Source organism: Xiphophorus couchianus, chromosome 5 (assembly GCF_001444195.1).
Source record: "Xiphophorus couchianus chromosome 5, X_couchianus-1.0, whole genome shotgun sequence".
Taxonomy (NCBI): Eukaryota; Metazoa; Chordata; class Actinopteri; order Cyprinodontiformes; family Poeciliidae; genus Xiphophorus; species Xiphophorus couchianus.
In genome coordinates, this window is record NC_040232.1 from 36,401,366 (window position 1) to 36,534,348 (window position 132,983).

At 38.5% G+C, this 132,983-nt stretch overlaps 8 protein-coding genes across 16 annotated transcripts; all 8 read left to right on the forward strand.

Annotated features, from left to right (window-relative positions):
* The first annotated feature begins 6,522 nt into the window (after positions 1–6,522).
* LOC114144827 (axin-1-like) lies at positions 6,523–38,932 on the forward strand. 3 transcript variants are annotated; one of them, XM_028018025.1, is made up of 15 exons: positions 6,523–6,975; positions 12,706–12,835; positions 14,047–14,205; positions 19,466–20,147; positions 23,890–24,083; positions 25,835–25,975; positions 28,160–28,294; positions 28,406–28,502; positions 29,599–29,736; positions 30,554–30,944; positions 31,745–31,919; positions 32,004–32,189; positions 33,145–33,444; positions 33,529–33,678; positions 34,447–38,932. In XM_028018025.1, the coding sequence occupies exons 4-15, from the start codon at positions 19,536–19,538 to the stop codon at positions 34,571–34,573; spliced, it is 2,646 nt and encodes an 881-aa protein (XP_027873826.1). In that variant the 5' UTR covers positions 6,523–6,975; positions 12,706–12,835; positions 14,047–14,205; positions 19,466–19,535; the 3' UTR covers positions 34,574–38,932. The 3 variants fall into 3 exon arrangements, with proteins under 3 accessions (XP_027873826.1, XP_027873829.1, XP_027873825.1); XM_028018028.1 differs by lacking the exons at positions 6,523–6,975; positions 12,706–12,835; positions 14,047–14,205 and adding an exon at positions 17,125–17,318 and having other exon boundaries at positions 32,007–32,189; XM_028018024.1 differs by lacking the exons at positions 6,523–6,975; positions 12,706–12,835; positions 14,047–14,205 and adding an exon at positions 17,127–17,318.
* Positions 38,933–39,731: 799 nt separating this feature from the next.
* On the forward strand, positions 39,732–66,601 carry gtf3c1 (general transcription factor IIIC subunit 1). Of its 2 annotated transcripts, XM_028018397.1 has the most exons (40): positions 39,732–40,182; positions 40,973–41,185; positions 41,513–41,689; positions 42,525–42,668; positions 43,808–43,904; positions 43,983–44,106; positions 44,987–45,169; positions 45,979–46,094; positions 46,626–46,678; positions 46,768–47,117; positions 47,227–47,295; positions 48,577–48,710; positions 48,800–48,888; positions 48,962–49,115; positions 49,985–50,088; positions 50,329–50,459; positions 51,759–52,058; positions 52,174–52,319; positions 53,515–53,612; positions 53,714–53,810; positions 54,185–54,368; positions 54,484–54,580; positions 56,006–56,138; positions 56,226–56,313; positions 56,428–56,489; positions 56,605–56,713; positions 57,526–57,668; positions 57,788–57,930; positions 58,010–58,094; positions 58,177–58,289; positions 58,650–58,709; positions 58,876–58,969; positions 59,642–59,814; positions 60,545–61,108; positions 61,369–61,508; positions 61,729–61,833; positions 61,908–62,197; positions 63,542–64,206; positions 64,288–64,474; positions 66,147–66,601. In XM_028018397.1, the coding sequence occupies exons 1-40, from the start codon at positions 39,962–39,964 to the stop codon at positions 66,354–66,356; spliced, it is 6,645 nt and encodes a 2,214-aa protein (XP_027874198.1). In that variant the 5' UTR covers positions 39,732–39,961; the 3' UTR covers positions 66,357–66,601. The 2 variants fall into 2 exon arrangements, with proteins under 2 accessions (XP_027874198.1, XP_027874199.1); XM_028018398.1 differs by lacking the exon at positions 39,732–40,182 and having other exon boundaries at positions 41,057–41,189.
* Positions 66,602–76,029: 9,428 nt separating this feature from the next.
* On the forward strand, positions 76,030–79,266 carry LOC114145032 (uncharacterized). The gene is made up of 4 exons (XM_028018352.1): positions 76,030–76,257; positions 76,988–77,266; positions 77,413–77,727; positions 79,064–79,266. Exons 1-4 carry the CDS (start codon positions 76,164–76,166, stop codon positions 79,147–79,149), a joined length of 774 nt encoding a protein of 257 aa, XP_027874153.1. The 5' UTR covers positions 76,030–76,163; the 3' UTR covers positions 79,150–79,266.
* Positions 79,267–85,369: 6,103 nt separating this feature from the next.
* On the forward strand, positions 85,370–91,543 carry LOC114145031 (vascular cell adhesion protein 1-like). 3 transcript variants are annotated; one of them, XM_028018349.1, is made up of 6 exons: positions 85,370–85,556; positions 88,148–88,426; positions 88,573–88,899; positions 89,463–89,717; positions 89,889–90,031; positions 90,234–91,543. In XM_028018349.1, the coding sequence occupies exons 1-6, from the start codon at positions 85,490–85,492 to the stop codon at positions 90,252–90,254; spliced, it is 1,092 nt and encodes a 363-aa protein (XP_027874150.1). In that variant the 5' UTR covers positions 85,370–85,489; the 3' UTR covers positions 90,255–91,543. The 3 variants fall into 3 exon arrangements, with proteins under 3 accessions (XP_027874150.1, XP_027874151.1, XP_027874149.1); XM_028018350.1 differs by lacking the exon at positions 89,889–90,031; XM_028018348.1 differs by lacking the exon at positions 90,234–91,543 and having other exon boundaries at positions 89,889–90,227.
* Positions 91,544–104,260: 12,717 nt separating this feature from the next.
* LOC114144804 (vascular cell adhesion protein 1-like) lies at positions 104,261–113,019 on the forward strand. The gene is made up of 5 exons (XM_028017990.1): positions 104,261–104,493; positions 107,791–108,069; positions 108,216–108,542; positions 110,118–110,372; positions 110,545–113,019. Exons 1-5 carry the CDS (start codon positions 104,424–104,426, stop codon positions 110,715–110,717), a joined length of 1,104 nt encoding a protein of 367 aa, XP_027873791.1. The 5' UTR covers positions 104,261–104,423; the 3' UTR covers positions 110,718–113,019.
* A 3,442-nt stretch (positions 113,020–116,461) lies between these two features.
* Positions 116,462–118,261, forward strand: LOC114144811 (protein C activator-like). Of its 2 annotated transcripts, none has more exons than XM_028018001.1 (6): positions 116,462–116,537; positions 116,768–116,960; positions 117,043–117,231; positions 117,546–117,607; positions 117,704–117,828; positions 117,918–118,261. In XM_028018001.1, exons 1-6 carry the CDS (start codon positions 116,498–116,500, stop codon positions 118,065–118,067), a joined length of 759 nt encoding a protein of 252 aa, XP_027873802.1. In that variant the 5' UTR covers positions 116,462–116,497; the 3' UTR covers positions 118,068–118,261. The 2 variants fall into 2 exon arrangements, with proteins under 2 accessions (XP_027873802.1, XP_027873803.1); XM_028018002.1 differs by having other exon boundaries at positions 117,707–117,828.
* Positions 118,262–123,671: 5,410 nt separating this feature from the next.
* Positions 123,672–125,362, forward strand: LOC114144812 (anionic trypsin-2-like). Of its 2 annotated transcripts, XM_028018003.1 has the most exons (6): positions 123,672–123,831; positions 124,061–124,253; positions 124,336–124,524; positions 124,839–124,900; positions 125,000–125,121; positions 125,211–125,362. In XM_028018003.1, the coding sequence occupies exons 1-6, from the start codon at positions 123,792–123,794 to the stop codon at positions 125,358–125,360; spliced, it is 756 nt and encodes a 251-aa protein (XP_027873804.1). In that variant the 5' UTR covers positions 123,672–123,791; the 3' UTR covers positions 125,361–125,362. The 2 variants fall into 2 exon arrangements, with proteins under 2 accessions (XP_027873804.1, XP_027873805.1); XM_028018004.1 differs by lacking the exon at positions 124,336–124,524.
* Positions 125,363–129,565: 4,203 nt separating this feature from the next.
* LOC114144805 (anionic trypsin-2-like) lies at positions 129,566–131,176 on the forward strand. Of its 2 annotated transcripts, none has more exons than XM_028017992.1 (6): positions 129,566–129,667; positions 129,885–130,077; positions 130,160–130,348; positions 130,640–130,701; positions 130,801–130,922; positions 131,012–131,176. In XM_028017992.1, exons 1-6 carry the CDS (start codon positions 129,628–129,630, stop codon positions 131,159–131,161), a joined length of 756 nt encoding a protein of 251 aa, XP_027873793.1. In that variant the 5' UTR covers positions 129,566–129,627; the 3' UTR covers positions 131,162–131,176. The 2 variants fall into 2 exon arrangements, with proteins under 2 accessions (XP_027873793.1, XP_027873792.1); XM_028017991.1 differs by having other exon boundaries at positions 129,599–129,715.
* The last annotated feature ends 1,807 nt before the right edge of the window (positions 131,177–132,983 follow it).

Sequence of the window (132,983 nt, forward strand, 5' to 3'; positions counted from 1 at the left end):
CTTATCTCTGGATCCACTCAGGTTGGAAATATGCAAAAATAAAAAAACATTCTTCTGTAGAATTATCCTAGTTTTCTCGTCTCAGTCTGCAGAGCCTCCCTCCAAAGGTCATCAGAAGTGATTTAGCTTTTCCTCCCTGTGGATACAGTAAAACTCCCATAATGTGTTTTGTTGTTGTTGTTGTTGTTCATATATTCGTGCTAAAATCCACAAAATGAAATATGCAAATGGTACAGAAACTGTCTCATTTATTAGCGGCATGGCATAACTGCGGTCTCAGACAAAAACACAAATGATGATAATTATTCATAACGAGAACCTGCGGTCCGTGCGCTCTTGCTTGCATTCACACTTACTAATTTGCGCTATGTTTTCTGCTCATTACACTCGGGATGAACTGTTGCGGTGACCCACCCGTCGTTATCTCCGCCGTTTTCCTGCTACAACTCACAAATGACATTGCTGCTGGTTCTCAGGTGGCTCAGTCAGAGGGTCCGGCTGACAGGCGCGCAAGGAAAAGGAAAAGGATTTCAACCCGTCAGTGTGCATTATTAGTAAATTAGCAATTAGGCGCCGTGTCTAGCGGATATAATGGCCAACGTACAGCGATGTCTCGTAATGACAAGACCACTCTGAGCAAAACAAATAAATTTAAAAAAAAAAGCAGAAAAGCAACTTTAAAAAAAAAAAAAAAAAACACGCTAAGAGGAAAGTGTTTATTTTTTTAGGGGAATAAAAATGTATTTTAATCAGCAGGTTTATATGTTGAGTAATGCGGGAAAAAAATAATAGGAAATCACAATATTGATATAGCAGCGAGAAACTCCACACGAGAAACTCTGATGTCAAAGTTCCCCTGAGGGTCGTTTCTAATTAAACCTCCATGGGCAGAAAAGCCCGCAGTTCTCCAAGCCAAAGGTGCTCTTCACGTGCGCGGCGCTCTGCCGCACGCGATCGAACGCTCGTTTAGGTTTAAATGTCACGATCCTGTGAAACGATCACATCCACGGGCGCACGAGCACAGATCCAGTCCCAGGGGTCAGGATTAGCATCCACTGGTGTGTGACTCCATATCTGACCTTTATGAGCAGCTAAGTAGAGCTCTCTGGGGTCTCATTTGTTTCACCTCGACCAAACAATGGCGTCGGCCCCCTCACAGCTCTAGCGCGCGCTCTCTCTTTCTCTCAGTGCTGAACACAGTGTTGTCATCAGTTAATACATTTGTTTCATAAAATCTATTTAAGAAAATAAATAAACTGGATATTTTGATAAACGTTTTGGTGCTAGGATGCGGTGTGTGTGTGTGTGTGTGTGTGTTTTTTTTTTGGCCGTATCAAAATGGGTTTATTTGGCAAAACTGCAACTGAAACACTTTTTCCGTGTCACACTGGTCACATGATCAACAACCGGATGGTGCCATTGGCGCAAAGAAGATGCCAGGAAGTAGTTGTGCCTCATCTTTAAAAAAAAAAATAAAAAATTACTTATAGTGTGAACAAACTTATTCAAGTGTGATTTTAATTGCGTTTTCTTATTTAATGGAAACGTCGTAATTGCGAAACTGTGTTTGTTTGACAATAGTAGAATATTGAAACAGTTTTTCACACTTTGTTACTGGAAACACAGCTACCGAGGTACACATTGTTGAACTTCAGAAATCTTAAAGGACTGCAGGTTAAGGTTCACTGATTGCAAAGTACATGGCATACTCACTGTTGCAGCTACAATTTCTGATACATCCTATATATTTTATTTTAGCCATTCATAGATATAACACTTATTGTAAAGAGATGTAACAAGCTTGAAACTACACAAAAAATTAACATTAAAATTAGTGCTGTCAATTGATTTAAAAAAAAAAATCACAATGTAGCTCTGTGATTAATCACGATTAATCACTATGCCTAACTTTGTGAGCTTGGAAAATAAATATGCACACAGTTGTGGTTCTTGCAGGAATGGTGCCCTGGATAAGGCCCTCCTCCTGCTGCACTCCAACCAATTAAAATTAAGTCAATTATCAGATTTTAAAATCCCCACAAATTTTAGCAACTAAGGGAAACTTACTCCACTACCATTTCTGATGCCGCCCTGGGCAACTACCCATACAGCCCATATGAAAAATCGTCCCTATGCATGTTTTCAGAAAATGCTTAACAAAATGTTTTATTGTCTCAACCCAAACATGTCTGAAGATTCTCAGGTTTTTATATCCAGGAAGGTTTAAAGGAAGTCATCTTGTTTTACACGCTCATTTAGAAATGTTCCTCTCCATTCACCGGAACTTGTGCGATGTGCTGATGACAATCTCTTGTCGTCCTCCAGCTGAGCGACTGGCCTAATTTGTGATGTGAAATTTCAACCTCGTACACACAGGTCCGCACATGAGGGCCAGCAATGCAACACAAGAAAGTTGAACATTTTCAACTTTGTTGCTCTCTGCAGTCGCAGAAAACGTTCACCTTCTGCTAAACTGACGCTTATGAGCATTATGAGCCCGACTGACACTCATAACGCGCCGTTGTGACCTACATAGCCTTCCACAGGAGAGAGAGAGAATTTTGGTACAAAAAAAAAGTAGTTTTGATCACCTGCGCTGTGAAATATTAATGTGTTGAAATTTACAGATTAATCGCATGCGGTAAAACGTTAACATTGACAGAAATACCCAGAGATATGGGTATTTCTACCCATATGGTTGCTGCTCTTGAGTACCCCCTGGTGGTGTGAGGGCTCTAAGCAGCTGCTTAGCTCATATATGTTTTGGGCCGGCTCCCTGTCAGTCTGTGAAAACCCTGAATATTTTTGTAATAAGCTCAGAATACCTGCAATTAATCTATTTATTAGATTTGTGCTTTATAGCTATATTGTCGTGCACGATTTGTGTGCATGGACTTGTGAATCAGTTTAGATTAGTTTAACCTTTTTATTATTATAATTTTTAATGCCTTTTCTATTACCATACGAATATTTCTTCCATTATCTGTTGCTACTGAAAATTGAGTTTGAATTTCATTCCTTAAGTTATTCACCACATCTGTTTTTTTATTTCCTGCATCAATAGGTGTCATTTTTTTTAATGATTACTGTTGTATGCCATGGCTGCACAAGTCACAAGAGGCTACTCTGTGCATTGCAGCAAACAGTGAATTCATTAGTAAAACTCGGCAGTGGCGACATGTTGACCATTGCATTGTTTCTTGCATTACTTGGAAACTTGCTAAGACGTTCCAAGCAGATCCATGCCGACCGGAAGCCACTGAGCAGGTTATTTGCCAGATAATAAATTGCATCCTCTAACATGACCACATAGTTCGACCCATGTGTCTGTCTGCAGTGATAAAAAACATTGTCATCCTGCCAAAAATGCTGTCAGGACCTTTTACATTATTGTGTTTACCGCAATGAAGAAGTCTTACATTTTCTACATCCCTGTCTTTGGAAAGAAAAAAAAGAGATGCCCACATCAGTAATTTATATATTATTTGTTGTTATGGAAAATATTTTTGGAGGAATAAGTGGATGCAGACAATGGAAGGATGGATGGGTGGATTTTGGAGGACTTTTGTCGCTATGAGAGATTGTATAAGAGCGTGTTTGTCAGGCAGCCATGTGAAATGAGCTCAACAATGAAAAATGCTTATCAACCCTCTGCAGCCTGTCAGCTTGCTGTTATTAGCTTTTACCCCCCACAGCAATCCCACAGGTAGGAAAGGCGTGCTCCCACCCACTCGTAACACTTCTGTTTCTCTTCCCAGAAGGCAAAAAAAAAGAGGCAATCAGTTGACGGATTTGGTTGATTGGGATTATGGAAAGTAATTTGCGTGGAAACTAAGTGGAGTTTTTTTTTTTCTTTTCTTTTTCCAAGGAACCAATAATGTAGAGAAATTGGTTTCCTTCCTACCTGAGGTGGAACGGCTGTTTGAATGTAAATGACTGCTAATGAGATTAGCATGCAGAATTTTTTTTTAAAGAAATCTGGATTCGATTGGAGCAGGCAAACAAAACCATTTGTCCTGCTAATGAGAGTAAATAACTACTTGGGTATGTTTACTTGTTCTGGCTCAGAGTGATATTCCTAGGTGAGGTTGGTTTTTTTTCTGGTATAACTGGGAGGTTTTTTTGCTGTTGGGAGACACATTTAAGGATAATAGTAACAAGAACCTTGACAATTAGTTAGACAGGGGAGGCCACATGAGGGCAGAGTGTCAGCAGGGCAGCAGACAAAGTGACAACATGAATAGACGGCTGAGGAAAACAGGAGGAGAGCAGGCTTGAAGCAGGAGGCACAGCCTCAACTCCAGGACTCCACATTTCAACTTTCATTTGCACTTTTCTCTTCTTTAAGTGGTGATCCTACGATGATGTTTTAGGGCCGTTGTAGATGGAAGGAACAGAGAGGATGAGCAAATCTCTGCTAAGAAGCATCAGAAATTTTAGATTGGTTGTTTCTAGCACTTTGAGAAAGCAGAGGAAATTGATTTTTCACATATTATCTCTCATGCCATACTGTCACAACATAATGACAGTTTTAACAAATATGTGAAAATTTAAAAAAATGCACATTTTTTAGATACTGCAGCTTTAATTTCACTCAGGAGAGGACGGGTCAGGAGGGATGTGGGTTAGAGCTGCTGCTGAGTAACTCATCTGTTGTTAAGTGGTAAAAGGTGCAGGGACAAGTTCAATACATGAATATCTTGGTAATTTTTTTCTTTAATTTATTAAATTCTAGTGAAATGGAGGCAAACAGTAGTCTGTAGCTAAGATAACTATGCTAAATGGTTGATAATCTCACACAGTCTACCCACCTCTCAGAGAAAAACTGGGTGCCTGTCTCCAGCTAACGTTCCGGGCGAGAGGCGGGGTTCACCCTGGACAGGTCGCCAGTCTGTCGCAGATCAAAATATCTCATTATGGGCGTGCTGTGGTAGGGGACAGTGCGACCCACGTTTGGAGGTCTTGAGTCCTCCATGCGGCCAGCGCGGGTTCGATTCCCAGACCCAGCAACATTTGCCGCATGTCTTCCCCCTTTCCTGTCAGCCTACTTTCATTTAAGGGGCACTAGAGCCCACAAAAGACCCCCTGGAAGGGAGAGAAAAAAATCTCATTATAATGAGGTAATTCTTTTCTTTTTTCTTTTAACGGAGTGGTGGAAACGGGCTTCCATACTTATGTAATGCAAAAAAAAAAAAAAAATCTTAAAAAATCTTGATGTAGTTACGAGCATAAGCAGATAAAACAAACAAAAAAAAGGGCGTGCTGTGATGGCGCGACCCGTATCTGGAGGCCTATCCCTGAGGCAGACGCCAGATTAATCTTTAGAGAATTAGGTGTGGATTTCCAGAAGAAGAAAATGTTTCTACTGAGGGTCAGATTGGCAGAGAGTGGGCGAGCGGTTCTGTGGAGGAGTTTTGTCTTTGTTAAATCGCTTTGTCATGTTTTCATTAGTTTACTCTGAAGGTGTTTTCAAATTATGTTATTGGTGATAGGCACCACCACTCTCATCAGTTTACCTAGAGTCAACGTCTTCAGGAATGATGAAGGAATAGATAAAAAGGACAGATTTTGACAACTGGTTCAAAATGTTTGCGTGAAATGTTGTCTCAAGCAACAGGGACTTTTATTTTTATAGTAATTGACTATTCAGCATTCATAGGTATAGTTCATTTTGACCGGTATGACATATACAAATGATAATGTGATAAAGCAGCGGAGAATAGTATGGAAGCAACTGATGCATGTCCATAAAGGATTAGCCTTTTGTCAGAAGGAAGGAGAAACTCCAATGTGCACAAATGACTAAATGTTGTGCAGGTTGAACTAAAAGTTATGAAAATGTTCATTTTGATCAGAGAAATGCGCCAAAGCAATTGTGAAAACTAGGAAACCTCTTAAGACTTTCTTTACCTCAGTTCACTTTGGGGTCGTGTCCAGCTTTTTAAGTCAGTACAGTAGCTGTTATGTAAATCCAGGTCTCTGCTTGTAACAGACTTGCAGAAGTTGCTGGCATATTCAAAGTTGGACAAAAGCTTCTCCTTCTTTAGGTAATTGTGTGTTTTTGGAAGAAGATCTTATTGGGTTGGATAGCAGCTGCCTCCCAGGTCTGACACTGTGACAGTGAAACATGTATATGGGCTTTTCAGGCAGATGTCAGACAGACAGAGGGGTTCCTTCAGAGGACACACAGCTCTAACAGGATTGGAAATGGTGCTGACCGGCTGCACGAGAAAGCAGGGGATGAGAGTCAAAAGTGTCACCGAGGAGGGGTTTTTGAGGCAGGGCCGTATTGTCTTTCAGCGACAAAGTTGTCCTGGAATACAATTTTCTATGCTGCAACAGCTTGAGGAGATGGATAAGGAGGATGAATTAAATTTGGAAGAAAAGCACGGAGCTTAGCGAATGAATAAAGCTGTTTGAACACGTCATCAAACGCTGCTGGCACAGCAGGGGGGCCTCGGGGATACACCCGTCTCCGAGGTGGCTGCTGGCGTGGGTGTGTGTGGAGGTTTTTGCATTGGCCAAATAAACCGTCCATCTTCGTGCAGAGGCAAGCGGCGGATGCGAGTCGTGGGGTGGGGACTTACGGCGCTCTTTCTGCTCCATATTTGCACCTCTTTCAAACGTGCAGGGCCGACAAGCTTGGCGGTGCTGGGCAGAGGTTCTTTGATGTTCGTCGATACCGCTGCGTGATGATGTCACGCGGCAGAGAGCAAAGGAGGGAGGCGAGATCAAAGGAGGAAGGGAGGGATGAGGACACAACAGAGGATAACCAAGACAACAACGGGACAAAGATGGCGACTACTTGTTCTGCAGTGGGGCGTCCACTGGTGTCCACTCTTCCCAGCCGTTGGGAAGAACCGAAGGAACGCGGCGAGCTTGTTCCCCTTTTTTGTCCAAACCGGATGACCGCCGGTGTTAGACGCTGGGAACCGGCACGCCAACATCAGCCGTCACCGCCGCCAGGCTAGCAAGGTAAGCTCTCCGCCTACCTTAGCCTTTTCCTCCGCTTCAACCTGCAACGCCCTAATGTCTGATAGCCTTCACTCTGGGCCCATGCATTTATCATGAGTTGCCATTCTTTTTGATATCACATTTTCTACCCATTATCCCTTCTTTTTTTTTCCAGGCCTTTCATCATGGTGTTTTTTTTTTTTTTGCTGTTAATATAGGCCTCTCCTTTCCATCAAAGGCAGCACATCAATTGCCTTGACTCCCAAGTGTATGTGCGAGGGTGAAAGGAAGAAAGGGAGAGAGAGTGGGAAGAAAAAAAAAGAAATAACACTATGTATCAAAGATCAAGGCACGCTTTCAAGCTTGTTTTTTGGCCTCGGTTTGGGTTTGCCTTCCATCGCTTTCTCCTCGTCTTGTTTTTTTTTTCCCCCTGCGCCGACCGAGGCGAGAGATGCCGTCTCCGAAACTCTCCTACGATTCCAGCAATAGCGCCGCGGCCCCGAAGCGAGGTTGGCCAAAAGATGAAACCAGACGCTTTTGTGACGAAATGGAAAGCATGGAAGATTTTTCTTTGAGAATATTGGGTAGCTAGCGGACTCTTGGGCCAGAGCTTTGCCCCGATGATGACAATACGTGAAACAATATTTGAATAAGCAGCAGGAGGGCACCCAGCTAATCCACTGTGGCTAATCCAGTATTGGTGCGGGCCATATTGGTTAGCTGGAGTATTCAGCCCAATCACAATACACATCAGCAGGACGCCATGGCGGATATGCTGACACTCTAACTACAGGCATGGAGAGGAAAGACGAGCAGATGGGTAGATGGACAGGAGAATAAATGGACTTAATTAGACTTAGACTTAACTTAATTAGAGTATTTAGGGAAAAGAAATTAAGACAAGCTCATTTTTGAGGAAAGATAAACTACAAGAAATAGAAGTAAGTGCCAGGTTATGTCTTTAAATTATAGGATTGAGACGAAGCGAGTGAGACGATACGATCCTACACTAATCTGCTTTACACATAAGGTCCACTGCACACCTATTTTAAGTGTACAGTGGACACCTAACCAAATAATAAACCTGTGTCCAATTAATGTCTATTAAATAGCAGGAATCGGCTTCCATTTCAGTAGGTATATAATGAAGATTTCATTCTTCCTGAGCATCTAAATGGCTCTTTGTGTCGAGAGGCCCCAAAAGAGATAAGCCTGTTTCTGACAGGCCTCCGTACAGACGCCCAAATTTGCTGTGGCAGCTGGAACAAAGAGACCCCTGAGCTAAACCAGCAGACTGACAAAAAGAAGAAGAAGAAAAAAAACAGCATATTACTTTGTATTTTAAGAAATGATCTAATTGGTTCACCTATATATATATATATATATATATATATATATATATAGATAAATAGATACAGATATAGATACATCTATATCTATATCTATAGATATATATGTATAAAGTTATTTCTACAGCTCCTTTAGCAGCAGCTCAAGAGTGACTGGAAGCTGACTCATCAATCAGTCGTTCAGCGCTCCGGTTGCACCGTCACCACTTAGCAAAGCACCATTACTGCTTGTTTATTAGTTCTGCAATACCATATATAATATGCCACTAGACCTGTCGCAGTAAGCAATAAATCAATTACTTGTAGGATAAATGAAAACAAACTCAATAATTTCCATTTGCATGATTTATCATTTTTCTTGTTTCTCTCTGTGAGGATTTGGTTTTTTCTGTGTTTATTTTGATTTCTGTGTGAATTGAGTGTCCGTGTTGTCCTGTCTACCCTTTGATTGGTTTCTCCTGTTCCTTGTTTCCCCTGATTGTCTCCCTGTGTATTTAATCCCACCTGTGTTCCTTGTTGGGTTCTCGTTTACGCTACAGTCTTGTCTAGTCTGTCGTTTTGTCTGCCCCCGTCAGCTGTTTTTCCCAGTTGCTACCAGTTCTGAGCCATTAGCCTACCGCTCATCTGTGCTGCCTGGATTATTGTGCTTATTTTTCATCAAATCATCATTTTCTTAATTTCAACCTGGGTTCACAGCGTCTTCCTCACCACCTCTAACCGCATTTTATGGCACTCTCTTTCTGCCAAAAACTGGGTAACCAAAGTCTTCAGTCTGGTGATTTGGTCTAAACTAGTTCTTTTTTGTGAAGGACAGTTTTTTTTTTTTTTTTTTTTTACAAAGACTTCATAATTCATTTTATTTGTTGTCTGTTTATTTTGCATATTTAAAATTTCTTCCAGTTGCACTGTTAAATGTTCATTAGAATTGAAAGTTTATTGATTTTTGAGAATGTGCTCTTGCATTATTGTCCCATCATTATATTACTTGAAAATGGTCTCAAAGCAACAATATTATTGTTTAGCACAATAACTTCTGGGACAATTTATCGTCTGGCAAAGTTAGTTACTGTGACAGCAGGTTTATGTGACACATGGTATAAACCACATTAAAATAAGACAAACTTATAAGGATTAATTCCTCCATTTGCATTCAAATGACCAAATGTCTGAATTAGGCCACATAGGAGTTTGCTGCAATTTATTTTTCTTGTATAACTTGGCAGAAGGAGGCAAAACCCCAATAAATAACCTGTTTACTAAAAATTGTTTTTATATTGCTTCTTATTCTCTATTTTCAAAACTTCAACGATGACACCTGTAGCATCTGACCAATAACAGACATTATGAGTAATAACAGGGAGTAACGCTAACTATCTCTTCTCTTCAGACGTCTATGAATATTTTCTCAACAAAACAAATATGCTAAAAGCAAAAAAAAAAGAGTAAGTATAAATATGTGAGTTTGATAAAGGGCCACATCTTTGGACGACGCGGTCAAATAATCTTTAAGTGCAACTCTTTGCCAAGTGTTCTAGTTCTGCAGTGGTCAATATCTATTAAAAGTGGTCGAAAAGAGGGGATTGGTGGCACTCTTAGTTTCCATACCATTTCAAAAAGCTGAATTTGCATTTCTTGTGAGCAAGGTAAATGGGTGGTACTTCTTTTTTCAGACAGATGAGCGACAGTAAACTAAAGTGAAGCTAGTATAAAAACTGAAGGATATTTCAGTAACTGTCTCTGGCATCTTATTAAATCACAGAAGCTATATGCCAGAAGATTTCTGTATTATATCTTGGTATACCAAGGTAAGCAGCTCTTGCATACTTGAAGACCATGTGCACCTTTTCAATGGCAGCAGCTCATATAAATAGCTGTCATTATCCTGTTTGCAGGACAATGATGTTTCAGGTTTTGTCTTTGTTGTTTTCTGCCATGTCATTCTGTGCTATGTGCCTGTTTGTTTGATTTGATCCACCTGTGTCTTGTTTGATTATTCTCTAGTCTCGCATGTTGTTCCCATTATTTAAGCTCGTCAGTGTCAATCACGCCCGGTTGGATTCTGTTTTTGTTTCAAGCCCAGTCTTGTTTTCATGTCCTGTAACCACACTCTGTTCAACAGATTTCTATTTTTGCAAGTTTATTTATTTTTATAAAATTTCTCCACGCATCCTGACACATTTGAACAATTTACACAATAACAATATGTAATAGGTTTGGTGAAAAATTACTAGTCAGGAAAGCTGCTAACAGTACACCTAAAAGTCCAAAATGTTACCCAGAATACACTTTTTGTAATACAAACATCAATAAACTTTTTAGAAACCCTTAGTTATAGTTAAATATTGTGGTTTTTAGCATCTGTTTTGCAATGATTGCTGATTGCGTAAAACTGTAAAAACTCTACAATGAGATAATTGACTAGCAACTAAGGTTTTCAAGCAGATGCGTTAACGAGGTATCGTTAACCTCGTTGAGCATAATCCAAGAAACTCAAAGTCTGCTTAAAGCTGCAGTATGTAGGTTTTGTAAAAAAAAAAAAAAAGAAAGTCAAATATTATTTTCCATAATTGTTAAAACAATCACTGTACTGTGGGAGTGCAACATGAGACAGATAATCTGTGAAAAGAACGAGTTCTTCCACCTCCTCCCAGTGCTGCTATTGTGGTCTGCATAAATGCACAGCTCCAGGTCAAACACAACCAATCAGAGCCAGGAGGAGGGTCTTAGCGCTGTCAGTGAAACTCCTGTGCATTGCTCAGTGTGGTAATGGTGGAAAAACAACTTACAGTTCCAGAAAAACCATTTCTCTGCTGTCATTGCTAAATAGCCTTAGCATTCTTGGTAGGCTATGTTGTGATGAACCAGCTGTAGCGTAGCACAGAGCAAACAGGAGGAGGTCAGCACGAGTTTGACTAACAGCGCTAAGACCCTCCTCCTAGCTCTGATTAATTGTTTCCAACTGAGTGGTGTATTTCTGCGCTTTGTACTAGGAGCATTGGGAGAAGGCAGAGGAGCGCAAATTTTTCACAGATCATCCATCTTATATTATACTGTCACAGCATAATAATTTTAGCAAATATGTAATAAGAAAACATATATTAAAAAAAATATAAATAAAAGTTACATACTGCAGCTTTAAAAGCAGTCATGACACAAACAGACCTCAAACAAAAAGTGGCACAAACAGTATGGATTATAGATAGATAGATAGATAGATTATTGTACTGTGTACCCTTGTGTGATGACCTTTCTTTAAGTCCGACTTCTACAACGCTCTCTCTTACACACCCACACATATACAGTGCAGGTTCATTATAGATTCATAGGTAGCAACATGGCCCCAACCCCTCCTCACCAAGACATTGTAAAGGTCAAGTTCATCTTCGTCAGTATTCTCTCTTTGTCTCCCTTCCTCTCTCCTCATTGTCTCTGGGGGAGGCACCGCAAAACAACACGAGCCTGTAGGTACGGGAAGCTGTCGATGCATATTGTTTATGGCTATATGTAACATACTGACGCCTGAGAACGCAGCCACAATAATGTGAATGTGTATCCATAATATGGCATCTTTTGTTTGGGTTTAGCATCTGCCAACCAACCATCCAATTCCGAATGAAAACAGGCCAACTTCTTTACTGCCTTCTGAAAGCCTCGGCTATGCAGATGTTTCAGGTGAAAGTGAAGTGGATATTATTGTTCCACAGCAAGACGTGTTGTATTTAATATTTATGTACTCAGAAGAAATATTTTTAGATAATAAATACTGCATTCCCTTACTTAATTCAGAGGTTTTTGTACCTCAAAGCCACAGTTTAATTCAAAGGATATTTGCACATGAATTTTCAAATCGAATAAGTCATCGGTGCTGCATCCATCCATCCATCTACTGACTATACACTGAAAAAATTATTTAATTGAACCAACTTTTAAAAAGTTACTCTAATTTGTTACGACCTATTTTGATGACTTTTGATCAAGCTATTATTGTGATTTCAGAATTATTCAAATAAGAATTACAGCTTGACCAATACAATTAGCTGTAACAAATTAGAGTTATTTTTACAAGGTTTGTTCGAAGAAACATTTTTTTTCCTGTGGACACTGGAAAAAAAAGAGAATGGAGCTCCAACTTGAAAACAAAAAACTCGAGTTGATTTGTTACATGTAATCGATACTTAATTTATTTACATGGCAACTTAATAAACTTAATACATTTATATGGATAAGCTTAATTTGATTACTTGTAACAACTCTTGTTTTTTTTTTTTAAAGTAGGATCACTTGTTTTCTTTTTTCAGTGTACTCCCATATCCACACAGGGTTCAGGAGGCAAGAGGCAGGGTACACTCCGGTCAGTCCATCTAATCAATAATCGTTATTATCTTTTTATTATATTTTCCAGAGACCGTTAGTCATGGGTAAACACTCGGACAGTGATTGGTCAGAGATGAGGACCGGTGCTGGAACCTCACCTGAGCCACCAGGCCCGGACGTCCTCTCCACAGGAACGCCGGCCTCTGACAGCACACATGGTAGGAAACTATTCAATATCTGCAGTTAATGTTTTGACTGCATTATGTTTTGATCAGAATAATCAGAACCTAGTTGTATTTTTCAACTGCTCGTCTTAGGAAGGCAATCAGTAAATTTGCAGATATTTCTGTATTTGAGACCTCAACTACCTCAAGAAATAATTAAATTCAAAATAGATCTGTTGGTCTCTTTTTTTTTTTATATCTATTTTCTGAAGCTACATGTTGTTGGACGATTTTGCAAGGAATGCACGACTACAGAATTTCAAAAAGTATTCACAGCCAATTGAAGTTTGCCAAGTTTTGTCACATTACATCTACAAACTCCCATGTGTGTTGGTGGTATTTTCTGTAATAGACAGACCCCACCTTTAAAGAATAATTGGGAAGTGACATAAAAGTGACATATGGTATTCCAACGATTTTTGAAAAGTGCAGCATGGATCTGTATACCCGATTTACACTGACGCCCCTTAATGATAATCCACTACAGCCAATGGTACTCTGGAGTGGCCTGATTACCATTCAGTCCACCTGTGTGTAGCTTTATTACAGATGTCCAGTTAGGTTCTCAGGGGCCCTGAAATAGAGAGTTAATTTGTAAAGTAGTCAAAGGCCCATGGATTGAAACCAGGTGAGAGAATCCATTCACAGGGACAACTAGTTTTACTAGTAACTGTGTACCATCAGCTACTAGTAAAACTGAGAAACATAACGTGTTCTTTTACCCCACTAAATACAGTAATGTGTAACTTAACTGTAAATGGTCAGGTATTGTCACCGAAATATGACTTTCTCACTTAAGAAAACCCTTTCAATGGATTTGAAATGTTATTATAAAAACTTGACAAAGCCATTATTAGACTATCTTATTCATAAAAATGGTATCAAGACTTTTCATTTTAATTACAGACACTGACATGAATACTTGCTTGCGAGGAATTACCTATCCATTTTGAGCAAGTGACATTTTTTTTGCAGGCCATCCATCAATTAGCAGTTTGAACCAATTGTTTCGAGAAATGCTAAACATTTTTGTCCACATGTTAAAATTCGTGGAAATGTACCGAAGCGACGTAAAATAGAAACCAAAACTGTAAGGAGTTATCTCTTTCTGTCCCCCCCTCACCCCCATACTCACCCTCATTCCCTCCTAACACACACACACACACACACACACACCCACTCTCTCTAACACACACACTTACCAGCTCCTGGATGACTGACGGCGGAGGAGAGTGACAGGGAGGATGTTCGAGCGGCGGCAGCGGCAGCGGCGTGCTCTTTCGGTCCTGCCAGCGTCTCCGCCTGTGTGGACATTGGCTCCTAAATGACTTCCCTCCTGTTCAAAGGAACAACACCGCTGAGAGGTGAGGTCACCATTTTCATGTGTTTTGCTTCAGGTATGTCGCGTATTTACAGCCAGAGTGATGTTTAGCATACCTGCGTACTCGCTCGTGCGCCTCTTCTGCTTCTTTAATTTTTTTTTATCGTTCATTTCATACAAACAGCGACTTAAAATTATTTTTTTTACCAGCGGCGTTTGCTTCTGTCGCATCCGGGTAATTCGTGCAACAACTTATCAGTCCCTTTCGTCGCAAATCTTACACTTTCTCTAATTGATGTAATTGTAAGTTAAAATCGATAGGGGCGCTGTTGGGCACGTCTCTATTCCTATGATGCAAAATTTTTAAAAATAAATAAATAAAACTGATCTCATCAATAAAATCAGCTTAATTACTCCCTTTTATGATGGGCACTAATAAAAATTTTATATTTTTATATATTTCTATGTATTTTTTTTACTTGGTTGAGGTAATTCTCTTTCATCATTCTCCTGCACAGCAAGAAAAATCTGCAATTTGATCTGGCAGATATCATATTTTCCCTCTCAAAACGAATCATATTTCATCCCATACAGTCAAAACATGTCAATACATTCACATTGACATGCTTCTTACACATTACTGTATATGCCGAGTTTATGTGACTATCAAAGCCGATTTGTTTGTCGCCCCATTTTTCCTTATGCAGATGATAAAAATTCAGCACTTTTATTTTGCATTTTTATAACTCAAAATATAATCTTTATTGAGGCATTGTTACCTAAGTCAAATTGTATAATTCTTGCATTATTTCTTTCTTTTATATTTATAAAACATCTGTGATGGAATGTCGACCAGCCTGGGGTGTACCCCACCTCTGACCCAATTAATGCTGGAGATATGCACCACAGAAGATATATGGATATTTATAAAACATAAATTTTTTTTTTAGATTTTTACTGTAGAACAGGTGAAACTAGCTGTGGTACAGGTATATGAATATCCAGTGGTGCATAATAACATTTTAATTGCCTTGTTGTAGCTCCTGCTGCCCATGTTGTGATTATGTAATGATATATTTCAAATAAATAACTGTAATTACATCTGAAACCATTGGAAATGTCAATATAATGATGGCTTAAATAAAAAGCTGGTCTAATTTTAATAATCTTGAAAATATTAGAATTCTCACACTGAGTAATTTGTTTAATGCTGCTTCTTATGATACAATATTACAAAGTCTGACTGAGTTTTATTTTCTCGTTACATTTTTATTCTTTTATTAATGCACACTCAAATGAAGATAAATATTTGTAATTATTTAAACACCGTATCATTGTTTTTATGCTGTATTAAAAGAGCAGAGACGTTTGGTTAAAAAAAGACACCACTTATAAAACAAAACACAAAAAGACAATTACCATGTTGTGTATTTAGTCATCCATTTTGACCAATGCTAAATATACTTTTAATTTACTCAAAGAACTGCCTGGACATATTTAAATATAAGAAATGATTTTGGTTAATGTATCTAGTTTATTATTATTCTTATTTTTTAAATTCACTTTATTTATAGTATGGGCAATACAAAACAAATGTAATCTCCAAGTATTTTTAAAAAAACAACAACAAATGTTCAGTAGAATTGTATGTAAGTCAAGACAGTAAAGACAGATTCATATTCAAAAGCAATTTAAAAACAGTGCAGCTGAATCCAAATACCATAAAATACAGTCATATTTTTATTTTATTGTCTGACTTTTGTCAGACAATTCTAGTTGGTAAAATATTGTCTATTGAGTAAAAAAAACAGATTTATCATCCTAAGCCAGCATGGGGTGACAGTGGAGAGGAATAGCTTCAATTAAAGTTGCAGCATGCAACTTTTTTAGGAAAATTATATTTTTTACACGTTTGTTAAAAGTGTCACTATGTTCTAACAGTTTGGTACAAGACAAACAATCTGTGACTAAATGAAGCTCCTCCATCTCCTCGCAGTGCTATTATTGCAATCTCCAGAAATTCACCTCTCCTGGTTAAAAACAACCAATCAGAGCCAGGAGGAGGTCTTAGCGTTGTTAGTCATGCTTGTGCACACGCTGCTAAATGTGCTAATGGCAGAGAAACCGCTTATTGTCAGGCGATGCTGGTGGCTATGCTAACTAGTGTAAGCATTCATGGCAGGTTCTACTGTCGGGAATCATTGACAGTAGAACCTGTTGGAGGGTGTGAGTAGTGCACACTCAAGATTGATTGACAGCTTTAAGACCCTCCTCTTGGTTCTGATTGGCTTTTTCTTACTGAGTAATGTATTTCTGCAGTTAGCACTGGGAGAAGACAGTGAAGTTTGACTTTTTTCACAGAATATGTCTCATACTATAGTGACAGTTTTAACAGATATGTAAAAGATTAATTTTTTAAAAATAACTGTTGCATATGGCAGCTTCAAAATATTTGAGTAGAGCAGTCTTTAAATACATAGCTTTTTTAAGTCAATGGATTCTTAAGGTTTACCTGTGGAGAGCGTCAACAATTGCCTGCTTAAAAATTATCCAGTCAGAAGTGTTGTTTTTTTTTTTTTACAAGATTATGTAAGCCGATGGTTGCTATAGCATAATATTTCTGAATGAAAGTGTAAAAAAAGTACAATTACAATAAAATATATTTACTTTTTAATTTTATTTAGATTTTTTTAATGCACATTTTACGGGATATATATGCTGTATAGCAAATATCCCTTATATGCCGTAAGGGATAGACATATCTGTGCAATTGAGTTACATTAGCACAATAAAGAAGGGAATTTCTTGCTCTGTATGTATGTTTTACAGTTACAAAACTCAGTTTTAAGTCATTACTTTTACTTTAAAAATCATAATAAAAGAGTTGCTAGTGTTTGTAGGTTCAGTTCTTGACATCGCTCGGCTTCCTGCAGTCCCTGTGAACGTACTTCACAGTTGGCGTGCTCGCACGTCCTCCGTCCCTCTCTGTATTATTGCTCTGAAACTAACCACCATGGGGAGTTGAGGGCAAGGCGACGGGATATTTTTGTTAATTCTTTACTAACTGAAATCGATCCATATGCCGCGTTTTGGAGCACCGTGTTCACGCCAGTATCCCCAATGCAGCGGACCACGGGGAACGGGCTTTCAGAGACGGTAAGACGGACACTTTTAGGGGGAAAACACGGGACGTGAACGCACCTAGCTTCGGAAGCTAACAAACTAGCTAAGAAGCGAAGCTAGCTGCTGCTGCTGCCGCCGCCGCTGCTGCTGCAGCTGCTGGAGTGGAAAGTGTGCTGCCGCTTTCTTGTTTCTTTTGCTGTTCCATCAGCCGGTTTATGTCGGCCGTATTCATTAGGAAAGTTGGTGTTGCTTTCGCAGGAGTTTTCTCTTAAGCGTATAAATTACGCCTGTGTTGAAAGTGTTGTTGCATGCAGGCCCGTCTTGTGTGGCTGTGGAGTTTGTTGCTGTACCCATCCCCCAACCGTCTTTTGCAGGCCAACATGAATGAGATTCTCACTTCAAAGCTCTGGCATCGCTGGTGGCATTGCTACGAGGCTAACTAGCTGTCTTAGCTTCTTAACACTGGTTGATTGTTTGAGAAATGACGTTTAACTTTCCGAAGAGTGAGCTACGCCGGCTCTTAGCGCTGCTCGGCGAGTTTAATGGTAAACACACAGCAAGAACTTAGCAGTAAACCTCTGCTTTGAAATTTGCATACACTGTTCTCGGTTGTATTTGGTCCCTGGGGAGCTTTGCTTTCAAGTCGCAGAACTTATAGTTGCTGGCTAGCTTATGGGACGAATTAGCCGAGCAAAAGTTTAGTACTTTGGCTGCTGTTTTGCATTCAGTCTCATTTTGAGTGTTAGTTTTTTTCTGCTCTATATCTAGGTCCGGTAAGATTTTGAAAAGAATTGTCCGCCACTAGAAATGGTTTCAGTTGTATGGCAAATTGTACCCTCTCGTTTGAAGAGCAATAAAATAACTTATAAATTCTGTCAAAGTTCATATGTGTAGATGAAATAGGACAGCTGAAATGTTCAAGTCAGTTTTTGTCAAATAATTAGCTTGCAGTAGTCATTTCATTAAGTCAAGGTAGAATGTAATAGTCTGTGGAATGTAATATGAAACAAAAAGACATTTGACTTCATCATTAGCATGATGGTAAAAAAAAAAGAACAGGTTGGTTATGTTCTGAATATGCTCAACCTGCATTATAGCATCGAAAATTCTCAAAACCACTATGGCACATAAAAAAGGTTGCTTTTAAGGGGATGATGCAGTGTCAGTTTCGAAATCACAAATCAAGTGGATCACAAACAGCAGCCGAAGCACTTTTATACTGACGAGCAAGACCTGTGGGTTCAAAATTCAAAATTGTGTTTTATGTTCTGCAGTTTACTTTAAAATAAAAGCAAAGTGGTGACCCTTTATTAAATAGTAAAATAAAATTGGCATCATTACATAAGTTGTTTTCGTTATTGCTGGGAAACATTTAGCTTTCGGCTGTCTCTTGGCATGCAGTGCAACCAGAGATGCCATCATATATTTTATACATTACGTTATGTAAGTCATATGTTATGTTTGGAGATAGCTTACTACGTACAGATAAAACCAGAAATCGGTGTAGGCCGGTAAAAGCCTGATCGGTGCATCTATATTTAAAACCTAAGAGTTTTGTGTATTAACATCAATCAGTTTACAGGTTAGACTCAAATCAGACTATTTGTCACTATTTGCTGTTTGGAAACTGGCACGATACTGCTTTTGGATCAAATTTATTGAGTGTGTTACATGTTTTTAAAAGCGATATAAACCTGGCAGAGAAGCCATGTTTTCTTTTTACATGACAACCAAATTTTACTGGGGTCAAAAGGAGCTTGAGTTGGTGTACTTTGAAAGTTACAGACTATTTTGTCGCTTTTCAGATTAATCTTACACACTTTCAGGATAGTAAAGTATGTTTCCATCAGATTTGAAAGTTTTTATTTTGTAGATGGAAAGAAGGGGGGGAAAAAGAAAAAGTAGACTGCGAATGAAAATCTGTGTCTTTTGTCTCATTTTGGGGATTGGAAATGAATCCAACCTGCTCTAGCTAATAAAAAGTCTTTTCTACAATGGCCCTGCCAGGTTGTAAAATAATAAATCCAGCAGCTGTGTGATCTCTGTTAGTAACGTCTCTAACGCAGGCGGTCTGACTCATGTGGGCTGTGATAGATCAGTTAGTCATTCCTATATTTTTACAAGTTTGCGTTTGTTGTGCCGAGTCATTCTGCTAAAGTTGTCTCCGTTTTCCTTCCCAGGGTGAATTGTTTTCCAGCAAACTCACTGCTACAGAGGAAGGTCTGACCTCCTTCTTCTGCAACCAGATACATGAGCGTTGTCAGAGATTTACATGGGGTCGGGTACAGGGGCGGCGGAGGCGTCGTGGCTTCTCTGAACGGCCCCGCGCACTTCACCGAAGATGCCCCCCGGCCTCCTGTTCCCGGCGAGGAGGGCACTGATCTGGACCCGCCGGTCCAGTCAGGCAACAGCCGTCCAGGCAGCCTGTCCCAAACCCAGGGATATCCCTCTTCTAAAATGGGAGACCCGTTGAGTCACGCGCCCTCCTCCTCGTCGTCCGCAACCCCCCGCCGGCCCGACCTGGACCTGGGCTACGAGCCGGAGGGCTCGGCGTCTCCGACTCCGCCGTACCTGAAGTGGGCCGAGTCGCTTCACTCGCTCCTGGACGACCAGGATGGCACCAACCTGTTCCGGAGCTTCCTGTGTCAGGAAGGGTGCGAAGACCTGGTCGACTTCTGGTTCGCGTGCTCGGGCTTCCGGCAGACCAGCCAGGACAAGAGGGCCAAGTTGGCCAAGGTCATCTACAGGAAGTACATAGTGGACGGGAGCGGCATCGTCTCCAGGACGATCAAAGCGGCCACGAAGAGCTTCATCAGAGACTGCGTGGGAAAGCCACATCTAGACCCTGCCATGTTTGAACAGGTGATTAAAACGCTGCATGCATTGTGGGTATTATTATAGAAAATTAAAGGGATGGTGTAATGTGAAATCAACTTTTTTGAGCTTTACATCATCTTACAATGTTATTCCCTAAATAAAAACATGTCTGGAGTATCACAAGCAACAACTTTAATTTGTTCAGTCTTTGCACTGAACAAAGTGCAAAGACTGAAGTAAAACAGCCACTGAGAAATGAATAATAAAGAAACTGTCAAAAGCAATAGGTAAAAAAAACTGCAACAAACTTTGTTTCAAATTGTTCAGAAAGTGCATATAGGAATTCTAAATATAATGTAAAATAAATGATAAAGCACGACTTCGCTCACAGCACAAAACATAGAGTTAAACTGAATAGATCTGCCCTTCTGGATTTGGCACATTGTCACTGATACTCCATCTAGATTTTTTTTCCAATATCTGAACCGACATAGATATTAATATCGGATCGATGTATCTCTAGGGGAGGGTCCCCCTCGCTTCAGGCTTCTGGGGTCCTGTGTGTGTGTGTGTCAGTACAGTTTCCCTCCTCTCATTGGTCAGCTTTGTTCTGCACTTTCTAAACAAACTCGAGGATAAAGTGTCTGGTTCAGTGACTAATTAGGTGGGGTGTGCAACTGTTTAGAAATTTTGGAAGACCACGCTGTGCAAATTTTATCGCTTTGACAAAAGTGCAGTGCATGAGGAGGGACAAAAAATTGCAATTTGTTCGAAATTACTACTGAATTTACTTTATGAAGCCAGTCAGATTTCTGTGCTACATTTCATTCTGAACAAATGAGAATCTGGACCCATGTATGATTGGTGAATTTGTCTTTGCTTTAACTTCAATCTGACCATATTTTTTTATGTACAACATGCTGAACACGTTAGCTTAGAGTTATAAGAGTTTTTATGATATGTGTTGACATTTTATAGTGTACATACATTTCTTCTGCTTTAATTTAACCTTATTTTAGGTTTAGGCATCCAATAAAAACCTTTATTCTGGATTTTTAAAAAATCCAGAATAAAGCAGTATTAATTTTTTCTTTAATTTTAGATTAATTGTAAAATTAGTTGACAGATTTACTATAAAGAAACTATTTTAGACTAATCCAATATGCATACCCCACATAAAAAAAGACATGCAGGTGTAAACTAAGTATTAGCACATCTCAGTATGCTAGCAAGTGTTGTACTAAATATATAATCTTTAGTGCTTGCATTCACAAAATAGAAATACATTAATGTCTTGTATTGTTCCTGTTCAACCAAATCTGTGTTTTCTGTCACACGGATTTGTCAGAAAACACAAATCTGTGTTTCAGTGGGAAACCGAAGGTTTTGCAAACACACGATTTGCACACATAACGGATGAAGTTACTGTTAGCGGCTTCACAGCTAATTCAGATAATCAAACATTTCCGCACAAAGTTTTCATCCCTCTTCATAACCTTAGTATCATTCCAGTCAAGCTCAGCCTATCTACAAAGGATGGAAATCACCTGTAGGGACTCTGGTTTGATGTCGGCCTCTGTTAGATATGATCTTATCTCTGGATTGTTTTGGTCACAAGTTAAAGTGTTGGAGTTGTGCTTGAATTACCAACCGTGTTGCTTACCTGTACAGCTGTGTACAAGGCCGGGACTTTCAGCACCAAAAAAATGTCTGCTTTTCTGTCTCATTAGGTTTCACAGACAGACTGGGTCTCTGTAGTTTGATTTTAGTAAATAATCCAAAAACTGCCTTAGTGGTACACCAAGTTGTTTCTTGCCATTATTAGGTGTTGCACATGTTTTGTTTTTAAAGGGCCAGTATTATGTAAAATCAATTCTTCTGATCTTTACATCATGTTATAATGTTGTTCCATAATCAAAAACATACGTGGAGTGTTGCCTTGATTCTTTCATGCATGTTTGAGAAACCCTTTAGTTTCCATGTGCAAAACACCTTGGTGGACCTAGCTCCGCCTCCAAAGACAAAGCTCCTCTGAGCTGCAGTTTCCAAGCTTCCACCTCACACAGCGCCCCTCCTCTGCAACTCCCTCACTCAGCTCCTTCAGACTAGCCAGCAGCAATTAGCAAACACCTGGTAGAACTGTGCATATGGTAAGCTCATTGTAGGAGCTACTTCTTTCTGCAACGCTGGTAAAAACATTAAAGGGTTAATAGAGGAGCCATGTTAATAGAGGAGACACTCCGCCTTCAGGAGGTGAGTCTGACCTGAAGGCGGAGTGTCAGACAGAGCAGGAGCTACTTAAAGAGACAGAGGCCCAATTTCAAGGGATTGTATTACAAAGTAAAATTTCTTTGAAGTCATATTTGACAGAATTTTATAAAAACTGAACGTAACATAGTTACATATCTGTGTTATAAAATGACACTATGTGCCTGGAAAATATACAATGCCTGCCCTTTAAGACACTAAAACGAGCAAAAATCAAATGTACTTCAGCTTTCTTTCTTTTACTACATATGTGTGTAAAATAGCAACGGCTTGCTTGTCATCAATGATGCAACCTTTTATAGGGAGATTGCTTTCAGATGAAAGCAAAGCAGGACTCTGTGAAGCTTTCGTTATGACTCGCTTGTCAAACGTTCTATTCTTGTCTTGACAATTTTGTACACACCATTACAGCCGAGGGATTAGTTTGAATGAAGCCTTTGGAAATCATGTTTGTAAAAACAACGAGCCATTGAACAAACAGTGGGAGAACTCGGATTTCAGACTGTGGAATATTTAGACTATTTTTCCTCTGTATTGATTAAACATTATACAATATTATGATTATTGTTGTTGACTAAAATGTCATCCAGCCTCATTCCTAAAAACTATGTGAGTTTTACTTCACCGTTGTTTTCCCGTTTTCACTAATCGAGTAGTAAAAACAATTGGCACACCTGCAGATGTTTTTTTTTATTACTAAAGCTTATTTTATACATTATAAAAAATTCCTACAAAATGCAAGTAAACAAATAATTCAATTCCTTTTTATTAAATACAAACGTAATAAATGTTTTAGTCTGTGTTCCCCAGTTATCAATTAATCTATTACTAAATTAGTGGACAATAATCAATTAATGATGATTAATGCAAATTCATTGTGTAAGACTTGTACTAAAATAATAATAACAAAAAAACAAAACAAGCAAAGACAAAACAGTACAGAGAGATTAATCGTTCTGTAGCTATTTATTATATGACAAGTTTTTTTTATTTTTATTTTAGCTCCATGGGCAGACTAACAAGTTATTTTGAAAACCATCAGAAGGACGTTGTCGTGACACTCTGCTAGAAACAGACTGCGTAACAATTTCATTTAATTTTCCGTTCTGTGTGACCACACTGACTTATCCTTTCTCTGGGATCTCAGTAATTGGGTACTGAACTGAAAATTAATAAAAATAAGCCAATATACAAGAAAGATGAGATGATTAATAATCAAAACCTTTAAAGTCACTTAGAGAAAACTCGTATTTCTACAGTAAAATATACCAAAATGTGAGATGAGTCACGACTTTTGATTTGTATTATAAATCTTTTTATTACATAAACATCCTGAAACATTGTTTTGTTTTCCCTAATCACAGACACAATTGTGAACAAATTCAAGTTTTGTTTGTGTTTAGACAGCTGGATCGTGATTCGTATAAGCAACTTTGAAAGACTGGACTGATTTTAAACAGTACAATATCAGTCATGATCTTGAATTAAAAAAAAAACAAACAACAACCTTCTGTTCCAGGCTCAGACAGAGATCCAGGCCATGATGGAGGAGAACACCTACCCTCTGTTCCTTAAATCTGACCTTTACCTGGAGTACACCCGGACGGGAGGAGAGAGCCCCAAGCCCAATCCCAGCGATCAGAGTCCCTCATCGGGCCTGGCCAAGCCGCCGCCCGGCTATCTGCCGACTCTAGCTGAGGATGTGGAGTGGAGGTGAGACAAACTGTTCATCACCTTTCAAAGCTTCAGCATTTGGCTTTTGTCGTCAGGTTCTTTGAAAGTGCATATTCCAAAACGATGCACGAACTGTAAAATCTCCTGCTGTTTCTGAATAATGTGGCGTTCACATTTATGTATCTCCCCCACCATGCCAAGGCACTACTTTAGAAATTTGACCCGTCCAGTAATGGTCGTTGATGCAGATGGAGACTTTTTTTACTTTGCAATCGGGGTAAAATTATTACAGACATAAAGTTCTCACAATGGAAAATATTAAGGACAATACAAAGTATACATTTTTTTATAATCAAGCTTTTGTAATAAGTAGAACATCGTACATCCAGAGACTTTTACTGCTCCCATATGAGCTCTTATCTAATTTATTTAACTTTGCTAAATAAAGCAAGTGTTTGATACAAGCATTTCATATCAGTCGAAATTCATAATTATTGATTAGTTTTTTGTTTTAAATATCTGAAAAACTTCCAAACTGGTGACGTGACATTTCCTGTTTCATTTCTCTCCACGCTTTTGTTTTTTATTTTCAAGCAGTTCAGGCAAAACCTGAAATTATTGGTGCGCAAGGTGCTCAACAGGTTGTTGCTAGGTAACCAAAGAGGGAGTTAGTTGATGCCACCAACCCAGCTTAGCTCCTCGTGAGAGGTTGAGCAGCTAAGCCTTTTTCTGCCTACATCTCCCAGAATGCTGTTTTGTTCTGGATCGGAGTTTAGTGAAATGATTGAACATTCTATCAGATGTATTATCTATTGATATTGATCACATGTATATTGCAATATATGTTATTGATTTATTGTCCAGCCCTAGGCTCCATCCAGAAAAACAAACGGTCCATACCTCCATTTCAGTTTCAACTCTGCTGTGTGACAGAGGGATTATATCTTACTAACTACTATGAATACTTTAAAACTTGAAATATTCACCAATAGTATCTCATTTAAGTAAAGACAGAAACATATATAACAAATAAATACATTTGTGCCTTCAATCTGTTACTGTGCTTTTATCTTCATTTGACACACCTGCTGTAAGTGCTGCAGTTTGTTTTCCACACAACTTACCGACTGTTACTTAATGCAATGTAGCCACTATGATTAGTTGGCACATGTAACGTTAGCCAAAATAAATCGCCCTCTGCATCTGTAACTTGACAGATTATCACACATTTATGTAAACATTTTGGTGACATTTTGAAAATGGACATAAACAATGCCTGTTGGCAACTATGGATGAGTTTCCATTTTTTGGCTAAAAATAACACTTAGGTGCTGTGGTGGCGCAGGGGGTTAGCACGCCCCACGTTTGGAGGCCTTGGTCGACGCGGACGTTGCGGGTTCGACTCCCGGTCCCGGTGACCTTTGCTGCATGTCCTCCCCCGTCTCCTCACCCTCTTTCCTGTCTGCCTACTGTCGCTAAAAATACGAGCCACTAGCGCCGCAAAAACTCTTCGGATAAAAAAACGGGGAAAAAAACAACAACAAAAAAACCCACTTAGCATAGCACAGCACACATGCATCAATAGCGTAGCAGTTAGCGGAAGCGTTGTGTTTTCATGCAACACAAATAACCTTAAAAAAAATCCCAATATTGAACTTTGTGGATATAATGTTTCAAGAAGTACCGATTCATCTGTATTTCGCACTGTAGTTGAAACTGAAATTTACACACATACACTTTACTAGTTGGGGAAAGTTTGGCTGTTTGAATGTGTCTCCTTTATATTTTAGAGGTGGAGTTCGAGAGGAAGAGAAAGATGAAGAAGATTGCGGAGACACACCAGTGAGTAGGCTGACCCAAAGCCTGCTGATGCAGACGGCACCGCAGAGAGCCTCACCCAACAGGCGGAGGCAGGACAGCAGGGAGTACAGGTGTGTGCTGCTATGATCTAATTAGCAGGAGTATAATAGCAGTAGATTAAAGTTTGATGCCATAATCCTTTTTGTTATTCATGCAAAGCTGAGGGACATATAGAAAGGTTTCAGTTGTTTTGCTTTAGCTTAAAGAAAATACTTATTATGTAACTTCACATAATCCATTTAATAAGTCAAACTGAACCCTTAAAGAAGTGTGAACAAATGAAACAAATGTCAGACTAATATAATGTGTATTTTAAAGCTGCAGTATGTAACTTTTATAAATATATATATATTTTTCTTTTACATTTGTTGAAACCATCACAATATCGCGATGGTATGGTACAGTCCTGCTCACCATTATTGGCACCCATGAAGTTTAAGTACATATAATGGAATATTTCCTCGAAGAAATTCATCAAGTGAAACAACATTTTACTGCTGATAGCTTGTGCTCGAAGCAAAACAGCAAATGATAAAAAACATTTAAAAAGATAAACATTATGAGGAAAACAAAGAAAAACATAATGTTTACCATGTCAATGGTATTGGCAGCCTTTGCTGCAAATCAGTATGAAAACCCAATTCGGCTCACCTGTTGCAAATCACAAATAAAGATCACTTGTGATGAACTGCCTCTACACATGAGACATGAATTAACCAATGAATGATCATGTTGGTACTTTAAAAGTCACCTGTTAGTCCATCTTCACATGTGACAATGGTAAAGACAAAAGAGCTGTCTGAGGATACCAGAAATGCTATTATTTGTAAGCACAAGACCTCCAAAGGGTATAAAGCCATCTCCAAAGACTTCGGTATCCCTGCTTCAACGGTGCGTAATGTTATTAAGAAGTTTTCCAGGCGTGGAGTGGTCAAGAACCTTCCTGGACGTGGGGGGAAGAGAAAAATTGATGACAGAAATCTTCGACGGTTGGTACGAACGGTGGAAAAAACACCACATCAAACATCTAAAGACCAACCTGGAGCAGTCTGGTGTGATTGTTTCAACAAGTACCATACGGCGCACACTAAACAAAGTGGGGCTTTATGGGCGGAGGCCCAGGAAGACCTCATTGCTAAAGAAAAGACATAAAAAAGAACGGTTGATCTTCTCAAAAGAGAACCTGGACAAACCTCAAGCCTTCTGGGACAACATTTTATGGACAGATGAAACAAAAGTGGAGCTTTTCGGTAATTCACACAAACAGTATGTTTACAGACGGCGCAATGAAGCCTTTAAAGAAAAGAACACCAGTCAAGCATGGTGGAGGATCCTTAATGCTGTGGTGCTGCTTTGCGCCATCTGGTACTGGAGGCCTTGACTGTATCACAGGCATCATGAAATCAGAAGATTATCAAGCAATTCTAGAGCGAAATGTCTTGCCCAGCGTAAGAAAACTTGGTTTGAGGCGAAGATCCTGGGTCTTCCAGCAAGACAATGACCCAAAGCACACCTCCAAAAGCATGCAGGCATGGTTGAAAGGGAAAAAATGGACTGTTTTAAAATGGCCAGCAATGAGTCCTGATCTCAATCCAATTGAAAATCTTTGGAGGGTGCTGAAATCTGCCATTGGAGAAAGGAACCCTGCAAATGTACAAGAGCTTGAGCATATTGCAAAAGAAGTGTGGGAGAAAATCCCACCCGAGAAGTGCAAGAAGCTTATACAGTAGATGAATACAAGAAACGTTTGGAGGCCGTCATTGCTGCCAAAGGCTGTGCAACCAAATATTAAGGAGGGGTGTCAATATTAGTGCACATGCTGGTTCTCTGTTTTGTCCTTTGGAATTAAAATATTTATGTTGAAATGGTAATTCTTTGTTAAATTACTTTGGACCTCAAATTGAAAGATACTGCTGATATAAGTTTTGAACATTTCCATTTATTTCTGAAGATATTCACTTAGCTATACAAAACATGAAGGGGTGCCAATAACGGTGAGCAGTACTGTATGAGACAAATGTGTGAAAAAAAGAAATCGAGCTCATCTGCCTTATCCCAGTGCTAACTAGAAACAACCAATCAGAGCCGGGAGGCGGGTCTCATTGCTGTCAATCACCCTCCATGTGGTTCTGCTCATATATTTAGCATATTTTTTCACATTTAAAAAAATAAAAGTAACAATTCTTCATCTCTAATCTGTATAAAAGTGCTGCATTAATGTCAACATCCTAATTTTTGTTCCCGTCATCCCTCAGACCTTGGAGAGAGCCAGTAAACCCATACTACGCAAACATGGGCTATGCCCGGGCCCCAGTAACCAGCGCCAACGACAGTGAGCAGCAGAGCATGTCAAGCGACGCAGATACAATGTCCTTGACCGACAGCAGTGTGTAAGCATTTAATCCACACCTTTTATCCATTTAAAGGCATTAAGACCCATTTGCTCAGGAGAGTAAAGTTTGTGTTTTTAATATTTTCCTGTTTTTTGTACCTATTTCCAGAGATGGTATTCCTCCATACAGATATCGAAAGCAGCATCGGAAAGAGATGCATGAAAGTGCCAAAGCCAATGGCCGTGTGCCCCTACCTCATATACCTGTGAGTGTCTTTGTTTGTCTGTTAGCTAGAAATATAAATATATGTGGCAAATTAGACACCTAAATCTTCTTCAGGAGTAAATTCTGTGGATTTTCTTTATCCTGAGAAGATACAGGTCAGATATACTGTATGTATCCAGGTGCATACAGTTATTATTTCAAAGCTGATGAAAGTATTTTTTTCTACCATTCTTATTATTTTATGTCACTTAAATGTGATGCATTGACCAAGTTTTGTTTGGCTGTATCGATCAGAGAGTAATGCAGTGCTGCCCCTCCCCCACATGTTCCTGTCTACTGGCTGTGGTAGGCAGTAACACATTTCCCTTGCTTATAAGAAAGACACATTTTCTAATTAACCAACCTTTTAATACCAAAAGTTTTGAATTCAAGGAAGTCGGTGTTTCAGCATTTTTGGAGTTTTCTTGAAGCTTGTTATTAATTAAAAGAACACAAAAACTTCAAATTCTCAATTTCTGACTGATTCTGCTTGAATCAGAAGAGACCTGAGTGATCTGGAAGGTTGATACAACAACAACATCTGGTCTTTTAATGAATTTTGGTTCTAAACCATGCATTTAATTATAAACAAACGTTTTCTAAAGTATTTTCTCTGAGATTTAGGGAGTTAATGTCAGCTGGTGTCAATGTAATGTAGAGCCATGTGTCGGCTGTGTAACTATGGTAACTAATCTTATTATTTGTAATAACGCTGAGCAAATGGCAGCATGTAGATATTAAATAGGAAGGACCCCAAGGTGGAACCTTGAGGTACTCCATATATGATTTATTTTGTTTTTTGTCAACTCTGATGTAAAGTTGTTGGACACAAATAAAAGTCCATTTTTATTTGTCCAAGAACTCAGAAAGGGAGTATACATCACTATATATACCCAAAAACCTCCCTTAAATTTACCAGTTGAAATTTTCATAAACTTTCTAGATGATGTCCTCTAGAAAGGACATGGTCATCTAGATGATCTGGGAAAAAAAACATCTGGTATGTTGTTGTTTTTTTCCACGTTGTTAACATTCTTACGCGGGTAGCAGAATGTAATTTTTAAAATGTGATCTGTGTGTGTATGTTTTTCTCGAAGCGCACGTGTCGCATACCAAAGGACATCCACGTAAAGCCGGAGATGTTTGCAGCAGAGCTCATCAACAGGCTGGAGGCTGTTCTCAAAGAACGAGAGGCCCAGGAAAGGCTTGAAGAAAGGCTGAAGAGAGTACGACTGGTGAGTGTTCGGATTGTAAAGGCTGACGAGGTCTACGTTAGAGAAAGCATGTATTGGGTCTTGCATTAGGGAAGTTGCAAGAATTACCAGAAACGAGTTTTACCTTGGAGCTTCTCCTCTAGGTTTCATCATGTGTGTTAGTGTTGGGTAATTCATCTACTGTATTCCGTATATAAAGAAATTGTTCCAACTTTCAATATCTCCACCTGTCAAGAAGGACAATAGCATGTTCTTTTTTGACACGAAATTTGGGTCTGAATTTCCATAGCAACCATTTCACATCTGCATCTAGTTTTACTGATAGCCCAGTTTCGCTTAGAAAATTCTGCAGCAAGCAAAAAAGGTAAAGTGCTGGTGTCAGGTGGTGAATAAAAGACGCCTGACACCAGCAAAATACAACAAAGGAACCAAGGAGCGTGATGACAAAGAGACATTAAAAAAATCTGGAATCTTTTGACCTTTTATGTGTTTTTGTGGTTTTTCTTCTGAATGATTTTGTTCAAATCCAGGACAGAATTTGGATGAAGTTAAGTTGTTACTTTAATAATAAATTAACATGATATCTCTGCATTTTGCTTGAGTGAATAAAGTATAAAAATGATCATTTGAGAGCAAAGCGAACCAAATTCTGTTTTGAGGTATAGTTGAGAAACTACAATACAAACATAAAACAAATTTTCGACAGGGAATCTGAAACTTTAAGTATCGATCTTAAGCATAAAGACACATGGAGACGTCAGGATTTGTCAAGTTGTGCATTTCTATTCATTCACACACATAGGACCAGATATTGAGTTCTGCTCTCCATTCCCAACAGGAAGAAGAGGGCGACGACGCCGACGTCTCCATGACGACCTCCATGTCTTCTCACAGCATACCACTTCCCCTCCCCTCGTCGTTTCCACCTCTGTACGGGGCCCGTTATTCAGAGACCACTGCGAACACGGGAGCAGCCACCACGTACGGCGGCCTGGTCGCCATGGAGGACCCTCACGAAGACGACCCCGAATCCATTTTGGACGAACATGTGCAGCGGGTGATGAAGACGCCGGGCTGCCAGTCGCCGGGGGCAACCAACAGCAGCTTAGGCGGCGGAGGGCGGCATACTCCGCCCAAAACGTCACGCTCACCTGACGGAGGAATTGGGCCGCCTCACTACCCCTCACACAGAGGAGGGGGGCAGAGTCTGCCAACCGTGGGGGCTAAAGGTAAACCACTCAGGGCTCCAACACTTCATCCATTTTGTTCTGTAGGAAGTCTTGCTCTTCTGTGTCTCCTTTGATTATGTATTCATTTCAGGCGTTTATAGTTTAAAATGAACATTTATATCCAATTCATTGGATACTCCAGTGCATTGCAACATGCTAGTGATACCCCACTTGCTACTGACAGCATTTAAGCTAACCTTAGCATTTTGTCTAATTTTAGCTCACACACTAATATTTGCATACTGAGTGGAGTAAGTCACTGTTAATTGATATGCTAATGATAACCCACATACTGCCAAGTAGTGTTTACATGCTTGTTCCCCTGTATGCTAGCAATAGCCCTCAAGCTAACATTAGCTTTACAGTTAAAATAAGCATCTTGGCTAATTTTTTATGCATAAACTACATTTGGCAGTTAGCTACATTTAGCATACTGAATGTTGTAAGTCAATGTAAGTCTATACACTAGTGATACCCCAAATGCTACTGACAACATTTAAGCTAACCTTAGCATTTTAGCTAATTTTAGAATATACACTGTTTGCATAGTGAATACACTAAATCCATTTTAGCCTGATGCAGCACCCACTATTGACTATATTTTAGTTCAGAATCAGAACGCTGGGTTCTGACTGACATGCACCCTTGGCAGGCCCCTATTAAATTTCTTCAGAATTTTTCTGGTTTTAAATTGTTACTTAATTTAGTTTCTTTTTCCCTAGTTATCAAATCCATTTGAGGAAGAGCCTTGTGTTGTGGCTAAAAGCACATAATTGAACCGTTCCCTGATTTATTTCCAGGCATTTACCACCATAAGCAGGTTTACCACCACAAAGGAAGAGACGGACAAGAGGAGACGGGAGGTCGGCCTCCGCCCAACCTGCTGTTGAACGGAGACCAAGCCAACCAGTACGCGGGCCGGAGAAACTACGCAGACGGAGCTGGAGCCAGCACCCTCGAGGGCATGGGCTACGGGTATGCATGCGCGTCTGCTTGCTAGTAAAATGCTGTCTTTTATTTGTTCAGTTGACCTCTAAATGGCTTATTACGTTTTTGCAGTAGCAAAGGCAGCACAATGTCACGGCGGGGCTTTAAGAAGACGGAAACGTCGAGCAAAGGTGACGAGAGTGGGCGTGGCCTGGAAACCCAGGGCTATCCGGGTACTCAGGTGGAGGATCTGGAGAGGAACCAGAAGATTTTGCAATGGATGATGGACGGAGACAGGCAAAGGAAGAGTTCTCATGGGTGAGGAAAACCTTGCATTTACTATAGATTATTTCATGTCAGTTTTAATGTTCTATTGCTGTGTGGTAAGACCTTACATTCATCCTTCTGTAGTGCTTGAGTTATATTAGAAGGTTCGTACAGATGTTTAAAATTGTATTTAAAGTTTTGAAAAGTGCTTTTTTTTCTATCTAAAGTCCTTGAAAGCGCTTGGTGTTCAAACTGCACAGTTTTGTAATAAAGTGCAATCTATTGTTTGATTAAAAGTCTTGAAACCAGATATTTTTATGCACCTAATAAATACTTTTTTCCTCACTGTCTGAAGTTGAATCAGACCAAACTTCTAATTCTTTAGGTCAGTTAGAATATCCAAAAGTATTTCTATTCACTAAATGCTACAAAACTTAACAAAAACATTTTTAGAGATATTTTTGGGTCTGTCTTTGTAAATTGTGTCTAAACATTTAATTTGGAGAGGAAGGTAATTTACCACAAAACTGTTTGTTTGGATTGTTTTAATGTAATGAATATTTATTATTTCTAATGACTCAATGACTAATAATCTGTGTAATTAGGGTTAGTTTTATATTATAGATGTTAAACAACATTATTGAAATTGGAGGGTTTTCTGTTAAACTAGTGTTTTGTCACTTTATTTTTTTTACATTAAGTTGTCCCTGCTGTAGATGATACAATCACAAAACATTACTAATAGCAGTACTAAATGATGTCATAAGGTAGTGAACTAAAATGGTCTTTCTTTTTTTTTTAGTTCATTTTTCTTATTTTTATCTCAATTGTGGTGCTGGAAAAGATTTTAAAAAAACCTTAACCTTAAAAACCTTGAAAATCCTTGAGACGTTCTTAAATTTTACTGTGGGATAAACCGTACGCACCCAGTTACCATCTCACTCAGCTCTCTTCACCTCCCTGCAAGATGTGAACCCGTTTCTCCGTCCTCTCCCTCATGCATCAGCGGCAGCACCAGCAGCTCCAGGAGAACAGGAACCAGCACCGAGTCGCCGCGCCCGACCTCCGTGGAGCGACCTGGAGCCGTGCACCCGTGGGTCTCCGCCCAGCTGCGCAACAACTCCTCCTCGGTGTCCACGGCGATCCCCGGCTCGTCGTCCACTCAGGTCCAGCCTTCGCACCCGTTCATCCAGGACCCGGCCATGCCACCCAACCCCGCCCCCAACCCGCTCACGCAGCTGGAGGAGGCGAGGCGGAGGCTGGAGGAGGAGCGGAGGAGGGCTGCTCTACTGCAGGCGAAGCAGAAGTACGGCTCGTCTTTTTGCTTTAACTTCAGGTTTTCCGTCATTTCATGCGTTTGACAGGGATCGTCCCCCACTCTTTCTGTTAGACACAAGTCTGGGAAGCGGCAGGTGTGTGAGAACATGACCGTGGCGTACTACTTCTGTGGAGAGCCCATCCCATACCGGACATCAGTGAAGGGCCGCGTGGTGACTCTGGGCCAGTTTAAAGAGCTGCTTACCAAAAAGGGCCACTACAGGTGAGAACACACAGCGTACACACTCCACTTCAGAAGTATTCATACGTCTGAAGCTTTATTACTTTGTTCATTTATTAAATTTTTTTTTTTTATAAACTACTAGCGAACAATGCTTAGCCTGGTGGCCCGCCAGGCTTATAATACACTGGGGGAAACCCCGGATATGGTAGTTTTCAAATTGTTCTTCACCTGTCTCAGATGTGTGGGGTGTGTTTTTATTCAACACTTTTTATGCTGATATTCCTAAATAAAAACCCAGTTTTGCACATTTCTCCCAGAAATTGACTTGTTTCTACATAATACAACTTTATGGAATTTTAATGTTGGCACAAACACAGATTTGAGGTGAACGTACTGGATTGTAAAGAACAAAAAACACACAATACAGGTGAGGGATATACGGTATTTTCCGTACTAACTCGCTCCAGAGAATAATGGTTTGATCTGTGCTACCTCGTTATATTTTCCTACCGTAGCTAGCGAAGTCCGCAGTGGAGACGGCAACTGTATTTCCTTGTGTTGGACTACTCAGAGGAAATGAGGCAATACAGACCAAAGCGGAACTTTTTGGCTTGCATTCAAAAAAAAAAAGAAAAATATGACAAACACTGACACTGGTCAAAGTTTTGTGCTACCTTGTGTTGGTTTTTCATAAGAAATTCCAAATAAAATTTAACGATGTTTGCGATTGAAAACGTTTCAGCCTTGCAATAGGGTGGCATTTTGTTGCTATATGTTGAGAACAACGGACTCTCCTCTGATCTTCAGGTTCTACTTCAAAAAGGTGAGCGACGAGTTCGACTGTGGAGTTGTGTTCGAGGAGGTCCGCGACGACGACGCCATCCTGCCCATCTTTGAGGAGAAGATTGTCGGGAAGGTGGAGAAGGTCGACTGAAATTCTGGGAACGGGAAACGGAACAGATGATTATCGAAACGAGGAGACGCGACACCTGCAAGAAATCGGAACGCTGGCAAGTAGAAAGATGGACGAGCGACGTCTCAGAAGGGTAGAAAAACGCTGCGTAGAACGACTGATGAAAGATGGGAACTCACGGATAAACAAATACCTGCCTGGATCAGAAACAAAGGAAAAAAAAAATTGGGTCAGATAATGCTGGAATGGAGAACAGAGCAAAATATTTTCCCTCTGTTCTGTTCTTTACAGATCAACAAGGAGAGCTATATATAAAAAAAAATAAAGTTGATGGAAAAGGGGTGAGGGAACTTCTGGAAGGAAAAAAAAAAGAGGATGAAAGTTGTCTTCCACTTCTGCTCTAAAGGAGGAGCGCGTGTCCTCTGCAGACCATTACAATGCTGCTACATTACCACGGAAACGCTTCAGTCGGTGCTCAGGACGGCAGCTCGCCGTCTTCGTTCCTCGTCACCTGGGGACCGGTGGGGGAGAGGACAGAAACAAAAAATCTGAACGTTTTCATCTAGCTTCTCGTTTGTATTTGTTTTTTTTGTTTGTTTTGTTTTTTTGCCTTGGTAGCCTCAGAACAGAGAGACGTACTCACCGCCGCGCGGCCCAACGCGTCCCACACTGATCGCTCACATCCTACCGTTCACACGACAGTTCTCCTAACTTGTTTACCAAAGCTACATATTTTGTTTGATTGGACAAGTATTCTAGCTACTTGTTATCATTTCATTTGATTTGTATATGAACAAAGGCAGGTACTATTACTTATTTACTGCATTTTTGTTTTGTCATATCTCACTTTATATAGTATTATTGTGTATGTTTTGAAAATCACGTCGAAGCAGCGATGGAGTTTCTCGTCACTAAATCATAAAAGTGCCCCTCGTTTCCGTCGTCTCGATAGGATTCGTCTGCTCTTAAATGTTTTTTTTTTTCTACTTTTTTTTTCTGAACCTAGCTTTTTTTTCCTCCTCCACTATAATGTTTTTCAAAATTCCCACTTTTCTAAAACACCTCTGCAAGTTTTCCACATCTGCCCCAGTTGGTAGTCTCGTGTGTGTTGCAGCGGAAGCTGAGGAAACATGTGGGGTGGGTACACATCGCTGTGTTTACAGGACTTCAGATTAAGCTAATGTAGAAATTGCCCTTTTTTTAATGTTCTCTGCTTTGTTGAAATCCTCAGCGGTAGGTTTATCCCGGGTGCCTGCCTCGTCGGTACCGTTATGCTTTTCAACGAAAAAAAAACAATTCTCAATCACATCTGCGCCTTTATCCGTCTTGTATGTGATCTCTGCCAAAGAACATGTGTCCTACAAGCCGACATGCGTGTCTAAGAATCATTTTTACCGTAACGAGCTGAAGGGAATGTTGCTCCAGTAGATTTGCCAATCTAAAAAAATGCCCATCTTGACAATTCATTTTAAATATAATAATAATATCCATTTCGACCTGTTTAGTTTAGTTTTTTTTTTTTTTTTTTACTTTTTTGAAATCCTCTTTGCCAAAGTTGATTTCATTTCAGCCAACTCTGATTTCTATTTACAAAGTTTAATTACCAGCAGGCAATATATATATTTTTCTTTCCTTCTAGCCATGAGCAGTCACTAATCAGTTCTGTTAGGAGTGGAGGTGATGTCACACTGTGTGTGTGTGTGGGTGTGAGGAAATAGACACAAAAAAAGAGTCTTTACAATTTAAAGCAAACAAAAACAATCACAGGAGAGATTTCAAGATATTTTTTTTCTTCATTAAAGAATACAACAAGAGTATTTATCGTTTACACCAGAGGTCTGGGGTTCTGCAGCCACTTGTGGCCCTTTAAATCATCCATAATTTTGTCCAAAATATTAAGGAAGTGGGTGAGCAATTTTTTAAAGGAAATAAAAAAGAAATGCTAGCTTTAGCAGTTTTTCCTAGGTGATGGGCTTCTTTCTTTTGTCGATAAATTCTATTTAGCGAGGCTGAGGGCAGAAATGGCTGACAGATATGAATGTTGCTGACCACTGGCCCCTTTACCTAAGACAGAGGAGGGGTTCCTACCAAACTGGTTTAAATAATAAACGGTGCTCATCACCAGTACTTTGGGCTGCCATTGCAGCAAACATCAATAAACTGGCTCAACGTTAAATGTAACTTTTTCGCACCAAGAAGCTAAAACTAGCTAGAAAAAAAACTAACCCAGCCTCCAGTTTAATGAAACTACCAACCAATCAAAACCTTCTGAGTGCCAATTTAGTTTTGTTTCATCTAATTTAAGACAAGAAAACACTAGAAACATAAAACTTCAACATTCACAAGTTGGATTCGCACTGGAATAGCACAAACTTTCTCTTTCTCTCAAACTTTTAACCACAATAAAGATGGTTAACTGTGAGCCTTTCTCACTCTGTAGCAACTTCCTCCTTAAAGAACACCGCAAAAAAAAAATCATAATTTTACCAAGTATTTTTGGTCTAGTTTTTAGTACAAATATCTTTGTACAATATCGATGAAGCAGACCTGGCAGATTATTTTTTCACGTATGACATGGGGAAGACGTGAAACAATCCGCCAGTGGACCCAGTAACCTTTTATTAATTTCAAAGAATAATTTACTTAAAACAAGCTCCTATGTCTTGCTGAAACGTTGTTAGTTTTATCTTTATTCAAGTGTAGTAAAGAACTTGTGCTATAAACTAGACCAAAAATACTGTGAAAGATTTAGTGGGGTTTTTTTGCAGTGAGTGTTGCTAAGACATTGGTAGCACTTTGAAATGGTGCGTTCTGTTACTGAAAATAATAATATAAAAGATCAGGTTGAATTTCAGACGCAGTTGAGCTGAAATCTGGTCCATTTCTTTTTGCGTGCGTGTGTGTGTGTGTTTCGGTTCATCTCGTTTGCAATCTGCAGTTTTTATAATTTACAAGTCTGCCATTTTGTCTTTCTGCGCGTTAGATGACAGAATGTACAAGTCTCCAATCTGAAAGAGCACACCCGAAGCCAAAGCAGCTGTTAGTTTACAGGACAGAATAAAAACGCAGGACCGCTGTTAGCCGGATATTTATTCAGGATTAATTAAGCTGGGTTTGCACCTTTTTTTTTTTTTAAGAGTAGTTATTTTACTCATTTTTGATCTCATTGGATCTATAACTAAAATAGTCAGTGACACACTCATCTAAAAATGGATCAGCTTAGAGAAATAAAAAATAAAATAAGATCAACTTTAATCTGGGTCTGGAACAATTTTGAGCTTCTTAGATGCAAGTTAAAAGGGAAAATGTTAATTTTTTATTTTTTTTTTAAATCAGACCTGCTGTTTGCTATTATCCTTATCTCAGTTAGCCTCCTGTAGGTTTTGGTTCATGTTTATTTCACAGACACGATTGGCATAAAATTTTGTCGTCTAGTTATTTCTGAGGAAATGGAACGAACACATTTTAAATCCCCCTGTCCTTCTAGCAGCTTCCATCAGTGCCACAACCTGTTTTTGTACAAGCTGGTTCACTGAAACACCAGGTATCTGAGCTGAATGTATATTTTTAAAAAAGTTTTCTCTTTAGCCCATTTCCTGTAAGGACTCCTCCCAAGTGATCATATCATGTCTGTCTCCAGTATTGATCTCATGCTGCTGCGGACGTGTCGCGCTTTCCCCCCCGCCCCCCTCATGCTGGTAGATAATTGAATGTTCCCGTCAGAAACGCGGGTTCTGTCGGCTTGTCGAACGTCGTCGTACCCGGGTTGAAAATCTGGAAACTTGTCCTTAAAACCCCTTATGCCTTCAGATGAAAAATTTTGAATATGTATTTGTTTATAAGAAGAAAAAAAAACGTAATCACTGAGCATGTTGTTTATAAAGAATGTTTTTGATTGAATTTAAATCTATTTTTATTGTTTTTGTGCAGACTGCTCTGGCCCTCTGACATCTTGTTTTAACTTTAGCGATGGACAGTCATGAAATTTTTATTTTTTTTTTTAAATAAAATGATTTTTAAAAAAAAGAACGCCTTCATCTGCAGCATTGGGGATTGTGAAGCTCAGTGCCTTTTATTACGTATTCTTAACCAGTCTATAATTTTAATATAAAATTTAGTCATAAGTCACTCCCGGTGCGTGTTAATTTTTATTTTATTTTTTTCAAAAGCCACAGTGTTGCTCTTTCTCCCTTCTGTTCAGATCAACCCTGTGCTGTAAATATGTACATTATCATTTCATACGTGTTGTCAGACCTGCACCACATTGTCCATGGTGTTTCTGTTTTTTTTTGTTTTTTTTTCCAATGCCAAGATGTCCCTGTGCTGGTTTCACTTGTACATTTCTTAAAAAGGTACTTCATAATAAAGATGTTGAATAAACCTTTTTTGTCTCTATTTCAAATTGATGGGACTAAAACTTTATCATATTTATGTTCAAACAGATTAGAACTACTTCTAGAAATCACAACTTTTCCATGTGGAAAATGGAATAAGGAGCCATATATTTATTTCTGCTGAAGGTGAATTCTTCAACTAAACAATCCCCCGTCATTAAGATCAGCGCTACAGGTCGGGTACTCCGTGTACGTCACATCAAATATATACGTGCTTTTGGAAAGCTTATTTTAATAACTGAAAAAGTTAATTTCATAGTAAGTAAAATAGAATCATTTTCAGGCATTTAGAATATGTGTTCCAATAAGGCTTGTTTGTCAGATTAAAAGTACCTTTTGAAAATAACCTATAAGCAGGTAAAGAACATACTGTTTTCTTAAGCCCACATTTCTGTGGTCTTTGGATCTGATATTATATTCAAATTTTAAATGCTTTTCTTAGCTGTAAGAAGAGAATTATAATTAACAGAAATTAATGCTTGAAAGCATCGGTCTGTGTATAATAAATGCATTTTACTTATTGAGTTGAGTTACTGAAACAAATGATTTGGGCCTGTTAAATGTAATTCGAAAGAATTGGATGAGGTTGTATAGAATTGGAAAATAGAATAGTTACACAAATTAATAACTAAAATAGTCACAATGTGAAAGAAAAAAAAGGCGTGTAAGACCAGAAAGATCCTAGAGGTGGCCTCCAGACTACTAGGCTTCGTGAAACAGCTGCTTTTTAAAAAAGTGTCCTTGAGCGCCGCCTTGAGGAGAGGTTTATTCATACATACGCACGCACGACGTAAGGTCAAAGTTGAAGTATGACGTACACAAACATGAACTAGTTGGAGTCAGTACTCTGGTTGCTATAGTTGCGGTAGCGTATTGTCAAGCATACTAAAAAAGTGATTGTTTTCTTGATAAACAGAAGGAGATAGGAAGCTGAGTCAAACGGAAGCGAACCGTATGTGTTCAAAGATTCGGTTAGCTAGCGTGGCGGCTAGTAGCATGCAGGGCTAGCTCAGCTATGGATGCGCTCAGCGTCGTTGTGGATGAAGTGGCTTTGGAGGGACTGGACGGAATAACCCTCCCGTCTCTTTGGATACGTCTGGAGGACAGAAAGCCAAAGTTTCCATTGAAGCTCGACGACTGCACCAAGAGTTTCATCTGGAGGTCTCTCGTTAACAACGCCGACCTGAGCTTCCACGAGCTGCCCGAGGAGAGAGAGGACATCCAGCTGCTGGATAGGTGCTCGCGCGACCCTCCCTGTTTACCAGTTTATTCAAAACTGAACTTTTTAAAATTTATTTTACATTTTCTCTGTTTAACTCGTACAAAACCAAACAGAGTTCAAATATCACCACTTTGTCATGGTCCAAGAAAGCGCAATGAAATTTAAAATTGAACCTCTTCCTCGATTTAGGGGTAGTATTTTGTAACAGATATCTTTATCAAATGTCGCATAGCTTTAACTTAAACCAAACATGAAGCCTGTTTTTCCGATATAAGTTTTGCACAACACCCACCGAAAAAGAAAACATATATGGAGTCTGTACTATGATCCAGTTTTTTCAGTTGAGCTACTTAAATTAGACGTGGGCAGAACTGGAAAAGGTAAGAAAAGGTAGAAAAATGCCATTCTTTTTAACTGTTGTCTTTTCAGTCAGGTTCTACAGCTTGTTAGAGACTGGAATAACACTTAGGTTAGATGCATATTTATATGTATGATTACACTTGTGTGAGTATTTGGTTTATGAATGTATAAATTGCAGGATGATATCCAATTTTTCAAGACAAAACCTTCAACATGACACATTTTCTTGCTAAAAATGTATTAGTTCCACCTACCTGCAAATCAGTTTATGCAGTAAAATGCATCCCTAAAAATTGATGTCATCACCATCACCGTCCACTACATGGAAACACATGGTGTTTTGTGGTTTTCTTTACATGTTTTATTATTTAAAGGTTGAAGTCTAACATGAACATTGAAATGGTTTTCCCTTTGATATCTTGTTTTTGTGTGTGTTTGTTTAAGGTTTAAGGACATCGACCCAGAGACGGGCTGTGAAACACAGGAACAGAAATTCTCTCATGACAGAAGAGACGTTTATCCTCTTCATGTCATTCCCGAGAATCAGGATGGAATACAAGGCTCGTGTGTCTTCTTTAAAGAGAGGAAGAACGTCACAAAGCAAATCCGCTCCAAGTCCTTCGCTCCGCTGGTTAATCTAGAGGAGGCTCAGGAAAGGTCGGTGCGTTTTAATAGTAATTCATGATGATGGTGAAGAACATATCCTGAGGCAGAGAAAATTGTCAGGGAATGTGGCTGCTCATATCGAGCCTGGTTCAGCTGGAGGTCTCTTTTTGTTAAAGCGGAGAGGTTCCTTTTCACTGTTACCACATGCTTGCTCAGAGGGGGTTCCTGCACAGTCAATGATTCAATAAACTTGCCTGGGCTTCCTTACATCAATAACTGTTTACCAATGAGCTTTCAACCTGTTTTGCACTAAAACTTTGGTCAAATTGGAATGTATTCACTTAAAACTGAATGCATTTCTCTTATTTTGCCCTCTAGATATGGACGAAAGCTCGTGGTCGTGGCTTCCCAGGCTCTGCGCTTCCGAACTCTGATCGGAAGCGACAACGATCCCGAGACAAAAATCAGCAACGACTCGTACTGCGTGCTTGAGAGAGTTGGCCGTGGCCGTTGGCAAGGAGAGCTGCAGAGCGATCTGCATGGGAGTCTGTTCAAGTAGGAGACCCTCGAGATGTCCTTTGCTTCAGTCTGCTGTTACAGTAGCTGCGTTTCCATTACAAATGTGCGCAAATCTTTGTTTTCTGCTAATGTCGAAAGAAGATCATTTCACAATTGCAGTGTTTTCATTAAGAAATAAAATGAATATGTTTGTTCACACGAGGAGTTATTGAACATTGGCAGCGACGGATGTTAACAGTTACATGATTTATATTTATAATTCAGCCATGACAAGCCCTTTACACTTGGGATTCATAATTCAGCCAATCAGAGGAGACGTTGGCGTCTTATTCAGACGTTGGAACGACAAGCCCCTTATACTTGGGAGCCGCTACATATGTGGCGTTTTGGGGAAATTGTAGTCAGTCGTTTTACTACGGAGCTATGTATTCAACACATTGGAATGACACACAGCTTTTTATGAACTGTGTGATGCTGTGACAGCTCTGCTGCAGCCAGCTGCAGATTGTCTGAAAGGAAACAAAAAACAAAGCATCATCCTCCTATCACGTCCTGTCCTCTTCTTCGCTGTTTTCGTCATTAGCAACTTCCAGCTATCGATCACGTGACTCATGTTATGCGAATAAAGTGTTTCCATGCCAGTTTTGCGAAATACATCTCTTTTGAAAATGCTGAACCCCCCCACCCCCACCCCACACTCCTAATCCTAGCGGGGAAAACCTTTAATCAGAAAAGTTTTTTCGAAATTGCCTCGCTTGCCTTAATCAAATGTATTTTTCTAATTGCAATTTGCGCAATTTTATTGTTGATGGAAACGCAGCTGATTGTTATTTTAATGTCCACACTGACACAAGCTGTTGATTCTGAGCAGGATAGATGCTCGAAAAATGCACTACTTGAGGAAGTGTCTTGTCAAGCATGAGCTGATCACCATGCAGTCTTACGTCAGACGGCTGAAGACAGGACAGCAGCAGCACTCCATTCTGCTCCTGCTGAAGCGCTTCCATGTTAACAGGTCTGTTTGGTTCAGTTTTGTTTCTCAGCACATTGAGTCAACTCTTATAAATTCTCAAACTTCAGTGCCCAAAAGTTTCAGTTTTGATATAACAAAATACCAGCAGAAGACTTTACAAGTATCACTGCTAAGTCAACTAAACTGGGATGTAATAACTATTCTTAGCAGCATCAAACATCAGTATTCTGTTTTATATATTTATAAATACTGTCTTTGCAGTTTACGTCATAAACAGCACAATGGCCATTTTTGGGTTTTGTAAAAATAGCCATTCCATGTAGGTGATTCCTGCTTCCCAAAAAATGGAAACGGTGTTATTACTAAGTATTCAAAATGTATTGCTTGCTTTGTTTTGTCTGACTTCATGATAACTTATGCAGTCTTTAACGTCTGGCTTGGAAAAAATATTTGCTTTTTTGTTTTTGTTTTTTCTTTAAACAGATTTTGTATTACTAAGACAATCTACTCTTATGTTTTTGTGCAATCATCGATTGTTTTGGTTTTTAAGTAACTGGCCGTTATAAAAGGGAGCCCTTGAAGATTTTATTCCTTTCTTCAGGATTTTTGGAACTTTGAATTCAGTTTAAATGCCACAAAAACACTCCCCTTATCCATAAAAGGTTCTTATATAAAAATATTTTTATAAAAAACTTTTGTCTATACGGTTAGAATCCACCGTGGGTGGGCTAAAGCGTGTGAGTTTTAAGCTGCCGATTTAAGAACCCCTGTCAATATAATTACATTTATATATTTGATACAGTCAATATTAGTATAGACCAGGAGTGGTCAATACTTTAAGCTTCTGGAAGCTTAAAACACAGGAGCAGCTATGACTATTTATAATTAAAGTATGTAATCTTGATTAATAAACCAACTGAACAAAGAATAGAATAGCAGAAAAAGTTGTCAGTATTTATGTTTTTTTTTAAATCAATTTCTACAATTATTTTTCATGCTTCCCAAAAGCAAAAAAAATATCAAAATAAATTTAGAAATTCCACTTAAAAAAAAAGAAGAAAAAGTCTCAAAGAAAATATATATTTTTTGAAAATAAGTTGTGTTGTGATCCTGTCTCCTTTTATCCTCTTGTTGTGGTTCACCTCCCAAATAAATCCTCTCTCTTCTTTCTGCTCCGTCAGGCGGAACAAATACGACATCCTAATGGAGCACGTGTCTGACTTTCTGCTGCAGCAGTCTGACCACTTCACCACTGTGGACAATCTCAAAGAGCACCTGGTGAGCGTCTGAGTGTGTGACTGCTCACGCTTCTTCTCGTTCGCTGCGCCGTTATGCTCCCCTGTTTTCTTCTTTCAGAATTTGAACGACAAGACTATGAAGCGTCTGTTCAAAAACCTCCGATACAGCAAGCTGGTGGAGTTTTGTCAGTACGCTTTGGAAGACTTGGATCCCAGTGCTGAACATTGCACCAATAAAAATGGTAGACGGGGTTTATTTCATGCGTGAGCACCACCACAATGAGGGATTATTTTAGTAATTGTTTTAATCTGAAGATTAATAGGTTAATCGGTTGAAAACATTTGCAGTCAACAGATTTTTCATTTTGCCACGTAAGCTTGTGTTTTTTAATATTAGAAATACATTACAATATGCAGGAAACAAATAACTCAGTTCCTTTTGTTAAATAATAAAATAAACATTTTATTGCAGGTGAAGCTAAAACTATTCCACTGGTGTTTTAGTTAAAACATAGTTGACAAATATGCATTTTTATTTTAAATGCAAAATTTATTTTGTACAGTTTTGTCGTGTTTAAGACTGTGAATATATTGGGGGAGGAGGGTCCAGCAAATGTCCTTTTTTTGTAGTGTGTAGTCCAGTTAGCAATTAATCAGTTACTAAATTAGTTGATGATTTATTCAATAGATAGGCACCAGCGACCCTCCCGACCCCATTAGGGACAAGGGTGAACAGAAAATGGATGGATGGATGGATGGATTTTTTTCAATATTCGATTCATCACGATTAATTTGATTCATCATTTCAGCTCCAACCACAATATGAACATTAGAGACTTTCCTATCAGTCTGTTAGGCCTCAGCTGGTAACACTCGCATATGAGGCTAAACTCAAAACCAAACATCTGATATAAACAAAAGTATTTCTTGTTGTTGGTTTGGGTGAATATTTTCTGATTCAAAGTGTTTCTTCCTTCCCTTTTTTCTACTTTTAAAAGATAATTCAGTCACAAATGGAGCCAAAAGTGTAAACATCCTTTATCTGAATTTTAACAGCTTTTATAGTGGAAGTTTTTGGTTTAGCGCCTGATGAGTGATCATGCTTTTCTGCCTCTGCTCCAGGCAGTAAAGTCCTTATTCGCTGCATAAAACTCTTGAAGCCGTATGGAAAAAAAACTCCTGCAGATTTTGACGACGACGACGACGATGAGGATGATGACGACTACACTGAAGGAGGAGGAAGAGTCCTCCCGCCTGAGGGACGAATCATGGAGAGGGACGTCATGTCGCAGGCCTACCACATCAGTAAGTTAGATTAATTTAATAATGCGAAATCGAAAGTAAACCCATCATTTTTAAGCCATTCATAAACTGCAAGAAGTGAAATATTTCAAGAAATACAAAGGCAAAGAGTAAAAGCAGATCTTAAAATAGTGTTTTAAAAAGACGAGCGGCTTATTCCTCACTTTCTGTCATTAAATTTTCCTTATTTTGGCCTACATTTGACAAAATTATAAACGTTTACAGTATACTAGAATAATGAGTGAAGGATTATTATTTTTTATTTATTTCATAAAATTCACAAACGTATATACACTATTTATTTTTTATTTAAAAAGTTTTGGAAAACGCAAGATGGCCTGATTTAGTTACACCAGTTCTGTTTGGAGAAATGAGCCAAAATTCCAGAAACTCCTGGAAGATGACCCACAGCATTTGACCCAAAAGACATATCATTTAAAGTGTAATTCTACCAAATGCTGAAGTTCAACCTTCTAATTTTGACAAACTTGATTGAAAATATCTTTTCTTATTGTGGCATTTGGCAAGTAAAAATCATTTTCATAATCATAACTGACCTAAAACACACAATGTTTATTCTGATTTCTTTTTAGATAGTGAGAAAACTTTGGTTTAAAATGAATGTTTGAAGTGTGCATCATCCCTTCTCAACAATTACACATCTGTACTTGGACACCTACTTATGTTCAGTCACAAATTTATCTTAATATTGTACAGTTTCAACTTCTTCTACATGTTTCTCCTTAATCCTAAAATGTGAAGCCAAGTAATTTCTTCTCTGTCTGTCTCCCCCCACCCCCCCCCCTACTCAGTATCGTCTTCTGGTCCAAAGGGAATCCCTCAGAGAGAAATTGGATTAAGAATGAACGTTGGTCGGCTGGAATCTCGCATGATCTGCCGAAAGATGGACAGAGACGGTGTTATTAAGGTAAATTTAGCTGTTTATTTCACCCTAAAGTCTGCATTCACGTTAAGAGCAAAACCTGTTCTCTTTCAGTCAAACCTAGAAACCTAGTTTCTGTTAACCTCCAGTTAACAGAAAGTCTGACATAATCCTGTTGGGTTTTTCTGCAGCTTTTGCTTGGAACCCGCTAGGGGCTTTGGGAGCTTGTTTTGGCCCCCAGTGGGTCAAAACAAGCGGTTTATTCGTCCACCGCTGTTTACAGTTGTCGCTTGTGCATCAGATTTGTACAGGAAACACGTGAATATGAAGGTTCCAGTTTGATTTGTCTGTTTAAAAAATTTTAAAAAAAAAGTGTGATTATTTGCACATTTTATGTTAAAATCTCTGTAATTAATTTAGCAAAAGGAACATGTTAAGGCCCCAGGCCTATTTTGTATAAAAGAAAAGTAGTACCGGTAATTAAGATTTTTCATAATTATATGGTTACATTTTGTTTTGTAGTTTCCGTCTGTTCCTGGGTCATTCTTTTATATCGGATTCTTTTCCATCCTACAGAGTTTTATGGAGGACGAAGGTCGGCAGAGGACCACGAAATTTATCAGCCACAAGTCCGTATAAACGATTTACTATTTTCCGTTTTTTTTACATTCCTTCGTCTGCAGCTCCTCACTTCAGTTGTACTCGTTCCTCTCCACAGGTGCGCGAGCGCCAGCAATCAACTCCAGCTGTTTGCTAAAGAGCAGGAAAGGAACAAGCTGCTGTCCTCTTCAGCGTCGCACAAGTCGGACACCACGACATCGTCCACCCCGAGCAAAAGCCGCAAAACTCCCAAAGCCCAGAAGGGTAAGAAACCAGGCGGAAGTCGAAACAAAGGCCAAGAGGAGCACCAGCAGGTTCGTGTCGATCACACTGAGGATGAAGAGCTGGACGGAAAGAGTGATGAAGCAGATGAAAAATCTGGAGCAAAGAGGACAGAGGAGGAAGAGTGTGTGACAAGAAAGCAGACGGAACCCGACGCTCCCGTCACACAGTCTGCTCAAGCTGAGAGTGAGAATCTAATTGATCATAACTTTTGACATCTCATGAATTATCAGCTTGGTGGTGTGTTTAAAATGTTTATCTCTGTTTTTTTTTTTACATTCCTGTCATTTCTCAGGTGAGAGCCCTTCCTGCAGCGGATCCAACAGCGCTACAACACTTGACTCCGTATCCATTCCTGCTCCAGGTAGTTTGACAGAAATAGACCTTAGTAACTAAACTTTGTCCAAAGTGCGGATCTGCAGCCATCTGTGGCCCTCTCTGAAGGATTTTGTACAGTTTTTTTTTATCTTTTAGGGTAGCATTTACAGAGAAATTACATCCTTAAATAAATGTTAGGAACAAAAACCTAACTTATGTCATCCTACTTTTTCTGAAATGGAAACCGAACAGCTCAGATAAGAAATCAAGCAACCCCAAAAACATATAGAAACTGTCTGATGATGCAAACCTTACAGATGTCTTCATGTTTTGCTACCATTATAGCGTAACATTTTTGTAGCAAATTTTACTACAAAACTAGCTTAATTCTTCTGGTTTTGTAGTAACTTTTTGCTTCAACACACTAAAGAACCCATTTTTTAAATAGGTTATGGTTACATAAAGCACACCAGCAATCAAATAATTTCTAAGGAGCCTCATGTTTAAGTTTTTAGAGTTTGACTATGTTATGTGGGGTTAATCTGAGACGAAGCTAGAAAAACATGAAGTCACAGATTGATTTTATGGCATGCATCACTGTTAGGTCAGACCAAATTAATGCTGAACTCTGACTTTTTGCTGATAAATGTTCACAAAAACAGGTTCAGCGGTTTAAACTCATTCCATATGTTTTATGTTGTATTAAACCTATTCTGGATTATATCAATAACAATATAGGAAAATCTTTTTATATAACCATTAAAGATATGTTAAGAAAAATTGTTTAGATATATTTAAAATATACCTATACAACTCTTGTTTTTACATATTTTTGCACAATATTTATTAGCTCCTTAGATCCATATGACTCAGAAGTGTGAAGTATTGGATATTCAGAAGATTTCCGTAGAGACTAAGATGTTAATGAAAATATAGCTGGTTTGTTGGAATGGTAAAAGTCATTGCATTTGTGGAAATTGCACCAATTTGTTGTCCTTTTAAAATATCTTTTTAGACGTTGTCAAGATAAAAAATATTCTTAGTTTTAAGAAGTAGAAAAAATATACAGGCGTATTTGGTGTACCCAACTCATTGTTTGCAAGTTTCAAACCATTCTGCAAAAAAAAAAAATGTTTGTGTCTTCAGCTCAAACTGAAAACCGCTTCTCTTCTTTCTCATTTTTCTGAAATGTAAACTTTAAGTCGAATATAGTTTGCCTTAAAAGCGTTTTATCTACAGTTTTTTTGTTTTTGTTTTGGTTTGTCGGTTTTTTCTTGCTAGCATTTTTCTTCGTGTGTGCTTTCTATTTCTTTTCTTGCATCAAAAGAACCTCCAGTGGAAGAAGAGGAACAACCCAACTCAACTCCTGCCAGCTCTTTGTCTCAGAGCGAGGCTGTGCATCCATCTGATAACCCGGCGAGCGCCGAGATCGTTGAGATTGATAGCGTCTTCCAGAAGCAGGTGATGACGCCTTGTTGTTATCCGTTTGCACTTTTCCTCATGAAAAGGTGAAAAGTTGACAGCTTCTTCCTCCCCTCTTCTTCCTCCAGAGATCTCATGAGACGTACCGCCTGCTGAAGAGGAAGAACATGATTGTCGAAGCAATTCAGAGCTTTAAGATCATAGAGGGCTTCTTCCCGTCAGTTTTGTTTTCGTTGCTTTGTGAAGTGAAGTGAACTCTTGAGAGGAAATTTCATCATGGTTGTTTGCAGGCTGCAGAAAATCATCAATGATGCAGAAAAGAAGGACGGCGTCAACTCAAAGTGTTGCAAGAAGACTGTTTTGCGGCTTGTCCACAGTCTGTCCAGGGAAGGCCTGCTGAAGCTTTACACCACCACTGTCATACAGGACGGGGTCACTAAGAAGGTACCCAAACTCCACTCCATGGGTGGGAAATGGCCTGTATTTGAATGGAGCCATACTTGAATTTATGCTAGGAGAACCAAATGCTGGCACAGCTGGATTTGTCCTTTCCTTTTGCTAGATTTATTCACAAGCTATCATGAAGAAGTCACCAAAGTTATTACAGCTAATATTAATTAATTAATGAATGTATTAATATTAACGAAATAGCAAAAACCGAAATTGAGAAAAACATTTTTGCTAACTGAAATAAATAAAAGTGGTAATTAATGGGTGAAAACTATAGCTATCTGAAACTGTATTGTGTTTATCAAACTAACTAAAACATACTGAAATTATAGATATAATGTCCTTTGTTTTTGTGTTTATGAATCTTTTTATCAGCCTTTCAGACTGACACACGAGCAGTTTATGTCAACTGTCACCAAATTACATCACTCAATTTTCCTGGCTGCTCTATTCTCTAGTCCACAAAATGGCGACAGCAAAATTTGGGAGAAAACATCAGCATCAGTTGTTCAACAATAATTGATTGCTTTTGCTTTTGAAAATGGTTTCTTTTGTTGAGTATTTATTACCCAATCGACGTTCACATAATCACAATAAAATACTTAGACCTTTTTGAATTCTGCACCGAAAAATGGCCCAAAATATGAAAAAAATTAAAACTACTACTGTAACAATTAAAAACTAAACAATATTTAACTGATATGAACTAGCAAGCACTCTAATAACTAATTAAAACTAACCGAATTAGACAAACAAAAAGTCACATAGAAATAACACTAAACTATAATGAAAAACCCCAAACTATTAACTCTGGTTATAATGTTTTTGTGATTTCTTTCTCCCTTTTTCTTTCGCACATGTAGGTGGACATAATTGCTCATCCATCCATTCAGCCGAGTGATGGGAGAGTCGGTCAGCTCATCGAACAGATCCGGTTCAGAATCTCCAGCTCCCATGCAGCTGGACGGTAAGCACCAACAAGATGTGGCATTTCTACTGAGGTCCAGTAAAAAGTTCTGCATCGTTGTAGGACAGAAAGGAGTTTTTCTTTTTAGTTTTGCAATTTTTCCCATCTTCCCTCCAACCTTCTGTGACCCCCACAGCAACCACAACTTTGAAACATACCAGCTTACGTTATGTTAAGTTTCTGATTGTTTTTTTTTTTTTAAGCTCATGTTCATTTAGTCTTTTATTGCCTGTTCCTCAGTCTGCAGGTTGCTGAAGAAAAAGGAGAGCATCTCAAATCAGAAAAGGCAACCACATCAAAAGCACAGAAGAGTGTCTCAAGAAACAAGATGTTAGGATCTGACGAAGACGCGAACTTTAAGCCCACGCCAGGTTCTCTGTGATTACTTTTAATGAAGTATACAGACATCACTGTGGTTTAAAGATCTTTTATTAATATACATTCTTAATAACCATTCGTAATGACTCATTGGGATTTCAGTTTTTGTCAAGCCAGTTTTGTAAGCAAAGATGTGCATATTTGTACTTCATCCCTTGAGGTTTTATTCATTTTCTAGTTAGTAGTTTGAATATCTGTGTTAGGGTGCTAAACATGTGCTGGTAGGAGATTGTCACACTATGACATTAAGTAGAAACAACACAGTTTCGTGGTATTTTCAAAAATAATTTAAAACAAAAATGCATAAAATCATTCATACTTTTATTTAAATCAAAAAACCAACTATAAACGATAATGGTTTTTTTTTGGGACCATTTTCCAGTAATGTATTGATAATGGAATAATGTAAGTTTGTTCTCTCAGAGGCCAACAGACTTTAATTTTCTAAAGAATACTTAACGGTGGAACTGGAAGATATTTGAAATATCGAAAATGAAATAACCAAAAGCAAAAAATAAAACGGAAATAAAAAAAAAAAAACCCACACAAAACAGAAATCATAAACGACAGGGACTGTGATGTCTGTAAACAAAACTGTCTTTCAAAAAATAAAACCCATCAGAATGGAAACTATCAAGCTCATTTTAATTTACTGTGCGATTAATTTATTAATTGCTTATTGCTACAGGCATATGCAAAAAACGCGCGCATAAAAAGAATTGTAATAAAAAAAAATTATAAAAATTTGTGGGGCCCCCAAAGAATTGCCACCCTGAGTTACTGCCCCTGTAAGCCGTTTCCAAGGTCTGGCCCAACTTATGCTAAATCTAGCTTGATTAGAATCTATCTTGATTATTATTACAGTTCTAATTAAGAACTTTAGCTTTGATGCATCGACTCAAGCAAAACTATGGAACAAATATGCTAAATTTGGTTTTGAAGTGCTACAGACAGTTTGCTGTTTCAAAACAGCTGCAGAGTGATCGAAAGTATTTCTTTCCTCTTAGAAAAACAAACCTGCCGCTGGTAGTAGAGAACGTTGTTGAGCTCGATAATTACATTCCTCTTCTGTTAATGAGGCTAATTATATTAGAAAATGTTTTTCTGGCACTTTTATAAAACAAAAGAAAATTAATTAATACAATTTCCAGGATTCCAGGGAGCATAGTGCCTAATTTGTTATCGAAAACAAATCATTTTGCCATAAGACAGCATTATAAATACATCCAATTTTAGGACTTTTTGTGAGGTTAACAAATTTTCCAACCGTATTTCTTTTTTGACTTTTACAGTTCCCGGATTGGGCAGAACGTTGGGCTTCCAGCCCAAGATGATTCGCCTGCGTGTCATTCACAGTTTCCTCTGGTACCTCATGTACGGCCACCCGCTGCGGGATAACCCCACCGAGGCTCTCTCTGCCAGTCAGAGTCCAGCGGAACCGTCCAGCTCCGATCCTGGCACCGGGCTCCCAGAATCCCAAGCAAAGCAGAATGAAACCTCTAACCCGCCTCCAATAGATGAGGGATTAGGTGATGAAGACGGGCTGCAGGGTGATCAGTCTAAACTGGATCAGTCTGACGCAGACATGAATGGTAAGAGTGTGTCATCGTGTAAAGCGCTAAAAAAACTACAGGTATTTCTGTGTAAAGTTACTTATCACTAAAGGCCATTAAAGAAACATTTATATTTCTTGTGTCTTTCTGACAGTATATGCTGATGAAGACTCATGGAGGAGATTTATCCCTCCTGTTGCTCTGCACAAAGGCTTTACCAGCGGCTGGGCGATGGTTCGCAGTCTCCTCCTGTGCTTGCCTCTCTCTGTTTTTGTGCAGATCGTTCAAATCAATTACAAGGTAAGAGCAAAGTTTTATGCAGATGTTAAAGGAACATGTGATGCTCCAGTAAATCCCCTGTGGTGAGCTGAATTCTTTTCGGTTGAAATTAAATCAAAAATTGCTGATGGTCATGATAATAATCACTGCAGATTTTGATTAGGAAATGAGACGAGCATTTCTCAAGAGATAAGAAGAAGACTTTTTTTATGTTGTTCTCAGTCAGAATTAGAAATTTTCCTTGGCATTACATCAGTCACACCCTTCTTATAATCTGACAATGCCTGATAAATAGGGGCAGATCTACTCAGTCTAATTCCATGCTTTGTGCTCTGAGAGACGACAAGCTATATTATTTATTTTACATTATATTTAGAATTCCTAATTGCATTTTGTGGAGCATTTGAAAGGTTTGTTGGAAATTTTTTTTTTTACATGTTTGACCAAAGTAGTCAACCTATTGTTTTACCCAGCTTCAGTTTCTTTCTTTCTTTATTTTACAATGGCTTTTATAGTTCTAATTGCACTGACTGAACAAATTAAAGTTGTTTTTACATGTTTGACCAAGCTTGTGAAGCTATTGGTGTATTTAAGTGAGCTGTACTAGTGCAGAGTTATCGAATAAATCTGTAATTCAGTATTTCTGTGTATAAAAGGAAAAAAAATCTGCATATATCTCACTAAACCTCAAATGTCAGTGTTGGAAGTAAAAAAAAGTGGATCTGTAATCCATAGTATTTAATCTTGCACTACCTTATGCTGTCGGCACCAACAAAACGTCTTTGTCCTGATTCCTAAAACTGATGACTTTTCCTGCTTTGCAATTAATTCAGCTAATAATTTTGGGAGTCGTTCATAGAACATTGAAATTTCATTCCTGGCTGATTCTTAGAATATTAAAAAATGTTTAAAAAAGCAACCAAAACAAAACTAACACAACAATGTAAATTCCACACTTTTGAGCCGAATATACATGCACTATTCAGCATCAAATGTGAAAGACATACTTCATAGACATGACAGGACTATGAAGTTTGATGTTTCACAAAATCCACTTTATTTCCTCATGGTTAGACATTTAAAACTTGCTTCTTTTTTTTCTTTTACGTTTGAAGTTGATGCGGACAAGACAGAAAGGCATTAATACACAACCACATCAAAAATTACTTCGCACTTTACGAGCAACGATTTTCTGCTTATTCTTGGGCGTCCACAGGTGGATGAGCTAGAGGATTACCTCAGTGACTCAGTGAAGCAGCACTATCTCGTCAGAGCGCTGCCCGCTAGAATGAAAAGACAGCTTCTTTACAAAAGGTGATTTTCATTTCTTTTTCTTTACCTTTGAATTTAATTTCCTGTCAGAAACCGTAGCCTTGCCTGCAGAGCAGCAATTACTGCCTTTTGTTTTTTCCCAGGAAATACATTTTCATCTTTCATGAGAACCTGCAGAAGTTGGCCTACATGGGTTTGGTGCAGTTCAGTGTAGTTGAGAGATTCAAAGACAAAGACCAGGTACTGAGGGATCTCATAGATGTAATTAAAATGAAAACATTAGCTTCATTTATGTACTGACCCATTCAATACATTAAAATACTATTAAAAATGATATTCTTAATATTCTAACAGTGTTTTCTGTAATTTAAGGAACTTTATTGTTAAGTGAAACACATTATACAGATTAATTACACACAAATTGATGCTACAGATCCTTTTTTTTCCTGCTAATTGGGATGATTTTCTGCTTACAACTAATGAAAACGTGACATTTAAAATTAGAATGCTACATATCAGTCTAGTTTTCAACATTTCTTAATAAGATAGATGGCGTCAAAGACAGAATTTGATGAATTTTGTTCTTCGCTGTCATTCGTTTTACTCTCATCCAGGTGTTTGTTTATCTGAAGCGCAACGCCTCCATCGTCGACACAACCACTTCGGAGCTTCACTACTGGCTGGTGCAGGAGCCGCCTGATTCACCTTTCGAGAGGCGCCAGTACACGTTCAACACCGCCGAGGATGTGGAGAGCTTCTGGTTTGACCTGATGTGTGTCTGCCTCAATACGCCACTGGGTACATGGATACACCAACACAAAATGCTAATTTGTTGCCTAAAACAATGTTAAGTAAAACAGTTGTTATTTGAAGATCTGACTCATTTCTAGGGTTTTTTTTTTTTCTTTTGAAGGGGTGGTTCGTAGCAAGAGAAACGACCCGGACGATGATTCGGCGCCTCCTTTTGTGCACGACCACAACACGATTGCTGGGATGAGTTACCTGCTAAAGTAAGCAGAATATAAATTCTTTATATATTAGGAAAAATAACTGTTTAGAAAAAAAATTACTTATTTTTGTAGAAGTCTTTTTGTAAACACTTCTAAATCGAAAGTGTTTAATAAGGCAAAAAGAAAAAAAAAAACGCATATCAATATACAATGAAGTCATTGCGTTGTTTCTTTATCTCTCATGGCTCCCCTAGTGAAAGAAGATATGTGTGTTTGCTGTCTGTTCTGTAAACAAGTAGATTATCAAACTATGTGAATGGAATGAACCCTCCCTTTAAAACTGTAAGCTGTGTTCCTCTCCAGGCTCTTTCTCCTGACTGCGATCAGTGAGCAGAGACTTCGAACGCTGTAGAGCACAGGCGTCAAACTCCAGTCCTCGAGGGCCGCTGTCCTGCAGTTTTTAGATGTACCACTGGTACAAAACACTGGAATGAAATGGCTTAATTACCTCCTCCTTGTGTAGATCAGTTCTCCAGAGCCTTAATGACCTAATTATTCTATTCAGATGTGGTGCAGCAGAGGCACATCTAAAAGTTGCCCCTGAGGACTGGAGTTTGACACCCCTTTGAATAAATACCAACTAAGAATATATTCTCCTCCTGGTTCTTTGGGTCTTGAAGCAGTTTTCCCTCACTCTTTTTTGAAGAAAAATTTCCACAACAGCAGCCCTCCACTCAGCTCCTTCAGACTAGCCAGCAGCAATTAGCAAACAGCTGGTGAAACTGAGCATCAGCTGAACTTATTATAGGAGCTACTTCTCAGAGCAACACTAGTAAAAATTTTTGTTAAAGTGTTAATAGAGGAGCCATGTTTTGATGATTTCTTGAATGCGGAGTTTCAGAAAGAGCAGGAGTTCTTAAAGAGATAGAGGCCCAATTTAGTATTATAAAATCAAGTTTGATATCTATGTATAGTATTTTTATAACAACTCAAAGTAATACTGCCCCTATACCTTTTCAGTTAGATTCTAAATTATGACTCTCTACCTCGGTGGTTTATCATAACAGTTTGGACAGTTCGTTGCTTGGTAAAGAACTTTGTATGTGCTTGAATTCAGTGTTTGGAAACAAGCCGTCTCTCAGCCTGTTTGTCCTTGTGTTTGTGTAGTTATGGGAGCAGATTAATGAGGTTTAGGGTGGGAGGTGTTTTTTTGAGTGGTGTGTATCTTGTTGCTGCAGCGAGGCTGCACAGGGCCTTCAGGAAGCGCAGGTCGCCACCAATAATCATCTCGGCTGTTTTATGGAATCTCCGGAGGCTCTTCCTTTTGGCCTCAGTGCGGCTGCTGTATCGCACTCTCAATAACAGATAAAATGACGTAACGTTACATAGAAACTTGCATCTGTTTGTAGTTAAGTTTTTTAGATTGTGAATTAAATCAGCTGTAATAATTAACATCCTTCATTTCTCCCATGTTTGGTCCCTCAGAGGTAGCTATGAAGTGTGTGACGACGGCTCCATACCGGGAGACGGCAGAGGAGCAGCAGGTCTGGACTCTGAACTCTTCAGTCATCTGAAACGCAACTGGCTGTGGACATGTCACCTTCTCGCCTCTAAGCCGGTACCATAAACATCGGACTAGCAGTCTAAAATTGCAACAGTATGTAGAAGTAAGACTTTTATTAACTGATATTATTATATTTTCTAGAGGCCAACTATTTCAGAGGGACCAGATTCCAAACTGAGGCTGAAGAGCCTGCTGAGTAGAAATTCCCTCAGGATGACTCTTCAAGCCGGTGAGTTTGTTGAAGGGCTTTTCTCCGTCACTTGTATCAAAGCCTGGTGAGTTCTTGTGAAGCTGCCGTAGCGTCATGTTGTTCCTGAATTTAACGTCACGTTTGTAATGACAGGAAAAGGCCTCGCACCTTGTTATTTGACCAACAAGAAGCCTCTGATGGCAGAAAACGTTGAGGTACGACTGCGTGTCAGCTTCCGGTTTTTCTAATATTCACTTGCCGTAACTACAAAATCAATGGTTTTTATGTCCACTTACTGATTAAAAATATGATTGATTTCTCTGTAAACAGATGGGGATAGAGTCGGTTCTAAGAAACAAGCTGGTGGTTGGAGGGAAGGGACGGACGAGGAAGAGGAAGAAAACAGAAGTGGTTAAGGCCCCACGCAGGAAGAAAAAAGGTATTGTGTTGTTTACCATAAAACAAGGTTCAAATGTGCTTAAAATTTTGTGTTTAAGATTTGAAAGGTGTAATTTTGTTATAGTAAAATTACAGGGATTTTTTTCTGGAGGGTTTGTAAAAATTCACAAGATCTGTTGAATTAAATCATTTAATATCCAGACCTTTTCTTTTTATTTAGTAATGTTATACATTTTTGTATTTGTTCCTTCAGTGGAACTCCACATTGGCTGAGCTCATTATAGGAGCCACTTCTCAGTGAAACGCTGGTAAAAACGTTAAAGGGTTAACAGAGGAGCCATGTTTTGGTGACTTCCTGAGGGCGTCGTTTCAGAAAGAGCAGGAGCTTTTAAAGAGACAGGGGCCCAATTTAAAGTTGTTAAATTACAAATTTAAATTCTTCTACATCATATTTGATATGTAGCTTTTTTTTTTATAACAACTGAAGGTAACAGTTACTTGATCGAACTATAAAATGGCGCTTTGTGCCTGGAAATGCATAATACCTCCCCTTTAAAAACAAAAATCATGGGCTTAATTAAAAGTATGTTTAATAGCTGCTTAAAGGTTGTTGTTTGCTAAAGATACTTTTAATTTGACAAGCGAGACTCGGCGTTACATATGTTCTAATTTAATCTATCTTATTTCATATTCAATGGACTGAACATAGGTTAATATGCAAGCAAATTCAATAGATTTTTTTTATACCTTTAGCTGTCTTAAATTTTAAATTGAGGATACTGAAGCCCTAAAAAAAAGGAACAAAAAGTAAATACCTGAAATTCCACTATTGTGTGTGCATTTGTTGCACAGAACCTAAAAAACGCACTCGAGCCCATGACGCGACTGACCACCAGGCTCTGAAGAGAATGACCAGACACCGAGTCTACTGGTCCGTTCAGGAGGACTCGGTCATGATGCTCTGCTCCGTGGCATCACACCTGCTCAACAGCAAGGTACAAATACACATCGGTTAGACATCAGCCTTGTTTTTGTTTTTTTTTTCTTTTTTACTGCTGTCTTTTTCTATAATCAACCTCCTGAACGACGCTTTTCTTTCTTTTTTGTTTGTCAGATAAAAAGACCGTTTGTGCCTTACTGCGTCGTAAGAGATCTTCTCCACGCAGAGTTTGACATATCAAAAGACAAAACGTCTGTCGCTGTTGGACGTCGCACGAGATACATCCTGAAAAATCCTCAAACACTTCTGAACTACAGGTGGGGCTAGAGAGCACATGTTAGACTGAACTTTTTCAATTAAATCCCTCAAGGCGTTTTAATGAGCTATTCGTCTCAGGATCTGTTTGGCTGAGGTGCATCAGGACAAAGCTTTGATGAGGCTGCTGGAGAAGAACAAACCTGCTGACCCCGATCAGGCAGACGTGCGTTAATCTGTTTCTGTTTTCTTTCCGTTTCATGTTGACGGTCGGGAATGTGGATTCACACTTGCTCGTTGTGTTTTAGGACTGCGCCGAAGTCTTCTCGGAGTACGTGCGGCTGCTGAGGCAGAAGTTCAGCACCGTCATGTGTGATCGCAACCTGGTCATACCCGAATCTCAAGAGCAGATCTTCGCACGGTAAGAATAGACCACACGGTGTACAAAGTGTGGTGCAGGGGCCATTTGTAGTCCTTCAAAATGAGTTTTGTTCGGGCAAGAATGGAGAAAATTTGCTTTTTCTTTTAATAAGGCAGCAGTTCAAAGCCCATTTTTATGGTTTGGATCTTTAATGATATGCCGATTTCAATTTTTTAAGTTTATTTCTGAGCAGGCAAAACTAAAACTAAAAAAAAAATGCAAGAAACAAATTTGTCCACCTTTGAGTAAATGTTTTGACCCCTAAGGCAAAACGTTTGGCCACCACTAGAACAGATGATTTTTGTGTGTTTATCTTTAAAACAGATCAAGGTTACCATATGCATAATGTTTCATCTGCAGATTTAAAGTTTCTGCGATAGACTGTAGAAAATATGTCCCATCCAAAGACATCATCAACTGGTAAGGATTTTTATGGATTTCACAACTTTTGACTCTATTAGGTTTCTTTGATGTTTTTTATGTTTTCAAGATGTAAAGCATGGAATTGTGCTATACAATTAAACTTGATTGAATGTGTTTTTGGTTTTGGTGCCTATCATAGTTTGTTTGTGTTCATTCCTCACAGCAAAGAAGACATCCATGCTATCGTCTTACACAATCTGATCCAGAGCTCTATGTCTATGACCAATGGTCAGATGAAGTCTTTCAGATCATTTCAGGTGACAAAACATGCCATTTAGTTTGATTAAATGTAAAATGCAATAGGACATTATTTAAGCTCTTCTTGTTGCAAGGTGTTCATTTATTGTGAATTTTATCTTCAGACTTGCATCTGCTGGTCTTCTGTCGTCATTTTACAACAGAAAAGGAGCATTATCATGTAATATGGACTATTTGAGCTTTACATTGCATTATGTTCTAATGTTATTCCTTCATCAAAAACATACCTGGCATGTTGCTTTGATTCTTTCATGCATGTTTGAGAAATCCTTTGATCTCCCGTGGCAACCACTCAGCTGTGCAAGATATTTGTGGAAACTGAGTTACTTCTCAGTACAACCCTGGTAAAAATGTTTTTAAAGGGTTAATAGAGGAGCCATGTTGTGATGACTTCCTGAAGGCGGAGTTTCAGAAAGAGCAGGAGTTTTTAAAGAGACGGAGGCCCAATTTCAAGGTGTTAAATTATGAAGTAAAATGTAGTTTTAAGTCATATTTGATGCAACATCTCATCACTGCCGATGTTAACATTTACTTCATTGTGCTGCAAAATGGCACTGTATGCCTGGAAAATACGTCATACTGCCCCTTTAAAATATTAAAACCAAATTCATAACACAAAATTATGAATTCTTAAATTTCTGCCAAATGAAGTTTTATTTTTTATGTTTTAGACTTTCCACACATACAGTAAGTATAACCAGGAGCTGCTCTGTCGAGTGTTCGTCCAGTGCAAGAAGAGGCGTATGTTCAATCGCCGTCGCATCAGTAAGACGCTGGAGCCCAAGAAGAAAAGAGGCCTGCCCATGCTGCCCATGTCCTTTCAGATGTCCCAGACCTTCTACAGGTCAGCGTTCTTATTTCCTGTAGAAGTGATTTACATGTGTTAAAATTCAGGTTTAAACATGAAAACACAATTAAAAATTCATGTTTTCTGCTATTAGGCATGTATAAATAAATAACAGAATATAGCCGTTTGCGAAAACTGTGCCGGTACAAACCTCCCACTCTTAATAATCAGATTTGAGAACACAAAGCTCTGTATTATTTCTGCCATCTCATAAGTCTCAGATAAAATTTGAACCCTTTTTTTAATGAGTTATGCATACAGCTGCTTCGTTGGCTGGAGTCGTGCTCAACATTGATGCCGCTTTTCTGTTTTGTGTTATACGTTTTTGATAAACAGAGTCAAGTTTGCCTAAAGTGACGTTTCAGTTAGAGATGCTCTATATATTGACATTAACAATAACGGCCAATGTTGCTGGGGTTTTTTTTTGTTGTTTTTTTGTTACATATTGGAATCGATCTGATAAGTAAAAATGCTCCAATTCCCGATAGTAATATTTCTTTCTGAGTAGGTTGTGCATGTGACAAAATATATACTTACATACTGTATATGTATTTGTGTTTTTTGGTTATCGGTTGTTTCTAGCGGCCCCAATTTTACCGTCAGTGCATCCCTACCTTAAACATATATTTTAGGGTGACCTGAAATTAATTAGAAAAATTGGTATCCAGTGTTTGATGGAAGTTAACAGCTCAAACAAATAATTTGAGTGTATTTTATTGTCTGGCAGGCATTTCGCGTGGCGCTTTCCGTTTTCCCTTTGCACCGACTCCTTCTGCTTCTTGAGGAGTTTAATAACCAGAGGGCCAGGGGTCAACAGGCCTGCCACCACTTTCTATCACGAACCTGAAAACAGGTCACAAACCGGCGAGGACGTGTGCGACAGGAAAACGTCAAAAAAGGCCAAACACGGCTCCGAAACGGAACCACAGATACAAACAGCTGGAGCCCAATCCACAGACAAAGTAGACAACAACCAAAGTGTAACGCGGGGAGAGGAGAAATCCCGGGAATCAGAAGAGAAACTTGAGAACACAGAGGAGAAGATCCAATCAGATGAACAGAAAGATCCATCTGGAGATGATGATGCTTCCTCGAGCAGAGAGCAGACGGATGAGTCGCCGGATGCTCCGGACCTATCAGATATGCTGCAGTTCCCTCTGAGCTCTCCAGGGGGCGCCTGCTTGGTCTCCCTCAGCCTGATGACTCTGGGACGGCTGAGCGTCCACGTGTCCATCCCCAAGCAAATCGTAGTGGTGGACAGCAGCCTGGTGGACAATGAGGTGGTCAAGAGGTGAGTTCCTGTTTGAGTGAAACCAGTGTCTGATCAAAGAACTTTTTATTCTTCTTTCTTTTCAAAGTTTTGAAAGAAGTTTATTTTGAGAAAGACGAATCAGAAATAGGTTGTCTTAAATAAACCCATTTTGTTTATTTAAGACCCACAAACTGGGTTTTGTGGGTCTTAAGTAGCCCTGTAATTTGGCGCTCTTAAAGTTGCGCGGCCAAAATTAAGAAAAAGCAAAAGATTAAAAAATACGTCTTATTGATTTCCAGCATGGCGGCTATGGAAGAAGATGACGACGACGATGAGGATGAGGATGAGTGTGATGGAAGAAAAAAGCTTCAAGTGAGCGCTCACCAAGCGTCACACACCAACTACTTGTTGATGAGGGGCTACTGCTCTCCAGGGATTGGTAAAACTTTTTGTTATCATTATTTTTACTTGTCACTTTTATTTCCGCTGTGTTCAATGAAGATTGTCATTCTATTGATGGTGGAGGGTTTTTGTGTTTTTTTTAAAAACATGCTTTTTTTCTTATGCAACAGTTGAACATATTGTGGCTGTTTTGTTCTTTGAAAACACTGAGGGCAAAAACTTCAACTTCAATAAATGCATCTTGCTTTTTGTTTTAGTTAAATTGCGCAATCTTAACATGAACGACAACATTGTGGTGGAGTCGTGCATCCTGAAGCTCGGCCTGCGAGACGCTCCAGCTCACCACGTCTTTAGTGAACAGAGTAGGTATCACAGGATTCAAAACATGCACAAGTTTTCCGAGCTGTAAAATAAAACATTTTGTTGTCGTTTCTAGCTGCTCCGCCCTTGGAGTTGACTAAATCCGGCCCCTCGCTGCTGCCCCCTATCCTCACCCGCATCACCCTGTCGCCGTCCTACTCTCCGCCCACTGCAGAGCAGTGTGACGAGCGCTTGGTTCAGGACAGACGGTACAGCGCTCAGGACATTGAGGCGTGCGCTCGGCTCAGGAGGAGTTTAGACGAAGCCGGTGAAAAGGGGTTGGATGAACGGGACCTCCACGTCTCTCATCTCCACCTGCAGGAGGCGCAGTCTGGACGCACGAGGAGCCTGCAGCAGTACCTGAAGGTAAACGTGCAGAGCTAATGTTGTCTATTAGCTGCTAACCTTTCACTTTACTTCACAAGCTAATGAAAGTGGCGCAAATAGAATAGAGATGCACTGAGATATGTGGAAATAAAATCATATACAAATATTTTCTGATCAGACACTACAGCGTTTACATTAAAAAGTGCGACTTTGCTGGGAAACTGAGTAATTAGGTTTAATCTTATTTTAAAGCATGGAAGTAACTTTTTTTTTGTCCTTTTTTCTATTTTTCTAAAGTTACTGCATGAATAACGGTAATCTATTTTTGTTTATGCAGCAAATTATGCTGCCCATATTTGGCTTATAGGCCGCAGTGGCTGGAAGTTGTTGTCACTAGCTGCGTTTCCATTAACCATAAAATTGCACAAATCGAAAGTACGAAATAAATAAATAACAACACGGCAATTTTGAAAAAATGTTTTTTGATAAAAAGTTTTTGCACTACAATGAGGTAGTTTTTTTTTTTTGTTTGTTTTTTTGGCCATATCCAAATAGATGTATTTCGCAAAACTGCAATGGAAACACTTTTTTTGCATCACACGAGTCATATGATCAGCAGCCGGATGTTACTACTGGCGGAGACAACAAAAAAAAAGGACAGGAAGTAGTAGAAGGATGATGTTTGGTTTTTGTTTTTTCAGACAACGTGCAGCTGAATTCTCACATCATCACACAGTTCATAAAAAGTTGTGTCATTCCAACCTATTGAATGCATAGGTCTTTCGTAAAATGGCCAACTACAATTTCCCCAAAACGCCGCATACGTAGCCGCTCCCAAGTACGAAGAGCTTGTCCTCATACTTGGGACAACGCTTTTCTCCAGCCTGTTGTTTGGGAAAAATGTCAACATGCTGCATGGACTGGCTTAAAAAAAAAAAGAGGTTAAAAGACAAATCTAACAGATACACTGATTGTAACTTGTGAATGAGAGAATGGCACGTGTGTATGTGTGACTGTTTATTTATTTATTTATTGGTCCTTACATAGGTGTCTGAAGCTACAGATGCCGGTGTCTCCGCTGATTGGCTGAATTATGAATATATATAACAGTTCACATCCGTTGCTGCTGTGATTTTCAGTGACTTATTGCATGAGCTAGCTTGTTCACATGTGATTTTAATTGAATTTCTTATTTAATGGACAAACCGCAATAGCAAAAAAAAATATTATTATTTTTTTTTACATTAACAGAATATCAACAAAGATTTGCACACATTTGTACTGGAAATGCAGCTGGTGTGATTTTTGTGGATGGGAAGTTGTAAAAACCTGGGATCCTCTAGGGCAAAGTAGATGTTTCTGATAGACGCTTTTCTGCTTCAGGATCTGCAGGAAGAAGGCCAGGTGGTCCGAGTCGGGAGCCTGAGCGTCCGCTGGGTCCTCATGGAGCACGCCGACCCGTGGCTCCTGACCGTAAACTGCAAGCAAATGTCTCAGTCTCACGTGAACGCCAAGAGGCGTCCCCACCTGACGAGTCAGTACAACTTCCCCTTCGCACGCAAGAGGTGCATTAAAGCGATGCAGCTGGAGGCCGAGGGACCGCCTGCGAAAAAACACGCATCAGACAAAGGGAAGCAAACGGACAGAGAGACCGGGGCTGATGGACCTGGGAAACCCAGTGAAAACGATGCAACCGGGAAACCCAGTGAAGATGATGGAACTGGGAAACCGAATGAAGATGATGGAACTGGAAAACCCAATGAAGATGATGGAACTGAAAAACCCAATGAAGATGATGGAATCGGGAAACCGAATGAAGATGATGGACCTGGGAAACCCAGTGAAGCTGAACAGCAGAGAGACCGGACAGATGATGGAAGCGGAGATAAAACGCTGATTTTAGAAACGCGGAAAGAAGCATCGAGACAAGAAGGAGAGGAGAAGATGGAAACTGAGCAAGAGCAAGACAGACCAAGGAGGATCCGAAAATGCAGGTTAAGTAGTGAAAAAGTGGAAGAGGCTGTAGAATCACCATCAGTCGATACCGAGTGAGTTTCCCCTGCAGCGAGCTTTAGCCACTCTTCCCAGATCCCGTTATTCACTTTGTTCTACCGTCTCGTCTCACGCAGGGAGAATTTGAGCTTCATCAGCCGGCCGTGGCGCTTCATCGACGGAAAGGTGAACCGGCCGGTGTGTAAGGCAATCCTGGAGGCGGTTCTGTACCACATCATGTCTCAGCCGGGCCTCACTCAGCAGACGCTGCTGGAACATTACAAAGACGCCCTGCAGCCTGTGGCGGTGCTGGACATCGTGCAGGTAAACGGAAGTTCACTTGCGACAGGCAGCAGGTTTTACGTTCTCAGCTGGAAATGATGTTGGTTGCAGTTTGGTTGTCCTGGTTCCTGCAGGAGAATGAGCTTTGCACTGCGTTCGCTGAGGAGAAGATGCTTGCTGAGAAAATAGCTTTTTTTAGGGGGGGTTTTGTCATTTACATTTTGATTTCTAGTTTTTGTACATCACAAATAAACTTAATAAAGTAAATGAAAGTGAAATTAGGTCATTACAAAACGTCAAGTCTGACATTTTGGACAAATTCAACCTTTTTGTCTAATGACGTTCAAAAAAATGCCCATTGTGACTCTGAAATGATAGTTTTAAAAAATCAAGGAGTTCATAAAGCCTTTAATTTTACAGTTTAAATATTAAACTGCTGTTGGTCTAAAAATAAGAGGTTGACACACCAGACCAAACTGTGCTACTGTAACAATGGATGGTTTCCTAAAAGGTTTCTAGAATAGAATAGTTCTTTATTAATCCCAGTGGGGAAAATCACTTGTTACAGGAGCACAGTGTGGGATTATAGTTGGTCTTTTTTTACAATGTGGGATTGTACTCATTCTTTTATTACAATATGTTGGTGTTAAGGAAATAAATAAGTCTTACCTAAGGTCAACCAAGAACGAAACAAAATGCATTTAATTATAATTTTATTAAGAAATGAAGCAAAGAATATGAGCAGTGACTCCCCTGGCGAGTCCAAGGGAAGTGAGGAAAAAAATGAAAATGCTCTTGCAAAGATAGGAGCAAAAGGGAGTATCCCACCAGCTTCAGTTTACTTCACAACTCTGATATTTGTACTGGCAGACTGTGAGGGTTCAAACAAAGTTAGGAAATACTCTTTCTTATGAAGGGCTCTTTATAGTTAAAATTGACTGATTGATTGAAAAAAGTTTGTCGTAACAGTTGGTCAGCAGGTATTGAAGCTTATATTAATTAACTGACTATGATCTATATAATGATATCATGGCACAACTCTGCTGTTTGTCTGGAATATTATGTGTGGACATTTCTGCGCTGGTCAGGACAACCCAGGCAGAGATGGTGTGGTTCCAGGTCTTACATCTGGAGCTGCAGAATCTCGGGAAAAACAACTCCTTATCAGGACGTATGACTTATAAAACTGGAGCTGTTAAAAGTAACACAAGTCATTAGTTATGCAAGTGGACAGAAAACAGTTTGTTTGCAGCTTAAGGTGTGGCTGACATCTATAACATTGAGGCTAATCAGTATATTTGATTTAAACAGATGTTTTCCATCTAATCTGATTTTAAGATAATTAAAGCAAAACTGGTAACTGCTCAGACTGACTAATAGCTGCACCTGAAGCAAATGTTGGCATCACACACTACTGACTGACTGAGAGGCTGGATGCACCTTTCACCTTTTTAAAAAAAAAAATATTATTATTGTTTTATAAAACATACCATGTTACAGTTTCCTTCCACTTTATAAGTTTGTATTAGTTTATAACATGAAGAAACAAAAGAAAATGCATCAACGTCTGAAGTTGAACATGGCAATAGAGGAGAAGAATTACCCTGTAATTAAAACTAAAGTTATTTTATTTGGCAAGAATTGTATTAAACTTGCACCACTGACAGCCTCTAATTTTTGACAGCTAAGATCTGGTTCTCTGTTTTCCCATCAGGCTCTTATAGAATTGGGGTGCGTAACGAAGAGAACATTAGTTAAAGACCCTAAACCTTCGCTGTTCAGCGGTTCTGCGCCGGCCAGCAGGGGGAGCACTGTGTCGTTGGAGGAACCGGACGCTGTGTTTTATGAGCCCACCATCAGCTGCTGCCTGCAGCTCTGCAGGGTGCTGCCCAACGAGCGACACTGGAACGACAATCTGCTATGAAGCTGCTGGGCCTCCTCGGCTCGCACAGCCCAGGAGGACTGTCAGGATTATTTTTTTTAAAGTTTGCTCTTTTGTCTTGAGTAAGAAGTTGTAAAACTTAATTTCTGCGAATGTTTTTTTTTCCTCTGTAAAGATATGGTTAAAAGCCAGCATTTTGTTTAGTTGTATTCATTTAGTTGTATTAATATTCTCTCAGTGCTTAATCTGTATGTTTAAAAGTTTAAATAAAACAGTTTTTTTCTAAAGATACAGTACAGACCAAAAGTTTGGACACACCTTTCTAATTCAATGGATTTTCTTTATTTTCATGACTATTGATAAGGCAAGAAATCCCACTTATTAACCTGACAGGGCAGGTTGACCTATGAAGTGAAAAATGTCAGGTCTAAATACCTATTAGAGACAATTTTAAACAAACACAGGAAAGACAAGAGAGTTAGATTCTTTGTTTCTCGCGAGGAGAACGGACAGAGATGTGCTTTCAGTTACAAATCTCCTACCGCTCTGAAAAACACATCTCCCGCTCCTCTGTTTTATTGATTTTAGGAACCCTGCCACACGGGGCGCTGCAACTCTAAAATGGTGGAGGGGAAAACAATTCACATAGTTGCAGCGCTAAATGATAATCACTAACTAACACATGTTATCTACAATCTAAATCCTTCTTGCTCCAGGCACGCCGTCGAATGGGACACGTTGTATAGCTTCAAAGCAACGGCTTTGTAGCACAAAGAACAAAGCAGAGTTTCCTCCAGGGTTGTAAAACTCAGCTGGGAACAACTAACACCTCTATTTCCCAGGGATTCCTTTAGGAAGGAATCAAAGTTATTTAAAACACAGAAACACTACTTATACTAAGAGTAAAAGAATAAAAGCATATAAGTAAACATTATCTAAATGTAACTACAAGGCTACATGATACAACGAATATTTGATAATTACTAAAAATACAATTTATCCAACAGTTCCCTCCTGTTTATCGAATATTCCGTTCCATGCCCCTTATCCCTCTAAAAACAGTCACTTCAAATGATTTACAGCTGGGAGTTCATGTTTTGGAAAGCAAACATGTATACACTCAGGGGTCACACCCAGTCCAAAAGCCAGGATCTGGATACCTGTCAGAAGAATCCTCATCAGAGTATTCTGTATCAACATCAGATTTTTTCTCTAATAAAGGATACATCTGTGCCATCTGGTCCTCCATGGGTGAAATCGCTGTGGTAATGAGACGGTTAAACAAAGAACGCAGGCACAGAACAAAACAACATCCACACAAAGTCAAAATTGCAGCAAAAACTGCAATTGATACTAAGACAGAGGACACAAGGTTTCTATACTTCCCAAAGGCATCCATCCATGCATCCCACATGGAAGTATCCACTCCAGAGTGTTCCTTCATTTTGCCATTAAGGGTGCGGAGCCCTGTAATGGCCTTCGTCAAGCTCCCATCAGCCGCTGTATTATTTTGGTAAAAATGTGCAACATCTTTCTCCAAAAATCATGCACACCCCTCCTTTCTCAGCCAGCAGCATATCAAGAGCTATGCGGTTCTGAAAAGCCATCAGTGAAGTAGCAGCCAGCTGTTCATGGACTGCCTCGAAACCAGCCTGTGTCCAGTTGCCCAGTCTTTGTACATTGTAATGGATGTAATTTATTCTGTCTACGCCTTTGTTTATCGTGCACCACCAACAAATTGTAGATTCAAAACCAGCCCCAACCTGATCAACTAATTTATATTCATCAGGCACTCCACGAGGGACTCCGATGGCATCGATGTATGTCGGTTCAGTATCTGCATTTTTCCATGTCACTTCACGTTTCTGCAAGTGTTGCCTCTTCTGAAACAAAACACTAGACAAAGAGAGTATTAGATTTTCAGCAGATGTAGGATAGACAGATACAGGTAATAACAGAGAAACTAAAGCACAAAACCCTGTTACTTTTCGAGGTAATCTATCAAAAAGTCTGTCATCACCACACCACCACCAGACATCTGCACGAGAAATAGGGTTAAAGTCATCGTTTACAGTGATTACAGTAGTACACATAGTTTTAGTAAGATTCCCTATTCTTTTCCCAGTTCCCGTTATATTTACACATGTGAAGTTAGCTGGAGCTATTTTCTTAGAAAATAAAGGTTTCTTTTCATCTGCTGCAGCAAGGGGAAATATTGCATCATTATCACTATAAATTTGTCTATTAATTCCTATAACATATACTCCCCCCTGATGATGCATTATTTCATCGTGCTCTTATGATTTACAAATAATTCAGTTTAAAACGTCTCAAGAATTTTAACTAATATTTGACAAAGCATGTTTACCAATTAAGACTCTGTGAAGGTTTTGCATAAACCAGCCAGAGAGACGTTGAAGAAAATTCAAAATATAGTTAATAAAGAAAATCCAAAAAATGATAAATTGGCCCATACTGAAATCAACATAACAAAAACACAATACAGGCAGTAACAGAACAACTCAAACACAAACTGACCTAACACAGACATGAGGGGACATTAGATAATGGCTGATCAGACCATTAACACACACTAAGGGGTAATTAAACGCACAAAACCCTAACAAATACTGGTCAGAACATTACTAAATCTACAAATGAAAGAAATTAAACTAAAAACCAAAGTTCCCTGTCCCCTGGTGAACGGGTCCAGAGGAAACTAGTAACTCCAAAGAAAGAAATTAATTTGTTATACTTAACAAAATAGACAGAGAACTGACCCAAATAGCTAAATAAAGAGTCAGACTAATGAAAACAAATTTAAAGACAAAAATCTAAACTATTCCCTAAACAATATATAAAATAATATGAAGGGAAAACAGAAAACCAGTAGAAAATGTTTCACTAAATGTAGGAAACCAAACTGCATCAAAATCCTGCTTTATGTGATGATAATGACTCTCTACAACTTTCTATAATCTATAATGTCAAACAAAACCCCAAAATTTAAACAGCCAATCTCCATGTACCTTAGAGAAAAAAATGAAATCCTTTGTACTTTTATATTTCACAATTTATATTTTAAAGCCACTACACTAGTCTGAGCAATCTCTATTGTCAGAGCACAAAGCAAACCCTTAAGCCTACCATAAACCCCTCCCTCACTTCTCAGAGGGACCGACTTTATGGCAGGAAAGAGAATTAATAAGGATTTTAGGAGGAACTCTTAATTTTTCTACTGCTTTATTAGGCTTTGACACTCGAATCATCAGATATGTTTTAGTTTCTCCTAATTTTAAAATATGAACTTAAAAACCTTTTGTCGTTCCACTACTAAAATTGTAACTTATATTCTGATATTTTGTCAGGAGGTACTTTTAGATGTTGGGAGAGAAAGTGATTTACATCACACCTTCTCGTTCTGTCTTGCAGAGCTACTGCAAGTGGGGGTTACTTCACACTTAAAAAATAGTGGTATGCAAAAAGGCTTCACATGTTAATTAGTTGAATCTAGTGGGGTAGCAGTTACAGCCCAACTCTGTGGCCCCCCTGCGGAGCTGCTGCAAGGGGGGGCTGCAAGTCCCCTGATCTACATTATTCTCTACAAAAGTTCCACCAGATCCTCTTTGATTAACCCATAAGTTATTTCTAACTTAATATTATCCTTCAACAACAAATTTGTACAGTGTAGCAAACCTTTTCTATATTCAATCAATTTCTAGTCAACAAGTGAGTTACTTCTATTTTATTCTGTCTTAATCATCCATAATTCCTGTAGATTTAATAATATTTTATCTATCCTAAAGTTTTGGTCAGTTTAAAAAGACTGATTGTGAAACTATCTAGAATCGGTTGCATACTGCAGTTTGTTGTTATCTGAGCAATGCCTCTTACAGTTAGAGCCTGTTTCTATTTATTTATTCACTTTATTTCCTTATTTCTTTTGCAGCCCTCTCTTCTTTCTGTAGGCATTTTTTGAAATGAAATGACCTTTTGTAATGCATTAAAAGTTCTTAAAAAAAAAAAAAAGAAATAAATCCATAAATAGAGTAATGTTAATGTATCTGTCTTACCATCCCCCCAGTTGAGACATGCGAAAACGCCATGGCTCAATATTGCAGCCCACTTATACAAGTTTTTTGGCAAGATAGGCCTAGTTGCAGGTCACTTATAGATTTGATCTTCTATTTTTGCTCCATTTTTAATCCAAAGATCTTTTTCTTTTTTAGGACTTAATTGTTGCGTGTCTATTAGGATCTTATGTCATATGTTTGATTTTTTTCCATATATAAGACCTTTATTTGTCCCTCCGCTGCTTTTTTTGCCATCTCGTCAGCAAAGGCGTTCCCTAGAGACACTTTATCTGTCCCTGTGGTGTGTGCGGCACATTTACAGATTGCTAGTTGTTTTGGTTGCTGCACAGCTTGTAGTAAATCTTTTAATAGGTCTGCATGAGTTACTGGTTTTCCTGTAGAAGTTATCATACCCCTATTTTTCCAGTACTGTGCAAACGTGTGTACTGTTGCAAACGCATACTGACCATCGGTGTAAATCATCACTTCTTTATTTTTCATTAATTTACAAGCGGTGGTTAGCGCTATCAATTCTGCAGCCTAAGCTGAATAGTGCGAGGGAAGTTTTTCAGCTTTTAACACTAGTTTTTCAGTCACTACTGCATAACCGGTTTGAGTTTTTCCTTGTCCATTTTTCTTTGAGGAACCATCAACAAAAGTATTTCACCTTGATCTATCGGTAGATCTTTTAAATCATTTCTACTCTTTGCGTTTTGTTCTGCCATTTCCTGACAATCATGCTTTGTACCATCATCTGGAAAAAGGTTTTTTATAGTCTAGTAAGGCGAACGCAGCACTTGACACAAGAGCCTGCTTTATTTCGCACAGTGCTGTTTCTGCTTCCTCTGTCCATTCCAAAGAGGAAGACATTTGTAGATCTTTTTCATACATTAGTTTACTTAAAAGAGCCACAATTTCTGGCTAATTAGGCACCCAGTTCCGACAATAGTTAATTAACCCAGTGGAAGCACTAGTTTCTATGTTTGAGGAAGTAGTCACCCAATCGGTAGCTGCTTCTCCTTCTTCAACAAGATTACCTAATTGATTCTATTGTTCATTTCTTTGTTTAAACAGAGATACATGCGGGGAGGTCCATGTTCTGTCTAAAGATTTTAAATCATCAGGAAGATCAACAGCTGCAACGGCTGTGTGTTTTGTATCAGTATACAGATAGGTCACTGTGATCTTAGCTGGAGTGACCTTGTTGAGCCTGTCTTCATAATTCTTGTCAGGCCCAGCCGCATTCTTGAACCAAAGAGTTATGTGTAAATTGTCAGGAGGCATTTGATCCTGCAGGGCAGAGATGGCTTTACCCCCCTCAGTCAGAAGTGCCTGAGCAAAGTTATGTGGGGGTCTGTCGGGCACATCTACTGTATAACAATAGTGTGGATTTGCATTTCCCTTAACAACAAAGAAATCTCCCTTTTTTATTTCTGAGTGCCTTTTAACTGCTATGTGCCCATCAGTGGTTGGAATCAAAGCTAATCCTAGCTGTATAAGGCCATCTCTGCCTAATAAGTTTACTGGGCATTCTGGGAGCATCAAAATGGACAACTGACAAGCTTGTCCCTGTGGATCTCTAAGCCAGACTGGCTCCGATTCATTAACTTGTGTTAATTTTCCCCCAGCTGACCTCACGACGACAGTTTCCCCACTAATCTTTACCCCAGAAATGTTTTCTCTGCACGTTGTTCTACATGCACCAGTGTCACAAAGGAAAACTACAGGCCTACCATTCATGAAAAGAGTTATTTCTGGTCTTACACTATCCATAGATAATAAATCCTGTAGATTTAATTGGACCTCTTCACTCTCTAAACTTTCTGATTCTAGTCATGCTGACTGATCTGTGTATTTTTCTGGGCAATTTCTGGCTATGTGTCCTTCCTTCCCACAACACCAACATCCTAAATCATTTTGTTTAAAATTATTTTGTCTGAAATTATTTTGTCTGTAGTTCCCTCTTCCCATTCTCCCTTTCTGTCCTCTGGGGTTTTGACCTCTACCCCTAAAGCTTCCTCTTCCTCTCCTTTCTTGATAAAATATTTGCTCCTCATCTTGGAAAAAGGCTCCTGAAACCTTTTTCTTTTCTTTTGAGACCTTTTCTGCGTGTATAGCGTGGTTGATGTATTCATCTAAAATCCCAGTCCTCAATCCTATGTAATGTTGATGCATTCTCAGGCTGTATTCATCAAACGATTCTTCCTCCTCTTCTCTTTTTTTGTGCTAATTCTAACCAAAGGTTTACATCCTCATACCCTTCTTTGCGCATTTTCTTTAAATTTGACTTTGTTTTTTGTTTTATTTTATCCTGCAGTACTGTTAGTTTTTGTGAGTTTAGACGGCCGTCAAAGTTATAGTTTGTTATCCATTTATCTAAATGTTTTATTTTATGCGGATCCTGATTTTCAACATATTTCCAGTCATTTGTTTTTAAACTGTCTGTTGGCTTATTCTTACTTATTTTTTTCCCCATTTTTAAAAATTTTTTTTTTATTTATAAAATTTGGCCCAGTTTGTCGACGCCTAGGGAGTCCTAAAAACTGGGGTTCTGTTCAGTAGGCCAGCAATTGAAACAACCTGTTGAGGTAACCCTCGCTTCAACTCTTTCGAGTGGGGGTTCTTACCTCTGCATCCTCAAGAGGTTTGCTGGTTACAATCCTACTGTTTTATATGAGGTAAAATACCAAGTGGTATTTACACCTCCAAGCACTCGCACAATCACACACTTGTTGCGGACTTTAAGCGCCTACTTCGCCGGACTCCGCCGTCCGTTCCAATTACAATTTTAGTGCCTGATTTAAATATTTTTATTGTTGATTAAATTCTATTATTATACATCGAATTGAGGAAATTTTATTGTTGTTATCATTTTATTATTATTCCTAATTTTTTAAATTTTATTATTCTCGTTTTTATCGCCTAAAAAAAAATTTTTTTAAATTTTTTTTTATCGCCTAATTAATTAAATTTTACAGCAGGTTTGCACCAGGCTCCGTGCACCTGTTTCAACGAAATTTTGCGCAAGGACTTCGTACGCCCTTCACGGATTTTTGTGCTCTATTTTTACCTGTTAGAGTCTAGAATTTACAGGGTTTTGTATTCGCGCAATGACCCCCAGTCATTCGCCACACTTTTAAACAAGAATTCACTCACCCTCTGTCTTCCCCTCGGAGTCGTCAACCGTCAGATTCCAACAGGTAGGCCGACACCAGCCCTTCAACAGGTTTTGAGAAGTTTCCAATAAGAAACTTGCCGTGCGCACGGACTTTACCGGAGTCGACCATACCTGCCGGGATCCGTTCGGTGTCTTGACTTCCGGCTCGAAGGACCATATAAATGTCAGGTCTAAATACCTATTAGAGACAATTTTAAACAAACACAGGAAAGACAAGAGAGTTAGATTCTTTGTTTCTCGCGAGGAGAACGGACAGAGATGTGCTTTCAGTTACAAATCTCCTACTGCTCTGAAAACACATCTCCCGCTCCTCTGTTTTATTGATTTTAGGAACCCTGCCACACGGGGCGCTGCAACTCTAAAATGGTGGAGGGGAAAACAATTCACATAGTTGCAGCGCTAAATTATAATCACTAACTAACACATGTTATCTACAATCTAAATCCTTCTTGCTCCAGGCACGGCGTCGAATGGGACACGTTGTATAGCTTCAAAGCAACGGCTTTGTAGCACAAAGAACAAAGCAGAGTTTCCTCCAGGGTTGTAAAACTCAGCTGGGAACAACTAACACCTCTATTTCCCAGGGATTCCTTTAGGAAGGAATCAAAGTTATTTAAAACACAGAAACACTACTTATACTAAGAGTAAAAGAATAAAAGCATATAAGTAAACATTATCTAAATGTAACTACAAGGCTACATGATACAACGAATATTTGATAATTACTAAAAATACAATTTATCCAACAAAAACCATTTCAGGTGACGACCTCTTGAAGCTCATCAAGAAAATGCAGAGTGTGTGCAAAGCAGTAATCACAGCAAAAGGTTGCTACTTTGAAGAAACTACAATATAATATAATATAATATTTTCAGTTGTTTTACACTTTTTTGTTTAGTGCATATTTCCACATGTTATTCATAGTTTTGATGCCTTCAGTGTGAATCTACAATGTCAATAGTCATGAAAATAAAGGAAACTCATTGAATTAAAAGGTGTGTCCAAACTTTTGGTCTGTACTGTATGTTCCCTGCTTTCTCTTTTGACTCCTCTTTCCTTTTTTGTCCATCCTTCTTTCAATTTGCCCTTTTATTTCTGCGTTTTTCTTCCTTCTTTCCTAGTATCCTACTTCCTTTCTTTTAGCTTTGTGTCACTAGCTGCGTTTCCGTGGTAATGTGCTCAAATATTTATCTATATTCTGCCAAAGTAAAAAAAAAAACCAACAGCTTAATTTCACAATTGCGGTATTTTTATTAAATAAGAAATAAAACCAAAATCACACAGGAATAAATTTGTCATTAGTTATTCAAAATCGTGTAAACGGTGGCGTGAAACATATTCATAACTGGGGCATCAGAGGCGTCTTACTCAGGCGTCAGAGCAACGCGTTGCTTACATTTAGGAGTGGATACATGTGCTGCCTTTTGGGGAAACTGTAGCTGGTGATTTTACAGAAGAGCAACAGAAGCACTATTGCTTCTCATATTGAGCTCATTCCAACACGTTGGAATCAGATAACCTTTCATGAACTGGGCGATGCTGGTGGAGCCAGCTGCACATTGCCAATGAAACGCAAAACGAACCATCATCCTTCTACCACTTCCTGTCATATTCTTCAACGTTTTTGCCTGCAGTAACGTCCGGTTGTTGATTGAAATTGGCATGTTTTCATTAAGTGGATTCATTTTTGTTATTCCAATTTTATGGTAAATAGAAAGGCAGCCTATGTGTCCTGCCTCCTTTTCTATTGTCTTAGGTCGGTCTCCTCCTCCCTCTGTTCTTGCTGCTCGGACAGGAACTGCACTCTATTTTTACCTGCAGCTCTCTCTTGTTGCCTCCGTGTAAATCTTGAAGGGATTAAAACGTGCTTAAGGAAATGGTTTATGGCTTTAGGCACAGCGCAAAAACATGAGGGTTATCAGTAGCTACGGGAGGATTCTCAGGAAACAGATAAAAATCCCCGGGAAGTAAATTGATGAACTGCACCAGATTCTGCTTCAGCTTCAATCTACTTTTCTTCTTGTGTTTAGAGCACAGATTGACTTAACATGGACCAATCTTGCTCTGGAGTCTGGACTTAAGTGCAATAGATTGGCTGTAGCGTGCATTTAAACTCTTTAACGGGTCAAAAATGTTTTACGCCCTTGAAGAGACTCTGCCTGTTACCCCACAGCTTGATGACAGCTGTTATAAAAAATAAATGATCCCTTGAAAAATGCATTTTGTATTCACTCAGGTCATCTTTGTCTACTACCATTTCTTAGGAAACTGAAAATCTGTGGGGGGTGGAGGAAGGAAACACTTTTTAAAAATTATTTTTAGCCACAACTGTCATAAGATTTTGGCAAATTCCTACAAAAAAAAAAAAAAAAAAAAATATATATATATATATATATATATGAAAGTGAAGCGTAATTTGCTTCACTTTCACAGTTGGCTGACGTGTTTAAAACAGAGGCAGGATATGCGCTGAGGAAACTGGCTGAGGTGTCAACATTGTTTCACTCAGTCCAGCAAAAATCAAAAAAAAAAAGAAGGAAATGGGAGGATTTAGTTCGTGTCCTGTGGGGAAATTTTTCTTTTTCTGATGAAGCTAAGATGAAGTTCACTGGCTGTTTGGGGATAATGGCTTCCAGTTTGATTCTGTTACTGGTTTGCTCCTTGACTTTCTTCTCCTGTGTGAGCGGCTGTGGTAAGTAAAGTTTTCTAACTGTTCTTATTTCTCCGCAGTCTGTTTATTGTAAGAGAGAGAATATATATATACTGATTTGTTGTCGCTTAAAAAGAGATTGCATACGATCAGCAGTTTAACCTCCTGTTCTCATTTCCATTTTTAATGATCAGCTTTTCAATAGAACAATTATTCTTGCGTTTTTAGAACTTAATTTCTGGATTCCTTGCTGTTTTTGCTAATCGGTCGAAAAATTAAAACGAATGTATATGCTGTTTTTTGGTACTTTTCATAAATTTAGTTAGAACCGATTAATAAATATCTATCTAGCAATTACAGAAATCCACGATTTAAAATAAAAAGAAGACAAGATTATATGAAAAGGTTGGAGCTGCTGGTTGACTTTGAGTCAGATATTTGTAATACTAAAAGCAACATTGAGTTATCTATTCAGCACCGTTAAAGATAAAAACCACACGGTCCTTTGAAACAGATTATAAATTACCGACTGAGAACGAACAAAATGCATGTATAAAAGACAAACGTGTGAAACAGTCCAGTGGGAACAATAATAAAATCTAAAGAGATTACTTCAGCTTTTTGTGTGTGTGTGTGTGTTTTTTAAAGATCTACTGAATCCATATTTCCTTTCAAGTCTTGCGAGATAAAACAGTCCGTGAGAGTCCTAGTGGTGACGTGCAGATGCAAAACATCTGGGATGCATAATCTACATGTACCGTGTTTCTCACAGATTACAGCTGTCCAGATAATCCTGTGATGACTCCGTCCAGGCTGGTGGTGAAGTTCGGTGATCCAGCCTCTGCTACATGTGTAGCCTGTCAGCAGGCCTGTTTTCCCCTGGATGACAGTATTAGAAATATGGAAGCTTCTCTTGGAACTTCTAACATAAATGGAAGCACAGTGACCTGGACAGTGAACCAAATGACTGAGTGGAATTTAACTCCAAAGTGCTACTATACTACCATAATGAATGATCAGTGTTGCACTGACCTGCCTGTTACTGTCTACAGTAAGTTAATTAATGTTGCCAAAGCATTTAGAGTTACTGTTATCCATTGTTTTCACCATGATATATTTTTATGTTTAATGTTTCATTGCTTGATGTTACGAACTGGTATTGCTCTTATTGTTTTTATTTTTTATTATTCTCCCCAGAACCTCCAGAAAGTGTGTCCTTCAGCTTAAACCCCTCTGGACCTCTGACTGAGGGTTCAGAGGTCACGCTGCAGTGTGATGTACAGAACGTCGCTCCGGCTGAAAACCTCACTGTGACCTTTTACAGAGGTCACACGCTTCTGGGTCAAGTGAAAAGCAGCAATACTGCAAAGAAACCAGTTAATGAGATATTTTCTATGAGCTACAACAACACAAAAGAAGATAATGGAGTCCAGTTCTGGTGTGAAGCCAAGCTGGAACTGGTTGTTGAAGGACCACAGCCCCCTCTAGTGGTGAAATCAAATGAGACTACAGGTAAGAAATGAATCACCTCAATTCAGCTTTTGTGACATTTTAAGACAGAAGGTATTATCTAGTCACCCTCAATCACTTCAGTGTATGATTCTACAATAAAGCCTCTGTTTGGGAGTAGAATGGGAAGAATCGAATGATTTCATGATAAAAAACAACTAGAAGTTTTTAAAAAGTTTAAATCTTTGTCTAAATTAAAAAAACACATTTTAATAAACTCTGCAGATATATTACAATTTCTTTTAGTTGTAGTTATGCAATCAGTATTTACATCAGCCAGAAAATGGCAGAGTAAGGCAAAGGTTTTCTAAGTGATTCCAAGTTGTACATAAAGTAAACGACATCAACCAAATAAAATGATTAATGACAATATAACTGAATATTACCTTAAAAATGTCTGGGCTGCATTGTTTGGGAGATTCTGTTCTAACTCAGATATTTTAGATAAATATGAAGATATCAAAAATCAAATACAACAATACAATACAACCAGATTTTACTTCTGGTTGTATTGTTACAATCGACATGAATTCCAGACAAAATCCAAGATTAAGATGAAGGTTTGACATTTACCACTCTCACCGTTTCTCTGCTATTATTCAATGTTTTGTACGTCTTACTGCGTTTAACTACCGCCGCACACTTTAACCAATTTCAACAATTCCTACGTCAAATTAGTCCGGCTTCTTCTGGAGACTTCTACTGCGTCATTTTGTAATTTCAACTTTCATACCGTTTATGATATTTCAACTCTCGTGCAAAATTCTGCCCCATTGAAAAGCGTTTGAGTTGTTCGGAGCTCCGCAAAATTCAGCAAAAACACTTTGTGCTCTTTGACAGCTTACTTCAACTTAGAAACTCCAGTCAACTTCTAAAACAGGACAGCCATTGTTAGGCTGTCTTCAAAAGATTCAGCCAGCTTTTTGATGTCTCTTGCACTTTTTCTAAAATCACAATTAAGTTTCTAGGATGATTTCTTTTTTCTTGGTTTGTTTTGGAATGTCACCCCTCTTCCTATTTCTTTCCTGTGTTTCTCTTTTCTGCTCTTTTTAGGTCTCTCTCTCTCTCTCTCTCTTTTCAGCTCCATCTTCTGGTCCATTCATTTAATTGAGAGAATGCTAACGAGCAGATTAGCATTCTCTCTAAACTGTCGCAAGATGTGGGGAAAGTAAAGAAGTGTACCTTCTCAAAGCAGTGTAGCTAATCCAGACTTTTTATTATTACTTAGATCCCCATTGTCTAAACTGAGAAATGCAAATGATAGTTTAATATAACTTTTCTGTAGTAATAATAATGATAATAATGAATTGCTAATTAACTCTTTATTTTTGTTTCCCAGTTGTTTGGAAGACAAACCCCAAGCCCAGTCGGAAACTTTGCAGGTTCATCCTCTGCTTGACGCTGTTAGTCGCTGCTTCTGTTTGAGTCAGAGTTCGCTAAGATGCGCTGATAAACTGAAATCAGTCAAATCAGCAGTTCTGACTTTCAGGGTGATGTGTGTTTCCTTGTATAGTTACATTTTATTTGGCTCAGCTCTTTTTTAAAAAAAGATTTCTCCTAATTGTGTTAATATGTTCTGCATTCCTATCCTGTGGCATGGTAAACTATCGATGTGTAAAATAGCACTTTTCTACCACTTCTAATACATTTTTGAGTGATATTTATGTTCTGATAGCCCTAGCTAGTTATTATAACATCACTTAAAAGGAGTCTCTCTCTCTCTCTCTCTCTCGAGTGCGCATGTGTGAGCGTCTGCTGCATGTGTGGAGTGGAAGGAGAACGAGTGTGAGGTTTTTTAAAGGTTTGTACTTCACTTTTTACAGTGATGTTTCACCTGTTTCGCACGATAACACATTTTTGTTTTCACTGGTGTTTAAATAGTGGTTTTTCCGGCAGCACCGAGTTTTTTTAGCTCGGTGCGATGGCCGGGAAAAGTTACGGTGCTGCTGGTTTTAGGAGCCTTTCACGCCGACATGGTATTAAAATACCAGTTGGCGTGGATTTTTCGGTTGAGGAGTGTGGGTTGGCTGTTGGGGAACTTGTTGGGTGTGACAGTGTGAAGGCAGCGTCCAGGATGAACAATGCAGTGGTTATGTTTTTGGACTCGATTGATAAGGTGAACAGCGTAGTTGAGAGGGGAATTGTTTTGAAAAATACCCAAACTACTGTTTTCCCTTTAATGAACCCTGCTAAAAAAATCATCTTGTCTAATTTGCCACCTTTCATCAGTGACGATGTGTTGTTGAAGGAATTGTCACGTCACGGTCAGGTCGTGTCGACAATGAAAATGCTCCCGTCAGGTTGCAAATCAGCAAAGTTGAAACACGTTGTGTCTTTTAGAAGACAAGTGTTTATGATTCTAAAAAATGATGTTGAAGAATTGAGCATTGTGATGAAATTTAAGGTTGATGGTTTTGATTACACTATTTTTGTGACAACGGAAACTATGAGGTGTTTTGGATGTAACCAGGAGGGCCATACTGTCCGAAATTGCCCTGAAAATATTCAAACAGAGACTGTTCAGGTTGACAACAATCCAGAACCAGGGACATCAGCGGATACTGCGAATGGTGCTATAGTGGGTGTAACTGAGGAGGGAGCTCCGGTGGCTGTTGCTGGGGAAGAAGCTCAAGAAATTAATCCTGAGGAAGGAGTTTCAACGGGAGAGCAAAAACAGTCAAATGTTTCAGAACGTGACATTGAGGATGTCATTACTTCTGTTGAAGGGAGTAAGGAGAGTCAAACAATGACACAAGAAGGATTACAAGAAGAAATGGATGTTGAGGATTTAGTTCATAGTGGAGGAAATTTGATCAGAGATGATGAAAGTGTTTTTAAAGTACCAATCACTAAAAGAAAATCTAAAGACTCTAAAGGGGTAAAACCTAAAAAGGCTCAGTTTAAAGAAAAGAGTGGGAAAGAAAGTGATTCAGAGGCTGTATCTGATTCTGATAGCGATAGAGAATCTTCTGATTCCTCTATTCCTGATGGTCAGAGTACCAATGGTTACAGTCTAGAACAGATTAGAAGGTTTTTGGAAGTGACAAAAGGGAAACGGGATGTGGTCATAGATGATTTTTTCCCGAATAGAAAATTATTTGTGGACTCAGCTAAATGGTTAATGAGACAAAAGACCTCTGATGGGTTAAGGGACACTGAAGTATTTAGACTTCGAAAACTGGTGCAAAAAATCAGAGCTCGAATTAAGTGAGTTATATGACAGTTAAAAAACAGCTGATAAGATGCTGTATTTTCTTTCTTTTTTGGATCCTTTTTTGTGTGATTATGAGCAGATTTAAAATTTCATCTTTGAATGTTAATGGTGCAAGAGATGTGAAAAAAAGGGCTATGTTTTTTGAATTTTTAAAATCTAAAGGCATTGATATAGCTTTTGCTCAAGAAACTCATAGTAATGTTGATAATGAGGTTGATTGGAAGAAAGAATGGGATGGAAATATTATTTTGAGCCATAACACCTCGCTAAGTGCAGGGGTAGCTATTCTTTTTTCAAGAAATTTTCTTCCAGTTTCTGTTGAAATTGAAGATGTTGTATCTGGAAGATTGTTAAAGGTTATTGTCAAGTATGAAAATATAAAGTTTATTTTACTGAATGTATATGCTCCTGTGAACTCAAGTGAACGTTGTGTTTTCTTAGAAAAATTAGCAAATACACTATTAAATTGTGTGTCAACAGATTACTTAATTTTAGGAGGTGATTTTAATTGTACAATAGATGATTTAGATAGGAATCATTTGGAGCCACATTTACGATCAAGGAAAATATTGAAACGTATTATTGAAACTTATGATTTAGCTGATGTGTGGCGTTTTAAAAATGGAAAGATAAGGCAATACTCATGGGCTCATTGTAAAGAGAATTATATTACTTTGGCAAGATTAGATAGGTTTTATTGTTTTGGGCATCATTTACAAATATTTAGATCATGTACTTTGTGTCCAGTGGGTTTTTCTGATCATTGTATGATCATAGGAAATGTGTTTATAAATAATTTAAGACCTAAAAGTGCATATTGGCATTTTAATACTGTTTTGCTAAATGATGGTTGTTTTAAAAAAGGATTTTTCTTTTTTTGGAAACAGTGGAGACTCATGAAATGTCAGTTTACATCTGTACAGCAGTGGTGGGATATTGGTAAAATTAAAATTCAACAGTTTTGTAATCAATACACTTACAATGTTACAAGAGAAATGGTAAAATCAATTGAAGAATTAGAGACTGAAATTGTGGATCTTCAGAGTTTTTGTGAGTCCACAGGAAATCGAGGTCATATTCAGACGCTCAAACAAAAAAAAAAAACGCTTTGGCTGATCTGCTTGGGCTCAGAGCGCAGGGAGCTCTGGTACGTTCACGTTTTCAAAGTGTCTCTGAAATGGATGCTCCATCAAAATTTTTCTTCAGTTTGGAGAAGAAGAATGGACAAAATCGTCTCATTCATTGCATTCGTTCTGAAGATGGAAAAGAGTTGACAGATCCCACCGAACTGAGGAAAAGAGCTGTGGACTTTTTTTCAACGTTGTATGCCAATGAGTTTGAAGAAGATTCTGTGTTAACAGAAGAGTTTTTTAAGGACTTGCAAAAGGTGTCAGACCAAGACAATCTCATTTTGGAGCATGCTTTGACGTTGGAAGAACTGCAGGAGGCGCTGATGAGTATGGAAAATGGCAAGGCTCCAGGAATAGATGGCTTGTCTGTGGTGTTTTATAAATCGTTTTGGCCTGTGTTGGCTGAAGATCTGTTGGAAGTTCTAAATAACAGTGTGGCTAGGGGAATGTTACCCCTTAGCTGTCGCAGAGCTGTGCTCACTCTCATTCCTAAGAAGGGTGACCTTTATGAAATAAGGAATTGGAGACCTGTCAGTCTATTGTGTACTGACTACAAGATTTTTTCGAAGGTTTTGGCATGCAGATTGAGAAAAGTGATTGATCAAGTTATACATGTTGATCAGTCTTATTGCATCCCTGGCAGATCAATAAGAGATAACATAACTTTAATTTGAGATTATTTGGACGTCTCTAATTTATTGGGTTTAAACTTTGGTCTGATTTCTATTGACCAAGAAAAGGCATTTGATCGAGTGGAGCACCAATATTTATGGAATACTTTGAAAGCTTTTGGTTTCTCCTCTGGGTTCATTGCCATGATTAAAACCCTCTATTGTGACATTGAAAGTGTATTGAAAGTCAATGGTGGTTTAAGTGCGCCTTTTAATGTAAAGAGAGGTATTGGCCAAGGTTGTGCAATGTCAGGAATGTTGTATTCATTGAGCATTGCACCCTTGTTATGGCAAATCAGGAAAAGGTTGCAGGGTATAAAGTTAAGTGAAGTTTTTTTACCTTTTCAACTTTCTGCATATGCTGATGATATTGTTGTGGCAATCACAAAAGAGTCTGATGTTTTTACTTTAATTAAAATTATTGAGTGTTTTGGTAAAATTTCTTCATCCAAAGTTAATTGGAGCAAGAGTAAAGCTTTGTCAGTTGGTAGGTGGACAAAACAAGAACCTAAATTACCTGATGAACTAAAGTGGTCGAAAAATGGTTTTAAATATTTGGGTGTTTATTTGGGGGATCAAATAGAGGTTATGAAAAATTGGGAAGGTTTTATTGAATTAATGGAGGGTAGATTCAAGAAATGGCACTGGCTTTTGCCACGATGTTCTTATAGAGGCCGTACACTAATTATTAATAATCTGGTTGCTTCAACTTTGTGGCATCGTTTATCTGTTCTTGAACCCCCACCAGGTCTTTTGGTAAAATTACAGACTATTATTTTAAATTTCTTTTGGGACAGATTACATTGGGTCCCTCAGAGTGTTTTGTTTCTACCAAAGGAAGAAGGAGGGCAAGGCTTAATTCACTTAGAAAGTAGGAAAGCAGCATTCAGATTGCAGTTTTTGCAGAGTTTTTTGTATGGTGATCAAAATGTTTTGTGGAGACAAGTTACAGAATATTTCTTTTCGAAAGTTGGTAATTTAGGTTTTGGTAAAACCTTGTTTATTGTTGACTTTTCAAAACATAATGTAAAGTGTTTGTCATCTTTTTATGTTAGTGTGTTAAAATCTTGGAACCTCATGGAAACGAAGAGAGTTGGAACGTCCACATCTTTAAATTGGTTATTACTGGAACCTGTCCTCCAGGGATCTTGTTTGGGTTCAGCGTGGGACAAAATGGCTATGATTTCTGAACGTTTGATGAAAAGTGGGCTGGTTACGTTGAAACATCTGCTTGAGCTTGTTGGATCTGAGATGGATGATGTTGTTTCTTTGGCTCGAAGATTGGAGATTCACTCTTTAAGAACTGTAAGCATTATGTTGGCAACTTTTAAGCGTATGTTATCTGAAGACGACAAAAGACTCATAAAGGGATGGTTTGATGGACGTCTAACACCTGATAAAACAGATCCCTTCCTTAAGCTGTGTTTTAAGCCACAAATGACAGACCTTGAATATCCTGGACCTTTTTTAGAGAAAGGAAAAAGTGAATGGACAATTTTGGATTCTGTGAATGGAAAGTTAATATATATGAAATGTGTTAAGGCTTTGAACAAAGTCAAATTAAAAGGTAAAAAAGATACTCCTTGGAGAGATTATTTTAAAGTTGGTTTTGATGTGAAACCTGTGTGGAGATTATTTTATAAGCCACCATTGACGAAAAATGTTGGGGATTTACAATGGAGAATTTTACATGGTATTATTGCGGTCAATGCTTTTGTTTCTATTATTGATCCTGTTGTTTCAGATAAATGTCCTTTTTGTTTATTAAGAGAAACTATCTTTCATTGTTTTGTACAATGTCTTAGATTAATGGATTTATTTGCGTTACTAAGAGATATCTGGAAATCATTTGGAGAAAGTTTTACAGAACAGTCTTTTATTTTTGGTTCTTTATATGGCAAAGGAAAAAAGAAAATTGGACGGTTGTTAAATTTTTTTTGTGGTCAAGCAAAGCTTGCAATATATTTGAGTAGAAGATTTAAAATTAGTAATGAACAGACTACTGATTGTGTAAAACTTTTCAAGAGTATGGTTAGAGCAAGAGTGATGTTAGAATATAAATATTATTTGAAAGTGGATGAGCTAAATATTTTTCAGAAGATTTGGGATTATGAAGGTGTTTTATTTACTTTAAATAACTCAGAACTTTCATTTATGAACGTGTTAATTTGACTTGGTGTTGATTGTTCCTATGTATCACCACTGAGTGAATAAATGAGTTTTTAAAAATCAAAATCTCTCTCTCTCTTTCTCTCTCTCTTATGTAGCTGACAACGTGTTCTAATTTTCTGAGTCTGAATTTTGAGTTTTCATTATCTGTGAGACATAATCAGCAAAATGACAAGAAACAAAGGCTTGAAATGTATGAGTAATGCTTCTAAATAAAACATTTTATCTCCGCTTTTTGAGATGAAGAAATTTTGCACTTTTATACAAGTTTCTTATATTTTTAGGTCAGGAGACCAGTCTCAGTTCTGTTAAAAAACCAAAAACCAAACACTAAGATCTAAACTAAGACTCTAAATAAATAAAGCTGATGCTTTCTACTTGCCACATTCTTTGACACTTGCACTAAACTACAAGACACTACTGAGCTTTCTTTCGGTTGATGCATTACAAAGACATGCCTTCCGCTTGTCTCACCCATCATGATCGCAGTTTAAAAACGGAGTGAAATATCAACGTTTAGTTTCTGACTCTCAAGAGAAGATTTTCTATATTTGTTTTCCACAAACTGCCTGGGAATTAAAATGCTTTCCAGTTTGGTTCTGCTGGCGGCTTCCTTCACCACTTTCTTCTGCTGCGTGAACACCTGCAGTAAGTAAAGAGTTTTCATCTCTTGTGTTTTTCTGATGCAAAGCAACTTGAACTGCCTCGTTGTCCGAAATGAGCCCTCAAGTTTGTCAGTTGCAGCAATCTTCCCTTCTGAAAGCAAAAACAGTGGACAGGGAGTAACTTTAATGTCGAAGAGCTAATGGCAGCAATAGCTCCTCTACTGATATCCTCCATGATGCTGCCACTGCTGAGTTGCACAGCTTAGAATGACGCTTTTAGTTTTTCTCCTTTTCCAAAAGTAATTATTGGCCCAAATTTTCAGATTTAGCTTCATCAGACAAAAGGACATGTCTACAAAGATTTGTAAAAAAGATTAATTGTAGTAATTTATGTTGCTTTCAGAGATAAAACCTTCTTCCTCACTGAACGGCCTTTCAGCCCATGTTAGCATACGATAACAACGCTGTCCTACCAGTTTCAGCTGACATCTTTACAAAGTGTTTTGGGGTTGAGATGTTGTCACACCAAAACATGTGACACATGTGACACAGAACCTGGAGATGAGTTTGGTGTTTTGACTTCCATGCTGTTTTTATAAATGCATGCAGTTGAATCTGGGACCTCCGAGAATCTGGAAACCGTCACAACTTTCTTCATGGTATCTTGACTGATTTCTTTTTCTTTCCTCCTTAATGTCATGCTAGGGGGGAGTGTATCTCAAAGGGCTGTCCTAAAATTCATCCACCTGTTCCTTCATGTTACTCGGCTGTCATAACTTAACCTGTCAGAAGCTCACAGAGCCATGACATCACCAACTGGGCCGTCACATGACCCCCAACGGACCAGCTTAAAATTCACAGTGAACAATAAACCACAATAAATCCACTTTTGTGTCAAAATTATTTGTTTTCTTCGTTTGAAACCTAAGAAAATGTTTTCCTCTTGTTTATTTTTGACGATTTCTTTGCTGAATTCTCTGTGTGGCTTCCATGTGTTGGGCTGCGGTGAGTTTTATTTTTGTTATTTATGTATTAATTTATTTTTAGGACAAACCGAATGGTGTCATTTCATTTTACAGGTTGCTAATTGATTAGCACAGACTAAAGTGGTGTCATTTCAGTCTGTAATGTGGAACAGCTTTAGAAAAGAATAAAAAACTTTACTTATCCCCAAGGGGACATTTCCTGACTCAAAGCAGCTGAACATGAAAACAAAATCAACAACACTTAGTCCTCAATAGTGATATAGCACAGGGAACACAGAGAAGAGTTATAAAGAGTTTAAAGAAATAAAAACTAAATACAAAAGTCCCATTACTGAATTAGTCAATTAATTAGCCTCCCCATATATGTATGTATTTGTTTGCACGAGCACATTGAGTCAGAATGGCTAACCTAGGAAATAAATACTACTAAAAATAATTTTGGCTTAAAACTACGACTATCAACGTTACCAGGTTCTAGTTACCTAGTTCAAAGGATGCATTCAACAATGCTGAGTCGTAAATGCCAGTGAAAAGATGAGCGAGGAGATTCAGACCGGTAAATTTGGCCTTAAAAAACACCGCGGTCAGAGCGCGCGCCCTCGATACGGCGATACCGTGTGCGAATCCCGTCCTCGGTTTCTATACCGCGTGTATTTCTGTCCTTCTTCCTGTCAGATTGACGTCAAATAGAGTCGACCAAAGGCAAAAAACCAAAAAACAACGGCGGAGAGTTTTAGTATTAAACCAAGGTAGCATGTAGCTAATTTATTGCAAAGGTGAATTATCCTTCCACCGAAGCACAGTTAGCATTATTTTGTTTGAAAAAAAAAAAGAGGAGACTTTTCTTTCAAAAAAATTGCCTTCACATGAAAATCTGGAAAATGTGACAATAAAACATTGTCAAATTTTTTTTTTGAAAGCATACATTTTTACATTCCAAGCTTACAAAGTTAAGCAATATTGATTCATCATGATTAATCACAGCACTATAGTAATTCATCTGATAAACTTTTTACAATCAATTGATAGCAATAACTATGAGATAGGTGTTGAGATACTTCTTATAAGACGTGTCATGTTTGCCACAGAAGCTGAAATCTGTACAGAATTATTTCACACTAATGACAGGTTACAGTTTGTGAAATATATACTGTTTTTTGGATTTGTAACAACTACAAAAACACATAAATCAAGACCTCAAGGTACTCAAATATATATTATTTATTTAAAAATAGAACATTAACTTTGTAAAATATGTTTTTAACCAGACATTATTATTATTATTTTTATGTCTGTCCTTTAATCTAAGCATTGTATAATAATCTAAGCAGTTTTTAAAGCAACTTGCTTAGATGTTTGTAGTGTTTATTAACTTATCGCCATCAACTTTCTCTTTGGTATCAGGTAAACGGCTTTGCGATTTAATTTGATCTGTATTGATTGTGTATTTCTATTTGTCTGAACAAATGTTTGTAGTTGATCAGAATAGATATTTTCAGCCAATAATGAAAAGCATGCTCTAACCTGCAAAGTATCTCACTGAGAACTGAAACGAAAACTGAGATGTACTGCAAATGATCACATCTGTAATTGTTTCATGTTGGCTATTATGGCTGATTTTATATTCAGTATTTACTGTTTCTCACAGATTACAGCTGTCCAGATAATCCTGTGATGACTCCGTCCAGGCTGGTGGTGAAGTTCGGTGATCCAGCCTCTGCTACATGTGTAGCCTGTCAGCAGGCCTGTTTTCCCCTGGATGACAGTATTAGAAATATGGAAGCTTCTCTTGGAACTTCTAACATAAATGGAAGCACAGTGACCTGGACAGTGAACCAAACGACTGAGTGGAATTTAACTCCAAAGTGCTACTATACTACCATAATGAATGATCAGTGTTGCACCAACCTGCCTGTTACTGTCTACAGTAAGTTAATTAATGTTGCCAAAGCATTTAGAGTTACTGTTATCCATTGTTTTCACCATGATATATTTTTATGTTTAATGTTTCATTGCTTGATGTTACGAACTGGTATTGCTCTTATTGTTTTTATTTTTTATTATTCTCCCCAGAACCTCCAGAAAGTGTGTCCTTCAGCTTAAACCCCTCTGGACCTCTGACTGAGGGTTCAGAGGTCACGCTGCAGTGTGATGTACAGAACGTCGCTCCGGCTGAAAACCTCACTGTGACCTTTTACAGAGGTCACAAGCTTCTGGGTCAAGTGAAAAGCAGCAATACTGCAAAGAAACCAGTTAATGAGATATTTTCTATGAGCTACAACAACACAAAAGAAGATAATGGAGTCCAGTTCTGGTGTGAAGCCAAGCTGGTACTGGGAGCTGAAGGACCACAGCCCCCTCTAGTGGTGAAATCAGACAATCTCACTGCTACAGTTTATTGTAAGTTGAGAGACACACATGTACAACATATATTAAAACGTTACTGAAAAGCACATTTATTCAGTAAATTGAGCAACTGACACACATTAGATAATATTTTACACAGACTGATGATTCCAGACTTAATTTGTGTTATTTATAATGTTCTACTCACATTTAATGGAAATACATTTAGTATTAGAATATTGTATCAGACTTGTAAAAAATATTTAATTCAGAAATGTGAACATAATGAGAAGCATGTTTACTACCTGCTTAAAGGTAGTTAGTCTTAAGTATTTTTAATCTAACATACAAGACTCATCATCATCTTCTCACTACTTTGAAACAACCATGAAGAATCGTCTTTTTCAGTCTTTACATACGTGATTGTGAGCAGATGTTCTGTAAGTGGAGATTATAAGTAAGCAGATGATTTGGTGAAAGACGTCCCTTGAAATGTGGAAGCATTTGTCTGACAGTAAATCTTGGTGTTTTTCCACATATAGGGATTTTTTTTTCTCATGTGTTCTGTTGTGTTTGAATTACTCCGTTTTGCTTCCCTCTTTGTTGTAAAAACACAGACGGACCTGAGCTGAAGGTTCCGGCTGATCCCGCTCCGATCAGCATCATTAGAGGAGAACCTCTCCATTTGACCTGCTTGGCTGAAGGAAACCCCAAACCTCGGTACAACTGGACGCTGCCGCCCAACAGAGGCCACATCAGTGTGACCGATCTGAAAATCGACTCAGTGGATTTTCAGGACGGAGGGCAATATGTCTGCACCGCCAACAACACCGTGAACTCCGTCAGTGTTAGATTTGACGTAACAGTCCGAGGTGAGCTGCCTCAGGATTAGTTTCTAAGGTTTTTAACATTTCAGAGAAATGAGCCGCAGTACTTCTTCCAGTATTATTATTTAGCTTGAACTCACATCACCCCAAGAAGGAAGTTTGACTGTTTGGCTATTTTGAATCTTCTCTGTTCCCCCTTTCTCTACTTTTCTGCAGAAAACTTCATTCCGTACATAATAGGTGCCGTAGTAGCTACTGCGGCTCTGATATTGATCGGCTCAGGAGTCATCTACGGTTGTTATTACAAACAGAACAAGATGGGAGAATACCGACCAACAGACGCTTTCTGTTTGGGCGAAGTGCGTCACAACACAGTTATTCTTTGATGGTAGATGGTTTCAGTGTTGTAAGAAAGTTACAGGAACTCTTTACATCTGGAATCTGGAGGTTGAATGTTTTACACTCAAGACTGCCATGGATTACAGTTATTTCCTCTTAGCTATTTGTACTTTGTGGTATTTTTTAATCATCTTTGTTCCCTTTTTCTCTTATTTTCTGCAGAAAACAGCCACGCGTGCTTAATAGGTGGCACAATAGCTGCTGTGGTTGTGCTTTCGATCGTCGTTGCCATTGCAGTCTACATCTTTTACTACAAACCAAAGAAAATGGGAGAGAGCCAACTATAGGACATTCACCTTTATGACACAGTGCATCACGGAGGGAAAATCTGAGGCTGGAAGAGGCTTAGGTCCAGTGACACTGAGTCAGCTTGGTGTTGTTACAAGTTCTTCCGTTTCCAATGAAGGACATAAATTCTGCTTCCTGCATGGAAATACTGACTTGCTCTTTCTTGGACGGTTGGGTTTTCTGTTGTGTTTGGCTCAAACTTATGTTTCTATTTAGCTCATTTCCTTGTTGCTAATGTTTGCCATGTTAGCTAAGACCATTGTAATAAATATTACATTGACCATTGTAATAAATATTTCAATGGTCTTAGGGGGTTAGGGTTAACCCTTACCCTACCCCTAACCCTAACCCTACGTTCTATGTACAATTTAATTTGGACAGTGTATTGGTATTATGTCTTAGTGGTGGGAAACGTCTTACTTTCCGACTTAAACGTAGGATTTAAAATGACTTCCTATGCATTTATGCCACCTCAAAACTTCTGTCTTAAAAATATCTGTCCGTTTCGTGTTGATTGGATGATCTAAAGCAGTGGTTGCTAAACATTTTATGATACGTCAGTAAATACTGTATGTCGAGTCCTGTGTCATCTCTTATGCTCTTTTCTGTCTAGCCCTCCCCTCAGGTTTTTTAAAAGATTAATAGCTGTGTTTCCATCGGAAATGAATGCAAAATTTTGCAATTGCAGTGATTCCATGAAATAAAAATCACAGTTTTGTGAAATATATTAATTTTGATACGGCCCAAAAAACATCCTCGTCTTAGTGCAAAAATCTTTTTATCGAGAAACATGAGTTGTAGTCTTCTAAACTCATGTTTAGTGAGTGGGGTTGTTTTTTTCTAATTGTTTTCACAAATACATTTTTAAAATTATTTTTTTAATTCTAATTATACGGTCAGTGGTCAGTGGTTGTTGATGGCTCATCTGGTTTCTGGAAGTAGTCATTCCAAGACATTAAATAAATTACTCTGCCTCTCTATTTCCTCATGTTCATGTCCAGATTTTTGGCGTGTTAAACCTGTTTTGTACTCTGACTTACTCAGCCGAATGTAATCTGAATTAAATGCAATTTAATTTACATTGAACTCCACTCAGTCCATGCTCCACTCATGGACTGAGTGGAGCATGAAGCAATAATAATCCCTTCTACTTTACGATGTAATAAACAAACGTGACGCCCTGATGGAAGCGTATAAACAAGACATTTTCTTACAAATCACTTTGATATATATATATATATATATATATTTAACCCCTCCAGGAGGTCTTTTGTGGGCTCTAGTGTCCCTTAAATGACAGTAGACTGACAGGAAACGGGGAAGGAGAGGGGAAGACATGCGGCAAATGTCATCGGGTCCGGGAGTCGAACCCGCGACGGCGACTCAAGGCCTCCAAATACGGGTCGCGCTAACCACTACGCCACCACGGCACGCCCCCACTTTGATATAGTTTGATATATTTTCTGCTCGTTTCTAAGTTCGGAGTTATCAAGGAAAACAACAGCCGTTGCTCACTGTGGTTTATTTTTGAACTTTTGACCTTTATGTGAAAAGTCCCTCCCTTTCCTCCCTCTGTTTGCTTTTGCTTCCGTTTTCGGAGAAAACAACAAACCAGCCGTCTGTATTTCAATGCAGTTATAATTTAATCTGTTACATCGTCGTCTTGTTCTGTGTTTAATGTGAGACCAATTGTAGAGAAAAATGTGGGAGCGATCTGCATTGTTTTCTGTCGACCCCAGCTCAAAGTGTTTGTAAAAACTCTCCGACTCGTTGATCTGCAGGCGCCTGTTGTTGTTGTGAACAGGACAGATTCAAACCAGCCGCCACGCTGATCATTTGCTTTGATTGCAGACTTTGATTGTGTCATGTGGTTTGATAAAAGGATTTCTGTTACTTAAAGGTTTAATAATCACAAAGTGCAAGTCTTTGTGAAATTAGGAAAAAATATCGGTATTTTTTACTTTTCTGTGCCATTACTAACGACGGGAAAGGCGATAAAATTCAGTGTGTATAGTTTGAAGCTTGGGCAGACCCAGATAAAGGCGGGAAAGAATAGATGGTAATGTGTAACATTTATATATATAATTTAAAAAAAACAAGAAGTTAAACAGAACTTACAGGAACCGAGACAAAAGAACAAGTCAGAAGGAACCGTGGTGAGGAATGGCAGAAAACTGGAGGTGCTCCATTGTTTTCTTAATCTATTTACTTTTTCGACAGCCTGGTCTCAGATTTAACCGGTGAAAAAGACAGATGTTTTGCTTTTCCTTTGAGCTTCTGCCATCTTTGTGCCTTTTCATCAATTTTGCGATGACACCAAATTGATGACAAGAGCTGCACACTAGTGTTCAATAATTGTCCAACGTCCAGTGGTGACATTTAATAAACTTCTTAACCTACAATGACTTGTAGTTTCACTGAAAAACCTCAGTTTTAGATTTTTTCTTATGTGTCACAAGACTGTATTATAAACTTACATTTTCAATAAATCAGGAGTCCCAACTGCGCAGTCCAAAAACAAAATCATGAGTTGAAAGTTTGTGTAACTTGTTTTTCATCTGTTAAGCAATGGTGGTTGGGAAATGCAGTTTTTTTTATTGACTTTAATATTAGTGAACTTTTTTTTTTTTTTTACATATCTGACATTATTAAAGGGGCAGTGTTATTTATTTTCCAGCAAACTAGTTCCACTTTATAGCACAATCAAATAACTATTTACCTTGATTTGTTATAAAATGCTTTATATGTCAAATTTGACTGTGTAATTTAATGCCTTGAAATTGGGCTTCTGTCTCTTTAAGAAACTCCTGTTCTTCCTGAAACTCCTCCTTCAGGAAGTCAACACAACATGGCTCCTTTATTAACCCTTTAGCAATTCTTTTTTCTTTTACCAGCGCTGCTCTGAGAAGTAGCTCCTATAATGAGCGCAGCAGACGCAGAGTTCTACCAGGTGTTTGCTAATTGCTGCTGGCTAGTCTGAAGGAGCTGCGAGGGAGGAATCACAGGGGAGGGCTGCTCCGTGAGGAGGAGCTGCGCCCCGAAGGCGGAGCTAGGTCCACCCAGACCTTTTGCACAGCTGAATGGTTGCAATGGGAGATTAAAGGATTTCTCAAATATAAGAATCAAGGCAACACCCCAGGTATGTTTCTGATGAGGGAATAACATTATAACATGATGTAAAGCTCAAAAACATCGATTTAACATAATACTGCCCCTTTAACTGCTATCATCTCCTTGACAGAGATTGATCTGATGATTCTAGATTACTGGTTCAGCAGTATTCAGACAGTTTGCTACAGCTCACCTAGCAGACACTGAAAAATACAATCTGTAGGCATCTGAAAACTCTTTATAAAAAATTTAACTATGAAAGTCAAGAGATTAAAAAGTGGCTGTCACAAAACGTTTTCTTTTTTTCCTTCAGATCTGTTACGACCACAGGCCATTTTCTTGGGGAGGCATGGTAAATAAATCAAGTCGGTAGGGGAGGCGTGGCAAATCCCATGCTTGTTTCTCATCTGAAACACATTTTCACCATTTTAGTTTGACCGTAAAAAGGCCCAAAGAAGAATAAAGAGAGTTTTGTCTTAGCAAATTCCATCTAGCACACTTTACCGATGTGGACAGGCGGGGCCACTGCTAAACTTTGGGCATTAAACCTCAACAGGATTTCAGTATTTTGTCCAACAATTGTCCTGGATAAATTCATTTGAGGTTTCACTTCAGATTTTTTTTTTTCACAGAAATGGAAACTATTTCTAAACGACCCCACGTCAAAGTGTTTGTCACAAGGTTGATGGAAGCGCAGAGAGAAAGGGGAAGCTTGTGGGGAAACCCTGGGTGGAACTAGATGCTGTCTAACATATTCAGTGCTAAGTTCAGTTTGAGCAAAGAATCTGAAACGTCTCTCTTTATAGTTTACTGGATCGTGTCAATAACACAATTTTATGTTTCGTTCTAGAGTCAAATGTGTGACCATTTGTCAGAGAGATTTAAATAGATTATGGTTGTAAAAAGGAGGAACACACAGTCATTGTCCAAAAAAACAGATATGATTAAGCAGTTTTGATCTTTGACTTATGCAAAAGGAGGAAGTCATCAGTTTCATTTATGTGAGGGATTTTTGGACTTGACGTCTGTATAGCATTTCTTCATTAAAGTTTGTAAACACATTTTCTTCTGTGCAGTCCCCTTAAAGCTGCAGTGTGTAACTATTACAAAAAATATATATACATTTTTTATTTTATGATAATATAATATAAAACAGATAATCTGAAAAAATGAGCTCCTCTGCCTTCTCCCAATGCTCCTAGTACAAAGTGCAGAAATACACTCAGTCAGAAATAACCAATCAGAGCCAGGAGGAGGGTCTTAGGGCTGTCAATCACTCTCATGCTCACCACAGCATATCCTGCCACGAATGCTAAGGCTAGTTAGCATGGCCACCAATGATGGCAGATAAACATTTTTTCTGTAGCGGTAAGTTGCTTTTCCACCATTAGCACATTGTGACGCGTTCAGGATGTTGATTGACAGCGCTCAGAACCTCCCCCTGGCTCTGATTGGTTGTTTTTGAGTGGGAGTGGAACAGTTTTGCTCTTGGAGGAGGTGAAAGAGGTTGTGTCCATTGTAGAAGACTTTTCTAATAGCACTGGCATGCATACTTAGCATGCTGACTGAGGTCAATAGAGTGTGAGACAAAGCTTTGGGGATCCTTTTGTTCTGTGAAGGTGGTACCGTCTGATTATTGGGTGGATTTTCTGGAAAATGGATTCTTTCAACTGACAAAACCAATGTAGAGCCCCTCCCAGACTGACAACCAGCACCAGTTGGTTCCCTAAGGCATTGTGGTTGTTTTCACATCTTAGCGTTTTGTTAAGACACTCCTGTCTGCTAAAGGTTAGCAAACTCTTGATTTTGTAAAGGATCTCACATTAAAGCATTTAGCTTCCTCTATCACTTTCCATATGGAAACCATGCGGGTGTATCTGGTTTAGTGTATCACTGAATGTTGTTGTTCACTAATGCTTGAGATCACCATTTCACTATTGTTTTCAATTCATTTCTACATATGCTCAGAGGTCGAGTCAGACATTTTCTGTATTTATTTTTTCCGAATGATTTTCTCAAGATAGCATAATTTCCCGATGGTTTTCTCGACATAACGAGATGGCGTTGTGAGATGCGTTTGATGGATGGAATGAAATTTAATACACACACCAATCACCTTGTGATCAAGATGTCAAGGAAAAACCATCAGGAAATTAATCCGTTACCTCAAGAAGACCATCAAGAAAATGGGAAATTAACTTATTTCAAGAAAACTATGAAATTAACTCATTTCCATTATACCGTCAGGAAATTGACTCGTTATCTTGAGAAAGTCATTGGGAAATAAACAACAGCAAATAAACTTTTATTAAGAAAACAGGCAATTAACTCGTCTTGATAAAATGTGAAATTAACTTATCTCAAGAAAACAATCGGAAAATTAACCTGTCTCGAGAAAACCATTGGGGAAAAACAGGAAATAAGCTCATTATCTTGAGAAAACAGGAAATGAACTTGTTGTCTTGAGAAAACAATCAAAAAAGCTTAATTTTCTCAAACATATGTTCATTAAAGAGACCCTTTAATGCCTTTGAAGACTTTTCTTTATTCCCATTTTTGTGTATAGACTATGTGAAGCACCTGCAAACTCACTAAGTGAAAGTTCACACAAGAGGGAGTTGCTCTTACACACAAAGTAATCTGAGTTGACTTATTTGCTTCCCAGCATTTCTCCCATTGAATAAACAGACAGCAGCTGAAAAGCAGAGATAAAGCAGCTCAGAGGTAACCGTCATTATTTCTTAGCTGGAAATGTGTGCAGCCTTTAGGCGATTTTGTAAAGTTGAGTAACCCGGCAACAAAAGGACCTTTTAAAGGTATTCTAAAGATGCAGACTAGAAACCTACACATGTTTTAGCTAAAAATATATGTCAGTTTTATCCTATACCTTTGTCTCAGCATTGTTCTTAATGTTTTATAGAACGTTGTCAAAAAAATAGTTGCGGTTGCAATTAAAACTACGTGAATGAATTTGTTCACTCGATGATTCTTTAAAAACAAGCGGCGCCGTCATCCTCCAACCACTTCCTGTCGTCTTCTTCGTATTTTCCGGCAGCACCGGTATCTTCTTGTTGACGACGTGATTCGTGTGACGCGAAAACAAAGTGTTTCCATTGTAGTTGAAATAAATACACTAATTTCGTTACAAGCCAAAAAAACCACCTTAGTCTCGCAGAAAAACTTTTAATCGAAAAACGTGTTTTTTTCCCCCCAAAAATTCTGTTTCATGGTTCACAGCTGGTGTTGCTATAATGTTTGTGATTTACTGTAAGGTCGGCTGCTTGATCTTCCCGTGTGTTCTTCACTCCCTGCAAGGTTCTTATTGTAAATAAGAATTTGTTCTTAGTAACTCAAATAGTAGTTAATAACAATAAGCTTTTTGGCCTCATGTTGTCCTGAGTAGAAAAAAAAGAGGATAGAGATACCAGTGGTGGAGAAAGTACTCAAAAAATGTACTTGAGTAAAAGTACAAATACACAGACAACAATGTACTCTAGTAAAAGTACAACAATAACATCAACATTTAAGTAAAAAAAAAAGTACTGGCTTTTAAAAATACTTAAGTATTAAAAGTAAAAGTACTTGCTGAATGCATTACCTAATCGCTAATACTACAATACCAGTCGTATTTCATTTTAATACATTAGTAATGTGCCATTTTAATGAACAATGCCACAGATAAATCATGTTTTTATTGTGTTTACTCTCTGTGACAGTTTAGACTTAAATATGTGATTCTATGCATCATAATTTCAGGGATGGAAACATCTTATTTCCTGTCCTCACATAGCATGAACTTCACTTTCTTTTGCCGCTAGTGGCATTTATTTTGAAAGAAATCCAACAGAAAGGTGATGGAAAGAAGGAGGGTGGGGGAAGGACATGCAACCAAGGAGCCACGTAGCAGTGGAGTAGTCAAGACCACCGAACCCGAGACCAGGTCAAGACCAAGACCAGCGCCACAACAGCTCTAGTATTCTACATTTTATTGTGTAAAATTAAGTGCACCTATTAAAGTTGCTTCTCAAATTGATCTGAAAAATCCACGTTCCCATAAAAACACCTAGATATTAAATACTTAGAGCTGAAATAAATGTAACCAGCATCATTATCAATTCAAACTCTTCTTCATTCTGCTTTGCTACAGCGCCACGTTAAGTCCCTGAACTTCACATTTTAACGGGGAAAAAAGCGCAACGCGACTTGGATGTAACGAGTAACGCGACGGTTTCGTAGAAATGTAGTGAAGTAGAAAGTACAGATACTTACTGTAAAATATAGTGGAGTAAAAGTCGGAAGTATTAAATCTATTTAAGTAAAGTACAGATACATGAAAATTGTACCTAAGTAACGAAGTACCAGTACTTCGTTACTTCCCACCACTGAGAACTACTAAGATATCATGAGTGGCTGTGAACAGGCTGATGAGGTCGTTCACTCACACAGTTTTTTTTTCCAGGGACAGATATGACCAAATGTGGACATGAGGGGAAGTGACTCCTGTGAAGTTGTTTACACTCTAGCCTCTATGCTTCACAGGGAGCATTCCTGCTGCCAGCAGGCATGCCAAACTCAGACCACTAAGCCACAACAGCTCTAGTATTCTACAACTTCACCTTGCGAAAGCATGCATACATCTCAAAATGATGGGATTTTATGAGCTAGAACAACACAAAGTATTACGTAACTGCAAAGCAAGAAAAATATATACATATACATTGTTTTCAAACTTTAAAAAAAGGTTGGAATGTTGAATTAAAACAGTCTACATCCTCTAATGTAAGGTTTTATTTACCTAATGCAACTATTATTATTGATCAGAAATGTGATAATGTGAAACATTCGATAGAAAATATGTAGAAAACTGATGAGCGTTTAATATCCTGGAGAGAGTTCAGAACAAACATGGCTTCGGATCACAACGCAACTTGTTTCATGTGTTGCTTTATTGACTTTCTTTACCGTACAGCATCTGCTTCACGCAATGTCTAAATCTGTCTTAAAAAAACAAACTTGTTTTGGGGTTGCCGTGGTGGCGCAGGGGTTAAGCACAACCCACAGTCCTCGACGCGGCTGTCGCAGGTTTGATTCCTGGCCTGGTGGCCTTTGCTGCATGTCTTCTCCCTTCTCTCATTACCCACTTTCCTGGCAATTCACAATCAAATAAAGGCCAGTATAAATAAATAAACTTGCTTTTAATTCAGCTTTTTTCCCCCAACAAAATCTGTAGAAAGCCACAGATTAAGACTTTAATGGCCGTGCAAGCAGCACTGATTAAATAGTGTAGCAACTGTAGCCACATTTGTCACTTTACATGAGCATTTATGCTACAATTAGTAGTTTGTTGTGAGGTGTGATGCTGCAGGGTTTAGTATTAACATGTTATTGAAAGTCCAGGCCAAGTATTCGATGTCCCTTTGCAATAACATCTCCTGCATCACCTCTAGTCATCATTATTCTGTCTGCAGATGCACTCTGTGCTTTGTGTTAATAACCATTCTTGCTTAGACTGCTTAAAGAATGATAATGAACAGGTACATGTTACTATAATCAACAAACCGATTGAACTTATTGTTCAGTCAGCAAAACCTACAGCCAGCTGTGGCTTTGCTTTTAAACCAGAGACTGGTGTTTGAGTGTCACATGCACAGAGACGAGTCTCTGCTTGTGGACAGAGTGTGTCTTGGGCGTGAAAAGTGACAAATATCAAGTCTGAAATTATCTGCTGGCTGACATTTCTGTGGTCTACCTCCTCCTGGGATAATTTCGGAAACCTCACAGCATCGTTTAGAATTCTGTATGAACACGTTGTAGATTAGGCCCACTGGAAGAAAAAAAAGAAAATTCAGACTTATTTTTTCTCCGAATTCTGAGTTTAGTCTTCTAGGATAAAAGAATCGTAATTCTTTTGTTTTTATCCCCAGTTTCCCTAATCATCTTCCGTAAGTAAAAGATTCTTTCTACATTGTTATTTTTGAATGCATTCGGCATCAAAGTCACAGTATGTGAGCGCTACATGCTGCGCCTAAAATTTCCCATAACATAATGCAGAAGTGATAAAAGGAAGTTCAGTTTTTATGTACGGTACGTAACAAGCCCTCCTCCCCCAATTTAAAGTGTAAGTTTTACTTTTTTTTTGATAATTACCATTCACCAACGTGAATCTGGATACACGTGTATATATATATACATGTACATATATATATATAATAATGCATGCTTTTCCCTTGCAGCTATATGACTATTTGCTGTAAAGCATCTAAACAAAAGTTGATCAGACTACTGTTGAATTGAGAATATTAAAGATTTATTTTCTCAGCATTTAGCTTCAGTAACATCGAGCTCAAAACACAGTAACGTTAATATTCAATTCTGACCTTCAGATAACTTATCCTTTCTATCAAGGCTATTCTTTCCACTCCAACAAATAAAGAAGTCGTCATTGTTTCTCTGAGTTGTTGTGAAAATGCTGCACGACACATTTTCAAATGACTCAGAATGCGCTTCAGTTATTTATATTCATGCTGCTCCCTCGCATCGCCACAATGTTTGTGTGCTTTTTGTTCAGGAAGTTAAATCAAAAATAACTCCATCTAGACCCACTTCTAATGCTGCTCTTTATATTTAATCACTTAAGAAGGTTATTTCAGCCACTCAGCTCCGACCCCTGGCCTTTTTGTAGAGACAAACGTCAGTAAAGCTGACCAAGCGATAAAGTGCATCGTTTCCAGGAAGCGTTATTTAGAGTGGCCTCCAAGACAAACAGGCACACAAGTAAAGGTGGTGTTAAGCAGACAAAAAAAACTAGGACAGGATTTTGTTTTGAAAGACAGAGCAAGGGCTTTTAGGAAACACACATAGGGAAGTTTAGTGAATGGATCAGTTATATTACAATTCAAAAATAACTTAAACTTTCTTGAACAAAAGAACCTGGAGAACTTTTAGACATGTTTGGTTTGAGATGAAACATTTTCTTAAAGAGGCAGTGCTATGTATTTCCCAGGCACACATAGTGCCATTTTTAGCACAATCAAGTGCTGCAAATATCAAATATTTAACTAAAAGAAATTTAACTTCTGTGATGGAAAAATTACATTAAGGTCACATCTGCTAGTCAAGTTATATGAATGCTTGTGAACTCTCACCAAAATAAATATTTGGGTTACATGTAGAAGGTTGGAAGTTGTTTTCTACAGCTGAATCAGAACCAGACTGTCTCGCCCCTTGTTAATTCTTTATCTTTGGTATAAAACTCATGTGTTGTCTCTGCCTGACAGAGCTTTTCCTAGACTTGTCCTACAAGCTCTCTGTATTGTGCACAATATATGAATAAACCTGATTGAGTGATTTCATCTGAACAGTGCTTGGAAATATTTTTTTTCCACGACCATTTGGTGCCATGACCCGGATTCCTCAACTGGACATCTGAGGACGTCGGCGAACAGCGTTTGGCCAACCTGGACTAAATTCCAGCCTCAAACCTCGATTTGGAGAGAAGAGGGCTGTTGGTCGGCTCCACGGCTCCAACGCTGGGATCAACGGACTCAAAACCACTGTTATCAGCTGGGACACTCACTCAGACTAACAAATTAATTTAACAAATTCCAAATTATTAAATCTAAAATAGTAAAGGATCCGATAAACCTTTCCCCCTGGGGAATAGAGATTGACGGTGTTAAAGTTGGGTTAGAGTCCCACAGGAAAATAATAAAAAAATAAAAAATGAAATAAAAACAATATAAAATAAACAAAAAAACATAAGTGGGGGGTGAGTCTCCCTCCAACAGTCGGTTTTTAGGCCGTGGGAAATAAAGAAATAAAGGGAACCACGAGTTTCTAGGCTGAGGGTCCTAGTGAAAGTCCTTATCGGTGAATAAGGCAGGTATTTTCTTAAGTTTTGGTTTTCTAAATTAAGGGAACTAAACCTTTGGAGAATCCTAAAGACCTTTATCGGAAATAAAGGCCCCTCTTAAAAGAGTAAGAGGCAGAGCGACCACAAAGCTGATTTGTTGGATTCTGCGAAGACGTTTGCAGTCTAAAGAGGATATCCCACCCAATTCAAGAAGAATGGGTCTACATGGTTCCAGAACGCAATCGCCTCCTCAGGGTGAATTGTTTGACTATGTGATAACAAAATATGGAGAAAAAAGTGTGTATGGTGTGAATGAATGGATAAAATGTGGTGTTTTCCCTGTGGGTGGTTCATTGAAACTCTCTGTTTTGAAAAAAGTACAAAGAGAAATAGAAAATAGAGAACGTACTTTAAGAAAAAAAAAAACAGATAGAGACTAGGAGTCTTGTTGATCTTGAAAAACCAGCCCATTCTCACTCCCAACTCATCATATATTGACGCATGGGACGGTCCGTCCTCGTCACATGTTGACGCGCAGGGTACCCTTTCGCGTCAATATGTGACGCGAGGTGTTTTACACTATGCCTTACCGTAATTTTTGCCCTAAACCTAACCAAATCGTTGGGTTTTGAAGGTTCGGCAGCGGTTACGAGAACCCTTCGCGTAAAAAATCCACGTAAAACATGTGACCTGCCCAAGTCGTCAACATATTGACGCATGGTCAGAAATTGTCCTAAGTCGTCAATATATGATGAGTTGGGAGTGAGAATGTGTTGAAGAGAGTTTGGAATGTTGGATGAAAGAAAATGACCATGTGGAAAGATGGAAAAATGCTAAACAAATGGCTGGATGTGAGGATGATTCTGGGGAAACAGCTGGGCGACGTGACAATGTTTCTATTTCTACAGTTAAATCTGAAAATGTTTCTGCTTCTGTGACTGCTTCTAAAACAAAGGGAGTTAAACCCCCACCTTACGATTCTTCTTATTCTCTTCCCACACGTCTGTGCCCGGATTTGAGTGCTCTCTCTGTGTTGGATCCGGACCTCGACGCCTGCCCGGTTCCACGACCACGACAAGCGGTACCTGCACCAAATGCTGGGGTCCCTCAACCTTCAACACGGCCTAGAACAACAACAACAATGGCTGCAGCGGCAGCAGCAGCCGTTGTTGTTGATCCCCTTCAGCCCAATTTCATTTGTTGATCCCCTTCATTCTGGAACTGTGTTTAATTAATGCGTTGAAATTGGGCACCTGTCTTTTTAAAAACTCCGCCTTCAGGAAGCCATCACAACACGGCTCCTCTATTAGCCCTTTTAGCAACGTTTTTATCAGCGTTGCACTGAGAAGTAGCTCCTGTGACAAGCTCTGCAGATGCTCAGTTCCACCAGGTGCTAATTTCTGCTGGCTAGTCTGAAGGAGCTGAGTGAGGCAGAGGGCTGCTCTGCCAGGCAGAGACATGGAAGCTGCGACTCAGAGGAGGAGCTGCGCCTCAAAGGCGGAGCTAGGCCCACCTAGGCATTTTGCACAGCTGAATGGTTGGAGATTAAAGGATTTTTCAAACATGCATGAAAGAGTCAAGGCAACACTCTAATTATGTTGTTGATGAGGGAATCCCATTATTACATTATGCTGATTTCACATAATCCTGCCCATCTTTTGAAACCATGAATACAGTGGTGGTTTTTGATTTGTGCTACATGGGCAGTTGCCCAGAGCGAAGGCAGACAGGAGTGGGGAACCCAAGAACTAGAAAAAAAATCTTATAAGTCACTTGTCCCCTGAACAAGTTTTCTACTGCTTGCATAGTGAAGTACGTTTCCTTTAGTTGCTGTTGAGTACTGGAAATCTACATCACTTTCTTTCTGCTTCAAAATACAAACAAATAACTGCTTGCATTTTAATTGGTTGGATGGCAGGAGAAGGAGGAGCTTGCCCAGGTCACCAGTCCTGCAAGAAAATGTGTGCATATTTATTTTTCAAGCTTACAAAGTCAGGCATGGTAATTAATCATGATTTTTTTTTTTTACCCCTCAAGGGGGTCTTTTTTTGTGGGCTCTAGTGTCCCTTATATGATAGTAGGCTGACAGGAATGAAGGAGAGGGGAAGACATGCGGCAAATGTTGCCGGGTCCGGGAGTCGAACCCGCGACGGCTGCGTCGAGAACTCAAGGCCTCCAAATGTGGGTCGCGCTAACCACTACGCCACCACGGGACGCCCTGTAATTAATCATGATTAACCACAGTGCTAGAGTGTGATTAATCTGATTAGGATGTTTTTATTCGATTGCCAGCACTATTACATAAACAATTTATGTAAGTTTATGGCTTGAATTTGAACCCACTGCTGATGAGATGAGGCCCCAGCTCTTTAGAAACAGTGACATGGGTTATGTTTGAAGCTGTTGAGCATTCAGGGTCACCCAGCTGCTTTCATACACGGCCCTATCTTCTTACAATGCTAACAGGGTGGAGATGAGTATTCTGCAAGGAAGCAAAAGAAAACTTGCTGGGGCGCAACTAATGAAATTTCTTTTTGGACCCACCAGGCAACGCTGACCTCGTCTGTAACCTAGGTCACCGTCCATTTCAAGCCACCTCTGATTACACTATTAGAAAATGTCATCAATGTTTTACTTATATTGTATTAGTAGGAGCCAGCATTCATCAGTGTCAGGACACTATTCAAATATTTCTTTCTAATGACAAAAACGTTTTCCACAATCTGGAAAGATAGAAAATAAGAGGACTAACGTGATTTAATCTACTTTCTTTTCCTTTCAGGGTGACCCACAACGTGTTTTGCTCGCTTTAGACCAGCCAGGCCGAGATAAAGATAGAATCACGGAACACATTCCCCTCTGCTGATAGTACCGGGATTTCCCAAAACGCGTAATTCATTGTGGTGCTGAAACTCGACCTCCAATTCCACTTTCAATTTCAGCTTCTCAATGCGAAACGCCACGGTGGGAAACTACAGAAGTTTCTTTGCGCCTCCCCCCTGCGTGTCCGAAGCTTTTTTTTTTTAATTTCACTTCTCCGCCTCGGGACGTTGTTTCTGCCACCAGAGAGCTCGACTTCACTTGAAGCGCAAGGCGACAACATGTTTTCCTGCCTCTTTCTGCTCGTTTCTTTCCTGAATATCCTGCGGAGCCTCCATGTGTCCGCGTGCGGTGAGTTTCCCGTCCTGCGCCCCGGGATTTCATGCCGAGTGCAAAGGTTCGGGATGGTCCGTTTCTCCAGGCAGGCCGGTCAACCGACCAGAGGTTTTCTCCAGCGGGAAAGATCGTTTTAAGCTTCACGTTTAGTTAATACTGCAAACGGAGTCCGTGGATTTATTATTCCTGCTGTTAGATTTTAAATGTCTTGCGTGTTTTGGTCGCGCTATTGTTCAGGATGTGTGCTGCGTTTGAATTTAAAGAGTTGTCTCTAAAATTGTATCGATCACTTAAGATAATATAACTGAATTTTGCTTTGTGTAAAATAGCAAACAAAAAAAAAAAAGAAAAAAAAGAAAAAGTGAAACCACTGAGAAAATGATTATTGGCAGCAGCTTTAATAAAACCTTAACCTCGGAGTACAATTTATATTATTCAAGGTTTGGATCACAGTTAGAATCAGAATCAGTTTCTCTGGCCAAGTTTGTGGGCCCAAATAAGGAAATTGACTTCGGTCATATGCTTACTGACATGTAATTAGATATTAAGCCTAAATGGTAGACTAATTGATATATTTATAAAAGTGTGTATGCATATTTGATTTGAGTGTGTATTCATATACACACTCAAAAAATCACCTTCCTAAAATAATAGCCTAAGTCTTTTTTTTTTTTTTTTTTTTGCCAAAAGTGATTTTGGAACAACAACTAAAAAAAAAATCCCCCCCTACTGTCAAAAGATGATGAAGGCAAAAAGAAAGAAATAAAATCACTTTTGGCCAAAAATGACTTCCCTAAAGTATTTTTTTAGGAAAGTGTGGCTACACTAATATTTAGTTAGTGTTAAGCCTCCGCCAGCAAATTCCAGATATTCTCAGTAGGGGTAAAGTTCTCAGTAAGGGTAAAGTTCAGACGTTTCAGTTGTGAAAATGATGTCTCCACTCTTTAACAAATCGAATCCTGGCGTTGTCTTGTTATCTTGGAATGCCATGCCATCAGGGAAGACAATTTCTATTGATGGAGTAACTTGGTTATCCAAGATAGTTAGGAAGTCACGCAACATTGTTTGGGCTCATAATGTTGCTGAACCTGGACTTGATCAACTACAGCAACCCTAGATCATAGCACTAATCCCACATGCTTGTACAGTAGGCACTAGGGTAGATGGGTACATCATTTTGTCTGGCTCTCTTCTTACCCTGATGCGCCATAACGCCGGAGAGTATTTAGTATTTCATTGCTTACCTCAGCTCAAAGATTGCATCAGTCAAATCTTTTTACTTTTTAAAGGCTTTGCTGGCTCTAGTGGCCTTTATTTGAGAGTGGTCAGATGGGAAAGTGGGTAATCAGAGAAGAAAAAGATATGTGGCAAAGGTCATCAGAGTGGGATCTGAACCTGCGACGGCCGTGTTGAGGACTGAGGCCTCCTTATGTGGGTTGTGCTGAACCTCTGGGCCACCACAGCGTAAGAGTCCAATCTTTGTGTTCGCTGGCAAATGCAATTTTCTTTTCTTCAGTTAGCCTCCCTGATTAGTGGTTTTCTTATGGCTACGAAGCTTTTCTGTGGAAACCTTTAGAGTTCCCTTCACATTGTGCCTGTGGAAATACTTTTACTTTTGCTTTGAAACACAACCTTGACTTCTGTTGTTTTCCTTAGATTTGATCTCACTGAATGTTTAAAAGATTGTTGATCATTATTATTATTTTTTCCCCCAAAGGTGATAGTTCTTCACTTTCCTTCCAGTTATTAGTGACGCGTTGGACTGTTCTTAACTCGGTTTTAGTAGTTCTGTGTCTCCTTCAGACGTTCTCTCTGTTTAATGCTTGCCAATGATCTGATGACTCTCAAACTAACATATTTGTCATGATCAGCTGACTCTTGTGAATCATGACCTCTGAATAACTTCCTATGATTAACAGACTATGTATTGGAGTTGCATAACCAGAGATCCTTAGAGAAAAGCAGAAATATTAAAATGTGCGTAACTTTTCATGCGTCAGATTGGAGGCAGAACTAAGGATTTTATTTGCTCTAACAGTCGTGTTTTGTACTGTGGTAGGAAGCCGGAGTACCCAACATGTGACTTGACATTTCTAGGTACAAAACTGCCAATTTACAGATTATTGAAATGAGGAAGGCGTGAAATGACCTGCGCCTACAACTGAATCTTTGTCATCTTACTTTACGTAATTATGTTTTTTCAAAAAAGCTTGCATGTCCTTACGTTTTACAATATATTTAGATATATAACATGAATTTGAGCTATAATGCTCAAGAACAATAGTCCTTTTTCCACAAACAGAGCCACTTTATCTTTGATTTTGGTCTTTAGATACTAGATAATTGGGCTGCATGATATTAGGATTGTGATATTATTGCTTCCAACACTCACAAGGAGCCTTTAGTAACTTGAAGACTATCGTCTTTGTCTGATATGATCATCTGCTGCAGCGACATGCTATCTTCATATCTTTGATAAATACGATTCAATCTTTTTATTTTCTGAAGTGAGAAAATGATTTTGGGCTAGAGTAATGAAACGGTTCAGTTCATAGGCACCAAATAGAAGAGTAGCAGCTCATGAAAAGGTAACTTGCTGCCATGAGCAACACCAACATAGAATAGAATAGAATAGAATAGAATTGAACTTTATTGTCATTGCACTGTCACAAGTACAAGCAACGAGATGTAGTTTGCATCTATCCAGAAGTGCTCTACGAGATATAAATATTTATTTACGGATGTACAAGACTATGTATGTATGGACTACAAGGGGTTATAGCAAGAGATATAGATATTGTGTATAAATATAAATATGGGAGCTATATGCATAGATTATACAGAATATACAAGAATGTCAGGGATATCAGACAACCTGAAAACGTTAACAACCTGGAAACAAAGCAAAGACTTCCTTTTAGTCTGCTTAGAGAAAAGTTACGACAAAGTAAGTGGTGAACCAGAGCATACTGAGGCAGCGTAGTCAAAATCTAAATGATGTTAGGCAGAAGGAAGGAGCTTCTAGAATCTAGATAATATTTTTTACATAGAAACAATTTCAGGTGAGACGTTTCATCCAGCATTTCCAAGACCAGATCGACAGTACTGACTGTGTCTGGGTTGAATAAAGTCAAATATAAAAAATAATATACCAGTTAGTAGCACTATCTAAACACTAAAATGGTGATTAGCAAATCTCTAAGTTCCTAAGAACTTTAATGTGAATTGTATATTTACAAAGGCTAAATATATTGTGTTTTGACTTCTGAGAGGACTCAAATGTAATAATATTATTATCCGTGTTTCTCACAGATTACAGCTGTCCAGATAATCCTGTGATGACTCCGTCCAGGCTGGTGGTGAAGTTCGGTGATCCAGCCTCTGCTACATGTGTAGCCTGTCAGCAGGCCTGTTTTCCCCTGGATGACAGTATTAGAAATATGGAAGCTTCTCTTGGAACTTCTAACATAAATGGAAGCACAGTGACCTGGACAGTGAACCAAATGACTGAGTGGAATTTAACTCCAAAGTGCTACTATACTACCATAATGAATGATCAGTGTTGCACTGACCTGCCTGTTACTGTCTACAGTAAGTTAATTAATGTTGCCAAAGCATTTAGAGTTACTGTTATCCATTGTTTTCACCATGATATATTTTTATGTTTAATGTTTCATTGCTTGATGTTACGAACTGGTATTGCTCTTATTGTTTTTATTTTTTATTATTCTCCCCAGAACCTCCAGAAAGTGTGTCCTTCAGCTTAAACCCCTCTGGACCTCTGACTGAGGGTTCAGAGGTCACGCTGCAGTGTGATGTACAGAACGTCGCTCCGGCTGAAAACCTCACTGTGACCTTTTACAGAGGTCACACGCTTCTGGGTCAAGTGAAAAGCAACAATACCGCAAAGAAACCAGTTAATGAGATATTTTCTATGAGCTACAACAACACAAAAGAAGATAATGGAGTCCAGTTCTGGTGTGAAGCCAAGCTGGAACTGGGAGCTGAAGGACCACAGCCCCCTCTAGTGGTGAAATCAAAAGAGACCACTGCTACAGTTTATTGTAAGTTCAGAGAGACACACAGACTGCATAGATTAGATTACCAAAAAGTTGAAGTTAATGAAACATTATTTAGATTGATTATAGACAGACTGATGTTTTCAAACCTTTATTATTGTTAATGATGGTAATTTTGACTTGCATCTAATGAAAACACAACATTTCTGATTAGAATACTGCATCAGACCATCACAGAGTGATTTTTAAAAAATAGATGTCAGCTTTAATACTTCCTTTTGTTATTTTGAAAAGCTACTTTTAATCTGAAAACGAGCCTAGTTAAAACCTCTATTTGTTAAATATGACTCCTTTGTCTTCTCACTCATTTCAGAGAAATGAGCATAAAGCACTATGTTTTTCAGTACTTAACTACTTTTTAAATACAGAAATTCACTAATAATGTTACATTGCAGAAACTTTAAAACCTTTTCAAACTCATTTTCACAGTTAAACCAATAAAAGTGAATTATTGTTGTCATTTGGGTGTAATTTAATTTTTTTTTAAATCAAGTGAGTTATTTGCATAAAAATATAATATAGATAAGCTCCTTGTTGATACTGTCAACTTTATAGGCTATAAATGAGATCATTGTCAGCTGCTCAGATTCTCTACGATGGTTGATTTTAGAACACAGTTGTTTTTGGAAATGGACATTTAATGCTAAACTTCTCTTTTTTGTTATTCCTGCACAAAACGTAACTTTTGTCCTATTAATTACAAAAAGGTTAGCCATTTATGACATGTCGTTTGTCTTAGTGGGCAAGAGATTTGTTGTTGATGTTCCCATGCAGGTACACATATTTGAGAACATTTCTACTGTACTGGTCTCTTCTTAATCAGCAACAGAGCAAATAAAAATGATTTGTCAAATAGTTCAAAATTAGCCTCATAAATATGCATGTAATATTTTTAATGGTAACTGATCAGTTTTTTAAAATGATCAATCAGTGCATTTCCATTGAGCATATGATTGTGCAAATTGGAATTCTGAAAATAAAATTTGCTCACGATAAAACCCACGTTTTTCGTTAAAAGGTTTCGGCGCTACGATGAGGTGGTTTTTCGGCTGTATCCTAATTGGCTTATTTTACAACACTGCAATGAAAACACTTTTTGCCTTGCATGAGTTATGATGAAAAATGAGACGTTGCTACTGGCGAAAAAGGCAAAGATGACGACAGGAAGTAAAAGGAGGATTGTGTTTTTCAATGGCGTATTGTGCAAACTGACATTCACAAGGGTTTAAATTGTGTTTCTTATTTAATTGACACAGCACAATTGCAAAATTGTGTTATTTTTATATTTTTGCAACATTAGTAAGATATTAGTGAGACATTTTGTGCACATTTGTAATGGAAACTCAGCTTACATTGTGTCAAAAATACATGACAGCTACCGTGTATATGGAGCAAACATTCCATAAGTAAGATTTGGTGAAAGACGTCCCTTGAAATGTGGAAGCATTTGTCTGACAGTAAATCTTGGTGTTTTTCCACATATAGGGATTTTTTTTTCTCATGTGTTCTGTTGTGTTTGAATTACTCCGTTTTGTTTCCCTCTTTGTTGTAAAAACACAGACGGACCTGAGCTGAAGGTTCCGGCTGATCCCGCTCCGATCAGCATCATTAGAGGAGAACCTCTCCATTTGACCTGCTTGGCTGAAGGAAACCCCAAACCTCGGTACAACTGGACGCTGCCGCCCAACAGAGGCCACATCAGTGTGACCGATCTGAAAATCGACTCAGTGGATTTTCAGGACGGAGGGCAATATGTCTGCACCGCCAACAACACCGTGAACTCCGTCAGTGTTAGATTTGACGTAACAGTCCGAGGTGAGCTGCCTCAGGATTAGTTTCTAAGGTTTTTAACATTTCAGAGTAATGAGCCGCAGTACTTCTTCCAGTATTATTATTTAGCTTGAACTCACATCACCCCAAGAAGGAAGTTTGACTGTTTGGGTATTTTAAATCATCTCTGTTCCCTTTTTTGTCTTTTTCTCTGCAGAAAACTTCATCCCGTACATAATAGGCGCCGTAGTAATTGCTGCAGTTGTGCTATTGATCGCCGCAGGAGTCATCTACACTTTTTATTACAAACAGAACAAGATGGGAAAGTACCAACTAAAGGACGTTTTCCGTTTGGGCTCAATGAATCCCACCACGATTCCTCTTTGTTAGTAAAAACCAAATCCCTGGAAGGACAATGGCAGGTTGAAGATTCGCTGCAGTGCCTCCGATCTGAGTCAGGTTGGTGTTGCTGCAGGTTCTCCCTTTTCCCATCACGGACATGAAAGACGTTCCACTTTTTGAATGGAAGTATTCGCTTCCTCCTAGATGGTTTTAGTGTCAGAAAGTTGCAGGAACTCTTTGTACCTGGAATCTGGAGGTTGCATGTTTTACTCAGGCCACCACGGATTACAGTAATTTCCTCTTAACTATTTGTACTTTGATGGATTCTTAATGATGAAGGTAAAGGGACACAGTTAATGCCAAAACTGTCAGTCCAGAGTGAAAGCTCATAGGAAATGATTTATACTTTGAACTAAGCTCTCATGCCTGGTATGTACTTGTTCCACAGTTTGTTTGTTTTTTTTTGTTTTTTTTCCTCAAATACATAGCTCATGATGTCATGCACCACTTAGCATATTTATTTAGTGATTTATTGCCTACCATTTGCGAGCTGTCCTATTATATCTGTTCCTTTATGCTCTGCTAAAATGTATTTTAATGCGACTGAACTCTTAAAAAAAGTTGCTCTCATTTGCATAGTGAGTTAGTCGTCAGAAAGCAACTTTTCTGATCAAGAATAATAATTATTTTTTGTTGCTTTTACTTTGGCCGCTATAATGCACTACAGGACTGTTACTATGCTTTGATTAAATCAGCTGGCAAAGTGCCGCAGACCAAGCCTGTGGCATTTATTTATGGCCATGTTTAACTCTATGGTGGTGCAAGAGCAACGCTGGAAGTGACTAAATACATCCGGTGGGAATTTATCTCCCCGCCTCTGCTGAATCTCCACATTCTCACTTTCTTGTCTGCTTCTCATTCAGAGAACGGTTTACGATTACGGTCGGGAACAGTTTACGATCAGCAGTAAAAAATGGTAACATCTTAATAGTTTCTAATTCCTTGGTGAAACAGCAGTTAAAACAAAACCAAAATCTGAACACTGAGGTATCCCAGTCCACTTTGTGGTGGAGAATTGGTTTTCTCTGCTATGCACTTTCATGTTTGTCTTATTTATAGTCAGAGAAATTCTGCATCGATGTCTGTGTGTGACAGGAATCGTTCATTTTAATTTCGCTGTCTTTTAAAAACGTTGCTCATTTTAACAAAAAAAAAAAAAAAAACAGAAATTACAGTCCAGATTACATGGAGCTGCTCTCCAGCTACACCGCAACATTTTTGTTGCGATCCAGCCGCTTGTTTGCGCACCAGTGCACACATGCGCAGAACGCGCTGCTGCAGGGTTTATTCTACACCTGCACAGGCAGATAACAGCAGAAACAATGGTGGGTGGTATGGCGCTGCGCTGCTTTTCCTGTTCAGTTTGTTCAGATGGAAGCTAAGAGTCGAAGCGCATATGTGTTTCTATTTCACGCTAAAATCACAGCGCCCTGTAGTGGCCTGGCGTGACAACTACAGCTGACTAGGTATCTCCGCGGCGTGGAACCTTTTCCCAATCAATATCCAAAGATACCGGAAGTATCCAGGCAGCGGTGTCGCGTAAACGTACTCTATGTTTAGTTCAAATGGCTAGGATATGAGTCTGGGCTCAGTTTCTGTCATATGATGCAAAAATGATTCAAATTCGGAGTCCATCCCTCATAAGATGTTTTTTCTATGAATAGTGAAAATTTAGCATCCTGCTGGGTATTTGGAACATTTTCTGACGCTTACGCTTTTGTGAGCATTCTGATTATTGTTCAGTTTTTAAAAAATGTGTATTTATATGTGAATTATTGTTATTTGACTTGTAAGTCATTTCAGAGGGAGTGTGAAAAGGAGAGGATTCATTTGATGAAGACCAACTTCTGTGTGGAGATCCTGACGCTGACCTTTAACCCTCTATTCACTTACGCGGTTTTCTGGTTCTTCCAGAGGTTGCTGTGAATTTAAACATTTATATGGATTTTCTTTTGCTTTTCATGTGAGAATAATGAAAACATAGTGTTGTGTTGAGCAGATATGGTAAAACAAGGTTTCAAGTTAAAGTGAAAGGAAAAATTCTTCTGAGCTTGTAACAGCTTCACACTGTTTCACGGTGGATGTGTCTGTGCACAAATCTTTATAGCTCTATTTAGACGTGTGTAGTCAAAGTGTTCTCTGAACGTCTGTGCCACTTGTGAAACCACTGACTGTATTTATAACTGTTTGTGAAAATAATACATAAGACATGCAAATGACCGAAAAAAATGAATATTTTGTGCAGGAAATATAAGCTTTTTGAAACTGTAAATAAAGGGCCATTTTCTTTAAAAAAAAAAAAACATGCTTCCTTTTTTTTGGGTTATTCTTGGTATTTTGTTTAAAACGGTTTCATTTATCAGGAAGTAAATGACTAACTAATCGATGTGCTCATGCTTTACAAAGAAAAACACGAGCTACTTACTGTATTAGCGGAAATTATTGCCAAAGTTCCTACGAATACCAGCCAGACAACTTCAGAAATCTTTGGGAGGATTTAACTGAAAGGTGGAGTGAGGGCATTCATTCCCAGAAACACTTTTTTCCTCCCCTTCCTGTATTTTTACATCCTGCTAAGAAAAAATGCTGTGCTGGAATTAGGGTGAGTGGGATGTGTGTGTGCGTGTGTGTGTGTGTGTGTGTGTGTGGGTGGAGGTGTACACGTGGGCTGCTGTTCTGAATGACCATGCTTCTTAAGCCCTCATCATGTTAGCCAGAGCTTAAATGAGGCTTGAACAGAAACTAATTCACATATCGGGCTTTGAATCAACACAACATTATCTCAGGTCCCTTTAAACCAGGGCTCTCAAACTCCAGTCCTCGAGGGCTGCAGTCCTGCAACTTTTAGATGTGCCTCTGCTGCACCACACCTGAACAGAATAATTAGGTCATTAAGGCTCTGAAGAACTGATCTACACAAGGAGGAGGAAATTAAGTCATTTCATTCCAGTGTTTTGTACCTGTGGCACATCTAAAAACTGCAGGTCTGCGGCCCTCGAGGACTGGAGTTTGAGACCCCTGATTTAAACGAATCTATCATGCTTCTGTCCAGACACCGCTTTGTTGCTGCGGCACACTCAACACTTAAGAATCAAAGTGGAGTTGAGTCCCATTCTGCTAAATGGTGTGTGTCGCTATCAGTGGACGGCTGGCTCTCCTGTGGGTGGGTGTCAATGTTGTGGGGAAGCCATTATCATTGACATCAGTCCTGGACTTCTTTGAAGTCAGGAAGATTTGGGAAAATGGTTTAATGCCCATAAAAATTGGTGTAAAAGTTAATTTAGGCAAACCTGGGTGTTCTCTTTCCATTATTTGTTTATTTTAAAGCTACACTTCCTGTTTGTGTCACTTGTAGGCAGAGTTGGGCAGTTACAGAAATACTTCATAATTATGAACGTAACATCTTAGATATTTTGTAGGAGTGGAATAGAAACATAAATGGTTATTTTTTAGAGATACCAGGATTTTTAAACAAATGTTTTCTTCTCAAGGTAGAGGGGAAGAAAACTGATGTCAGAGTTGTTTAGGTCACCCATTGCGTGTAAGCTGATAAAACAGATAGAAAAATGACAAAAAGTCCTTTTGTCCATAACAGAGTGTTCCTTTTAAACTTCTTGGAACATTTTTGGTCCATAAAGTATACATAGTTTCTTTTAAGAAGGACATTTTAGTTATATTAATCTTTTTGTTTTTCATAATGTAGAATCAGGGCTCTTTTTGTACTTTTTCTAACTTTTGGCCACATAAAACAGATCTTTTGTTTTTTCGAGTAGCAAATCTCTTCACATCTCTAATTAGTTAAATCATAGTCTATTACTCAATGGATCATTTAATTACTCCACACCACTGCCTCTCGTCCCTTCTGCCTGGTTTCCTCATGGTATCTTCATTTTAGGTTTAGTTTTGTTCCTTGGACTATTTTTTTTGGAAGATTGATTTTTCACTTTAATCTACAACAGAACTTTTACGTCTCCTGCCTGCTGCATTTGGCCCCACACTACTATCACACACATCATGACAGACGGAGGTAATGCATTGGACTTTAAAGTCACTCTGTCCATCATGGTCAGTTTGGAATGAATATATGTAATGAACACATTTACATATCAATAAAAATAGTTTATTTTAAGAAGCACAATAAAGCCTAATTTGTTACAAAATAAAATACCAACAATCACTTATTTTCTTAAATCTTTAAGTTAAGAACTGAAATATAAAATTGTTTTTACAGCCAAGATATTTGCTGGAAATGGGGCATATTGTAGATCTATAGTCAGAGTAATGACATCAATAAATACCTGTCAAAATATTGCCACTGATGCATGACGTCCACTTTAGTGGACAGGTGACCAGCTGTAATTTCTCCAAAAACAAAGTTGTTATTTGGAAACTACATCAGTAGTATTAGTCTTTAGGAGTTGCTTTATGTCACAATATATTTTAACCTACAATAGAAGGAGGGACTGGATTTTCCTGAGTTGGTCGGCATGCTTTTTCATTTGTCTGCCATATTGGATTCAACAATTTTTTCTTGCACTTGCAATAGATGGCCAGTAGGTGGCAGTGTATTGTATCATGCACTAGTGTACACTTCAGTGGTCTGTGTGCATTTATAAAATAAAATCCCATATAAACACAAGAAAATATTTTTTAGATAACTGTCCACTGTCCCGTATGTATAAAATGGATTATACATAATGCATGGTTTGAGATACTGACAGGGTGGTGTTTCTCAGTCATTAAATGTATTTGGAGCCTCCGTTGTGCAGAAATTTGTGAAGTCAAGTTGCTACCTGTGAGACACAGAGGGAACTTAGTTCCTGTGAGTTTTTGTCAGACAAAGTGTGTAAGTTCAGGGAGCTGAACTTACTGCATGTCCATGTTTGCTGTCAGATCAGATTACAATTGTTTTTGATTGCTTTGACTTGCTGAAAGGATCTGGGATCCACTCAGTTTCCATAATCTCAGCAGAAGAAAACCTCCTGCAGATGTCTGAACATCTGGACGTTCATCTCACCCTTTTGGAAGACAGTTAACATAGACATCATTCAAGTAGTCCAAACTCCATCCTTTATGGCAACAAAACAGAAATCACCTGTTCTTTCTCACCCACTTCACGTTGCATGCATCAGTATGAATCCACAGAAGCGGCTGCTTCACTTTCCAAAACAACTCCAGAAAAAATTAAGCAAAGGCAGATGTGAATTCTTGTAGAATAGAAGCCAATTATTTTTTTTTTGTAAAAACAAAACATCAACCTGAAAAAAAGGATTCTCTCTACCTTCAAAATATCAATTTTATTTCAACAAGCTTATGATCAAGTTTTCCGTTGTGCAAAAATCACTGCAAGCTTGTGCAAAAACATAAAATTAACCAATTATTTTTAGTCTAGTTTCTAGTACAAAAATCTCAGTTCACTTAAGAAAAGGCATAAATAACTAATAAGTAACTTTGTAGCAAAATATAGGAGCTACTTGTTTTAAGTCAACTGTTTCATTTGGTCATTCTATAAGTTACAAGAGGAGTAAATGTTTTGTTATTAGTGAAATGATCTGTGAATGGAACAAGAACCTTTTCAAGTTTCTTTAGAACGTTGAGGTCTTAAAGTTAGTCTGTATGCAGATGACAGCACAAATCACTGTCTGTCCTGTCATTGGACAGATCAGTGTCTGTCCTGTGATTGGTGGCTTCCTGTCCAGCAGGAAGTTGTGAACAGAGTTTGAAAGGTGCTGGAGGACTGCAGACATTCACAGGAAGCTGGACCAGCAATGGCTCTGCTGAAGGTTCTGCTGCTGCTGCTGGGGCTGGGTGAGTCAGACACACTGGAAACACTGGGCATACTGGAGACACTTCCTACTGGTTCCAGGGAGGCTGCTACTCTCTGTAACTCTCAAACTTCCCCCTGATTCTGTTTCAGACTGAAACGTCTTTGCATATGAACTGTAATGCTTTTTAATCTTTAACTAATTATTCTTTTCTGTTCCTTCAGCCATGTTTGGACCTGATTTCTGAGTGAAGTCCTCCTTTTTCTTTTTCAGGTGTTTCAATGAACTCACATGTTTCTCTGCACAAGAGAATCATTGGAGGTCAAAACTGTGATGAGAAGGAGCGTCTTTATCATGTTCGGCTGGAGGGCGACAATGGTACTGAGACAAGCTTGTGTGGAGGATCTCTGATCCACCCTGAGTGGATCCTGACTGCAGCTCACTGCTGGAAGTCGGAGCCAGGATGGTAGGAAAGAGTCATTCAGACAGTTTTATGAGCAGATGATCAGGTTTTCTATGTGTTCATTATAATCTAACCTGTTCTGCAGGACTACCACAGCAACGTTAGGAGTTCATCCACGGACTGCTACACAGGAGAAACAGATCATCCAACACAATCCTGTGATTTATGTTGACCAATCGCATCAGCAGCATGACATCATGTTGCTGAAGCTTCAGAGACCAGTAAGAAATATCCATCCTGTTCAGCTACCAAGATGCAATAATCGTCTTAGAATGTAAGTCTTTCTCTGGTCAAAAACATGACTTCAGGTTTTCTGTCTCCACTTCTCTGGTCCTGCTGCCTCTGCTTCAGCACACCTGAGTCAGGTAATCAGGTCACCAGCAGAACCAGAACCTGTTTAGCTCAGGTGTGTTGGACCAGAGACATGTAAAGGATGCAGGACACCATCACTGAGGACTGGAGGTGGACACTCCTGTGTCTGTGGATGAAATCCTTCATGGATTCATTTTCTGTTCTTTCATTGTTCCTCCTAATAATTCATTTTCTACATTGTCATCATTTTTGACATTTATCCTAATTGTGTTTCAGTGGTGCTACAGTTCAGCTGGCAGGAGAGGGACTAACGACAACCAGCCCCAATAATCAGCGATGTGAGAGAAATATTGAAGTTATGAGAATAAAATCTTTGTTTCTGTCTGTACAGAGAAGGTTAAGTGAAGAACTTTTATGATTCTCATATTTCTCAGCAGCACTCGATGCTCCTATTCCACCATATCTTCAGTGTGTCAACATGAAAGTTAGTGGTTTTTTCTTCGCGGCAACACGTGGGCATCTATTCATGGCTGAAGCACTGAACAAGGATACGTGTCTTGTAAGTTTGTTTCTTCAATATTTCTCCACAGACAAGAGAAAACTTTTCTGTTTTACAACATAAATACATTGTTATAAATTTTCCTACAGGGTGACTCTGGTGGAGGAGTGGTGTTCAACAAGAAGATTTATGGTGTGATTGCTGACAGTGGAAAAGACCATGCATGTCAGAAACCAATTATTAGCATGGTTGTGTGTGAATACATGCAGTGGATAAGCAAAACAATTGGGCTTAAATAAAACATAAACTATCATGAAAACGTTTCATCACATTTCCTCTCAGATGTAATTCTATAGTTATATCTTCATCAGTTTGTTCTACAAGTTTATAGAATTAGGATAGATTAATAGTTTTGTTTTTTCTCACCTGACCTTGACCTCCCTAATGGAGCTTTCTCTGCTTCAGAAATGAAAAAATAAATCAATAAATCAATTTAAAAAACCATTTCCTGTCTGATCATCTTTACATTCATCGTTCAGTTTGTTCACTTTATATTTTTCCTGAACTGAGTCTACAAATGTGACATGAGTTTTAAATCACATGACGAGGATCTCCAGAAGTAAATTTATTCAGTTTTTGTCTTTATTTTACATCAGAAATGAACATGCAGCATCTAAACTGTGCAGATCTGGAGAGACTATATATGATTTAGTTCTGGAGAACTTTAAACTCCAAGAGCTACAGAAAAATAATTAAACAGAAGTCACTTAATACAACAATTAATAATAAAACTCGAATAACTTAGAAATAATTAATAAAAACACATTTTAAGAAAGGAAATAAAAAGTTCAATAATTAAAAACATTTTAAAAGTCCAATTCTGGACTTTTATTGGATTTATTTCTGGTTATCAGTGAGGAAAATAACAGACTTCCAATAAAATATTGAGCATATTTTCAGTCTTAAAAGTTGTTAAACTGTCATTAAAGAAACAAAATCTAAAATCTGCATCAAACAGTTCATGTACAAAACAATAACATCTGCATGGATGTGGTGGACGTATTCTGATAAATTCTAACTTTTTAACACATTTTCTAATAACTTAAACGTTAGAAACATTAAATAGACAAACACTGAAACCTTTGCTGTCTTTGGAGAAGATGAGAGGGTCTTCTTCAAGTTTAGCCATGAGCTACATAATTAGTTAGTAAACATTTTCTTTTTAAAGGTTTTTTATTGGCTCTAGTGGCCTTTATTTGATAGTTAATTGACAGGAAAGTGGGTAATGAGAGAAGGGGGAAGACATGCGGCAAAGGTCACCAGGCCGGGAATGGAACCTGCGACAGCCGCGACGAGGACTAAGGCCTCCTTATGTGGGTTGTGCTTAACCCCTGCGCCACCACAGCACATCCCAATTAGTTAGTAAACTTAATATTTAGTTTAGTTGGTAAATAAATATTTTAATGGCAAGCATAAATGTGACATATTTATACGTATATACAAAGCTAAGGTTGCAAGAAAGGACACACTAGGAATCACCCTCTTCAGGGCATATCTTAGATACAGGCCTACAATAGGAAATTGTTAGGTGCCATTTTGTTGTGTTGTTATGACAATGGACCAGCGCTGCATTTTAGTCTTAATAAATGGAATTCATGATTTCAACTCGCTGACTCTTCTTAAACCTCACGAACCTAATAAACTTAGGTTGAGAAAGTATAATCTCCAACAATTGGAGGCATTGCTGGGATGTATAGAGGTTAGTGATTTGAAAAACAGAGCAGAGCACAGCAGACACCAAACTCTGGGTTGACCTAAAGAAACAAAAGATAAATATCCATTTTAATTGGGTAATTGAAAGTAAACAAATTGAGAGCCTGGTTGTTACATTCCCAAATGGAAGAGTGCAGTGTAGTTTTATGGTGAAATAATGGATTTAATAAGAGGAAAAAAGGTGCATCTTTGGACCTTGTAGTCTTAAGCCAACAAAACCTGATGTGTTGCAGAGTTGGGTGCTCAGAATGTAGGTGTTCGGATTCAGTTTTGTGTTCAGTGTGAGTGCTGTGTCTATAGAGGATCTATAGATTATCTGTGGGATTATTCCAGAAGTCTGTCACACCTGCAGCTCATTCCAGAAATCACATGCTGCACCGTTAAGGGGTGGTGGAGCAGTTGTTTGTCGCTCGATGGTCCAACCTGTTGATCCAGAGGAGATTTGCGAATCAAACCTGGAATCCCATCCTGACAAAGATCGCATCTTCATTGTTCAATAACTGCTCCTCACCCAACTGGGCTCCGGACTCCACAGTCTGGCCGCTCTCCCCCCATTTCCACCTAAGAGCCTCCACTGCACATACCTGGATTCACACCTCTCTGTCAGCGCCCACATCCACCTACAAGATTTTAATTGAACTGTCAGATCCCTTAACCCCAAATTCCTCCGCCTGAATCAGACTGCCAGGATTCCAGCCTTGTAGGAGTTCCTAGCTGAAGATTTACCTGGGACTGAAGACATTTTCAACACTTTTATTGTATTGATGAAAACTGAACTTTTTTATCCCTTTGAGAATAAAATTGTTTAAAACTCAGGTGATCTCTGTTCTGACTTATTGCCTCCCCCTTGTTTTCTTTGAACTAGCTGGTGCCACCAGGCCATATTAACCTGGTGTTACACATACACACATAAGGATAAAGGAAATGACACATTGGGGAACGCCCTATTTATCGGGCAGCTTAGATAAAAACCTAGAAAAGTAATCATAAACTGTTCAATTCTTTTTTGCTGTGTTGTTCCATAAAGAAACATGGTGATGGATCAGTGCTGCATTTTGGTCTTAATAGAGTTTATTATTAAACTCGCTGACTCTTCTAGAACCTCATACATTAAGAACAAAGCTGGAGAGGGGATCATTTTGAACAATATAATATAACTCTTCATCCAAATTTAGAAAACCAATTTGTATTATATTAAAGTAAACATGGAATACATTTGCTGTTGAATAATCTTTTGAAAATCTTTCTAAAAACATGTTACAATTGAAAAAAGACGTATTGTCTCAAAATCTGTCAAAAAACACACAGGAATATTTATTTTTGAATTTCTTTTCAAGAAAGTCATTACAGGGAAAACTTCATAAACTTCAAGATGAATGTAACATCTTAGATATTTTGTAGGAATAGAAACATAAATGGTTATTTTTTAGAGATACCAGGATTTTTAAACAAATGTTTTCTTCTCAAGGTCGAGGGGAAGACAACTGATGTCAGAGTTGTTTAGTTCACCCATTGCGTGTAAGCTGATAAAACAGATAGAAAAATGTCCATAACAGAGTGTTCCTTTTAAACTTCTTGGAACATTTTTGGTCTATAAAGTATTCATAGTTTCTTTTAAGAAGGACATTTTAGTTATATTAATCTTTTTGTTTCTCATAATGTAGAATCAGGGATCTTTTTGTACTTTTTTATATTTAGGCTTGTCTTTAACTTGCTCTTTGTTAGCACATTAGCTCCACGTTACATCAAACTAACTTTTAGCCTCATAAAACAGATGTTTTGTTTTTTGAGTAGCAAATCTCTTCTGTAACTGGGCAGTTACAGAAATACTTCATAATTATGAACGTAACATCTTAGATATTTTGTAGGAGTGGAATAGAAACATAAATGGTTATTTTTTAGAGATACCAGGATTTTTAAACAAATGTTTTCTTCTCAAGGTAGAGGGGAAGAAAACTGATGTCAGAGTTGTTTAGGTCACCCATTGCGTGTAAGCTGATAAAACAGATAGAAAAATGACAAAAAGTCCTTTTGTCCATAACAGAGTGTTCCTTTTAAACTTCTTGGAACATTTTTGGTCCATAAAGTATACATAGTTTCTTTTAAGAAGGACATTTTAGTTATATTAATCTTTTTGTTTTTCATAATGTAGAATCAGGGCTCTTTTTGTACTTTTTCTAACTTTTGGCCACATAAAACAGATCTTTTGTTTTTTCGAGTAGCAAATCTCTTCACATCTCTAATTAGTTAAATCATAGTCTATTACTCAATGGATCATTTAATTACTCCACACCACTGCCTCTCGTCCCTTCTGCCTGGTTTCCTCATGGTATCTTCATTTTAGGTTTAGTTTTGTTCCTTGGACTATTTTTTTTGGAAGATTGATTTTTCACTTTAATCTACAACAGAACTTTTACGTCTCCTGCCTGCTGCATTTGGGCCCACACTACTATCACACACATCATGACAGACGGAGGTAATGCATTGGACTTTAAAGTCACTCTGTCCATCATGGTCAGTTTGTAATGAATATATGTAATGAACACATGTACATATCAATAAAAATAGTTTATTTTAAGAAGCACAATAAAGCCTAATTTGTTACAAAATAAAATACAAACAATCACCTATTTTCTTAAATCTTCAAGTTAAGAACTGAAATATAAAATTGTTTTTACAGCCAAGATATTTGCTGGAAATGGGGCACATGGTGCATCTCAAACTTCCCTCTGATTCTGTTTCAGACTGATCTATAGTCAGAGTAATGACATCAATAAATACCTGTCAAAATATTGCCACTGATGCATGACGTCCACTTTAGTGGACAGGTGACCAGCTGTAATTTCTCCAAAAACAAAGTTGTTATTTGGAAACTACATCAGTAGTATTAGTCTTTAGGAGTTGCTTTATGTCACAATATATTTTAACCTACAATAGAAGGAGGGACTGGATTTTCCTGAGTTGGTCGGCATGCTTTTTCATTTGTCTGCCATATTGGATTCAACAATTTTTTCTTGCACTTGCAATAGATGGCCAGTAGGTGGCAGTGTATTGTATCATGCACTAGTGTACACTTCAGTGGTCTGTGTGCATTTATAAAATAAAATCCCATATAAACACAAGAAAATATTTTTTAGATAACTGTCCACTGTCCCGTATGTATAAAATGGATTATACATAATGCATGGTTTGAGATACTGACAGGGTGGTGTTTCTCAGTCATTAAATGTATTTGGAGCCTCCGTTGTGCAGAAATTTGTGAAGTCAAGTTGCTACCTGTGAGACACAGAGGGAACTTAGTTCCTGTGAGTTTTTGTCAGACAAAGTGTGTAAGTTCAGGGAGCTGAACTTACTGCATGTCCATGTTTGCTGTCAGATCAGATTACAATTGTTTTTGATTGCTTTGACTTGCTGAAAGGATCTGGGATCCACTCAGTTTCCATAATCTCAGCAGAAGAAAACCTCCTGCAGATGTCTGAACATCTGGACGTTCATCTCACCCTTTTGGAAGACAGTTAACATAGACATCATTCAAGTAGTCCAAACTCCATCCTTTATGGCAACAAAACAGAAATCACCTGTTCTTTCTCACCCACTTCACGTTGCATGCATCAGTATGAATCCACAGAAGCGGCTGCTTCACTTTCCAAAACAACTCCAGAAAAAATTAAGCAAAGGCAGATGTGAATTCTTGTAGAATAGAAGCCAATCATTTTTTTTTGTAAAAACAAAACATCAACCTGAAAAAAAGGATTCTCTCTACCTTCAAAATATCAATTTTATTTCATCAAGCTTATGATCAAGTTTTCCGTTGTGCAAAACTCACTGCAAGCTTGTGCAAAAACATAAAATTAACCAATTATTTTTAGTCTAGTTTCTAGTACAAAAATCTCAGTTCACTTGAGAAAAGGCATAAATAACTAATAAGTAACTTTGTAGCAAAATATAGGAGCTACTTGTTTTAAGTCAACTGTTTCATTTGGTCATTCTATAAGTTACAAGAGGAGTAAATGTTTTGTTATCAGTGAAATGATCTGTGAATGGAACAAGAACCTTTTCAAGTTTCTTTAGAACGTTGAGGTCTTAAAGTTAGTCTGTATGCAGATGACAGCACAAATCACTGTCTGTCCTGTCATTGGACAGATCAGTGTCTGTCCTGTGATTGGTGGCTTCCTGTCCAGCAGGAAGTTGTGAACAGAGTTTGAAAGGTGCTGGAGGACTGCAGACATTCACAGGAAGCTGGACCAGCAATGGCTCTGCTGAAGGTTCTGCTGCTGCTGCTGGGGCTGGGTGAGCGGACACACTGGAAACACTGGGCATACTGGAGACACTTCCTACTGGTTCCAGGGAGGCTGCTACTCTCTGTGACTCTCAAACTTCCCCCTGATTCTGTTTCAGACTGAAACGTCTTTGCATATGAACTGTAATGCTTTTTAATCTTTAACTAATTATTCTTTTCTGTTCCTTCAGCCATGTTTGGACCTGATTTCTGAGTGAAGTCCTCCTTTTTCTTCTTCAGGTGTTTCAGTGAACTCACATGTTTCTTTGCACAAGAGAATCATTGGAGGTCAAAACTGTGATGAGAAGGAGCGTCTTTATCATGTTCGGCTGGAGGGCAACAATGGTACTGAGACAAGCTTGTGTGGAGGATCTCTGATCCACCCTGAGTGGATCCTGACTGTAGCTCACTGCTGGAAGTCGGAGCCAGGATGGTAGGAAAGAGTCATTCAGACAGTTTTATCAGCAGATGATCAGGTTTTCTGTGTGTTCATTATAATCTAACCTGTTCTGCAGGACTACCACAGCAACGTTAGGAGTTCATCCACGGACTGCTACACAGGAGAAACAGATCATCCAACACAATCCAGTTATTTATGTTGACCAATCGCATCAGCAGCATGACATCATGTTGCTGAAGCTTCAGAGACCAGTAAGAAATATCCATCCTGTTCGGCTACCAAGATGCAATAATCGTCTTAGAATGTAAGTCTTTCTCTGGTCAAAAACATGACTTCAGGTTTTCTGTCTCCACTTCTCTGGTCCTGCTGCCTCTGCTTCAGCACACCTGAGTCAGGTAATCAGGCCACCAGCAGAACCAGAACCTGTTTAGCTCAGGTGTGTTGGACCAGAGACATGTGAAGGATGCAGGACACCATCACTGAGGACTGGAGGTGGACACTCCTGTGTCTGTGGATGAAATCCTTCATGGATTTATTTTCTGTTCTTTCATTGTTCCTCCTAATAATTCAATTTCTACATTGTCATCCTTTTTGACATTTATCCTAATTATGTTGCAGTGGTGCTACAGTTCAGCTGGCAGGAGAGGGTCCAACGACAATCGGCCCCAATAATCAGCGATGTGAGAGAAATATTGAAGTAGTGAGAATAAAATCTTTGTTTCTGTCTGTACAGAGAAGGTTAAGTGAAGAACTTTTATGATTCTCATGTTTCTCTGCAGCACTCAGTGCTCCTCTTCTACCACATCTACAGTGTGTCGACATGATAGTTAGTGGTTTTTTCTTCGTGGCGACACGTGGGCATCTATTCTTTGCTGAAGCACTGAACAAGGATATGACTCTTGTAAGTTTGTTTCTTCAATATTTCTCCACAGACAAGAGAAAACTTTTCTGTTTTACAACATAAATACATTGTTATAAATTTTCCTACAGGGTGACTCTGGTGGAGGAGTGGTGTTCAACAAGAAGATTTATGGTGTGATTGCTGGCAGTGGAGAAGACTATGCATTCCGTAATCCAGTTATTAGCATGGTTGTGTGTGAATACATGGAGTGGATAAGCAAAACAATTGGGCTTAAATAAAACATAAACTCTCATGAAATAAAATTTTCATCACATTTCCTTTCATATACAAATTTATAGTTGTATCTTCATCAGTTTGTTCTACAAGTTTGTAGAATTAGGACAAATTAATAGTTTTGTTTTTTCTCACCTTACCTTGACCTCCCTAATGGAGCTTTCTCTGCTTCAGAAATGAAAAAATAAATCAATAAATGAATGAAAAAGAAACATTTCCTGTCTGATCGTCTTTACATTCATGGTTATTGAACATATTTTCAGCCTTAAAAGTTGTTAATCTGTCATTAAAGAAACAAAATCTACAATCTGCATCAAACAGTTCATGTAGAAAACAATGACATCTGCATGGATGTGGTGGATGTATTCTGAGAAATTCTAACTTTTGAACACATTTTCTAATAACTTAAACGTTAGAAACATTAAATAGACAAACACTGAAACCTTTGCTGTCTTTGGAGAAGATGAGAGGGTCTTCTTCAAGTTTAGCCATGAGCTACATAATTAGTTAGTAAACTTAATATTTAGTTTAGTTGGTAACTAAATATTTTAATGGCAAGCATACTAAATGTTTAACTAGTAACCAAAATCTGTCATTACTTTGCATTTATCAATTTTGTTTGGAAAAATCTGTGTGTCTGATCAGTTTCTCTCAACACTCCTTGATGTCATTGTTGTGTCAGGACTTTTCATTTTGGTGACACGATCTCTGACATGAAAAGCTGTTTTAGAGAAACGAGCCATTCATTCTGAATTAGTACTAAATCACTATTGCAGGTTGAAAAAATGTCTCATGACATCTTAAAACTAGTTTTTGTTAGGAATAAATAATTGCTGTGTTTTCCTCTATCTCTTTTAAGTGCTTGCATGTACGTATATATACAGCTAAGGTTGAAAGAAAGGACACACTAGGAATCACCCTCTTCAGGGCATATCTTAGATACAGGCCTTCTTATCTTATTTTGGTTACTAGTTAAACATTTAGTATGCTTGCCATTAAAATATTTAGTTACCAACTAACAAGTTCTTATCTTAGATAAGAACTTGTTCTAACAAGTCATAACTAACAAGTTCTTATCTTAGATAAGAACTTGTTAGGTGCCATTTTGTTGTGTTGTTATGACAATGGAATTCATGATTTCAACTCGCTGACTCTTCTTAAACCTCATGAACCTAATAAACTTAGATTGAGAAAGTATAATCTCCAACAATTGGAGGCATTGCTGGGATGTATAGAGGTTAGTGATTTGAAAAACAGAGCAGAGCACAGCAGACACCAAACTCTGGGTTGACCCAAAGAAACAAAAGATAAATATCCATTTTAATTGGGTAATTGAAAGTAAACAAATCAAGAGCTGTGTTGTTACATTCCCAAATGGAAGAGTGCAGTGTAGTTTTATGGTGAAATAATGGATTTAATAAGAGGAAAAAAGGTGCATCTTTGGACCTTGTAGTCTTAAACCAACAAAACCTGATGTGGTGCAGAGTTGGGTGCTCAGAATGTAGGTGTTCGGATTCAGTTTTTATGTTCAGTGTGAGTGCTCTGTCTATAGAGGATCTTTGTGGGATTATTCCAGAAGTCTGTCACACCTGCAGCTCATTCCAGAAATCGGCTGCAGCATCGTTAAGGGGTGGTGGAGCAGTTGTTTGTCGCTCGATGGTCCAACCTGTTGATCCAGAGGAGATTTGCGAATCAAAACTGGAATCCCATCCTGACAAAGATCGCATCTTCATTGTTCAATAACTGCTCCTCACCCAACTGGGCTCCGGACTCCACAGTCTGGCCGCTCTCCCCCCATTTCCACCTAAGAGCCTCCACTGCACATACCTGGATTCACACCTCTCTGTCAGCGCCCACATCCACCTACAAGATTTTAATTGAACTGTCAGATCCCTTAACCCCAAATTCCTCCGCCTGAATCAGACTGCCAGGATTCCAGCCTTGTAGGAGTTCCTAGCTGAAGATTTACCTGGGACTGAAGACATTTTCAACACTTTTATTGTATTAAAATAACAGAATTTTTTATCCCTTTGGGAATAAAATTGTTTAAAACTCAGGTGATCTCTGTTCTGACTTATTGCCTCCCCCTTGTTTTCTTTGAACTAGCTGGTGCCACCAGGCCATATTAACCTGGTGTTACACATACACACATAAGGATAAAGGAAATGACACATTGGGGAACGCCCTATTTATCGGGCAGCTTAGATAAAAACCTAGAAAAGTAATCATAAACTGTTCGACATTATTTTGCTGTGTTGTTCCATAAAGAAACATGGTGATGGATCAGTGCTGCATTTTGGTCTTAATAGAGTTTATTATTAAACTTGCTGACTCTTCTAGAACCTCATACATTACGAACAAAGCTGGAGAGGGGATCATTTTGAACAATATAATATAACTCTTCATCCAAATTTAGAAAACCAATTTGTATTATATTAAAGTAAACATGGAATACATTTGCTGTTGAATAATCTTTTGAAAATCTTTCTAAAAACATGTTACAATTGAAAAAAGACGTATTGTCTCAAAATCTGTCAAAAAACACACAGGAATATTTATTTTTGAATTTCTCTTCAAGAAAGTCATTACAGGGAAAACGTCATAATTATGAACATCTTAAATATTTTGTTGGAGTTGAATAGAAACATAAATGGCTATTTTTAGAGAAATCATTATTTTTTTCCTCCCCTTCAGGTGATCTTTTCTGGGTTCTAGTGTCCCTTATATGAAAGTAGGCTGACAGGAGAGGGGGGAAGACCTGCGGCAAATGTCGCCAAGTCTGGGAATCGAACACGCGACGAGGACTCAAGGTCTCCAAACATGGATCATAATATCCCCTACGCCACCACAGCACACCCTGAAAAATCATGATTTTTAAACAAATGTTTTCTTCTCAAGGTCGAGGGGAAGACAACTGATGTCAGAGTTGTTTAGTTCACCCATTGCGTGTAAGCTGATAAAACAGATAGAAAAATGTCCATAACAGAGTGTTCCTTTTAAACTTCTTGGAACATTTTTGGTCTATAAATTATTCATAGTTTCTTTTAAGAAGGACATTTTAGTTTCATTAATCTTTTTGTTTTTCATAATGTATTATCAGGGATCTTTTTGTACTTTTTTATATTTAGGCTTGTCTTTAACTTGCTCTTTGTTAGCACATTAGCTCCACATTACATCAAACTAACTTTTAGCCTCATAAAACAGATGTTTTGTTTTTTGAGTAGCAAATCTCTTCACATCTCTAATTAGTTAAATCATAGATTATTACTAACTGGATCATTTAATTACTCCACACCACTGCTCCTTGTCCCTTCTCCCTGGTTTTCTCATGGTATCTTCATTTTAGGTTTATTTTTGTTCCTTGGACTATTTTTTGGAAGATTGCTTTTTCACTTTAATCTACAACAGAACTTTTACGTCTCCTGCCTGCTGCATTTGGCCCCACACTACTATCACACACATCATGACAGACGGAGGTAATGCATTGGACTTTAAAGTCACTCTGTCCATCATGGTCAGTTTGGAATGAATTTATGTAATGTAAACATTTAAGTTCTTTTTAAGAACCACAACAAAGCCTAAATTGTTACAAAATAAAATGACAACAATGTACTTTGTTCCTTAAATCTTCATGTTAAGGACTAAAATATAAGAATGATTTTACAGCCAAATATTTGCTGGAAATGGGGCATATTGTAGATCTATAGTCAGAGTAATGACATCAATAAAGACCTGTCAAAATATTGCCACTCATGCATGATCAGCTTTAATTTCTCCAAATACAAAGTTGTTATTAGGAAACTACATCAGTAGTATTAGTTTTTAGGAGTTGTTTTATGTCACAATATATTTTTACCTACTGTAGAAGGAGGGCCTGGATTTTTCTGAGTTGGTCGGCAGGCATTTTCATTTCTCTGCCATATTGGATTCAACAATTTTTTCTAGCACTTGCAATAGATGAGCAGTAGTTGGCAGTGTATTGTATCATGCACAAGAGTTACATGATTATTTTGAAATAATCAAAACATTGATTATGTGAAATAATCTGTGAATGGAACAAGAATATTTTCTTGTAAAATAATCTGTGAATGGAACAAGAATATTTTTCAAGTTTCTTTAGAACATTGAGTTCTTAAAGTTCCTCTGTACACAGATGACAGCACAAATCACTGTCTGTCCTGTTATTGGTGGCTTCCTGTACAGTAGAAAGTTGTGAACAGAGTTTAAAAGCTGCTGGAGGACTGCAGACATTCACAGGAAGCTGGACCAGCAATGGCTCTGCTGAAGGTTCTGCTGCTGCTGCTGGGGCTGGGTGAGTCAGACACACTGGAAACACTGGAGACACTCCCAGTAGTTCCAGGTAGCTGCTCTTCTCTGTGACTGTCAAACTTCCCTCTGATTCTGTTTCAGACTGAAACTTCTTTGCATGTGAACTGTAATGCTTTTTAATCTTTAACTGATTATTCTTTTCTGTTCCTTCAGCCATGTTTGGACCTTATTTTAGTGAAGTCCTCCTTTTTCTTCTTCAGGTGTTTCAATGAACTCACATGTTTCTCTGCACAAGAGAATCATTGGAGGTCAAAACTGTGATGACGAAGAGCGTCTTTATCATGTTCGGCTGCAAAGCAACAATGGTACTCAGGAGATCCCTTGTGGAGGATCTCTGATCCACCCTGAGTGGATCCTGACTGCAGCTCACTGCTGGAACTCTGAGCCAGGATGGTAGGAAAGAGTCATTAAGACAGTTTTATCTGCAGATGATCAGGTTTTCTATGTGTGCATTATAATCTAACCTGTTCTGCAGGACTACCACAGCAAAGTTAGGAGTTCATCCACGGACTGCTACACAGGACAAACAGATAATCCAACACAATCCAGTTATTTATGTTGACCAATCGCATCAGCAGCATGACATCATGTTGCTGAAGCTTCAGAGACCAGTAAGAAATATCCATCCTGTTCGGCTACCAAGATGCAATAATCGTATTACGATGTAAGTCTTTCTCTGGTCAAAAACATGTCTTCAGGTTTTCTGTCTCTGCTTCAGCACACCTGAGTCAGGTAATCAGGCCACCAGCAGAACCAGAACCTGTTTAGCTCAGGTGTGTTGGACCAGAGACATGTAAAGGATGCAGGACACCATCACTGAGGACTGGAGGTGGACACTCCTGTGTCTGTGGATGAAATGCTTCATGGATTTATTTTCTGTTCTTTCATTGTTCCTCCTAGTGATTCATTTTCTACATTGTCATCATTTTTGACATTTATCCTTATTGTGTTTCAGTGGTGCTACTGTTCAGCTGGCAGGAGCAGGATCAACGATAACCGGCCCCAATAATTTACGCTGTGAGATAAATATTGAAGTAGTGAGAATAAAATCTTTGTTTCTGTCTGTACAGAGAAGGTTAAGTGAAGAACTTTTATGATTCCCATGTTTCTCTACAGTAGAAAGTGCTCCTCTTCCACCACATCTTCAGTGTGTCGACATGAAAGTTAGTGGTTTTGTCTTTAAGAAAACATCTGGGCATGTATTCTTTGCTGAAGCACTGAACAAGGATATGACTCTTGTAAGTTTGTTTCTTCAATATTTCTCCACAGACAAGAGAAAACTTTTCTGTTTTACAACATAAATATATTGTTATAAATTTTCCTACAGGGTGACTCTGGTGGAGGAGTGGTGTTCAACAAGAAGATTTATGGTGTGATTGCTGGCAGTGGAAAAGACTATGCATTCCAGAATCCAGTTATTAGCATGGTTGTGTGTGAATACATGGAGTGGATAAGCAAAACAATTGGGCTTAAATAAAACATAAACTCTCATGAAATCAAATTTTCATCAAATTTCCTCTCAGATGTAATTCTATAGTTGTATCTTAATTAGTTTGTTCTACAGGTTTATCGAATTAGGATAGATTAATATTTTAGTTATTTCTTACCTGAGCTTGACCTCCTTAATGGAGCTTTCTCTGCCTCAGAAATGAAAAATAAATCAATAAATCAATTTAAAAAACCATTTCCTGTCTGATCGTCTTTACATTCATGGTTCGGTTTGTTCACTTTATATTTTTCCTGAACTGAGTCTACAAACGTGACATGAGTTTTAAATCACATGACGAGAAACACCAGAAGTAATTTATTTATTAAGGTTTTTTTGACTTTATTTTACATCAGAAATGAACATAGAGCATCTAAACTCTGCAGCTCTGGAGTTACTATTCCAGATTTAGTTGTAGTGAACTTTAAACTCCAAGACCAAAGAGCTGTACGCAACCATAATGAAACAGCAGTCACATAATTCAACAATTAAGAAAAAATGAAATAAAACAACTTGTTGAATCTTATTGTTGATGTTCTTGTTGACTTCCTGTTGTGGGCGGAGATTTACACAGGTGGGTGCAATCTGCTAATAAAAGGCCACAGGTTGCTCTGGTGAGCACTGCACTCAGGCCAAACGAAACTGAAGGCTATGTTTTTCCTTCGTAACGACCCCTGCATTTTCAGCCCGTTAAAGATGGCAGTGTCAACACAACTTATAAATAAATAATAGCATCACATTTCAATAAAGGAAATAAAAAGTTCAATACTTTAAAACAATTTAAAAGTCAAAATCAGGAATGAAATAGAAGTTTTAAGAAAATATGTAAAACCAGATATAACTAATTCATGGTAGCTTCTCGTTGCCACATTTTTCTCATAAAAATGATAGAAAATTTTCCTCTATTGCAGTTAAACAATGTGTCACTGTTAATTTAATTTTTAATTTTCTTTCACTGTTGAAATTAAATTTAAATTACGTTTATTACGTAAAACTTGTAAGAAATCACAACCTGTTTTATAAAAGTTTAAATATGACAGAAGTTCTCTGTCAAGTTTATAGTAACATCTGGAAAAAGTAAAAAGATGTTAGTACTGACAAAATATATCATTAAATACTATTTTGATACAACGTTTTTCATCAATATTACATCAGATTGAACAGACAAAAAAGGTTTGCATTGCAGAGAACAATCCTGCCTCCATGTTAAGTTCTTGATGTATGAGGTTGAAGAACAGTCAGTGGGTTGAAATCATGAATTCATTCATTAATACCAAAATACAGCAGGCCCACTTCTCTTGCTACTGTAAGGAGAATCATTGAATTTGGTATGTTTTTACCCATTGGTTTCAGCCATGTTTTATTATGTTTAATTACTCCCACAAATGTGACACATTTGTATCACCTTTATGGGATGTGCCCAGGGTTTTGCAACACTCAGGGCTGCTGGCCGTTACTGGAGACGTGGCATTCTGTGTGTGGAGCCACGGGACAATGCAATGGTTTGAAAGAACGGTCCGCCATATTTTAGCTTAGGATCCACATGCACCACACTTAATGATTTTGGCGGGGTGGTGTCTGTGCCACCCCATCAGGGGGCTGTTAGGAATAAATTATTCTGTTTTCCTCTCTCCTTTAGCTGCTTGCATGCTCTTTTTTTTACCCCTCCATGGGTCTTTTGTGGGCCCTAGTGTCCCTTATATGATAGTAGGGTGACAGGAAACAGGGAAGGAGAAGGGGGATGACATGCGGCAAATATCATCAGGTCCGGGAGTCGAACCCGCGACAGCCGCGTCGAGGACTCAAGGCCTCC

Excerpts from the sequence above, each read along its gene's own strand:
- LOC114144827 (XM_028018025.1), top strand. The coding sequence starts at position 19,536 with ATGAGCGTTGTCAGAGATTTACATGGGGTCGGGTACAGGGGCGGCGGA. Across the intron at positions 29,737-30,553 it reads GGCTGAAGAGAGTACGACTG|GAAGAAGAGGGCGACGACGC; the intron begins GTGAGTGTTCGG and ends CATTCCCAACAG. Across the intron at positions 30,945-31,744 it reads GCCAACCGTGGGGGCTAAAG|GCATTTACCACCATAAGCAG; the intron begins GTAAACCACTCA and ends ATTTATTTCCAG.
- gtf3c1 (XM_028018397.1), top strand. The coding sequence starts at position 39,962 with ATGGATGCGCTCAGCGTCGTTGTGGATGAAGTGGCTTTGGAGGGACTG. Across the intron at positions 56,314-56,427 it reads CAGGATGACTCTTCAAGCCG|GAAAAGGCCTCGCACCTTGT; the intron begins GTGAGTTTGTTG and ends TTGTAATGACAG. Across the intron at positions 56,490-56,604 it reads TGATGGCAGAAAACGTTGAG|ATGGGGATAGAGTCGGTTCT; the intron begins GTACGACTGCGT and ends CTCTGTAAACAG.
- LOC114145032 (XM_028018352.1), top strand. The coding sequence starts at position 76,164 with ATGAAGTTCACTGGCTGTTTGGGGATAATGGCTTCCAGTTTGATTCTG. Across the intron at positions 77,267-77,412 it reads CCTGCCTGTTACTGTCTACA|AACCTCCAGAAAGTGTGTCC; the intron begins GTAAGTTAATTA and ends TATTCTCCCCAG. Across the intron at positions 77,728-79,063 it reads GAAATCAAATGAGACTACAG|TTGTTTGGAAGACAAACCCC; the intron begins GTAAGAAATGAA and ends TTTGTTTCCCAG.
- LOC114145031 (XM_028018348.1), top strand. The coding sequence starts at position 85,490 with ATGCTTTCCAGTTTGGTTCTGCTGGCGGCTTCCTTCACCACTTTCTTC. Across the intron at positions 88,427-88,572 it reads CCTGCCTGTTACTGTCTACA|AACCTCCAGAAAGTGTGTCC; the intron begins GTAAGTTAATTA and ends TATTCTCCCCAG. Across the intron at positions 89,718-89,888 it reads ATTTGACGTAACAGTCCGAG|AAAACTTCATTCCGTACATA; the intron begins GTGAGCTGCCTC and ends ACTTTTCTGCAG.
- LOC114144804 (XM_028017990.1), top strand. The coding sequence starts at position 104,424 with ATGTTTTCCTGCCTCTTTCTGCTCGTTTCTTTCCTGAATATCCTGCGG. Across the intron at positions 108,070-108,215 it reads CCTGCCTGTTACTGTCTACA|AACCTCCAGAAAGTGTGTCC; the intron begins GTAAGTTAATTA and ends TATTCTCCCCAG. Across the intron at positions 108,543-110,117 it reads GACCACTGCTACAGTTTATT|ACGGACCTGAGCTGAAGGTT; the intron begins GTAAGTTCAGAG and ends GTAAAAACACAG.
- LOC114144811 (XM_028018001.1), top strand. The coding sequence starts at position 116,498 with ATGGCTCTGCTGAAGGTTCTGCTGCTGCTGCTGGGGCTGG. Across the intron at positions 116,538-116,767 it reads GCTGCTGCTGCTGGGGCTGG|GTGTTTCAATGAACTCACAT; the intron begins GTGAGTCAGACA and ends TTTCTTTTTCAG. Across the intron at positions 117,608-117,703 it reads CAGCCCCAATAATCAGCGAT|CAGCACTCGATGCTCCTATT; the intron begins GTGAGAGAAATA and ends CATATTTCTCAG.
- LOC114144812 (XM_028018003.1), top strand. The coding sequence starts at position 123,792 with ATGGCTCTGCTGAAGGTTCTGCTGCTGCTGCTGGGGCTGG. Across the intron at positions 123,832-124,060 it reads GCTGCTGCTGCTGGGGCTGG|GTGTTTCAGTGAACTCACAT; the intron begins GTGAGCGGACAC and ends TTTCTTCTTCAG. Across the intron at positions 124,254-124,335 it reads TGGAAGTCGGAGCCAGGATG|GACTACCACAGCAACGTTAG; the intron begins GTAGGAAAGAGT and ends CCTGTTCTGCAG.
- LOC114144805 (XM_028017991.1), top strand. The coding sequence starts at position 129,628 with ATGGCTCTGCTGAAGGTTCTGCTGCTGCTGCTGGGGCTGGGTGAGTCA. Across the intron at positions 129,716-129,884 it reads GACACTCCCAGTAGTTCCAG|GTGTTTCAATGAACTCACAT; the intron begins GTAGCTGCTCTT and ends TTTCTTCTTCAG. Across the intron at positions 130,349-130,639 it reads TGCAATAATCGTATTACGAT|TGGTGCTACTGTTCAGCTGG; the intron begins GTAAGTCTTTCT and ends ATTGTGTTTCAG.